The sequence below is a fragment of the Bos mutus genome, chromosome 23, assembly GCF_027580195.1.
Source record: "Bos mutus isolate GX-2022 chromosome 23, NWIPB_WYAK_1.1, whole genome shotgun sequence".
Lineage (NCBI taxonomy): Eukaryota > Metazoa > Chordata > Mammalia > Artiodactyla > Bovidae > Bos > Bos mutus.
In genome coordinates this window covers 21,203,314-21,315,559 of record NC_091639.1, presented here as the reverse complement: position 1 = coordinate 21,315,559, position 112,246 = coordinate 21,203,314, and the positions used below count along the sequence as shown (strand labels likewise).

The 112,246-nt window shown below is 40.3% G+C and overlaps 3 protein-coding genes and 21 non-coding genes across 24 annotated transcripts; 15 read left to right on the top strand and 9 right to left on the bottom strand.

The window, feature by feature from the left end:
- The first annotated feature begins 1,976 nt into the window (after positions 1 to 1,976).
- TRNAL-AAG (transfer RNA leucine (anticodon AAG)) lies at positions 1,977 to 2,058 on the top strand. Its single transcript has one exon. It is a non-coding gene; the product is annotated as a tRNA-Leu (tRNA).
- A 4,863-nt stretch (positions 2,059 to 6,921) lies between these two features.
- Positions 6,922 to 6,993, bottom strand: TRNAA-AGC (transfer RNA alanine (anticodon AGC)). The gene has a single exon. It is a non-coding gene; the product is annotated as a tRNA-Ala (tRNA).
- Positions 6,994 to 9,369: 2,376 nt separating this feature from the next.
- On the bottom strand, positions 9,370 to 9,442 carry TRNAF-GAA (transfer RNA phenylalanine (anticodon GAA)). The gene has a single exon. It is a non-coding gene; the product is annotated as a tRNA-Phe (tRNA).
- A 4,933-nt stretch (positions 9,443 to 14,375) lies between these two features.
- TRNAA-AGC (transfer RNA alanine (anticodon AGC)) lies at positions 14,376 to 14,447 on the bottom strand. The gene has a single exon. It is a non-coding gene; the product is annotated as a tRNA-Ala (tRNA).
- An 829-nt stretch (positions 14,448 to 15,276) lies between these two features.
- Positions 15,277 to 15,348, top strand: TRNAA-AGC (transfer RNA alanine (anticodon AGC)). The gene has a single exon. It is a non-coding gene; the product is annotated as a tRNA-Ala (tRNA).
- Positions 15,349 to 19,445: 4,097 nt separating this feature from the next.
- Positions 19,446 to 19,518, top strand: TRNAF-GAA (transfer RNA phenylalanine (anticodon GAA)). The gene has a single exon. It is a non-coding gene; the product is annotated as a tRNA-Phe (tRNA).
- A 1,149-nt stretch (positions 19,519 to 20,667) lies between these two features.
- TRNAA-AGC (transfer RNA alanine (anticodon AGC)) lies at positions 20,668 to 20,739 on the top strand. Its single transcript has one exon. It is a non-coding gene; the product is annotated as a tRNA-Ala (tRNA).
- A 1,866-nt stretch (positions 20,740 to 22,605) lies between these two features.
- On the top strand, positions 22,606 to 22,677 carry TRNAA-CGC (transfer RNA alanine (anticodon CGC)). Its single transcript has one exon. It is a non-coding gene; the product is annotated as a tRNA-Ala (tRNA).
- A 1,675-nt stretch (positions 22,678 to 24,352) lies between these two features.
- On the top strand, positions 24,353 to 24,425 carry TRNAK-UUU (transfer RNA lysine (anticodon UUU)). Its single transcript has one exon. It is a non-coding gene; the product is annotated as a tRNA-Lys (tRNA).
- A 6,047-nt stretch (positions 24,426 to 30,472) lies between these two features.
- On the top strand, positions 30,473 to 30,544 carry TRNAA-CGC (transfer RNA alanine (anticodon CGC)). Its single transcript has one exon. It is a non-coding gene; the product is annotated as a tRNA-Ala (tRNA).
- A 5,842-nt stretch (positions 30,545 to 36,386) lies between these two features.
- TRNAA-AGC (transfer RNA alanine (anticodon AGC)) lies at positions 36,387 to 36,458 on the top strand. Its single transcript has one exon. It is a non-coding gene; the product is annotated as a tRNA-Ala (tRNA).
- Positions 36,459 to 42,426: 5,968 nt separating this feature from the next.
- On the top strand, positions 42,427 to 42,500 carry TRNAT-CGU (transfer RNA threonine (anticodon CGU)). The gene has a single exon. It is a non-coding gene; the product is annotated as a tRNA-Thr (tRNA).
- Positions 42,501 to 45,430: 2,930 nt separating this feature from the next.
- Positions 45,431 to 45,502, bottom strand: TRNAA-UGC (transfer RNA alanine (anticodon UGC)). The gene has a single exon. It is a non-coding gene; the product is annotated as a tRNA-Ala (tRNA).
- Positions 45,503 to 49,517: 4,015 nt separating this feature from the next.
- On the top strand, positions 49,518 to 49,589 carry TRNAA-UGC (transfer RNA alanine (anticodon UGC)). The gene has a single exon. It is a non-coding gene; the product is annotated as a tRNA-Ala (tRNA).
- A 2,435-nt stretch (positions 49,590 to 52,024) lies between these two features.
- On the bottom strand, positions 52,025 to 52,096 carry TRNAA-AGC (transfer RNA alanine (anticodon AGC)). The gene has a single exon. It is a non-coding gene; the product is annotated as a tRNA-Ala (tRNA).
- Positions 52,097 to 55,216: 3,120 nt separating this feature from the next.
- TRNAS-GCU (transfer RNA serine (anticodon GCU)) lies at positions 55,217 to 55,298 on the top strand. Its single transcript has one exon. It is a non-coding gene; the product is annotated as a tRNA-Ser (tRNA).
- A 5,800-nt stretch (positions 55,299 to 61,098) lies between these two features.
- Positions 61,099 to 61,170, bottom strand: TRNAQ-UUG (transfer RNA glutamine (anticodon UUG)). The gene has a single exon. It is a non-coding gene; the product is annotated as a tRNA-Gln (tRNA).
- A 2,309-nt stretch (positions 61,171 to 63,479) lies between these two features.
- Positions 63,480 to 75,758, top strand: LOC138985016 (SCAN domain-containing protein 3-like). Its single transcript, XM_070361114.1, has 2 exons — positions 63,480 to 64,481; positions 75,194 to 75,758. Exons 1-2 carry the CDS (start codon positions 64,062 to 64,064, stop codon positions 75,500 to 75,502), a joined length of 729 nt encoding a protein of 242 aa, XP_070217215.1. The 5' UTR covers positions 63,480 to 64,061; the 3' UTR covers positions 75,503 to 75,758.
- On the bottom strand, positions 68,657 to 68,729 carry TRNAK-UUU (transfer RNA lysine (anticodon UUU)). Its single transcript has one exon. It is a non-coding gene; the product is annotated as a tRNA-Lys (tRNA).
- A 1,920-nt stretch (positions 75,759 to 77,678) lies between the features above and the next one.
- SCAND3 (SCAN domain containing 3) lies at positions 77,679 to 83,281 on the top strand. Its single transcript, XM_005904966.2, has 2 exons — positions 77,679 to 79,177; positions 81,152 to 83,281. Exons 1-2 carry the CDS (start codon positions 77,702 to 77,704, stop codon positions 83,066 to 83,068), a joined length of 3,393 nt encoding a protein of 1,130 aa, XP_005905028.2. The 5' UTR covers positions 77,679 to 77,701; the 3' UTR covers positions 83,069 to 83,281.
- A 5,382-nt stretch (positions 83,282 to 88,663) lies between these two features.
- On the top strand, positions 88,664 to 88,737 carry TRNAT-UGU (transfer RNA threonine (anticodon UGU)). The gene has a single exon. It is a non-coding gene; the product is annotated as a tRNA-Thr (tRNA).
- A 5,361-nt stretch (positions 88,738 to 94,098) lies between these two features.
- TRNAR-UCG (transfer RNA arginine (anticodon UCG)) lies at positions 94,099 to 94,171 on the top strand. The gene has a single exon. It is a non-coding gene; the product is annotated as a tRNA-Arg (tRNA).
- Positions 94,172 to 97,828: 3,657 nt separating this feature from the next.
- Positions 97,829 to 97,922, bottom strand: TRNAI-UAU (transfer RNA isoleucine (anticodon UAU)). Its single transcript has 2 exons — positions 97,885 to 97,922; positions 97,829 to 97,864 (listed from the first exon to the last, which is right to left on the bottom strand). It is a non-coding gene; the product is annotated as a tRNA-Ile (tRNA).
- A 4,572-nt stretch (positions 97,923 to 102,494) lies between these two features.
- On the bottom strand, positions 102,495 to 110,542 carry GPX5 (glutathione peroxidase 5). The gene is made up of 5 exons (XM_070361115.1): positions 110,462 to 110,542; positions 107,508 to 107,661; positions 104,450 to 104,567; positions 103,873 to 103,972; positions 102,495 to 102,790 (listed from the first exon to the last, which is right to left on the bottom strand). Exons 1-5 carry the CDS (start codon positions 110,540 to 110,542, stop codon positions 102,584 to 102,586), a joined length of 660 nt encoding a protein of 219 aa, XP_070217216.1. The 3' UTR covers positions 102,495 to 102,583.
- Positions 110,543 to 112,246: the final 1,704 nt, after the last annotated feature.

Sequence of the window (112,246 nt, the reverse complement as noted above, 5' to 3'; positions counted from 1 at the left end):
AATTAAAAGTTCAGTCCGTTCAGTTCGGTTCAGTTCAGTTGCTCAGTTCTGTCCACCTCTTTGTGACTCCATGGACTGCAGCACTCCAGGCCTCCTGTCCATCACCAACTCCCGGAGTTTACTCAGACTCATGTCCATCGAGTCAGTGATGCCATCCAACCATCTCATTGTCTGTCATCCCCTTCTCCTCCCGCCTTCAATCTTTACCAGCATCAGGATCTTTTCAAATGAGTCCGCTCTTCACATCAGGTGGCCAAAGTATTGGAGTTCCAGCTTCAGCATCAGTCCTTCCAATGAACATTCAGGACTGATTTCCTTTTGGATTGACTGGTTGGATCTCCTTGTAGTCCAAGGGACTCTCAAGAGTCTTCTCCAAGCCACAGTTCAAAAGGATTAAATTCTTCAGATGTTCACTTTTCTTTATAGTTCAACTCTCACTCCATTCATGGCTACTGGAAAAACCGTAGCTTTGACTAGATGAACTTTTGTTGACAAAATAATGCTTTTTAATATGCTGTCTAGGTTGGTCATAACTTTTCTTCCACGGAGCAAGTGTCTTTTAATTTCATGGTTGTAGTCACTACCTGCAGTGATTTTGGACCCAGAAAAATGAAGTCTGTCAGTTTCCATTGTTTCCCCTCTATTTTCCTTGAAATGCTGGGACCAGATGCCATGATCTTGGTTTTCTGAATGTTGAGTTTTAAGCCAACTTTTTCACTCTTCTCTTTCACTTTTACCAAGAGGCTCTTTAGTTCTTTGCTTTCTGCCATAAAGGTGGTGTCATCTGCATATCTGAGGTTATTGATATTTCTCCTGGCAATCTTGATTCCAGTTTGTGCTTCATCCAGCCTGGCATTTTGCATGATGTACTCTGCATATAAGTTAAATAAGCAGGGTGACAATATACAGCCTTGACGTACTTCTTTCCCGATTTGGAACCAGCCTGTTGTTCCAGGTCCAGTTCTAACTGTTGCTTCCTGACCTGCATACAGATTTCTCAGGAGGCAGATAAGGTGGTCTGGTATTCACATCTCTTGAAGAATTTTCCACAGTTTGTTGTGATCCACACAGTCAAATGCTTTGGCATAGTCAATAAAGCAGAAATAGATGTTTTTCTGGAACTCTCTTGCTTTTTCCATGATCCAATGGATGTTAGCAATTTGATCTCTGGTTCCTCTGCCTTTTCGAAATCCAGCTTGAACATCTGGAAGTTCATGGTTCACGTACTGTTGAAGACTGGCTTGGAGAACTTTAAGCATTACTTTGCTAGTGTGTAGCTTAGTTGGTAAAGACTCTGCCTGCAATGCAGGAGACACAGGCTCGATCCCTCGGTCAGGAAGATCCCCTTAAAAAGGTAATGGCAACCCACTCCAGTATTCTTGCCTGGAGAATTCCATGGACAGAGGACTTGCCGGGCTACAGTCCATTGGATGGCAAAGAGTTGGACACGACTTTGTGACTAACTTTCCTTTCCTTTTGCTAGTGTGTGAGATGAGTGCAATTGTGCGGTAGTTCGAGCATCCTTTGGCATTGCCTTTCTTTGGGATTGGAATGAAAACGGACCTTTTCCAGTCCTGTGGCCACTGCTGAGTTGTCCAAATTTGCTGGCATATTGAGTGCTGCACTTTCACAGCATCATCTTTCAGGATTTGAAATAGCTCAACTGGAATTTCATCACCTCCACTAGTTTGTTCATAGGGATGCTTCCTAAGGCCCATTTGACTTCACATTCCAGGATGTCTGGCTCTAGGTGAGTGATCACACCATCGTGATTATCCGGGTCATGAAGATCTTTTTTGTATAGTTCTGTGTATTCTTGCCACCGCTTCTTAATATCTTCTGCTTCTGTTAGGTCTGCTGCAGGGTTGGGGTCACTGGGTTTAGCAGTGTGTGCGTGGGACCGTTTGAAGGAGGTCACCATTATCTTCATTACCTCCACCATAGTCTGGCCCCAGAAAAACATCACGGTATGAGGTGGTAGTGTGGCCGAGCGGTCTAAGGCGCTGGATTAAGGCTCCAGTCTCTTCGGGGGCGTGGGTTCGAATCCCACCGCTGCCAATCCTTTTAGGACTTCCCTGTAGCTCAAACAAAATGGGCTTCCCTGGTGGCTCAGAGGTTAAAGCATCTGCCCGCAATGCAGGAGACCTGGAGAAGAAAATGGCAACCCACTCCAGTATTCTTGCCTGGAGAATCCCACGGCCTGGTGGGCTATAGTCCATGGGGTCGCAAAGAGTTGGACACAACTGAGCGACTTCACTTTCCTGTAGCTCAAACGCTGAAGAATCTGCTCAAATGCTGAAGAACCCTGGGTTTGGAAGTTCCCCTGGAGAAGGTAATGGCAATCCACTCCAGTATTCTTGCCTGGAGAATCCCATAGACAGAGAATGCTGGCTGGCCACAGTCCGTAGGGTCGCCAAGGGTCGGACAAGACTGAGCAACTAACACACACACACAAATAACAGGGAGGGAACACAGCCCCACCCATCAACAGAAAATTGGAATAAAGATTTACAGAACATGGCCCAGCTCATCAGACCAGTTTCCTCCTCAGTCCCTCTCTCCCATCAGGAAGCTTCCATAAGCCACTTATCCTCCATCAGAGGGCAGACAGGCTGAAAAACTCCATCACAGAAAACTAACCAATCTGATCACATGGACCACAGTTCAGCGCAGTTCAGTCGCTCAGTCGTGTCCGACTCATTAACTACCCTATGAATCACAGCTCACCAGGCCCCCTGTCCATCACCAACTCCCCGAGTTCACTCAAACTAATGTCCATCGAATCGGTGATGCCTTCCAGCCACCTCATCCTCTGTCGTCCCCTTCTTCTCCTGCCCCCAGTCCTTCCCAGCATCAGAGTCTTTTCCAATGAGTCAACTCTTCGCATGAGGTGGCCAAAGTATTGGAGTTTCAGCTTTAGCATCAGTCCTTCCAATGAACACCCAGGACTGATCTTTAGGATGGACTGGTTGGATCTTCTTGCAGTCCAAGAGACTCTCAAGAGTCTTCTCCAACACCACAGTTCAAAGGCATCAATTCTTTGGCGCCAGCCCTCTTCACAGTCCAACTCTCACATCCATACATGACCACAGGAAAAACCACAGCTTTGACTAGATGGGTCTTTGTTGGCAAAGTAATGTCTCTGCTTTTGAATATGCTATCTAGGTTGGTCATAAGTTTCCTTCCAAGGAGTAAGCGTCTTTTAATTTCATGGCTGCAATCACCATCTGCAGTGATTCTGGAGCCCAGAAAAATAAAGTCTGACACTGTTTCCACTCTTTCCCCATCTATTTCCCATGAAGTGATGGGACCGGATACCATAATCCTCATTTTCTGAATGCTGAGCTTTAAGCCAACTTTTTCACTCTCTTCTTTCACTTTCATCAAGAGGCTTTTGAGTTCCTCTTCACTTTCCGCCATAAGGGTGGTGTCATCTGCATATCTGAGGTTATTGATATTTCTCCCGGCAATCTTGATTCCAGCTTGTGTTTCTTCCAGTCCAGCGTTTCTCATGATGTACTCTGCATAGAAGTTAAATAAGCAGGATGACAATATACAGCCTTGACGTACTCCTTATCCTATTTGGAACCAGTCTGTTGTTCCATATCCAGTTCTAACTGTTGCTTCCTGACCTGCATACAGATTTCTCAAGAGGCAGGTCAGGTGGTCTGGTATTCCCATCTATTGCAGAATTTTCCATAGTTTATTGTGATCCACACAGTCAAAGGCTTTGGCATAATCAATAAAGCAGAAATAGATATTTTTCTGGAACTCTCTTGCTTTTTCCACGATCCAGCAGATGTTGGCAATTTGATCTCTGGTTCCTCTGCCTTTTCTAAAAACCAGCTTGAACATCTGGAATTTCATGGTTCATGTATTGCTGAAGCCTGGCTTGAAGAATTTTGAGCATTACTTCACTAGCGTGTGAGATGAGTGCACTTGTGCGGTAGTTTGAGCATTCTTTGGCATTGCCTTTCTTTGGGATTGGAATGAAAACGGACCTTTTCCAGTCCTGTGGCCACTGCTGAGTTTTCCAAATTTGCTGGCATATTGAGTGCAGCACTTTCACAGCATCATCTTCCAGGATTTGAAATAGCTCCACTGGAATTCCATCATCTCCACTAGCTTTGTTCATAGCGATGCTTTCTAAGGCCCACTTGACTTCACATTCCAGGATGTCTGGCTCTAGGTGAGTGATCACACCATCATGATTATCTTGGTCGTGAAGATCTTTTTTGTATAGTTCTGTGTATTCTTGCCACCTCTTAATATCTTCTGCTTCTGTTAGGTCCATACCATTTCTGTCCTTTACCGAGCTCATCTTTGCACGAAATGTGCCCTTGGTATCTCTAATTTTCTTGAAGAGACCTCTAGTCTTTCCCATTCTGTTGATTTCCTCTATTTCATTGCACTGATCGTTGAGGAAGGCTTTCTTTGTCTAACTCAATGAAATTATGAGCCATGCCCTGTAGGGCCACCCAAGACAGACGGGTAATGGTGGAGAGTTCTGACAAAATGTAGTCCACTGGAGAAATGAGTGGCAAACCACTTCAGTATTCTTGCCTTGAGAAGCCCATGAACAGTATGAACAGTAAAATGTCACTAGGAGTAGATATTTAATATTTGTCATAATAACATTAGTGATCCAGGGGATTTTTATAAAATGGTACTTACTTAAAATCTGGAAAACCAGTGGATTTTTATGGCACTCTCATGATTATGTGTGCATGTATTCAAAACAGAGCAACAGTTAAAATGCTGAAATCATTGATAATAGTGAGGGCTTTTGAAGTGGAGAAGCCTGAACCAGAGGCTACATTCTGCAGTCAAAGGGAAGGAAATAACATGGTGGAGTGGTGACAGGATCAGGGGAAAACACAGTGCCAGAGAAAGTTTTATTAGGAAGGTTTGCATATCAGAGTGAGGACGCTCCAGACAGGATCTGTAAGCAGTAACTATGCCTCTGCTGGAAGGAAAAGTCTTTAATATAATTCAACTATCCCGGTTTCAAGAACGCGATCCTAGAACATGTTTGGCTGAATCACCAGATACAAGGGATGGGCAGACAGAGTGGGTCTCAAGTCTCTTTGAGAAAGTGGAAGGAGTGTCTTTCCTGGTGAAGGTGACTTCACAATGGCATGGAATAGCTTGATAGGGTGCTTCTTGAGTGAAAATATTTACCTTGGGTAGAATGTGCCCCCTGAGTTAATTCAGAGACCAATCGGCAATTTTGTGCATCTGGTCAATGTCCAAATTTTTGAGGCAGGAGAGACGCAAGGTTCTCAGACTCCTGAAATAAAACTTTTACAGTGGCCAATCACTTTATGTGACAGTGTGGTTTCTTGGAAGTAGCCAATTGTTTGCAAAAAAAACATTAATTTTAACACAAATCAAACCACTCACCTCTTTTGTGACCAAGAATAACCTTTCTCTTTCTCTCAAATCTCTTGCTTTGCACTCAAGTCTCCCTCTACAACACTCTCCCCACACCACCCCCGGATTTAAGTGAGGCACAAAAGCTATTTTACTTCATAAACTGGATTGTATGATCAAATTCATGTTGATTCATCAAAATCTTTAATAGGACCACAAAGTTAAACTACTTGTAGGAAAAGGTAGAATTGCCCCTCAAGTACATAGCAACTGTCCTACATCTCTGAACATTAGTGTCCTAAATCTGTGTTCTTTGATGTTTCCATAAGTGCTTAGGACTCCAGCTATGTATCTCCATTAGCAACATTTTCAAAAGGTAATGCTCTCCCAAGCATACCCAGCAAGTAGACAGGACAAGTAGAAGGAGAAATAAGTTTTCCTGTACTCTTTTTACATCTTTCCTTTTAATAGGACAGGTCCTGTCCTTTTAAACAGGATGGGACCATTTAGCACATCTGCCTGGTGAATGAGCACCTCCTGCCTTCTCATCTCAAGCCTGACACTGGTGAACATCCACTCTGAGTCTCTTAGAAGAGGGCAAGGACACAAGAGAGTGGCTTGCCTCTTTGGCTGGGGCATTCGCTTCCATACCTGTCATCATGGCCAGCCTTATTTGTCTGTGATCAGTGCATTTCAGAGGGCCTTGTGTCCAGGAAATTATGCAGCCAGTCTCTCCTTCATCTCACCACTGGAGAATCTTGTGTTCTTCATGACAGAGGAGGAATTGTGTTCCCCAAAGTACTAGGGCAAGTTCACTTCAGATTTCCCAGCCTCTTAATTTTAAACTTTCTCCAAATCCAGGGAAAACTCCATTGAACTGATTCCTGAAGCTAGTTTGATGGAAGATGAGGTGGGGCATAGTCTAAGTGATTTTCCTGCTCTCTGAACTCTAATTTTCCCCAGTAGTTAATTTTTTGTGTAGTTAAAGACCTTAGTCAACGTAGGAGTGATTTCTCAGTGAGTACAGTGGATGGTTTTAAAAGGCGGACAAATCTGAAACAGAAAAACAGATATCAAATATTAACATATATATGGAATCTAGAAAAATGATACCGATGAACCTATTTGCAGAGAAGGAATGGAGACGCGGATGTAGAGAGCGGACTTGTGGACACAGCAGGGCAAGGAGAGAATGGGAGGAACTGAGAAAGTAGCATTGACGTATGCGTACTGTCCTGTGTCAAATGGATAGCTAGTGAGGCATTGCTATATAACACAGGGAGCCCAGCCTGGCGCTCTGTGATTACCTGGGGAGAGTAGGGGGAGGGGGGAACGGACGATCAAAACGGAGGGGAAACATATATAATTATTACTGATTCCCCTCTTTGTATAGCAGAAACCCACACAACTTTGTAAAGCAACATTCTCCAATTAAAAAATAAAAAGTGGACAGATAAATTTGAACAAAATTGCCGGAGTTATGAGTGACAAATTTCCCGAGAGCCATTTTGGTTAGCGTCAGAGAAATGCCACACAAGAAATTCCAGCTGGAGGTGCCGGGGATTGAACCCGGGGCCTCGTGCATGCTAAGCACGCGCTCTACCACTGAGCTACACCCCCTACAGTTACAACCTCTTTATGAAAAATAATCGAATGGCAATAGCTATCTGCATTATTTTTCAAGAACCGTAGCCCAGTACAACCTAGTTCTCTTCTGGAGAATCTTGTCCATGCTTTTGCCCTCCTCACATGGAGCTCTTGGCTCTACGAGAGTATGAAGAGCTAGGAACCAGAGTAACATCTACTGACTTGCAGTGGTTTATTCTATTCTACTCTAAGGATATAGTTGAATTAAATAAGGTTCCTTACAACATTAAAGAAGACACTAAGTATTGTTCTGAAGATTATAAATTTACTTCCCTTGTGGCTCAGATGGTTAGGAATCTGCCTGCAATGAGGGGAAACCTGGGTGTGATCCCTGGTTTGATCCCTGGGTTGGGAAGATTCTCTGGGGAAGGGAACAAGTCCCCAGTAGAACTGCCTGGAGAATTCCATGGACAGAGGAGCCTGGCAGGCTACAGTCCATGGAGTCGCAAAGAGTCAGACACAATTGAGCGACTTTCACTTTCAGTAACAAAGTATCTAGGGAAGAAATCTGTAAACTGGAAAATGTCAGTAAGATTTGTTTTACAAATCATGGATAAATCAGAAATTTGAAGAACTTATTCCGGACAAAATGATTGACTGGAATTACTGGGCATGAGTGAGGAGGTGGCCAGCATAAAAGGATGCCCAAACCTAAGGGGTGGATATTTCCACCTTTTTCTTGTTTTATGCCATTTAATTAATTGCTTTCAAACTTTTCTTAAATCTAGGAACAAGTTTACTTGAACTGAATCAAGATGCGTTTTCCCAGTGAGTGCTAGATAATGAGCATCATTTACATACCACCAGGTGTAGGAAGGTTTGAGTTTTGAGACATTGAAACTTGGTGGGTTTCCCAAGAGCAAGTTGAAATCCTGCTCACAGAACTCTAGGTTGAATTCTGACCATGGTCAATATGACATATTTGTGGTTTTTTTTTTCCCCGAGCTTTCAAAATTAAAAAAAAAAAAATGGTGCCTTTAAGATATAGCTGGGGACAAAAAGTGGATAATATTATAGTAATAGCAATAGGTTACATTACGTCATTATACCACCTCCTTGATAAATAGACTCCCCAAGAGGTGAAGTAACTAACTGCCAACGGCTCACAGCCAACAGGTAGCAGGGCAAGTTTCAAAGCCAGGCAGACTTCCTGTAGAGCACCTGCTCCACATCTTTTCTTCTGAGATGGGAATCCTGAAGTCAAAAGGCAACTTGAGATTAGTCTGGATTTATTCCTCTTTGAAAATGTCATCACTTATAGGGAAAGAAGTAGTCCTACATAATTAATGTTGAGCAGTTTCCAATTCTCTGGGGAAATGGGAAAGCAAGAAAGCAATGAACTCACAATACTCACCATGAAATAAAATACCTCAAGTCCAGCATTATGGTCTGCAAACCCTGCTGTGACATTTTGTAGGGGACATGACAGCTCTGGTTTTGAGATGGCTAAAGGAATGGAAGACAGAAGAGAGGGGAAAACAAAGCATTCCTGAGAGCTGGGTATTTATTATAGCATCTCTTTCAAATGGGATTTTCCCTGCCATAAAGAGAATGCAAAGAAGCTTTGCACTAGGATAATATCTATCAAATGAATTAGTTAAATGTATGTCCAGTAGCTAGATCTATAGATTACGATAGCTCACTAGGTAAGCTTCCAGAATTTTTTAATTGGGCAAACAAAGTTCAAATCCCTAGGGGCTGAGGTCCTTCTGTTTGAATTTATTCTCCAGTTATTTCTAACTGGCAAAAGTCTACTGAAACCTTGCCTGCTCCTAAAGTTGTATTTACAGTGAGATTCCCTCCTTAGTGGTTGGTAAACTATTGCCAGGGAGACAATAATGGTTTGGGAACATTAAAAGTTTGAATAAATAAAATGAAAACTAGTATTAGTTGACACATGAAGTTTATATGAAGTTCAAATGTCAGTGTCCGTATATAAAGTTTTATTAGAACACAAGCACTTCATTTACACATCTTCTATGGCTGCTTTCAAGCTACAACAGAGTGGCTGCAACAGAGACGATAAGTGGCACCCTTTTCTCTTCCCACTGCTGCTGTTCACGCTATACATCACAGTGATTCAGTGACCATTGCCCAAGTTTTTCAGCGTCATTATTGCATAATATTTTATTATTTTTTAAAATCAGTAGTGCTTACTGCTCACAGGGTATTAATATGTTGGAGTACTATGTAAACTTAAAGAGGTCATAAGATACCTTTATTACCTTGGCAAAAAAAAAAAAGTTGAAAATCTAAAAGTGAGCTTCAGTTATGAACTCCCCATGACTGAAATGTGACACATATTTAACATGCTAACGGAATACACTGTATTAACTCAAAAGACTAGTTTGCCGAAACCCGGGATTGAACCAGGGACCTTTAGATCTTCAGTCTAACGCTCTCCCAACTGAGCTATTTCAGCCACTTGAAATAACAGCCTTTGACTTCTATTTTTTAATAATTAGATTGTCTTCAGCTTTTTTTTTGGATTTCAAATTCTTTAAGCCTGATGGTCTAGTTGTCCAATATACTTGCCTGCCCAGAAAGAACTGGACTCTTTCTTCCATATTTGCTGCTTGGATGAAGTTCCCTCTGGTGTGGGATGGTAGGTGGAGCAGGGAGGCAGAAGAGAGGTAATAGCAATTCACTGGAAAATCTTTCGGCTTCTCCACATCCTGTCAGTTGACCCAGACCCAGTTCAGAAACTAAAAGAACATAAAGGTAGTTTTTTTTTTTTTGGGGGGGGGGTGTCTCTTACTTTTCTCTTCCTCTTGATCCTCCTTCTTTGAAAGTCTCCAAAAATGCTGAGAAATGGAATCCAATAACTCCATAAGTTTGGAAAAATATATATGTACAGTAAGTCCCCTATATGCAAACTTTCGAAGATGCCAATATGCATTCCATCAATGTCAGACATGAGTGCTATTGCAGCTGCCCCTCCACCTCCTATTGCTGATGATCCTTCCACTCGACCCTATCCCACCTCTTCTCCCTCCTCCAGGCAATAACTCTTCTTGCCTGTTCACTTGATGCCAGCCCCCTGTATGCCAGCTGTTGTAGTGTACTACTATACTATACTATAAGATTAAAAATGTTTTAATTTTTTGTTTTTATGTGTTCTTTATGTGAAAAATATTATAAGCCTATAACAGTATGGTACTATATAGTGATTGTATTAGTTGAGTACCTAGGCTAACTTTGTTGGACTTACAAACAAATTGGACTTACCAACTCATTCTCAAAACAGAACTCATTCATATACATAAACATTACCAGACTACATACTCATCACAATAATTCTCAACTGATGGGAAAGCAACTGTTACAAAAATTAGAAAATTTAAAATGGCATATCTCGTTACAACAGACTTTCTTCACAAAAAATCAATAGTTAAATTTTTTATTTAAAAAGTTTTACACAATTTAAAAGGTTACTTTCCAATTTAAGTTATTACAAAGTGAAAGTGTTAGTCATTCAGTCTGTGCAACTCTTTGCGATCCCATAGACTGTAGCTCATCAGGCTCCTCTGTTCATGGAATTCTCCAGGCAAAAAAATAATGAAGGGGATTACCACATTTTTCTCCAGGGGATCTTCTTGACCCAGTAATTGAAGCATGGTCTCCTACATTGCGGTCAAGTTCCTTACTTCCTGAGCCATGAGCTTTGTTCCCCTGGAAACTTTATTACACTCAAATTTGTACCTCCCACTCCCGAACCCTACTACTGCCTTTCCCTCCACCTGGAAACCACTAGTTTGTTCTCTATATCTATGAAGTAACATCAATAGTTGATTTTTTAAACAAGACAAATGATTTGACTTTGACTCCAGATACCAATATTATTTAGTTGTTTATTCAAGGAGCCAGTGCCAGTTTAAAGTGACAAGAAATAATCTGTGTGAGTAGTCTTCCTGGAAAAAACTTCAAGTGAGACTATTTTGTGAGAAGTTGAACAAACGATTCATTACAACATGGAGTGAAATCTGCTACAATAGTTTAGAACTGGTTGCAGCTAATAAATAAAGGTTTATTTGAACAAGTTTTAAAACTTGTTGGAAATGTAGGTCACAATAAGTGACCTACAAATAAGTAGACATTCCCTGCCTTTAACAGACGTCCCTGGCTCAGACAGTAAAAGAAATCTGCCTACAATGTGGGAGACCTGGGTTCAATCCCTGGGTAGGGAAGATTCCCTGAAGAAGGAGATGGCAATCCACTCCAGTACTCTTGCCTGGAAAATCCCATGGACGGAGAAGCCTGGTAGGCTACAGTCCGTGGGATCACAAAGAGTCGGACACAACTGAATGACTTCACTTTCACTTTTCCTGCCTTTATTCAGATACTTGTAAACTTTTGAATGTCATAGGTCATCGAACAAAGAGGTATCAGTGGAATCAATCGTTGCCATTTTTGAAAATTTATCAGTCATATAAAATGAAATCTTTGGCATACCCTGCCAAGTCACTTGGCAAATAAGTCATAAGCCTTAGTTCAGGGCTAAGATTAAAGCCTTGGAGGTGCTGGAGTTGAACCCAGGGCATCGTGCATGCTAAACACTGTGCTCTATCACTGAGCTACATCCCCTGCAGAAGGTGTCTAGGATATTCCATATGGCAAGTTGCCACTATCCCTGGATCAGGGAAGAGCCCTGGGAAGATTCCTTGGAGAAGGGAATGGCTACCCACTCCAGTATTCTTGCCTGGAGAATTCCATGGACAGAGCCTGGCATGCTACAGTGCATAGGGTTGCAAAGAGTTGGACATGACTGAATGACTAACTGGGGGCTTTTTCGAGATTTAAGTTACCCTGCTGTTTCTGAAGGAGAAGGCAATGGCAACCTACCCCAGTACTCTTGCCTGGAAAATCCCATGGATGGAAGAGCCTGGTGGGCTGCAGTCCATGGGGTCGCTGAGAGTCGGACACAACTGAGCGACTTCACTTTCAATTTTCACTTTCATGCATTGGAGAAGGAAGTGGCAACCCACTCCAGTGTTCTTGCCTGGAGAATCCCAGGGACAGGGGAGCCTGGTGGGCTGCCGTCTATGGGGTCGCACAGAGTCGGACACGACTGAAGCAACTTAGCAGCAGCAGCAGCTGTTTCTGAAACCCTCAAGAGAAGAGACTTTGCTTTCTGAATTGAAAAATGTCTGAATACAAAAGAGATCTTTCATAAGCAGAGGACCCTCCACGGACTGCTGCTAGCTGACTTCCTGAGTGGCAGTTCCTGTCCACCACCAAGCATACATCAGGATGAAATATTCTGTTGAATCTTCAACTTCTTTTCTGTCTGCAATGCTCTTAGAAAAATATAAAAGATAGTGGAGGGGAATACAAAGGCCAGTGCCATGAAAACTACTCAGGAAATTTAGGTACATGTGAGGAGATAAGAGTGAAGTGTAACTAATATGGATATGAATTGAAGAGCCTAGTCAGTCATAACTAAACCACTGTGCCTATCATCTTTGAAATGCAGAAGCAGCATTCTGTCCAGGACACTGCAAATCTAGCTCTGAGACCCTTAAGGACAGAAGACAGGAAAGAAGATTAGAAAAGATGCTCCCGTTGATATTGTGCCTGTTTCAGACAGAATGTTTTTCCACAAGACGGTGAACATGAAGGAAGCCAAAAAGAAAAGTTCTTTATAAGACCTCCCCACACCTGGGTAGGTCCTCAAAATCTATCTGTCCCTGGGGCACAAATAAGTTGATGTTTCCTGCCTTTATTCAACTGTGCATCATTGTCAACCCAAACACATATACTTTTTTTGTTTAGTTTGTTTAAAGGAAATCCTGTCATAAGTGGAAGAGGGCAGGAAATCATGTAATTTTAAAAAACTTCTCTAAATGACTGAAAATCAGCAAGGTTCAGCTGTTCCTAGACTCATGTCAGAGAACTGGAGAGTTGAGAGGGGACGGAGAGGAGAGAGGGGGTGGGGAGGAGAGAGCATCCCGGACGGAGAGTGGGGAGGGGAAGACAGCTGCGGGGAAAGAAGAAGCAGCCAAGCCAGGGCCCGAAAACGAGGACACAAGAAGAAAGTTTGGGAATGAGCATTATACACCACTGATACTCGGATAAGGGAGAATGTGGATGTATCCGAAGTCTTTGTCTCTTCTGCATGTCGACAGGTTCGCCGCAAGAGGAGTCTTCCCTATTCTAAGCGAAGTAGGTGGAAACCTATGTCCTACGAGAATCTGGTTTGTTTTGTTCCAGTTATCGTAGTTTGAAAGATACTAGTTGCTCTTTTCCTCGCTGGATAAACAGGTTGAGCACTTTGGAGGGCCCTTGTGTAGCTGAATTTTTGTTTGCGGTGCAGTACTGCCGGAAATTCCCTGGAGTTTTGGCAACCCACTCCAGTATTCTTGCCTGGGAAATCCCATGGACAGAGGAACCTGGCGAGATACAGTTTATGGGGTCGCAAAAAGAGTTGGACACGACTGAGCGACTAAGTATGCACGCACGCACTGCAGGAATTGATAGCTTTATAAAGAGCAACTGGAAAACCACGTCTGGATTCCTGCGTGACTGTAGTGACAGCAATGTTGAGCGTAGAAGCAGGGTCAGCGGGGACTTTGGGCTTATGTATCTGAGGCAGCAGATTTTTTAGCACACTAGCTTTGGAATGTGAGGGGCAAATGAGAAAGAAATGTAAGCCGGACAACAAACTAACACTTTTAAATACAAGTCCAAGAATACAAGTGTCAGCACCTTGGATAGCGCCTCAAACTTTTGACCTGAGGGTCGAGCGTTTAAAATGTCTGAGCGAAGATTCTTTAGCTCTTCCATTCTTGTTTCTTACTCTTACGCAGAAGTCTCCTGAAACCCAGTTTTCTTCTAGAGATCTTTTGGGACATTTTCAGTGTTCTCTACTGCTTTTATACTACACTTCTCCCAGTGGGAGTTCTGAAGAGCCACAGTTTGAACAGAGAAAGTCTATTCAAACAATTACAGTCTGTCCTCCTCTAGATCTTTGTTTTAAGCACAAATGGTATTTCCATCAAAGATGCATGAGAATCAGAAGTATCTGGCTTCACTTTGGCCATTCCTGAAGTCATCATGCAATACTGTTAGCTAAGAATAGTAGAGGTGGGGGCAGGCATCCTAGCTGTGATTGCTCAAAATGGCTAGAGAGAAGATGGCTAAGAAAAACATGGACAAATGGTTTGAGTACACCCGCACGAATTATATCATTGTATTCCAAAGTTGCAAAGAAAACTGTGGCACAAGAACAAGGCAGGAAACTTTGATTGACTCATTCAAAAGACCAAAGGCAGCAAAGACAAAAATGACAACAATAATAAACAAGTCAAAAAACTCTCCTCGATGGCTTACTGAGGTCTCCAATAAAGGCTCTCAAGTGGAGGTGCCGGGGATTGAACCCGGGGCCTCGTGCATGCTAAGCACGCGCTCTACCACTGAGCTACACCCCCTCGCATACCTACGCTGCTTTCTTATGCAAATTACTCATGTGTTCTCTAACATCAATAACTTCCTTAATATGGATGCTAAATTATTTCATTTAACTTAATTTTTGCCACATGTTCATCCAACATTTCCCAGCCAGCATCTTTGATGAAATGTTTCATTTCTAGCATCTCCATTACTATCCTATTTCACTTTTCTAAACCGTGCTGCACAAAATTTCCCCACTTTCCCTTACTTTTTCTGCTCAATAGCAAAGTTAAATTCGTAACATTTTACTCCAAGGGCCTCATCATCACTGTTGAAGTCTGTCTTCCCAAGGAACACAGAAGGAAAATAAAAAGGAAGATCTGGCTCACACAGGATCTCTCGAACCTGAGGCAACAAGCACAACAGACTCACATTATCAGGCTTGAGGACCCAGTGACATTGGCAGCATCATTGAGGAGCACGAAGGGGAAAGAACAGAAACAGAAGGAAAAGCAAAAGTAAGACGTTCTCAGTCAATTATCTTTTAGAAGACATTATTCTTTCAACTGTTCGGGTTAATGAAAGAGTTGTGAACCGAGGAGAAGCAAACCTATCCAGGGATGATCTCTTCTCTGTGCTTCTCTACTCTTCTACCACCAACCATAATTATATTGTACAGTCACCAGAAAGAGTAGGCAATGGATCATTATTCTTTCTGATCAAGTAAACTGATGTTAAGGCTTTTACTTTGGGTGGAGTGGGCTGCCTAGAGCTCTTGTAAATTAATTCACAAGACAATAAGTGATTTTGCCTCACTCACCAAATCTTCAGTGATGTCTAATACGAATGAAACATCCTGGTAAGGTTGGGGGTGTAGCTCAGTGGTAGAGCGCGTGCTTAGCATGCACGAGGCCCCGGGTTCAATCCCCGGCACCTCCACTTAGATATATCTATTTACTGAGGACCGCTACTAATGAAAAAGGTACTGAACGGTAGCAGGTGGTTTGTGAATCTTCAACTGTTACGGTCTACCCAAAATAGCGTCACTCATCCCTCCATGAGTTTTGAAAGAGGATCAGGTATTTGTCATGAGGAATTAGACCCTCAGTAATTTACACAAGTTAGCTGACCGCACATTGGGAAAGTTAAGGATTTTATGCTATCAAGCTTTCCTTGACATAACTCAATACACCCCTCAATACACTGATTCTTATCTCTTTAAATAAAATCATGCCTTTTATTCATAAATTCCAATCACAAAGAAACACCAGAAAAATCATGTAAAGACTTTGGAGTTCAAATTAAAATTATCAGTGGAATAGAGAGGGAGCAAAATGTCCCTGTGTCCGGAGGCTGGCCATAACAGTGAAAAGACCCACTCTCACTTCCTCTCTCTGATTCGTGTATCCATGGATCCTGATGAGAGAAATACATTGCCATTAGTCACTGATGAAGAGTATTTACCATATCCTGGATATCATTACATGGCCTCCCTCACCAAAAGTATTGTCTCTTAGCTCATACCATAACTAAGTATTCAAAAGGTCATTCCACCATCCAATCAGGTTATTTGCTTCAGGGTTAGCGGCCTTATGGTGAGGCCAGTGAATTCCAGAATATTAGCCTATTGCCGATTTTTTTTTTTTCTATCGGAGAAGGCGATGGCACCCCACTCCAGTACTCTTGCCTGGAAAATCCCATGGACGGAGGAGCCTGGTAGGCTACAGTCCATGGGGCCAGTAAGAGTCGGATACGACTGAACGACTTCACTTTCACTTTTCACTTTCATGCATTGGAGAAGGAAATGGCAACCCACTGCAGTGTTCTTGCCTGGAGAATCCCAGGGACAGAGGAGCCTGGTGGGCTTCCGTCTATGGGGTCGCACAGAGTCGGACACGACTGAAGCGACTTAGCAGCAGCAGCAGCCGATTTTTTTTTTTTTTTTTCCTATAAACTGGCTTCTTGTCTCAGAAACAATGCTGTAGGTGATGTTGAATAAGACATTCAGTAAATTCGTGGCTGGTGGTTTTGGCAGAAGCATTGGGGGACATGAAGGGAAATCTATATATAGAATAAGTGTCTATTCCAGTGAGATTAGATATACATTGTGCCCCTAATACAGAAGTGGTCAAATGTAAGGAACCTGACACCAGGGTAGGTAGTTGTTCCCCAGTGGAATCATAGCCCCCAAGTGAGGGCTCAAAGTTTGTGATGTTGGTAGTTTAGTCACTTAGTAGTAGTTTAAACTACATTATTTTGGTGCACAGAAGTCTATGTTGCTTCATTCATTACTAGAGAAATGTAAGTCAAAACTACAATAAGGCATCACCTCATACCAGTCAGAATGGCTATCATCAAAAAAATGTACAAACAATAAATGCTGGAGAGGGTGTGGAGAAAAGGGAACCCCCTTGCACTGTTGGTAGAATGTAAATTGATACAGCCACTATGGAGAACAGTATGGAGATTCCTTAAAAAGCTAAGAATAAAACTTCCATATGACCTAACAATCCCACTAGTGGGCATATACCCTGAGGAAACCAAAATTGAAAAAGACACACATACCCCAATGTTCACTGCAGTACTATTTATAATAGCTGGGACATAAAAGAAACCTAGATGTCCGTTGACAAATGAATGGCTAAAGAAGATTTAGTACATATAAAAAATGGAATATTACTCAGCCATAAAAAGGAACTCATTTGACCCAGTTCTAATGAGATGGATGAACCTACAGTCCATCATACAGAGTGAAGTAAATCAGAAAGAGAAAAACAAATATCATATATTAATGCATGTACATGGAATATAGAAGGATGGTACTGATGAATCTATTTGCAAGGCATCAGTGGAGATGCAAACATAGAGAACAGACTTGTGGACACAGTTGGGAAAGGAGAAAATTAAGAGGGTAGCACTGAAATGTATTCTTTACTGTATGTAAAATGGATAGTGGTGTTGCCCAAATGGTCTGGGAGCGAGCGATGAGAATGAAGACAGAACACGAAATCTGGTGCAACAGGTCAGGGGACCTGCAGCCTCTATTGGACTGAGGTGCAGAGTCCACTCTGAGTCTAGCTTTATTCCTAATTGCAGACTACAAGACTTTTTTGATCTTATCTTTCCCAAGACACTATGCTGACATAGTCCAGAGCTCCTTGTTTTCACCCCAGGCCGTTCTCTTTTGGGCTAGTCTTGGGAACGATCAGCAAGTGCGTAGGCAGCATTCATGTCTGATGCCAATCTGGTGTTCCAAGGTCCATTCTTTCATGATCCAGTCATACTCCCTTCTGAGTCTGGCCTTGGGGTTTGTAACAAGGAGATTATTCTTAAGAAAAACATGAAAAATAATCATTAACACGGTTTCTTAATATATGCTGTTTTTCCAGGTGCTATTTCTGTGGAATTTCTCAAGGCTGTGAAAGGACATTATTAGGAATTCCCACTACATATTGGGAACTTGCTGTAGGATGCAGGGAGCTCAAACTGATGCTTTGTGACAACCTAGAGGGGTGGGATGGGGTGGGGTGTGGGAAGGAGGTTCAAGAGGGAGGGGATGTGTGTATACCTGTAGCTGATTCATGTTGATATATGGCAGAAACACAATATTGTAAAGCAACTATCCTCCAATTAAAAATTTAAAATTAAAATAAGTATGAATAAAAATTAAAATACATATGTAGAACCAAAAAAAAGTAGTCTGCATTGCTGAGCCTATATATGACCTCTGTTCTTGTCATCATGGTTACTTTGTTCACAAGCTCATTGGGCAAGTACAGTGGTGGCCAAGGAGAAGCTTCCAGACATCAACAGAATGTGTCATTGTGTTCAACTGCCTCCAAGGAGGTTGCTCTCTGTAGAGCATTTACTTGAAAACAAATATCCTTAGGCTCTGCACATTTGGGGGATTCTGTCTACCCGCCTATTTACCAGACCTCTTTGTCACCACTTTTGCAGTTTTCTCTCAATAATTTTCTCTCCAAGCCCCTAATCACCTGCCAAACTATTAGCCACCTCTCATTAACTAGTGTAGATATCTACCCTACATCTGTCCTTCCAAGCAAAATGAACAGTCACATACCCTGCTTGAAGTAATGCCTACTGAGAGGGTTTACCTTCACTGGCCTACAGGTTCTATGGAAGCCGCTCACACTTGTGTGGTCCCAGTATATGAGCAGAATCATCTATAAACCAGATCTGGTTTTTCTTTTTCTTCTTTGGTTATCAGGAGTTCCCTGTGAAGTTCTGGATGTGGGTTGAAGAATAGAGGATTGTACCAAGTGTAGGAGCCATGGGAATGTGAGCTACTTTCTCACGAAAATGACTCAAAAGCCTTGCTTCATATATTCTGTTTCTACTTGAAAATGAAATGATGCTGTGCACTATTTATTACCTCACAATGCTAAATGATTTCCTTGCCTGAATCACAAAGGAGCGAATCAAAAACTGATTTAGTCATAGTTTCAATTTTATTTTTGAAGAAAATTTTGTGAAGAAATTCTGTTGTGATGAGATTTGTCATTTCAAATTTTCTAACTTTGTGACAGTTGCTTTCCTGTCAGTTGGGACTACTGGCTGAAGTGGTTAGTCTGATAATGTTTATGTATGCGGTATTCTTTTGGCAAATTCACAGCATCATTGGCTTTTATTTCTCACCATTTTTGGAGATTGTGAGAGATGAAAGAATGAAAAAGAGAGAGAGAAATAAGAGCTACCAATAACATTTTTCTTAGTTTCCTTTAGTTTCTGAGCTGTGTCTGGGTCAACTGACAGGACGCAGAGGAGTAGAAAGTCTTTCCATCGAATCCCTCATTGGCACCTCTCTTCAGATTTTCCCACCTTTACGTGTTCATCCCATGCTGCCAGGAATTGGCTCCAGTTGGCATACAGAGAAGGCAATCAATTCCAGGTCTTTCCAGATAAGCAAATATATTGGACAACTAGGCAGCTACACTAAAAGAATCTGAAATCTTCTAAAAACTGAAATTGGAAAAAAAAAAAAAAAAAGAAATGTCAGGAGAGTAAGTTTTCAGGTAGCCGAAATAGCTCAGTTGGGAGAGCGTTAGACTGAAGATCTAAAGGTCCCTGGTTCAATCCCGGGTTTCGGCATTCTAAGCTTTTTAGTTGATCGCCAAGGGCGAGTTTACTTCGGGTGCATAAAGGAATGTTGTAATGGACTGACGATCACAAAATAGCTCTAGATTTTTCTATGAATAAACTCACAGTGAATTTATGAAATCTTACTCCAGCCAAAATTTTAGAACTTTAACTTTTTGATTTTAGAACTTTAATTTAACAAGTGTCTGAATAATCTATTGAGCCACTGACTTCTCAATTCAAACTGAAGTTTCCAAGTTCTGAAACGGACAACAGAGCCATTAGTACCATCCTCAGAGCAAAAATTAGGGATCCTTTCACGCTGGCCTTCTCTTCATCAGACCTTGTATTTCAGTCAACTTTCTGACCCAGTAGCCTTATTTTATCTATTAGTTTGTATTCCTGTATTGTTTATTATTCATTTTAAAGCTCAGTGTTTCCAAGATTGCCTAGAAGGTACTGTGATCTTTTGAGCTTGCTATACTTGTTGAGTACTTTCTTACATTCTGACACATTGATATTCTAGGTGACAGCAAATTTTTACAGTGGCTTTGGTTCCTTCTAGTGGGGATCTGTATGAAGAAATTAGAATATGAGGCTAGTTCTCCTAGTCGTTCCTCAAGTATCGTTGATTCTAGGCTCTTTTTTTCTTTCTTCTAGTCACCTTTTGTAGGTTGACAAACGTGAATAGATACTAGGAATGACGCCTTTCTGCCTAACATGAAGTTGCCCTTCTCTTCGTGTAGCTGAGAAAAAGAATGAAATAAAGGGGTTTCAGGAAATAATGGAACTGTACGTAAGCAATCTTTGTGGTAATAATTTCAAGGTCTGGAAACACTGCTGCTGCTGCTGCTAAATCGCTTCAGTCGTGTCCGACTCTATACGACCCCATAGACGGAAGCCCACCAGGCTCCCCCGTCCCTGGGATTCTCCAGGCAAGAACACTGGAGTGGGTTGCCATTTCCTTCTCCAATGCATGAAAGTGAAAAGTGAAAGTGAAGTCGCTCAGTCAGGTCCGACTCTTAGCGACCCCATGGACTGCAGCCCACCAGGCTCCTCCATCCATGGGATTTTCCAGGCAAGAATACTGGATGGGGTGCCATTGCCTTCTCCTAGGCAGATAGATAAGCCATTAAGTTTTCTTTCATAAAACATAACTAAGGGGGTGTAGCTCAGTGGTAGAGCGCGTGCTTAGCATGCACGAGGCCCCGGGTTCAATCCCCGGCACCTCCAGTAGTGAGCGGCTGATTCTGGGGGTCAGATCTGGGGGTCAGCTGATTCTGGGGGTCATCATCGTGTGATGGGCTGCAGTTTAAGTTGCAGGACTCCACTTGGTGTTGATCTCTGGGAGCTACGTTCTCATTTTGGGGGGAGAAAAAGTGAAATATATCTAGTTTAGAATGCAATAAATTACGTTTAAGTATAAATAATACAATTTTAATAGCTTTTAAACTAATAATGTCAAACTGTACAGTTAAAAAGCAACCAAATTAAAAATTTTAATATAACAAGATATAGGAAGAACGGCATACTCATACTTTCTCAGATCTTCATGCACTTTTGAGTTGAAGTTGACAAACTATCTGTAACATAGGACTGTAGGGTAACATGCTGTAACATGGTCTTTCTGCACATGACTATGTATGAAACCAGAATGTCCCCCAAAGTATGCCTCTTTGAACATAAAAATTATTTTGAGCTGAAGACAATTAAGGTGCAAAAAAGTTCTCTTTATCCTTCCATGTCTGACCAAAAGCAGGATATAAATCTTCCTTTTACTGGAGAAAAACTCTTACCAGCCCAGATAGACACAAGTTCAGTTCAGTTCAGTCGCTCAGTCATGTCTGACTCTTTGCAACCCCATGGACTGCAGCACACCAGGCCTCCCTGTCCATCCAACTCCTGGAGCTCGCTTAAATTCATGTCCATCGAGTCGATGATAGGCACTAGAGGAATCTGCAAACAAACTTTAGTCCACTAGTTGCCTCCCCAGTATTTAATTTCCCACAGTTTACTGCCCTGAAAAGATAAAAACTGCTTTCTTTAATCCTGTCCTTTATCTATAAATTTACTGTTCTTTCTTGAACATACTTCATTGGCTGAGGTGCTAAACTTGCACTTTGAGTTACTTTTTGTTTATGTTTCTCCTGAGTGATGCCTGTTGCACACATTAGTAAGCACTGCTTTTCTCGAGTCAACCTGCCTTTATGTTTAAGAGTACCAGCTGAAAACCTAAGGTGAGTAAACTTTTGTCTCTTGCATTCTCTGTCTCTTGCAATTCTATGCACCCAGCAAGTTGGACAGCACCCCCATTAGATCTACACACTACTAAAATGATTCAACTCCTCTGATCATGCACTTGGGAGTGACAGCAGTTACAAGATCCTCTAAAATAGATAAATCCTTACTTTTCATTTCTAGACTTCTTCGTGGAGAACCAGTAGCAAATAATGAAAACCAGTGAGGATGAGTCTTTTTCTGAATTTCTTAGATTGTGTGAGAGTAGAATGTATGAAATGAAGCACTGGGTTTAGTTTCTAGCACCTTTATTCTTGCTCTTTTCTTTTACTCTCTTAAACTGTATTCGCACAAACTTTTCTCACTTTCCTCTCCATATTCCCTTATTCAGTTTTTCTTCCTCACATCAAAGTTAACTTTACACCCATTTGCTCCTGACACGTTTCCACTCTAAGGGTTATCCTCACTGGTATGTCTGTCTTCTCAAGGAACATTTGACTGAAGGAAACAAAAAAAGAAAGATCTGGCTCATTCAGGATTTCCTGAACTCCAAACAACAAACTTGGAAGAGTCAGTCACATCATCAAGCTTGAGCACTAAATTCCACTGACAGTATTACTGAGGAGCATGAAGGGAAAAGAATAGAATTTTTTTTGTTTAAGTATCTCTCAGAAGGCTTTATTCTTTCAGCTTGTTCCTGGTTAATTAAGTAACTGCAGGCCAGGAAGAAGCCACTAGACTGTATATTTAAAAACTTCAGTAATACTAACATTTAACTTGATAGACTTTCTCTAGGCAAGCTTTAAAAAAAAAAAAAAAGAAATAATATTTTATGAAACAGCCAGAGGAGCATGAATACAGGGGGGTGTAGCTCAGTGGTAGAGCGCGTGCTTCGCATGTACGAGGTCCCTGGTTCAATCCCTGGCACCTCCATCTGTATTTTGGTCAACTTTTCTCATATTTCAATCCCTCCAGCCTACCATTTTTCCAGGGCCGAGAATCGGCAACAGGAAGACAAGAAGGAAAGAAAGAAAGAGAATAGAATAAAGGGGTGTGGGATGGGGTGGTGGTGATGGTAATATCCTTGCTCCTTTAGTTAGTTATCTGAGCAGTCAGAGACCTGGATTTTCATGTGGCTATGGAAGAGAAGGCCCCTGAGATGAGACTAGCACAAGGACTGAAAAAGACCCATTGGAATTGGAGAATAAGGAATCATTGGTATGTATTTTAGACTTTAGACTGAATTTGGACCCTGCAGTTTGTTGTTTCTGCTTCAGGTGTCTTCCTGCTTCTCTCAGCTTGCTCCGAAGTTTGCTCCATCTTCACCAGTTCTCAGGAAGGCATTTCCATTGCATCACCAGGGAACGTCTCAGGAATGGGGTATTTTTCTTGAGTTTTCAAATTCCTCCTTTCCCCTAACTTCAACCTCCTCCGACTCCAAAACTGCCTAAAAGACCGTAAAAATGCCGCGGAAGAAGACAAAGAAGAAAAGTATTGCTAAAGAGGCGGGTAAGGATGCGGCGGATAGAGCGGGATTTAGGTCCTTCCGGAAGGAAAGAGATGACAGAGCGGAAAGGATTCACACACAACCTGCCAAGAAATGCAGAGCGACAGTGCATGTCCAGCAAACCTAAGGCAGCAAGGCGATCGGGCCCTTGGCAACTGCGTTTCTTCTTGAGGCTCTGTTTTTGAAAGACAAAAGGAGGAGGGAGGAGGAAAAAGAGTACACAACCTCTTTCGGACAGAATTTTCTCCAGAATGAGGAGTGAGCAGGGGGAATGTGTGGGCTGGTACTCCATATGTGAAAGGAGTCTCATTTAACGTCTTGTGTGAAAGGAATTAATGCACAGAGTCGGACACGACTAAAGCGACTTAGCAGTAGCAGCAGCAGCAGCCTAGATAGCATCTGTCACCTCAGGCACTGAGGCGCAAAAACACTTTCCGTCCATTTTGTGTGACAAGTAACCCAGACGTGAATTTTGAATGAAGTCCGAAAGCAGACAGTAATTTATAATATTAGGAAACTCTGCAAACTCAAACTCTGGCAGGTTTGGGAAACCCTGACCTGGAGTGTCAAAAACCCGGAGCCTGGGTGGAGTGAACCAAGTTATTGGCAAGATCTCAGGCGGGAAGCAATATAGTGGACAAGAGTAGAAAGGCGACGCTTGAACAGGACAAGGAAGGAGGCGAGTTTGAGTAGGATTTGGGTAAATGGGTAGGAAGGACCTGTGCAAGCTCCACCTCTCTTCTTTGCATCCTATACCTACATACAAGAAAGTGTTGAAGTCCCGTGTATTTTAGGGAAGTAAACAGAAAACTTCTGTCCCTTAAGAAGATCGCACTCGTTTGTACCCAAACTGTTGGCTTTTGAGAGCATCTTGGGGCCCTTTCCATAGGCGAGCTCTTCAGAGGGAAGTCAAATTGTTTCAAACCTGATGTCTGTTGTGATGGCAGCAGGTTAGTGAGTGTGGAAGTGGCCTCTGCCGGCTGCTCTTGGCTTGAGTATATGAGGTACGTGTGCAGGACTGACTTTTAACACGGATCACAATTGAAAATAATCTAATGAACTCACTCTTACTAGGCCGTCAGAAAAACATCACCTTCGTGAGCCCGGATAGCTCAGTCGGTAGAGCATCAGACTTTTAATCTGAGGGTCCAGGGTTCAAGTCCCTGTTCGGGCGTTGCCAGGATTTTTTTTTTTTTTCCTTTTTATGTCCAAAAGAGGTTTTCACTCTCTGCTCTGGGCCATGGTGCTGCCTGAATATTAAGTCATCAACTCTTAGTATGCAATCTAATAAACAAGGTTTTGAGACATTCGCTCAAATAAGCCAGAAACAGGACTCCTCCATGGTGGAATGGGTATGGAGAAGAATGAATTCCTTTCTGCTTGCGGGTAGTCTGTTGTGTTTTTGCTTTGTGGGTGTTAGATCGAGCCTGGAAAGAGGAGGAGCTTGGGTGTGAACATGATTAAGGTGCCGACAAATAGTACAGTCAAAGCTAAGATTTTTCCAGTAGTCTTGTAGGGATGTGCCGAATTAGACCACAGAGAAGGCTGAGCGCAGAAGAATTGATGCTTTTGAACTGCTGTGCTGGAGAAAACTCTTGAGAGTCCCTTAGACTGCAAGGAGATCCAACCAGTCCATCCTAAAGGAAGTCAGTCCTGAATATTCATTGGAAGGACTGATGCTGAAGCTCCAATACTTTGGCCACATGATTCAAGAACCAATTCACTGGAAAAGACCCTGATGCTGGGAAAGATTGAAGGCAAATGAGAAGGGGCAGCAGAGGATGAGATGGTTAGATAGCATCACAAGCTCAATGGACATGAGTGTGAGTAAACTCCTGGAGATAGTGGAGGACAGGGAAGCCTGGTGTGCTGCAGTCCATGGGGTCACAAAGAGTGACTGAGCAATTGAACAAGAAGGTGCCTGCAAATTTAAGATTCAGTCTTGTGAAGGTATTTGGTAGCCACAGTGAAACCCCTAAGATGGCAACTTTGCAGAAATTTGTGATTAAGGAGGTTTTTCTTATCATGGAAGACAGAGTGTGTGGAGCGAGAATGTAAAAGGGCTTATTGTGATTTGAAGATTGGGAACTCATTAACGGTATTTCCAGGAAACTGTGTCTTAAGCCAGAGAGATCATGGACTCCAGATAGTATTATGTTCCTTGAACTTCTTTAGAAATCCCAGGAAATGCTTAGAAACCCAGGTCAGGTGATTGCTTTCTCCTTTTTGCTGGCCTCCGACTGTATGAGAGTTTTGTTCTTCTTCACAGAAATCCCATGAAGTAGATTTTGAACTTGGAAGGACTCCATTTGTCTGAAACAGTTTGTCTCTTAGTTGGTCCAAAAGATTCATCAGATCTCTAGAATGTAAAATAGGAAACAGAAAAGTGACTGGTCTCAATGAGGGAGAGAAATAGGTGGGATGGGGAAATGGGGCTGGTTTTAGTTTGTCTCTGTGTCTGGGTGTAAAGTACAACTAAGATCATGTCCAGTGTCCTTGGTAAATTATTACTCTACATTGTGACAGAAGAAAACAGTGCCAAGTGGGGTCTTGTATATTTCTGATATCAGCAAAAGTGTGGTAAATTGTGAAGCACTGCCCAATATAATGTGAATCATGCATGCCAACCACATATATAATTTTTAAATTTTCTAGAAGTTACATTGAAAAAAATAAAAAGAAACAAGTGAAATTCATACTGCATTTAATTTAATACAATATATCTAAAATACTACTGTTACAGGAAGGGGGACATGCTTCCAGGGTCCAAGAGTGCGCTCTCGTTCACACTTGGAAATGTCAGAGGAGGCACATTGTGCTGACAAAGAGATTTTATTGCAGAAGGGGGGCCTAAGTAGAGAGCAGCAAGGTAAGGAAACCCAGGAGAACTGATTTGCCACATGGCTGTAGTCTCAGGTTTTATGGTAATGGGGTTAGTTTCTGTGTTATCTCTAGACAGTCATCCTGCTTGGTCTGTAATCTCAGGGTCCTCCCTGGTGGCATGCACATTACTCAACCAAGATGGATCCCAGGGAGAAGGACTCTGGAAGGTTGGTCATCTCCTCCAGCCTTTGGCCCCTTCTGAATTCTCCCAGTTAGTTTTCAGTGGCAGCACCAGGTTCCTTATCTAGAACTCCTGTTGCCTGAGACAACTCAAGCATGCAGGCCTGGCCAAGGCAGGTGGTTTTGGTCAACAGTTCCCTAACTGTAGTGGGAATTCCTAATAATGTACTTTCAGAGACTTGAGAAATTCCACAGAAATAGCACCTGGAAAAACAGCATATATTAAGAAACTGTGTTAATGATTATCTTTCATGTTTTTCTTAAGAATAATCTCCTTGTTACAAACCCCAAGGCCAGACTCAGAAGGGAGTATGACTGGGCTCATGAAAGCATGGACCTTGGAACAGCGGGTCAGCGGCAGGCAAGAACGCTGCCTACGCACTTGCTGATTGTTCCTGAGACTAGCCCAGAAGGGAATGGCCTGGGGTAAAAAACGAGATCTGGACTATGTCAGTATAGTGTCTTGGGAAAGTTAAGATCAAAAAAAGTCTTGTAGTGTGCAATTAGGAATAAAAGATGGACTCAGAGTGGACTCTGCACCTCAGTCCAATAGAGGCTGCAGGTCCCCTGACCTATTGCACCAAATTTCATGGCTGTTTTCATTCTCGACGCTCAGTCTTTGACGTTTAGGGCAACACCTGACTTTATCATGTCAATAAATAGTTCACATATAACCAACAAGCTCATGGAACTCTGCCCAATGTTATGTGGCAACCTGGGTGGGAGGGGAGACTGGGGGTGAATGGATACATGTACATATATGGCTGAGTCCCTCACTGTTAACCTGAAACTATCACAACATTGTTAATCAGCTGTATACCAATACAAAATAAAAAGCTACTAAAAAAGAATGAAAGAAAAAAATAATCCACATAAACATAGTACCTAAGTATTTTACATTCTTTTTTTCATACTAATTCTTTGAAATCTGGTGTGCATCTTAAACTTATAGCACATAAGTTGGACTGATCATATTTCAAGTACTCAAGAATCACATGTGCTAGTGGCTACCATATTGGACAACAGAGTTATAAGAACTAATGTATTTGAATAAACAGAAGAAAATATATAAATGTGAAAATTCTTACAAATTAAAGCAGTTCTGTAACTCACACTCAAAATCAATATGCAAAATTTCACTCATATTTGTGAAGTATGCCAACTAAAAATTGCCACTTTGCCATCTGCCTCTCCAAGGATTTAAGTCATTAGCCACTGCAGCTGCTGACCTTCAACACACCCTGAAAGGAATTCAGAGTGGAGATCCGGAATGAGGCACTCTGTGCTCCAGGAAAACACTGGCAGAACAGGCCTTCAAAAAGATATTTTCAGGAGATTTTATGACCCCAAGTCCTTACATTTTCTTATATCTGCTGCTAAGTCACTTCAGTCGTGTCTGACTCTGTGTGACCCCATAGACGGCAGCCCACCAGGCTCCCCGGTCCCTGGGATTCTCCAGGCAAGAACACTGGAGTGGGTTTCCATTTCCTTCTCTTATATCTAGAAAAGCACTAAAATAATTAATGGTGACATCTGCTCCTCCTGACTAGCAGCAAACCTCTGCCAAAAAGTGTGCTTGATTGCATGTGCCCTCTTTCACTAAAATCATATGTAATACTGATCTTCCCCCTACCTGTTCAGAGCAGTTCCTCAGAGCTATCTGAGACTCCCTGGCTATAGTCCTCATTTTGCCCCCAATAAAACTTAACTCAGAACTCTCACATTGTGCTTTTCTTTTTTTTCCCTTCTGTTGACAGGTGTTGACTGGGAGAGGCTATGTGCAAATACTGGTAAATTGCCACTATGCAAGATTACCTAAATTCTTTCTGATAAAGTGCTAGTATTTAATATCCTTCTACCATTCTTAGACAGAGGAGCCTGGTGGGCTACAGTCCTTGGGGTCACAAAGAGTTGGACACGACTGAGTGTTAATTCAGTGTTAGTTCACCATCCTTTGTCTTTCCTATGCCTAAAGACTAATATATGGTTTGTGTGTGTGTGTGTGAATGACAAGGATTTTCTTCTACCCAAATCATTCACTCATAAAAATACATGAGTTAAGACTTAGAGGTGAAAAATCCACTGGATATTTATTTCTTCCAGGGTATTCCTTCCAGGGTATTTCCCCCATTATTCTTGTATGCAAAAAGCCATATTTAAATTTTTCTAAGTCAGTGGTCACATTTCCACAAGACTCTGAATCCCTCAATTTTCAAGAAACTACTTTGGGAGTCACTGGGGAGAGAGATCCTTCTGTTCAACAGAAAATTAACTTCAGAAGGTTGGTATATACTTTAAAAAAGCTATTCAAGTGTGTGCATGCTTTGAAGACAGAGTACATCATAGTAAAAAAATAAAATATATATTTGAAAAGAGATTCAGATATACATATTTTCAACAAAAGTCTTTATCATAAACAAGGTAAAATTTACCTCTGAAAGGAAACTCAGATACACTTTTGAAAAGAACAAGAGTCACTATAACTTTCAGGGGGGAAAAAAAAAAGCAGGGAGGGGAGTAAAACAAAGAATTTGTAGTTAGGCTTTAGATTCTCCTAATTGGTATAATGCTATTTTCATTAGGAACTCTGTTCTCATCAGGAGTTCTAGGTTAGATTTATCTGTTAACAATTATCTGTTAGATAAATTGTACAGTTCAAATATTATGAGTGAATACTCTATTTCTGACTGCTAGATCTGTAAACATGGAGCACAGTGGGTCACAATCTCCCACTACGAGTAAAGACGGCAAATATGGGTAGTTACCTGGACAAAAAAATTTTGATTTAATATCCCACAACTTACAGCAGGGTGAATTCTCAACAGTGTTTGAGATTTATTAATACAAAATTTAGAAGTACTTCAAAACCACAAGTAAAATTTTTAATAACTTTGGAGTGGGGAAGGTTATTCCAATAATGATTCAAAAATCCAAAATTATTTAAAGGAAAATTTGACAAATTTGATTTCAAGAGAGCTTCTGAAAGAGTGGTAAGAGCATAGGTAAATTTTTTTAAGTACATTTATGCTTTTCTTACTTTCCAGATTTTCTGCAATATGCATTATTTGGATAATAATAGAGTAAAACAAAACAAAGCAAAGCCTCCTCTATAACAAGGAAAAATCCACAAGCAAAGTCAATGGCAAATTTCAGACTGGGAAAATAGAACTGCTATTCATATAACAAAAGGGATAATTTCCCTGTTTCACTAAATATAGGCTTGATTATGATGTTAAAGAAAGCATCCACAAAATCTCAATGGTTTAAACAATAAAGGCTTATTTTAACACTTTATATATTTTCCGTCATTGATTGGCTGATGGCTCACCAATATTTTTCATCTGGGATTTAGGATGATAAAGTAGTGAAGGGTAGGGGAAAAACATCTTTTCTTTCTACCCGTCTTAGGTTCTTAGGTTGCAGATGAGCTCTCCGAACTGACCAGGTTCATTCTTCCGCGGAGTAGCCAGCGGAACGAGAAGCTGGCCAGTGGATAAAGGAAAGGGGGAAACAGGGAATTCGGGCTTCTTAAATCTAAGATTTTTCATGAACCCACAGTTTACAGATAACCACTCAGATTTCAGGAGAGTTAGAAGGTCTCTGTGGAGAGAGCCGTTACCTCTGGTGACAAAGACTAGGGCAGAATTTTCACAATTTCAACAATCTGGACATTTTTTGTTTGTGGTTTTGTTGTCGTTTATCTTTTTTCCTCCAAGAGAGAGCAAGTAGAAAGACGCAGCTCCAAAGAGTCTTTTGACCATTCAACCATTCAGCTACAAAGAAAAGGGGTGGCGGGGGAGGGGGGGGCGGAAATCTCATTTTCTATGAGCCTTTGGCTTGTAGACCATTCTTCAGAGTTCTGAAAAAAACCTCCCAGTGATTTCCACATGGGGTTCGATTTGGCCAACGCGAGAGAAAGCACTTGTGCTGAAGCTACTGAATGAAACTGGGCTGTGCTCTCAGTAACGATATGAGTTGTATGTTGTCACTGCATCTCCAAAGGGGATTACTTGGATAGAATCCGAAAGCGGCTTTAAGTGTAATTCATCCTCAATGATGGTTACTATCTGGTTGGAAATAAAAAGATACTCCAAACTGTGCAAAACGCATTGAGCTTTTAAAAGCACAGGAATCCTACCCAGCAGCGGGTTTTCATCAGGGGATGTAGCTCAGTGGTAGAGCGCATGCTTCGCATGTATGAGGCCCCGGGTTCGATCCCCGGCATCTCCATGGCGATCTACTTTTGTTGTTGCTGTCTAATTTAGACTTTGGCCTTGCATTTTTAAATCAAAATGTTTTAGCTCTTTCTCATTTGTGGGCAATTGTCTTGCCCTTTAAATATAGCAGTTTTCCATGCATGTGTTTATTGGTCTTCTGTTTGGTTAACTACCATCACGATTTTCTCTACTTTCTGAAAACCTCCTTGGGATGTTTTATTAGGCAGCAAGCAGTACAAAGCCAGAGACAATTCAGAAGTAAGTTCATCCTATGAATGCCAGGAAGAGGGAATACAGTTGCATTTCAAAGATTTATTTATCTCAATTAAAGGAGGTTCTATCCATTCCAACTTTGCACTGGAGAATAATTAAAATATCTCTTAGTAATTTTTTCTTTTAAGGAGAGGAGAAGGTAGCATCTGTTTTAGTATTGGTGTAGTAGTTGTACATCGCTATTCAAGGATCCACCCTAGGACCATAAGAGAATTTTCTTCATTTCTCACTGCATCTTTGGCTTTACTCAAGATTTCTATGGAGAAGAGCTAGTCACAGTCCAATGCAGAAGGTCTGGGAATGTAGTAAAGGTTAGAAGTAGCCTGTGGAAATAGAAGGCAGAGTTGGTTAGGCACCCTTAATAGCGCGACTGTTCTCTATTCTGACAACCAGCTCCTAATTCTAGTCGCAAGCCAAAACTTACCTCATTAACATAACAGAAATACTTTTGCTCCTCTCACCTTAGAATATTCTAACGATTTTAAGAGCTCTTTGCCATTAGTAGGGATGGAGACCAAATATATATTTCTTATTGTAAATCACAATATTATATATGTAATACCAGATGTATAGCCAGATGTTACATTGATGCATTATGTATACCCAGATGTTACATTGATGCATTATGTGGCAGTTAGTTTTTATTTAAAATTTTTGAGGAACCACAAAAATATTTTTTTTAATATTCTCCTTTCTTAGTTTATCAGTTAATTCCTTAACTTTTTTTAGTGGTTGCTCTAGAGTTTGTAGTATACATTTGCAATTAATCCAAGGTCACCTTCCAATAACACTATACTTCTTCACAGGTAGTATAACCACCTTGTAATAGGGAAAAAATCCAAAATTTCTTCCCTCCTAGCCATTGTATCACTGCTATCATTTATTTTAGTTACATGTAAACATACATAAGTATGTATACAATATAGCCATAACCTCATAATCAAATACATTGTTGCTATTATAATTTTGAACAAACTTACCTGTGAGATCAATTAAACTAAGAAAAATAAAAGTTTTTATTTACCTTTCCTTATTCCTTCTTTGATATTTGTCCTTTCCTTATGAAGATTTGAGTTTCTATTATTTTTCTTGTCTCTAAAGAACTTTCTTTAACACTTCTTGCAAGACTGGTCTACAGGGAACAAATTCCCTCCATTTTTGTTTGAGAAAGTTTTATTTCTCCTTCATTTTTCAAAATTTTCAGGGTGCAGAATTCCAAGTTGTGGCTTTCTTCTTTAAATATTTCACTGTAATCTATTCTTGTTTGCATAGTTTCTTAATAGAAGTCACATGTAAGTCACTAGACTTGGTTCCTCTATAGTCTAGATTTTTTTCCCTCTGACCTCTTCCAGGATTATTTTCTTTATATCTGATCTTTTGTAGTTTGAGAATGATATGCTTATATGTAGGTTTTGTTGTTGTTGTTGTTTCTTTTTTCATTTATCTTTCTGGTGTTCTCTGAACTTCCCAGATCTGTGGTTTACTGTCTGACATTAATTTGGGGGAAATTCTCAGTCATTGTTTCAAGTATTCTATTTCTTTCTTTCCTTTCCTTATAGTATTCCCATTACACATGTTATATATTTTTTTTACACAAGTCCTAGAGTCCTTGGATATTCTGTCCTTCCCCCTGCCCTCGCCCCGCCCCTGCCAGTCTTTGTTCTGTTTTTCAGTTTTGGAGGTTTCTACTGATACATCCTCAAATTCAGAGTCTTTCCTTAGTTGTGTCTATTGTACTAATGAGCTCATCAAAGGCATTCTTTCTGTTACTATGTATTTTAATCTTGAGCATTTCTTTTGTTTTTTTTTTTTTAGGATTTTCATCTTTCTGCTTACATTGCCTATCTGTTCTTGCATACTATCTACTTTATTCATTAGATCCATTATCATTTTAATCATAGTTGTTTTAAATTCTTGCCATGTCTGGTTCTTTTATTGCTCTGTCTCTGCAAATTATTATTTGCCTTCTGATATGCTTTGTAATTTTTTCTGGATAGCCCAACGTGGTGTACTTGATAAAAGGATAAATAGGAATTTAGTAATGCGGTAGTGAGGTGTTGGGGGAGAAGCTTTCTATAGACCTATGATTAGGTCTCAGTCTTTTATTGACCTTTTGTCTCTGGCTGGTGAACTTCACAATTGTTTCTCAGTTGTCTCCTCTCACTCTTAGGTGGGACAGGATAGCCACAGGATGCTGGAGTGTGTTTTTCCTTCTCTCATGTGAAAGTCTAGAGACAGTTGGAATTGAGTATGTCCCTTCTTCTGGGTAAATTAGGCTCTGACAAAACCCCAGTTGGTTAAGGTCTGGTTAAATGGGTTCTTTAGAAATCGGGCCTTGTTAAGAACAATAGCACTCTGGTACATTTCAATGTGGCTCCTCTTCTTCCCCCTCTGCTGGAAGCATGAAGGAATTACGCCCCACCCCACCCCCATCCCCGCCCCACCTTCCGCTTTTTAGATGGTTAATGTCAGAATCTGGTCAAAGTTCTAGGGGTAAAACACACAAAAGTGTAGAGACCCCACCCCTACCCTGCCCAGGCCATGACTCAGTGTGCCTGGAGTTTTTAGTAATCAGAGTTGCCTACTTGGGTCCTCAAGCAAATCATCAACAGTTCAGGTATTGGTTCTTTTTGTGGTTTCCACTTGTGAGTCACTGCTCAGGTAAGTCATGACTCCCCTTATTCACCTGTATATCTCTCCAATCTTGGGGGCAGCCAGTTGCCCTGTGTCCTCACCTCCCTTATAAATTCTAGAAGAGGTGTTGGTTTTTCACTCTGTTCAGATTTTCCTTCTTGACAGAATGAAGTGACTTTCAAGCACCTTATATATGGAACCAGAAACTGGAAGTCTGTTTGCTCTTTTTTAATACATTTTGCCTCTGTGCTTATTAGTAAAATGGTCCTATAATTTTCCCTTCTTATATTTTCTCCACTGGGTGTTGATATAGATATTCAGTTCAGTTCAGTTCAGTCGCTCAGTCGTGTCCGACTCTTTGCGACCCCAAGAATCGCAGCACGCCAGGCCTCCCTGTCCATCACCAACTCCTGGAGTTCACTCAGACTCACGTCCATCGAGTCAGTGATGCCATCCAGCCATCTCATCCTCTGTGGTCCCCTTCTCCTCCTGCCCCCAATCCCTCCCAGCATCAGAGTCTTTTCCAATGAGTCAACTCTTTGCATGAGGTGGCCAAAGTACTGGAGTTTCAGCTTTAGCATCATTCCTTCCAAAGAAATCCCAGGGCTGATCTCCTTCAGAATGGACTGGTTGGATCTCCTTGCCATCTAAGGGACTCTCAAGAGTCTTCTCCAACACCACAGTTCAAAAGCATCAATTCTTCAGCGCTCGGCCTTCTTCACAGTCCAACTCTCACATCCATACATGACCATAGGAAAAACCATAGCCTTGACTAGACGGACCTTTGTTGGCAAAGTAATGTCTCTGCTTTTCAATATGCTATCTAGGTTGGTCATAACTTTCCTTCCAAGGAGTAAGCGTCTTTTATAGATACTATGCTAACCTAAAATAATTTATAGTTTTCCCATTTTGGGTGGGGGGAAATATTTTATACAACACAGAGGTTATTGTTTCCTTTAGGATTTCATAGAACATGCCAGTAAATTTGTCTCTGATTGGAAATTTTGTTTAAATTCAGTTTTTTAAATGGCTGTATATTGAATCAGATTTTCCATAACTTTTTAATGTTCGTTTTGACAATTTATACATTTTTATACAGTTTCCATTTCTTCTAATGGAGTTAAGAGGATTGAAGCCAAATTTCACAATTTCTCACTTCTAAATCTCTTAAGTAGCCACTGAAAGTGTCCTCCTGTTTATTCCTTCAGAGATGCAAGCATCTATCTCTCTATCCATCCACACATTTACTTTTTAAAAACTAGTTCACAAATTTATTTACATCAGGTATTGTAATAAGTACTGATACACAATTAAGGATAACCTTCAAGATGGCCCTCCCCCCGAGGATCCTTACCTCCTGGTAATCACACCCTTGTGAGGTCTTCTCCTACTTGACTCAGTCACCAAGATATATGAGGGGGAATTGAGGCTTTCTACCCACGAATGAATCAGCCATCTTGGAAGCAGATCCCCCAGACACAGTCCATGCTCCAGAGTCCTGCATGCACTGTTCATACCTGGAGTTCAACTTCAGGAGACTCCTGGGGCCAGAGTTACCCAGCCAAGCCACACTGGAGTTTCTGACCCACAGAATCTGAGATAATAAGCATCAGTTTTTTTAATGCTGTGAATTTTGGAGTGCTATTCAGCAATAGAAAACTAATATTTCTAGAAAGCCTTTTTTTACATTTCTTGCAAAGGAATAATCATTATTAAAAAAAAATAATTTTTATCTGTTTCTCTCAAGCTTCCAGACTGTTACAGAAAACTTTTCTTGAAAATAAAATATCAATGCTAAACTAAGATGTGTGGTTCATCTCTCATGTTTTTCTTTTTATCCTGAAGGAAAAAATTCCAAAAATTTTAGGCTGATTGCCTAGTGCATCTTATCCACCAGAGGGTCATGGCTCTATCATGAAAACAATCCCTGGCAAAAGGAAATGGAAAAGCCATAATTGTTTCAGATGATTCATGGTTTACGCAAATTCTTACTATATGAATAAAATTTAGGCTCTCTTAGCAAGGTGAAAGGATGAGAAATGCTGGTTATATCTTGTCAAGCTGATTTCTCTGCTCCTTTCAGTTCCAACCATTCTGAACTATATACACTTCCACGCCTGTAAGCATGCTGTATCCTCAGTCTTCCTTTTGTTTCTATTTGACATTATTATTCATTCTTCCAGATTGGCTCACAGGTTTTCATATTTGGGGACTAGGCCGGGAGACTAGGCTTTGATTTGCATCTCTTGTTGAGAGAATGGTCTGAATTCTAAAGAACCACTCACTCTGCAGAAGATAAGCATCATGGAAGCAGAGGGTTTGCCTCAATGTTAGAAGTGACAAATCTCTTACTTTGGCTTTTCTTTCCGAAGAATCAGAGCAAGATCCGAGGATTTGTGTTCCCTGGATTTGATGTGTATTCTTTGGATTAAATGAGGATCAGAAGGCTGCAGGAAACAAGCCAACATCTTCACCCTTCAGTCCTCTCAGTTGCTAAAAGTGGAAGGAATTTACTTTTCTAACACAAATACCTTCATTGGCTCCTTGTTTTGTAAGAATAGTTGCATAGCGGTTTCTGGAGTCCAGGAATGGGATGCAGAATTGAAGACAGGTTGGTAGGTTTCATAATTAAAGACAATCATTGGCAAACTACTTTTTATCTTTCCTGTAAGGAATTTTCCTTTGTCTCACACATCTTTTGACAAAAGAGAAAAGGGCTCTGAAAAGAAAGGTCCGGGAGGCTGTTGCCTACTCAGATTTCCGAGCTCATTGTATCTTCGTCAGTCTCTGAATATCTGCAAGACACAGGCTAATCGGAATTCCTTGGTAATACAGTACTATAAAATCAAGGGTGGGAATTGTTTCTTTCAGAAAATAGCAAAACAATTTAAAATGTAAATTTATTTTATTTCATGAAGATAGTTTAGAAAAGCCCGTTTTCTTGGAGTGGGGATGTAGCTCAGTGGTAGAGCGCATGCTTAGCATGCATGAGGTCCCGGGTTCGATCCCCAGCATCTCCATGCTTTTGTTTCTTTTCAGCTCCGGAAATACACCTCTTCCCTCCCAATGGAATGGTCACAGTCCATTCCTGTAAAACCTAAAGATTAACCCTTCTTGCCGCAAGGTAATTATACTTTGCTCGGGTTATGCTAGTAATCTTTCCTTTTTAAAATTTTATTCCTTTCCATCCTCAGCAGGGATTAGAGACGTTTTCCACAAAGTGAAATCAAAAGTGACGTTGGTCGCTATTCCATGGCGGGGGGCGGGGGTGGCGGAGGTTGACAGTTATCCATTTAAACTCTAAATTAGAAGATTTAGGATTTTCACTTAGCTTTTCTGCTGGGGTTTGGGGTGGGGGATGGGATGGTAGGCTGAGCTCCAGTCTCAGGTTTCGTACTTAGAGGCTCAATAAGAAAGATGGATTTCACCGGAAGCTCTCTAGAAAGAAAATAAACTCTTCCCAGGCTGTGAAAGCATTGGATACTTTTCGCTTCTTAAAACGTGACTGTTCTCTCAGAAATCGAACACAAAGGAGTGAAAGTGAAACATTTTGATATAGACATGTTTTCCCCTCAGTGCGTTTTGCCAGTGAGCTCGCGGCGCTCATACCAGTGTGGATTTAATTCCTTCTTTACTGATTTCTTTTGTAATCTCTAAATTTGCCTCACTGATTCTAAAGGTACTGACTTTAACGCTCTTAAAAAAATCAACTTATTTTCCTAAACCCAGCCCTTTTATACCATTCATGTGGGTAAGGACGTTCCTTGGCCAGCTCCTTTGTTTTAATGAAGGGCTAGTCCCCTTTGGAATGCAGCATTTCTTGTATCTCGGTGCTTTTGCCTCAATTTCCAATTCGTGACACCCTGTCACATGAGCAAATGAAGGAAATTTAGAAAACCATTTTCTGTACTTTTGTTTATTTTTCAGGGAGGCCTCTGGGCAGCTCTACGTGGCCCTTGGAGGCTGTGGTCAAGGGCTCCAAATTCTTAGAGGTACAAGGGTCCAGAAAAGGGCTCTGAAAAGAAAGGTCCGGGAGGCTGTTGCCTACTCAGATTTCCGAGCTCATTGTATCTTCGTCAGTCTCTGAATATCTGCAAGACACCAGCATTCTTAGAGGTACAAGGGTCCAGTGTTAAAAAGATAATAAGGGCAACCATCCTTTCCGTTGGTCTCTAATGATTTGGTCTGTCGTTCATGGGGAAGCTTGTGCTTCCTGACTAAGAAAAAACCCACAAGATTAAAGAATGGATCTTAAAATGGGCCTTTCAAAGTGTGGTGCACTGAGGTTTGCACTCTGTTAGCTAAATCATTCTCTGCTGTTATTTACTGAACAACTGCTCTTGTCAGTATTTATTACAGGCCTACAATAGTGTAGCTCCAACACAGCTCTAATAGTAGCCATAGCATTTACCAGTTAAGCCATCAATAAAGAAATAGTTCACAAACTATTTCATTCCTTGTTCCTCCCATTTTCAGTGTGCCATATAGCCACAGACAAGGCTAGCAGTTGTGAGATATCAACAGTTCTGCCTAGAAACCAGTTTTGAGTTGTAATGACTACTTGCTTTTGTTGTCACTTCAGGTCACCAGACTATGACCTACTCCATCAAAGGTGTTTTTTTTTTTTTTTTTTTAAGATTTCTCTATCCCAAACCACATGAAAAGACCCTCCTTAATTTAACTAATAAAAAAGGTTTAGGTGCAGTTTAAGAACAGTGTCCTGACTAAATTATTTTATCTGATAGGTAAAATGTGCACTGGGTGATGGAAGGCATAAGGAAAGATAAAAATCAATACAGTTTCCCTGAGCTCATAAAATTCTTTCAAGCTGAAGCAGTGATTCTCTAACTTGGCTGCACATTGGAATCACCTTGAGAGCTCTAAAATTGTCTGATGCCTGGATTCTGCACTGAGAGGTTCTAGTTTAATTTGTCTGGAGGGTGGAATGGACACCAGCATTTTAAAAAGATCGCTAGGTGATTTGAACATGCAGTTACAGTTGAGAACTACTGGTCTAGAAAGTCTCTATTTAAATTATATCCAAATATCCACAAAGGTAGGAGGAGACATAAGAGAGGTAGACTTGCAGGCTTATCCCTTTCTCAGTCTAACTTTATTTTAGAGACACCACTGGTGATTGAGGTGGTCATAGATACATGAGTAGTCCCCAGATTGGCCAAGTCAAGGGCAGATGGGGTGATGGATGGGGATATAACTTAATTTCACATAGCAGTCTGCTAAATAGAGAAAAACACTTCTCTCTCTCTCTTTTTATTCTACCACAGTTGTTCAAGGACTATGAAATGAGAACTGCTATTTCCCGAGATCCCTGTGTTTGCAAAGTTCATCACTGGGAAGAAAGGGGATCACTTAATAATTTAGGGCCATCCAGGACAGAACAAATATACTCTAAGCTTTCCTCCCCAAAATTTAAGTCTGGGGATATCTATCAGTGATTTGAAATGGCTCTGACCTAGACCTAAAGCAAGGAAAGGCACTACATTTTCTGAAATAAAATTACCTCAGGAAAGGGGAGTTGATATTGACAACTTGGAGCTAACACTTCGTAAGACAAGTCTTGCTTTAATTTATCATATGACTCTGGGTCCCTAAGAGGAAAGTAATAATGGTTTCAACAATATTACAAGTGAAGACTATTTTTAAAAGGTAAAACTAGATCTCATATTCTGTAGGGTTTCTTTTCTCCCAAATAATATTAAGAGAAGCAAAGATGGGGGGGGGGGGAAGGAGCTATTTTCTAAGAACACACAGAGCAGAGGGCTGGGGAAAATCTTCTATTTGTGGATCTTTACACATTAGCACTGAAGAAAAAGACTAAAAGCACTCCTTTTATTTACCAGCAATGAAATTCCTTTGAGCCTACCTTGAGTTTGACTCCATTTAGTAATTTCTGCACAGTCTTATGGCTAGAGAAAAGTAGATGTGAACCCAGGGTCATTTAGTGAAGAATGCACCTTATTCATTTCATTTCACGGAGAAATGAGATCTAGTGGACCTACATTGTAGTGGAGGGCAATCCTTGCATAGTTTAATCCTAAATTGTGACTAATAATCTCTCAGTAATTGAAATAAAATATGTCCTGGTATGTAAGTAGAAAAGAAAGCTAGTCTCTCTTCTTTCTTATCTATATTGGCCCTTCAGATCCAAAGAGAGAGCACACTAGATCAAGGGAATGAAACCAACTAGAGCACTTCTCACAAAGACATAATCTGGACAACAGGACCGTAGGAAAATGTGGAAGATCTGGGAGAGTTTAAATATTCAGGAAAGGCGATCAGATGATCATGTTTTGAATTTCTATAGAATGAGGTGATCAAAGGAGAGGAAGGTTAGATAAGGGGACTGGAATAGCCCTTTCACAGTTGCTACAAGTGGCAACAAAAGGATTAACTTTTTGTTCTAATGAACAAAGTAACAAACGTGCTAGATGCATAAAAACGCAATATTTGTATTTTTTGGTATTCTAAATAAGCTGCTGCTGCTGCTGCTAAGTCGCTTCAGTCATGTCCGACTCTGTGCAGCCCCATAGACGGCAGCCCACCAGGCTCCCCCGTCCCTGGGATTCTCCAGGCAAGAACACTGGAGTGGGTTGCCATTTCCTTCTCCAATGCATGAAAGTGAAAAGTGAAAGTGAAGTCGCTTAGTCGTGTCCGACTCCCAGCGACTCCATGGACTGCAGCCCACCAGGCTTCTCTGTCCGTGGGATTCTCCAGGCAAGAGTACTGGAGTGGGGTGCCATTGCCTTCTCCGTCTAAATAAGCTATTCACCAATAAAAGTTAAAAATTAATAAAAACCTTGAAGAGACAGAAAAAAATTATGCTGGGAAAAGCTAATTTGCTCACATAGAATTCCCTATGTTTAATCCTCAAAGTGTTCTATTTTCCCCCCAAATTTTTCTTTTAGGATAAATTCTAAGTTATTTGGAATGATTGTTCCACAAGGTGAGGAAATTTTAAATCACTATTCCAAGTCATTGTCTTTTTTCCCCCCCTTTTATTATATGTCTGGTATGTTTGACACCTCCTTGTTAGCTGCTCATCTGTCATCTTGTACTTCTTTTATTATGATATTTGACGTTCATTAAAATTTCTTGTTTCGTTTTCTATCATCTGTGGCCATCTTGTACCTAGTTGTATCCATACAACTGATTTCAATGGACATGGGTTTGAGCAAGCTCCAGGAGTTGGTGATGGACAGGAAAGTTCATGGGGTCGCAAAGAGTCAGACACAACTGAGCGGCTGAACTGAGCTGATTTCAATACCTGACACCTAGTAGGTACAAAGTAATATCACTCTTGTTGAACATACTTCACCTTAAATGCTGTCCTCCCAACAGTACTTCTGAGACTGAAATTTACCTAGTCCTGATCCTGAACAATTCAGCTAACTAGAATTCAGAAGCACCATGATTCCTAGCCCACTATTATTCTGAAGGTGTTGTTCCCCAAACTCTGAAAATATAAAAGTAACTATAAATGGAGTAGAAGTGTAGTCCTAAGTATGGAAGTTTGTTAGTATAGATTAGATTAAAAAGTGACTATCCTGGTTAGCAAGAAATGTTTATATTCACTATAAAAAACATTCTGAAAGTGAAGTCACTTGGTCGTGTCCAACTCTGAGACCCGCATGGACCAGGATCCTCCATCCATGGAATTTTCCAGGCAAGAGTACTGGAGTGGGTTGCCATTTCCTTCTCCAGAAGATATTCCCGAACCAGGGATCGATCCCGGGTTTCCCGCATTGCAGGCAGATGCTTTACCATCTGAGCCATGAAAAACATTCTGAGTAGGATATAAAATGGCAATATCAGAACATTTGACTCAAAAAAGCAATAAGACTTTGGGATTCAAAGGTCTTATCATTCAGAGCTCCTTTCAGCCTTTACGTGGTTAAATAAAGAATTTTGCAGTCCTTCCATTTTGTATTTTGATGAGGCATTGGAAGCTGGGTAGATGCACAGTGGCATCTGCTAAGTTGAAATCACTCCCTTTCAGCACTGATCTTACTCCAATTAAAGGCAGAAAATCAGGATGCAAGAGTTAACAGTTTAAGAATGGATTCTTAGTTTCGTGATTGTACAATCAGTTAATGTTTGTTTAGCTTCTACAAGTTGAGGGTCCATGTGGAAAATACTAATATTAAAGAACATCCATTTGAAGAAGGCGATATAGAGAAGAAAGAGTCTGATGCCTCCTAAAGCCAAGCCAGTATTTTTTTCCGTCTGTGCGCCTTCTAGGAGCTGAAGGAACGGAGGCCATTCCCCAGCCTCGGGCTGGCAAAGGCTCCTGGGATTTGAATCAGAAAACCGTTAAGTGAACTCTGACCTAACCACCTCCATGCTGACAGTCTCCTGCTTCCTGAAGCAAGAGCGAGCACAAGCTGACAGCTGTTAGCGGAGTCTGAATGTGTTTGAAGTTTGGGGTTGTTTGTTTTGTTTTTCAGTGCGCAAGTGTGCCATCTCCTAACAACCAGGAATGGCATCAATTGGACTGAAGTTCTAACTGACCTATTTTGCTAGAAGAGCCTTTCCGTCTACTTTTAGAATATCCACTCACTTAAGGATTCTAAGTTACTACAATCCGGTGAAATATAAGAGCGTCTCTGGCCTCACTTACAGAAGCCGCTTCCTGAACAATGAACACTCAGCTCGTATCCATTCTTTTCCACTCCATGGTTGTTCTCAGTACATTTTCTCCGTTATGGTGCGAGAGCAAGTAGGTGTTTTGTTGCTTAAGTTCCAGGAGTCTTCTTCGCGGGTTTGTCTGTCTATAAGGTCGATTTATTCGAGAAGAGAGTGAGCAGTGTGGCTGTGCGCTCAGTCGCTCAGTCGTGTCTGACTCTTTGCTACTTCATGGAGCCGCCCATCTCTTCTATCCACGGAGTGAATAGTAACTCTAATTAACACAGCTTTTCACCTAATTGAGTAGCATTTGATCAGAAAGGAAGTTTGAGCTTTCCAATAGCTGGCTCTGTGGCTTAGTTGGCTAAAGCGCCTGTCTCGTAAACAGGAGATCCTGGGTTCGAATCCCAGCGGGGCCTGCTGGTTTTTCATCTCAAAATTGAAACCTTAGTTTTAACAACAAATTCGAGTTTTTAGTCTGATACCATCTTAAAGGTAGATCAACTTCACTGATTGGAACTTTTTATTTCCACAACCTGTTCTCATTGCACATGTATTCTCAATGACTCTCAGGCTCTCTACTAATGGTCTATCGTATGGATCTACTATTTAGGTGTTCTTTAGTTCTTACTTTCTGCCATAATAAGGGTGGTGTCATCTGCATATCTGAGGTTATTGATATTTCTCTCAGCAATCTTGATTCCAGCTTGTGCTTCATCCAGCCCGGTGTTTCTCATGATGTACTTTGCATTGAAGTTAAATAAGCAGGGTGACAATATACAGCCTTGACATACTTCTTTCCTGAATTGGAACCAGTCTGTTGCCCCAGGTGCAGTTCTAACTGTTGCTTCCTGACCTGCATACAGATTTCTCAGGAGGCAGGTCAGGTGGTCTGGTATTCGCATGTCTTGAAGAATTTTCCATAGTTTGTTGTCATCCACACAAAGGCTTTGGCATAGTCAATAAAGCAGAAATAGATGTTTTTCTGGAACTCTCTTGGTTTTTCTATGATCCAACGGATATTGGCAATTTGATCTCTGGCTCCTCTGTCTTTTTAAAATCCAGCTTGAACATCTGGAAGTTCATGGTTTACATACTGTTGAAGCCTAGCTTGGAGAATTTTGAGGATTACTTTGCTAGTGTTTGAGATGAGTACAATTGTGCGGTAATTTGAGCATTCTTTGGCATTGCCTTTCTTTGGGATTGGTATGAAAACTAACCTTTTCCACTCCTGTGACCACTGCTGAGTTTTCCAAGTTTGCTGGCATATTGAGTGCAGCACTTTCACAGCATCATCTTTTAGGAGGTAAAATAGCTCAACTGGAATTCCATCACCTCCGCTAGTTTGTTCATAGTGATGCTTCCTAAGGCCTGCTTGACTTGGCATTCCAGGATCTCTGGCTCTAGGTGAGTGATCACACCATCATGATTATTTGGATCATGAAGATCTTTTTTGCATAGTTCTTCTGTGTATTCTTGCCACCTCTTCTTAATATCTTCTGCTTCTGTTAGGTCCATACATACTATTTCTGTACTTTATTGTGCTCATTTTTGCATGAAATGTTCCCTTGGTATCTCTCATTTTCTTGAAGAGATCTCTAGTCTTTCTCATTCTATTGTTTTCCTCTATTTCTTTGCATTGATCAGAGGAAGGCTTTCTTTTCTCTTCTTGCTATTCTTTGGAAGTCTGCATTCAGATGCTTATATCTTTCCTTTTCTCCTTTGCCTTTTGCTTCTCTTCTTTTCACAGCTATTTGTAAGGCCTCCTCAGACAACCATTTTGCCTTTTTGCATTTCTTTTTCTTGAGGATGGTCTTGATCCCTGTCTCCTGTACAATGTCACGAACCTCTGTCCGTACTTATTCAGGAACTCTATCAGATCTAATCCCTTGAATCTATGTCTCACTTCAACTGTATAATCATAAGGGATTTGATTTAGGTCATACCTGAATTGTCTAGTGGTTTTCCCTACTTTCTTCAATTTAAGTCTGAATTTGGCAATAAGGAGTTCATGATCTGAGCCACAGTCAGCTCCCGGTCTTGTTTTTGCTGACCGTATAGAGTTTCTCCATCTTTGGCTGCAAATAATATAATCAATCTGATTTCAGTATTGACCATCTGGTCCATGTCCATGTAGAGTCTTCTCTTGTGTTGTTGGAAGACAGTGTTTTCTATGACCAGTGCATTTTCTTGGCAAAAATCTATTAGCCTTTGCCCTGCTTCATTCATAGAAAACTAAAGAGCCTCTTGATGAAAATGAAAGAAGAGAGTGAAAAAGTTGGCTTAAAACTCAAGGATTCAGAAAACTAAGATCAATGCATCTGGTCCCATCACTTCACGGCAAATAGATGGGTAAACAGTGGAAACACTGACAGGCTTTTTTTTTTGGCATGGGGGGAGGGGGCTTCAAAATCACTGCAGATGGTGACTGCAGCCATGAAATTAAAAGACACTTTCTCCTTGGAAGAAAAGTTATGACCAGTCTAGACAGCATATTAAAAAGCAGAGACATTATTTTGCCAACAAAGGTCCGTCTAGTCAAAGTTGTGGTTTTTCCAGTAGTCATGTATGGATGTGAGAGTTGGACTATAAAGGAAGCTGAGCACTGAAGAATTGATGCTTTTGAACTGTGGTGTTGAAGGAGACTCTTGAGAGTCCCTTGGACTGCAAGGAGATCCAACCAGTCAATCCTAAAGGAAATCAACCCTGAGTATTCATTGGAAGGACTGATGTTGAAGCTGAAATGTCAATATTGATGTGAAGAACTGACTCATTTGAAAAGACCCTGATGATGGGAAAGATTGAAGGCAGGAGGAGAAGGGGATGACAGAGGATGAGATGATTGTATGGCATCACCGACTCGATGGACATGAATTTGAGCAAGCTCCAGGAGATGGTGATGGACAAGAAAGCCTAGCATGCTGCAGTCCCACGGGGTCGCAAAGAGTCCGACACGACTGAGCGACTAAACTGAACTGATACCAGTAGTGTACTTTTACGATCTCTTTTAAAATGGAATGAGAAATAAAATGTTTGTTTATGACCTACTAAGACAGAAGCTCTTGTGACAAAGGTCAAAGAGTTTTTTGGGAAAAAAAGACGGGAGTGGAAACCAACTTAGTCTTTGCCTCAGGCTGATTTGCTCTCTGACCCCTCCCACTTCTCACCTCCTCCAAAAGAGTTACAGGATCAGTCCGATGGGACCTTGGCAATCGAAGCAAGGTACATTTTTTTCAGCAGAGTATCGTTTAAACTTTAAATTGCTCAGAAATATCCAAAACGCGAAGAACGACTTTGTCTGTTTATCCAAAGTGTAAAAACACCACTGAGTAAATACTCAGTGACAGACTGGAGATGCCGGGGATCGAACCCGGGGCCTCATGCATGCAAAGCAGGCGCTCTACCACTGAGCTACATCCCCAAACCTGTAAACTTAGTACGGCCCCCAGGTACTTTTCTTTATGAATATATGCGGTCAACTTTCCGCATAAAAAACATTTACGTGTATTTTACGTTGTTGTGCAAGTATTTTAGAGGACTTAAATGTCGGAAAGATGTTTTATGTAAATCAATCTCATTAAAGCCTTCAGATTCTCTTGAATCTGATAAGGCCCGGTTTAAAACAAGCAACTGTAAAATTGGCTTTTACCCCAGCAGGACCATGCATAAAAGTCATTCAGATAGTGCCTTTTGGAAAGACTGATATTAAAAAAAAAAAACCATAGATGAATACAGCAAAGCACTGGGACATTTCTTGTTGTAGTACAAGGGAAAAGAAAATAGCAACCCACTACTGGGAAATCCCATGGCCAAGGAGCCTGAAGGGCTACAGTCCATGGGATTGTAAAAGAGTCAGACATGACTTAGTGACTAAATAGCAACAACACAGCAAAATACAAAGCCAAACTGTAATCTGGGGAGGAACTGTGAGACAGCCACCCTGCAGGCTGCTTTCGATCTCAGGTTCTAGGCTTGGAATTATCCACAGTCAGTATGCATATAAATCTCAGCCTGGTCCAAGAAGGAAAATCCTACTCAGTAGCTTGGGTGAGGAAACCTACCTATATCCCGTGAAATAAAAGATTGTAAGAGAGATGCTGAAGATTCAAATGTAAATCTAGGCTACAACACTTTAGAAACAGATTTCATTGTGAGACAGTGGTTCTCAAAGTGTGGTCTTTGGACCAGCAGCAACCGTATCTTCTGGGATCTTGCTAAGAATACAAATTCTAAGACCCCACCGCAGACCCATGAGTCAGGAACTCTGGGAATGTGGGTCCAGAGTTAATAATCTATGTTAAAAACCCTAGAGGTGATTTTGATGTATGCTAAAGGTTGAGAAGCACTGTTGTGAGGTATTGATGATGCTTCATTACTGCTGCTGCTGCTAAGTCGCTTCAGTTGTGACCGACTCTGTGCGACCCCATAGACGGCAGGCCATCAGGCTCCCCAGTCCCTGGGATTCTCCAGGCAAGAACACTGGAATGGGTTGCCATTTCCTTCCCCAATGCTTGAAAGTGAAAAGTGAAAGTGAAGTTGCTCAGTCGTGTCCTACTCCTAGCGACCCCATGGACTGCAGCCTACCAGACTCCTCCGTCCATCGGACTTTCCAGGCAAGAGTACTGGAGTGGGGTGCCATCGCCTTCTCTGGCTTCATTACTATACTATGACAATAACACAGTAGTAAGGTGTTTCCAACATTTAAAGATAAAATAGATCCACAAAGGTCATGTAACTTTTCTGTACTGTTAAACTTCATTGTAATAAAATGAGAGAAAAAATTTGAAAACATTTACAGATAAAATAATTTAACATATTAGGCATGAATTTTTATAGCTAGATGCTAAATGTTTAAATGTGTATGGGGTATCTAAATTTTTTAACTTAGCTTCTTATATATTATGAAAATAGTATGTGAATATCCTGAAGTATTAATTTTTAAAAATGAATGAGTTGTATACTAATTACAAACAGCAGAAAATTTCTCTTGATATTTGAAAGCCTCTGAACATTAGAGAATATAGCCACTAGCTATAGGAAGAGAAGGAGAGAGAAAGATAAGATGAGTAAGAATAGGTTAAGAAAAGCAAAAAGCCTAAATAAAACACATCTACAGGTAAAGACTATTTTGCAATGGGACACAACTGGACACACCAGAGATTGAACCCAAATCTCATGCGTGAGAACAAGCTCTACTACCAATTGAAACAAGGGACAAAGGAAAGAAAGAAGGAAGGGATCGCAACAACACTTCTTCACTCAACTATTCAGCCTCCAATAGATCAGAAACAAGGGACAAGGTCTAAATCACTTAGTTTTTGACCAAAATTACAAAGAATTCCTCTTTTGTGGGGAGTAATTGGAATCCTTGATACTCATCACAAACTGGATTCAAAAGCACAAAGGTTAGCACCTTCTGAGCTGGTCAATGCAGTCCGCAGGTGGAACCCTTTAGGCATTTAGACCTGGCACTGCTCAAGTCCGGGAGGATGGTCCTCTAAGAATTTGGGAACATTGACTGTTAGGCAATAGTGTAATAGTTATCACATCTGAGGCTTGTTCCTTATTGCAATTCACTGGAAAAATCACTCTACCACTAAAAATGGCCTGGCACTACCATTCTCCAAGGATTGGAATAAGACCCACCAGTGTGTCCATTCTTTCCATATTGGGGCCCTGACACACTTCCTGAGTTACATCCAACACACAATTTCCTCAGTGCTTGCCTGGGTGGGAAGTGCATCATTTGCACACCTGCTGCCTCTTTGGATGTGGCAGCCGGTGTATCAGTCTCCCTTTTTGGAATCGAAACTTGATTATGGCAAAATCTCATGGATGCAAATTTTTCAAATGTACAAGGTGAACACATTGCTTGGGACCTTCCCACGGTCTTGGAAAGTGTAGGTTATCCTACCCTCCCTTCTTGCCAACACAGCAGGACCCAGAGGAATTTGGGGAAGAGGTAGGGCACTATCACTGTACTGGGTATTTCCCAGATTTCCAGTGCTCCAGAGGCCCCAGGAACACCTTGACTGGGACAGAACAAGACTTGTTCCAATGGTAGAGAAGCGGCCTCCATGGGGAGGTAAACAGGTGAAGCCAAGGAACCTGCAACAAGAGGAAAGAGTGGGATGGAAGCTGAGGAATTGTGCCCATGCCCTGCACAGTAGTCAAGGCAGGAAAGAGCAGGGTTGAGAGGCAGGAGGGATACAGTTGGAGATGTGACCTAGCTCCAAATGCTAGGAGTAACACCAGAAAGTCAATGGAGCAACCTAAGCTGATTCGTAGACAGGCCTGCAAGGAATGTTCGTCTGCCTAATACCTGCTCTGAATCCTGAAAGTAAACTTCTGAAAGAGAGCAAGGACTATGTTTTTGTTGGTGAAAAACAGGAGGACAGATTTTTGCAGGTGTGACTGTGAACAATTCTGAAAAATGCTCAACGATTTGCTCCAACAAGCACAGTGATCATCTGCACCAGAGAGAGGCAGTTCTGAAGCTTGGAAGTCCACAATGTTAGATCTAACCCATCCAGTCTCCAGCAGAATTATCAAATACACTGTGTCAGCACCTTGTCCACTATCCATATCTCAGTGTCACTGAGAGGCTGGGGCTGTCCCATCCATTGACAAACTGGATCTCATTTTTCTGTGGCTGTTTGCCAAGGGTAAATTCAATAAAACCAACTAATGCATCTCAGACCCACAACTCTTGCCTTAGGCCTGTTGGCCAACATAGTCCCACCACAAGCCTGAGCAAATTGCTGCTGGGCACTTTGGGTTTCGTACTCCACTAGCGCTTAGAACTATGGTGGAAATGTGAGAACAGCCACTTATCCTGCAAGGCCAAATTGATCCTCAAGTACAACTCTTGGCCAAGTCTTGTCTTTCAAGACTCCTGAAGCTATCAATTTCTGGCCAAGAATGTGGTATACTTTGTGTCTGCCACTATAGTTACATAAGCATTTCCTTGCCAGAGGACTTGTCATACTGAAATCATTTGTATATGTATTTGTGAATCCTCCTCTCCCACACACACTTCACTGGAAGATTCTCTGTTCTGTAACATACATCCTGAACAGACTGTGCCTGTAATTTCTCACAGCTCTTTACTGAGTGGCCGCTATCTGCAAGGCTCTATGCTAAGGGCTTGATACAGAGTTAGGAGAGAAAACAGTACAGGCTCTGCCCTATTGAAGCTATCTTGCTAGAGAAGGAAACATCTAGTCTAATAACAAATCTACGTGATTAGTCATGATAAATTCTAAGAATATTAAGGGAAAGTACATGGAATTTATAGATGGTATTATTTAATAAGTATTTATTAAATCTACCTGATTATGTTTCTACGAGTGTAGGTTGAAGGAGCGCACAGAATGTCTAGCCATAAATTGTATTCACTACTGCTCAACAAAGGAAAAAATTCTCTCTTCGGTTGTGGGGATGTAGCTCAGTGGTAGAGCGCATGCTTTGCATGTATGAGGTCCCGGGTTCGATCCCTGGCATCTCCACTTTAGCTAAACTACGGTCTCAGCGGACTTCTCACCCTTTAATCCTCGCAAGGATTGATACTGAAGCATAAATAACAGAATCTTTTAAAGTACTGAAGCATAAATAACAGAATCTTTTAAAGTACTGAAGCATAAATAACAGAATCTTTTAAAGTTAAGTGTATTGAGTTATGGGGAAAGTATTGCTCAAAGCCCCTCCACCCCTGATTAATAAGGATTGTAGCTCCAAGAACAGTTGCTTTTAAATAATATATACCATAGAAAAGACATTAGCACAGGCAGAGTGAATTCTCAAGGGAGGTTAGAACATTTCTTCAATTATGGAAGCTGGTTTTGAAGGAAAAAAAGATATATTCAAAAACTAGCCTTCCATATTTGCTCCACTCTGGTTGTTCTACTAGTAGACCAAAAGTCATTGTTACGTTTTTATGACTCATTTTTATTCCACTCTTTCATAGTGATTATTGACATGATCAAATTTTATAAGAAATAATAACAATACAAAACTTCTCTCTTCCCTATTAAGAAAATTGTATGTATATCATCAGGTTTTACACTTTAAATATATTTTACAACTTTACAATTTGTAATTGTATAATTACAATTTTGTCAATTATACCTCAATGAAGCTGAAAGAAAACTATACTTGACAGTGATTTTGAAGAAACAGAAGCCATATATAACCAAAACTAATATCGTGTTTTATGCCAATTATCTCAATTAAAACTTTTTAAAAAAGAAATACAAGCCATTCTTTGATGAAAATAAAAATTAAAATGTATTTCATATAAAATATAAAGCATAAATATATATTGAGAACTAAATTTTTAACTTTCAATTTTGGACTTTTTTTTTTTTTTAAATAAATAATACAAATATTTATTAGAGAAAGAGGCATATGATGTGTACTGGTCTCACTTTTAGTGATGAGAAATTGATCATTGATTTCAGGTATGTCAGCCTGTTCCATGCATTCTAGAGCTCCCCCATCCAATTTTACCTCATGGTTGTAGCACCCATTGCTGATTGTGACCTAGATACATTAAAGTAATATCAGGTGCAAAATGTTGAATCTAATTTTATAATTCCTTCCGCATGTATTAGCAGTGATTATTCTACAGAGAAAAAGTTTCCCTCATCAACTGTATGCTTATCCTGAAGTACACTCCAGATACAGAGGTGGTATAAATACTCGATTCTTTTCCTTCATTTGTCAGCTTTCAAAACAATGAATCAATAACCAAAATCCTCCAAAGCCTGCGTCTAGGAACACTAGTATGTGTAGTAATTTTGCAACCAGGTTCTTTACTAAATTGTCCATTTGTAGTAGCTTTTCTGTTTTGAGGAGTTGTTTTTAGGTATATAATCCTAACAGAGAGCTTTATCCCCTCCTATCTACTAGTTACTCCTCTAATTACTGTTTTATGCTAAATGCCTTGGTTAGTACCTCCATTACAACATTAAAATAGTAAAGACAGTAGATATCTTTGTCACAAAAGACTTAAATCTATGTGACCACAAATATACCTGAAAGGACTTAAATAGGTGATACAGATCATAAAAACTTACTAAAAAATATTGTATGGAATTATTTTAAAGAATAAAAACTAATTCCTAGAAATTAACACGTTTAAAAGGGACAAGTGATTTTTTTTTTTCCTCTCATATATTCAGCCAGTATTTCAGACTAGGTCTGGTCTAAGCAAATCAGCTCTGATTATTAGGTTGGTTAAGACACACAGTGGGATATTTGTTTGTGTTGTGAAAGTAGAAGTGAAATAAATTTCACTCAAATTTATTTCTGAAATGAGCCCATGTCATTTACTTTGATTGAAATTTTTTCAACAGGAGATATTTAGATGCTTGACCTCTCACACTCTCAATCTTAGCAAAGTGGCAATGGTCTGAATTCATTGAAGCAGCCAGTCTCCATTCAATCTGGCATTCAGTTTAGGCTTGGAAGGCACCACATACGATGACAGACAACACTTTATTGTTTCCCTATGCATAGAACCCTGCAGTTATAACAGGACCACTGCTTCCACATCAAGTGATTCAAGAGAAGAAAGAAAGCAGGGGGTGGTGAGATGCTCATTAGGAAGAAACAAATGATATTTTTCTACTATTCCACCTCCAGTGTGTGTTTTGTTCTAAGAACGCTTCAGAATTCAGGAGAAAGTGAATAAAAGCGAGAGTCTCTTGTTGATCTTTCTGCTTTCTTCTTTTCTGCTTTCAACTTGGACTCCAAAGAAATTAGGCCAATTATCTTTCAAAAACGCTTGGACATTCCTGGTGGTAGTAGCACTCTCGGGGCAGAAATTAGATACCACAAAGGCAGTGCAGATAGAAAACTGAATGAAAGAAGATACCCGGTTTTAAAGGGTAAGTCGAAAGGAAAAGCGGCTTGATCACAAGCACATCCCCCTCAAAACTGGTGGAGGTGCCGGGGATTGAACCCGGGACCTCGTACATGCTAAGCACGCGCTCTACCACTGAGCTACACCCCCAGCTGCGAGTAGTTTTCCTTGGATTCCTTTCGTGATTTATAATCATTATTCCTTTGCTTCTCAAAGATTTAGTAAATTGCCTAGGAAATGCCCATTTGCGAAATCGACTGCGCGGCGGCCTCAGACGAAAACAACAGAATGAAATTCTAAAGGAAGGAGGCTGAAAAGAGACCATCTGTTATCTCTTACTCTCCAACCTCCATTCCTGCCCTTTCCACCTGTAAGGCTTCAGGAGACCGAAGCAGGTAGCTGGGCAGCTGGGGTACCCGCTGAGGAGGTGGCGTTGGGAAGGGAGCAGAGGTGGAGTCAAAGCGGGTCCGCGCCAGCACCACCTTCCTTGAAACAAAGACCCTCAAATCATCCGCGTTTCCGGAAGCCAAATATATATAGAGAGATAGATATAGATATATCCCCTGCGTTTCGTGGTGATGGCAGGGAACATCCCAGAGAGCTCACGGTGTCCTGGATGGAACGCTTAAGACTAATTGGAAGCATGAGCTTGGGTGCCTGGCATCACGTAGGCGCCCAGATCATCCACAGGAGCAACATTTACCTCGTGCAAATCTCTGCCGTCCTCCTGCTTTGCCGAGCTTGGCCGAGGGTGGGCTGGGCTGGGCTGTTGCTTAGAACAAAATTAAGCAGGCAAGGCAGGACTGGCTTCTGTTTATCCGCGACTAGTCCTTTAGGAATCAGGGAGCTATCAAGAATTATTAGTACCTCGGATGATTTAGGAAAGGGGAGAGTCTCCTATATCTTAAAGCGTGAGCCCGGCCCCAATTCACAGCCTTCGATTTCTCGGGCACGTCCAGCGCAGTTTCTCTCCCTCTGAAACAATTTCAAACTAAAATTTTGAAAAAAAAAATGAAACAATACCCCCCAAATAACCATATAACTTTTATCTAGAGTTAGTGACTTACTATTTTACCCCCATTTGATTTATCATTTGCTTCCTCTCTCTCCCATTTGAAAGTAAGCTGTAATACATCTTTGAAACAGAACAAGACCCTATAGTCTTTGTCCTCTATGTCCTCTGCCTGCCTTTTGTCTGTGGAAAATCTTTAGCCAAAGAGTAAGTTTAGAGAAGTGAAAAAAAAAAAGCAGAAACAAAGGAAAAGAGTCCAACAAGACTAAATAATAATTATCTAGTCGTTAAAAGGACCTTAATCCCTGGGTCAGGAAGATCTTGGGGAGAAGGGAATGGCAAACTACCACAGTATTTTTGCCTGGAGAATTCCATGGACAGCGGAGCCTGGAAGGTTACAGTCCATGGGGTCACAAAGAGTCAGACAAGACTAAGCAACTGCACTCCTAGTTTCCTCTCAAGGGCTATAGATAATATTCTGAGCCATATCCTGTGAGCTGTCTTGTAGATACTGAAACCCCCAACAGGTAGAGAGGTTAACTACATGATGACCAGACTATAGTCATGACATAAGCTTCCAGAGTTCCTAGAATTGGCTTCAAGGAAACAGGAATAAACTGGCCCTGGAACTAAACATCAACTGTACTTAAAACAATCAAGATGATGCTGATCAAACCACTGATGACCAATTCCAAGATGACTGTCAGAGCTGATTGCGCTGCTTCTGCATGTAGCCCCTTCCCTCTGTCTATAAAAGCTCTTGCCCACTGGTTGTGAGTGGTGAGGAGTTGGCCTTTGGGCAGGAGACCGTACCCCACTCTTTGCTGGCGTCCAAAACTTTCCTTTCCTCCAACCTTGCCTCTTCATTGGCTTTTGCATGGGGAGCAGGTTAGGGTGATTAGTCATAGAGCTCTAGATGTGGGAGTCTTACCTAGAGTGGCTGAGAGCTGGAGACTTTGAGAGCAAGAATTGCAGAAAGCCGACCTGGATCAGCAGAGGAGAGGTTATCCTGAAACCAGGTAGCAACAGAAATACAACTGTGGGGGTGAATATTTAGTACTAGAAGAGCAGAGAGGTGGAGAGCAGAACTGAAACTGACCTTCTCCTTATGGGCCAAAACCGGTAGTAAGACAGACTTTGTTCAGAGTATGTTGTATGTTGAAGATTCTATGAAATTCAGTAAAGGAGCATGAGAAGGAAAATAGAGGGTAACTCTTGCCATAAGTTAAGATCCAAAGCAGAGATTTCATGAGAAGGAAGAGCTACAGCATTTTGGCATGTGAGAGTCTTTTCAAATTTATCTCCAAAATTCTGCACTAAATATAGAAAAGAAGTTGAACCCTAATGAGTGGAAGCCTTTCTTGATACTTGGTTTATTTGAAGTTGTCAAGTTCAATTTCCTCCTGCGGGAGAAAGAGGAGAATTGTGGAGGTGAGACAGAGAGAGTGGGTATGGAACTGGTGAAGTGGCCTGCCCAAGGCCACATGGTGAGTGGGACAGAACCACAACCAGTAGGCAGGCTTCCTGGCTCCTACAGGAGCAAGGATTTCCCTTCCTGGCCCTTCTCCGTGTTTGTGGCAGCCGCGGTAAATCAATTGCGCACTCTAAGACTCCAATCTACTCTATAACCAAAACGGCCCAGCAGGACGCTTGTGTTTTTCTACTTTTGTCCAACCACCTTTTCACTGGTTGCTGTATGTCACAGATTGATGAATGCCAAGCCCCAGAGAAGGTAACAAGGCAGAAATGAAGGCGATTTTTTATCAGTCCAGCATATTTCAGAAGCAAACATAAGAATCCCCGAGACAAACTTTATTGTTTCTAGTTCTTTTCCAGAAAACAGTTATCCTGGGACATGTTCTAATCAGGATGTAGGTAATTGGGCCTTCGACTGCAGAGTGCAGCGGTCGAGGGACCCTAGTCTCTGGGAGAAAACATGGCAGATGACTGGAGCCATGACAATAAATCAGGGTTGAAATCCTGGCTATGTTCATGTGTTCAACAAGGATCTAGGTGTTTAAGTACCGAAGTGTACTGGTTTTACCTGGTTATTTTGTATATGCCAAGTAACTGGACCACTCTAAGAGTCATTTTCAGTTTTATGGTTGCTGTGAAATGTTTCTTAAAAATCTGATCACAAGAATCGAATCAGGATTAAACCAAGAGGAAAAAAAAAAAAAAAAAAAAAAGGCAATTTGATACGGTGCTCCAGAGTAGAACTGCAGTGATGAAGGCATGATTTTACTCTGTTACCATTAGACGAGGTGGCCGAGTGGTTAAGGCGATGGACTGCTAATCCATTGTGCTCTGCACGCGTGGGTTCGAATCCCACCCTCGTCGTGAGGCTCTCTTTGGACTTCTTTGGTCCCTTCAGAACAACTGCTGTGTGAGAGCAGTGCGCTAGTAAGTAGCTTTCTAGTTGCCATGTGAATGGTGTTTGTCATCACCTGAAATGGAACTTCCTCAAGGGGCTTTTTTGAGGAAGAGTAGCTAACTGAGGAATATAGAAAAACATTGCTTAAAATCATCCACAGAAATATACACAATTAATTATTATATGTTGTACTTGTAGGAAATTTTCAGCCTATTTTTAGCTGTACTGCAATATTTCACAAAGTTTGCTAATTTAAACTGTCTCCCTTTCCAATAGACTACTTAACCATTACTAAGGATCTCTTGCTTTAATGAAGAGAGTATGCACCTGCTTAGAGACAAAACTGAAAATACATCCAGTAGAATATTTCCTGTTAGATCCAAGGATTCCTCCATTAGCAAAACAGAGAAGAAAGTCAGTATTGTGTAGCTTCTCTTGTGATCTCCATCTCCATCTTGTCAGAAATTTGGGGAAAGTATTTTTATACATATATTAAAATATTATATTATTTTATAAAATCATTTTATTTAATTTTTATATATGAAATACAGTTTAACTTAGAATTATTAAAATATTTTAAATATACAAGGTATACATATATGTAAACCTATACAGCAAAATTTTGCATTCATTCTTATTTTCCAACCACCTAATTACATTCCCCACAAATAGCCATTTTATCTCTTCCAGAATCATATTAAGCATATATGAATATATACCACATGAAATAAATATAGCTTTTAATCTCAGATAACACAAATGATAACATACTATGCACACTAGTCTGTGTCTTTGCTCTTTCCCTTAATCAATATATCTTGGAGAGGTTTCCATATCATCACAAAAAGTAACAGTTTATTCTTTTCCAAGGATGTATGATATTTCAACATATGGGTTACTGTATATTACTTAACCAGACCTCTATTGGACATTTAGGTTCCCCATCCCCATCTTTTGTTTTTATAAGCTATGCTAAAATGAATAACTTTGTACATTTATATATAATAATATAGATAGATATTTATATTATTCTTATATATGTAAAATTGAATGTGTGTATTTGTAACACTGTAAGATTAAATTTTTAAAAAGGCATTTGCTATGCCCTAGCATATATGCTTTTGAAATATTTACACATACTTCCAAATTGCTCTCTAAAGGAGTTTTATTAATGTACACTCCAGATAGTAATGTCTGAGGTCCTTGCTCCCATCACCCTCCCCAATATGCTATGTTGCCAACTTTGGTTTCTCTGTCATTTTAGTAGGTGGAAGTGATATTGCAGTGTAATTTAATTTTCATTTCTCTCATTACAACAAAATATTTGTTACACTTGTAAAAATAGAATATTCCTTGCTTTAGTTAATTTGAATTTTGATTTTTTTTTAAGGTGAGAACAATTTGAAGTATGATTTCTAGGCTGCTTCAAGTGTGTGTAGCGAATGAAGAATTCTGGGCTTCACTCTTGACCTATTAAATTATGATGTCAGGGAATGTGCTCTAGAATCTGTAATTTAATAAAGCACCCAGATGTTTCTCATGTTGATCTTAAAGCCTCATATCTGGTTGAGGTATATATGTATTACATTTAATCAGCCAGAATTCTCTTTATTTCTGTAAATATTCAGCCGAGGAAAGCTGCTCCTGCCATCAGGGTTCAAAGTCACATTCTCATATCTTGGAAAAATTAAAAATTTTGTTTCATATCCTCAGGAAATTGGCTATCTTTAATCCATTCAGTCCTCTACAATGGACACATTCCCTATGTTAATCGTATCTTCAAATCCTGAATTAAATCTTTTTTCTGAAAAAGCAATTTTCCTAGGATATGTCTATAAGTTCTCTGAGGCAACTGTCAAAGAAAAATTGCACTAAATGAAGTTAAGGAAGGAAGGAAGATGGGCAAGGAAGACTTTATTTAAGACTGTTGCAGTAGGGAAGATTGAACTCAATCTAGAATACAAGAGAGGCAACTGAGTATTTATAGCCAAAGGGGCAGAGTAAGGAGTCATTAGGTGGAAATTACTACAAAGAATTTGATTAAATATCAAGAGTGGAGAAGGGGAGCTTGATTGGATATCAAGGATGCTGAGGGGGATTCTAGATAAACTGGCTAAGCAAGATTCTTGCCCAAATGCTGGGAAGGCCAAGGATGGTTTGTAAGAGGACTCAGAGAAGCTTGACACAATTTTGGTCAAGTAGGTAGTTCTTGTTAATATCCACAGGGATTCCTTCAGCTTCCTGAAGGGATGGGAGACCAACAGCAGGTAAGATTCCCACATAAGTATCCATGTGTTCTCCCAGTCTCTCGTGTATCTGTTACTGATTCTGCCTCCCTATAGCAGTTGTTAATTGGCTTTCTCTTGAGTCCTGGGTCCTCCAGCCAGGTATTTTTCATTACTTGTAATTTACAGACTTTGAATAACATGTGAGTTACTGAATTTGAGCTACAACAAATGGGTCCTTGATGCTAGATATGACCATAATGATTACATCATTAAATTCTCTGTCAGTGTTTGAGATGAAGTGGTTCTCCCATTTGTTATGTCATTTCCAGGAAGGTGTCTATTTGGGTTTCTATGTCACTGCTGTAGATGTTTGAGAACCACAGGCTAGAAATGGGAGAGGCTGGAGGGGCTGCAGTTAGAAACTTCCTACATAGGGAAGGCTATCAGGTCAATTCAGAAGAGAGAGAATATTTTAGGGGGGTACTTTTGATCATATTAGCATCAACAAGGTGGAAAGAAAACAGGAGCATGCCTGCTAAGGCACCACCCCAAGCAGAAATGTTATTTCCCCCTGTAATTAGCATCATCACAGATCATATAAGTGGAGGTACAGTCAAGTGTCCATAGTAGGAAACAAAAGAATCTGTTTTCATAAACTTAGTAACCTTAATTTGTTAGAGTCTTGCATCAGTTCAGTTCAGTTGCTCAGTTGTGTCCGACTCTTTGCTACCCCATGAATTGTAGCACGCCAGGCCTCCCTGTCCATCACCAACTCCTGGAGTTCACTCAGACTCACGTCCATTGAGTCAGTGATGCCATCCAGACATCTCATCCTCTGTCGTCCCCTTCGCCTCCTGCCCCCAATCCCTCCCAGCACCAGAGTCTTGTCCAATGAGTCAACTCTTCGCATGAGGTGGCCAAAGTACTGGAATTTCAGCTTTAGCATCATTCCTTCCAAAGAAATCCCAAGGCTGATCTCCTTCAGAATGGATTGGTTGGATCTCCTTGCAGTCCAAGGAACTCTCAAGAGTCTTCTCCAACACCACAGTTCAAAAGCATCAATTCTTCGGCGCTCAGCCTTCTTCACAGTCCAACTCTCACATCCATACATGACCACAGGAAAAACCATAGCCTTTGCTAGACGGGCCTTTGTTGGCAAAGTAATGTCTCTGCTTTTGAATATGCTATCTAGGTTGGTCATAAATTTCCTTCCAAGGAGTAAGCGTCTTTTAATTTCATGTGTGCAGTCACCATCTGCAGTGATTTTGGAGCCCAGAAAAATAAAGTCTGACACTGTTTCCACTGTTTCCCCATCTATTTCCCATGCAGTGGTGGGACCGGATGCCATGATCTTCATTTTCTGAATGTTGAGTTTTAAGCCAACTGTTTCACTCTCCTCTTTCACTTTCATCAAGAGGCTTTTGAGTTCCTCTTCACTTTCTGCCATAAGGGTGGTATCATCTGCATATCTGAGGTTATTGATATTTCTCCCAGCAATCTTGATTCCAGCTTGTTCTTCTTCCAGCCCAGCGTTTCTCATGATGTACTCTGCATAGGGTCTTGCATAACCAACAGTAATTCATAATGAGTCAATGAAATATTTATAGTTCAGTGAGTTATTGGTGAGAGTAGGACTTGATTTAAATTTTTTGTTACATAATGTTGTTCAGGTACTCAGTCATGTCTGACTCTTTGCGACCCTGTAGACTGCAGCATGCTGTGCAATCCAGCATGCAGGATTCTCTGTCCTTCACCATCTCCTAGAGCTTGCTTAAACTCATGTGCTTTGAGTTGATGATGCCGTCCAACCATCTTGTCCTCTGTTGTCCCCTTCTCCTCTTGCCTTCAATCTTTCCCAGAATTAGGGCCTTTTCTAATGAGTCAGGTCTTTGCATCAGGTGGCCAAAGTATTGGAGTTTCAGCTTCAGCATCAGTCCTTCCAATGAATGTTCAGGATTGATTTCCTTTAGGATTGACTGATTTGATCTCCTTGCAGTTCAAGGGACTCTGAAGAGAATTCTCCAATACCATAGTTCAAAAGCCTCAATTCTTCAGCGCTCAGCCTTCTTTACGGTCCAACTTTCATATCCATACATGACTACTGGAAAAACTACAGCTTTGACTAGATGGGCCTTTGTTGGCAAAGTAATGCCTCTGCTTTTTAATATGCTGTCTATGTTGGTCATAGCTTTTCTTCCAAGGGGCGTTTTTTAATTTCAAGGCTTCAGTCACTATCTGCAGTGATTTTGGAGCCCAAGAAAATAAAGTCTGTCATTGTTTCCACTGTTTCCCCATCTTAAGATTTTGAGCATTGATAGCGTGTGAAATGATTGCAATTGTGCGGTAGTTTGCAACGTATGAGAACATTAAAATGTCTCGGAAGGAACCTGAGAATAGATCACTGGATTTAAGGGTTGCTTCTTATGACATAGACGAGGTTAATTTCTATAGAACATAGACACCTGTCTTCTCCTAATTTAGTTCCGGCCCAGCTGAAGGAAATCTTTCTTCCCACATGCCCACCTTTCTCTCTCTAACGGCACAGTGTCTTCCCAGAGCTAACCGGACTTTGCAAGTTTGATTAGCTTTATCTCCAACTTGATTCCCGTCTACACACGGAGTACTTTTACAGGGGGACATTTCTTGTCCCTGAGCCTCTGCTCGGGGGGATCTGTTTCCTGGGTGCTTCGGATGCAGGTGTTTGGCACTTTCCGAAGAGGTCTGATCAGAACCTCTTCTCCATTTCCTGCGGGTCCAAGTGGCGGAAGAGAGAAGACACCTGGAGAACCGCGAAGGCAAAGGGCGTTCCACTAACCCGCAGCCTCTCTCACCCGAATTTACACTCCTCTCCGGGCCCCTGTAATGAATGTAATGAATGAATGTAATGAATCTGTAATGAATCGGGAACGCCTGCTCCCGGCGCAGTGAGGCCAGCGACCGGCCGGGAGGTGAGTTTTTCTGCTTAGACTGCAGGGACCGCGCTCTCCGCGGCTGCAAGTTTTCGAGGAGTTTCCCATCCGGCTTTGCATTTGGGGTGGATGATAAGAATGAGAAGAAGGAATGAGAAAAGACAGACAAGAGTGAACTGTCTGGGTGAAATGGGAAAGGGAAGAGGGGATAAGAAGTGACCCCGGGCGTGTGTGTCACAGCGGAGAAAGCACGCTCCGGGCAGAGGCTCAGCTCCTTGGTACGCGGGGTTTTCGGCTTAGGAGCCCGCGCGGCGGCGAGGAGGCCTTCGTACCTCGGAGATTTTGAGATGCTGTCTGCATCAAGGAATTGGCGCTGCTGGAGCCGTTCCGCCCGGCCCCTGAGAAGTTCCTGAGGTTACTGGGAACCGCCACCATTTCTACTCAGCCTCCCTGCTGTTGAACTTTGTGCGCTTGGAAAGCTTGATTTTAAAGAATCTGTTACTTCCCAGGCGAAGTATTCGGTACTTTGGTTCGAACAGAGTAGGAGAATCCAATACGACCACATTTGTGTAAAGCAAGCGAACACTTTTTCTCCAGTTCCGACGCGAACTATAAAATGTTCCCCTGTGAGGTCCCACCGAGATTCGAACTCGGATTGCTGGATTCAAAGTCCAGAGTGCTGACCATTACACCATGGGACCTACCGAGAAGTTAAGACCCCGTCCGCAATTATAGTTAAATATTGCCTCCACAGTAGGTTTCCAGTAGCTTCAACCCAGACGAGTTAGATCAAGTTTCACTGAGTCCACGCCGATAATGAAATCTGATGCTTTATTGCTGCTGGGGAAGAAGCAATGGGCACAATATAATTCAAGACAATTCACGCACTCTCTCTTCCGCTTCGGTTGGGAGCATAAATTAACTTTCAGAAGACCAGCAGAGACGGATCCAGGTTTTGTAAAGTTTGAAACTTACAAGAGTTTCTTAAGAAGAACACAAGGCTCTTTTTTTAAGAGAAAGAACAGACATTCTCAACACAAAATTAGATACAGTTACTCCAAGACATATATGATGTATCTGAGGGAAAACTGGAGGAAAAAGAGGCTGCAGTCTTAACTAATTTCCATTACAATATACTTTTACAAGTTTTACAAAAATATATGTTCATACAGGGCGACACTTTACACGGCCTTAGAGGGGGGTTTGACGCCCTTAGTGAAACATGATAAACACCCCTCCAAGGAGCAATTTGGCAATATCTCTAAGAATAATCTACTCAGCAATTTTTCTCTAAAAAAGCCATTCTACAGAAATAAAAATATAGAAAGTTAAAAAATATATCTAAAGATGCTCACTGTAATGTTTTTTAGTATCAGAAACTTGAAAATATGCATATCCATTCAATAGAAATAATATACTAGAAAGAATGGGATTGATATAGGTACACATGTTGGCTTGGCAGTTTCAGGAGAGATTTAGTCTAAGACTAGCAAGCAAAATTCAGCAATTTGCTGAAATGTAATATATAGCATGATCCAATTTTTGTCATAGTTTGTGAATTTATATACTCAGTTTTAAATAGGTTAAGATTTTGTCCTGTTCCCTTTTGTGAGATATAACTGCTTCAGCAATTAAAATTGAAAAATGTACCCCCCAAAATTAATGCCCTCCAGTAGAGGACTTAGAAGTTGTGTTTACTCCGTGCTGACTGCTCAGTGTGGTGGTGATCAGAGCGTGCAGAAAATGAAAGAGTAGAAGACAGAACCCCTGACTACAAGGGATTAATAGTTAGGGAGAAACCACAAAAGATAAATGCAACATCTTAATAGTGACTAGAAAAAGGAGAAACTGAGATGGGGCCATCCATCTCAGTCCTTTTAAGGTTCTGATGACTTGGGCACATGGACAAAATTTCATATACAATTTCATCGACGTTAGCGACTCACTCAGCACATTTACAGATCTCAAGAGTAAGAAGTTTTGATTTCAAGATCTCCAAAAGAAACGTTCTGATTCTTAAAAGTCGCTTGAATCAGAAATGCCAAAATGTGAGTAACTAATAGAGATCAAAGTAGAACGAAAAAGAATGGGAAAAGGAAGACATTCAGCAATTCAACAAATATTCCTCAGGCATCTATTATTTATTGAGTGCTCTTCGCAAGGCCGTGGGGGGCAGACTGGGTGGGGAGGAAGAAGAGGAATTAGGCTGGCACTTGAGATGATTCCTGGGCTTTTAGACCTCCAGCAGAATTCACCGGTGCCTCAGCCTCTTCCTCTTGAAACAGTTTTCTCTTTGTTCACATACATCCATTCTTTGAATATCTTGCCTGGCAGAGCACACTGTCTGAAGGAGCTTGAGCCAGGTATAAATGTTCTGGTCGCCCAACTCTAGCGACTTCTTAGACTCTGAAAACACGTCCAGATTTTCCTTGTTAGTTTTCTGGGGCCAGTTTTCCAGGATTGTTAACAGCATGGCTCACAGAGCCAGAAGTAGCAGGAATAGCTACTGCTGTCATTAGCAGGTAAGCTCACTATATGGATCTTGATTTTCCCCTCCATCTATATAAGGGAAAGAAGGAGCTAGATTTTACATTTCCTTTTTGAGTCTAAATTACGGCTACTGGGAAAGAGGAGAGTGGCTCACATCTAACGTGAAAAGGCCAGGTGGAGCCTACGAATTCGCTAACTGGGCAAGATGCTCTTCTGCTTTTGTTTTAGGACGCAGCGATGAGTGCTGCAGGTCTTAGTGCAGCGACAGATTGTCACCGTGACAAGAAAACCCAGTGCAGCCCCCTCATTAGCTTTACTCACACAGTGAAAACTCTTCACCGTAACTGGGTAACTCGAGAGCAAAGTCTCTGAACAATTTACAGAGCACTTGTGACCTCATGTTCACCGCTCGGATTTACCACGACCACCGAGCTGGTTGCACCACCTGGAATCCTAGAGCGGACCGGAAGTGAGCGCAGCTCCCGGGGCCTGGCTGGAACGAGCTGGGGTCTGAGGCGGGTGTGTGAGACGAGCCACCGCCTCGCCCGGGAGTGTCGCCTGTTGCCCACTTCTCTGCCCACTTCTCGAGACAATACGAGCTCCTTTGAGGGGGAAGTGGCGGAGGGGAGAGGGCGTCTGCGCGGCGGCAATCGGGCCTTCCCCGCCGACGGCTAGCGGTGTGAAAAGAGCCCCTTTCTCTCTCCCCCCATCCCGGGCCTGGGCCTCGGAGCGCCGGTTTCAGAGAGACCTGTGTGGTTTTCTTGTTGGGGATAGTAGACCCAGGCTTTAGGGCCAGAGTTTCCTCAGTTTTCTGTCTCGCAAGCAAGCTGCCGCTCAATTTGTGCTCCTGGAGCTTTAGTGAATAATTCTGAACTCACAATTTCCGGTCTTGTCAGAGAATGGCTTCACTTTCAATGGAATTGATCAAGTAACTGCCCTGTTTTCACCTAAACAAAAAAAAAAATTTAGCTGCGTCTGTAATTTGTCTGTGTCAACAGGATTTTCTTATTAAAAAAAGCTTTCCTGACCAAAGACTGCGTGGGGACCTCAAATAAAATCACACATCTCCTTAGATCCTAGTTGGAGCAAGGCCAAGCTAAGGATGGCAGCAGCCCCTGGGGCCATCCCAGCCTTGGCTGGGCAGGGTTCAGAGGAACAAAGGGAGATTATCAAAATAAAGGTTAAAGAAGAAGACCCTATTTGGGATCAGGCATCCTTCCTACAGAAGAATTTGTCTTATAGCAGGGAACTCTCTCGTCAACGTTTCCGGCAGTTCTGCTATCAGGAGACTCCCGGACCCAGGGAGGCTCTGAGCCAACTCAGGGAACTTTGCCGTCTGTGGTTGAGCCCAGAGACACACACAAAGGAGCAGATCCTGGAACTGTTGGTGCTGGAACAGCTCCTGACCATCCTGCCTGAGGAGCTCCAGGCTTGGGTACGGGAGCACCATCCTGAGAGTGGCGAGGAGGTGGTGACTGTGCTGGAGGATTTGGAGAGGGAGCTTGATGAACCTAGACAGCAGGTGAGAAATTGGAGGTGCCATCTTTCGTGGAGAATTTGAGTGCTGTGGGTCCAAGGTGGAGTGAGTGGAGTTCACTTCACACTGACTGCTGCAAATTTGAATTCTGGGCATTATCATTTGATCACTGGTGTAGATGAATAGATTCATGCTTCTGGGATAACAATTTTTATGTTGGTGGTAGCTGATTCTAATAAGGAAATGGGAAACCAAATGGGAAACCTTGGTCTAGTGCTTGTGAATAAAAAGTATATTTTATTCAGTGACTGTGAGATAAAAGTAGCTATCTCTTCTTATGATGCCCACTACTTTGACCATATATGGAAGCAAATCAGTGTAAGAATATAAGGAATACCTTCTAGGAGAAACAGAGAAGTAGCCTCATTTAATGGAAATATCAGGAAATGGTAAATAATAAGATCTGGGTTCTCTAATAGGCTCTTTCACTAATTAGCTATGTAACCTCAGGTACACACCTTCTTTGGACTTTGATGACTTCATCTGTACAATGAAGAGATTAATTGCATCATTTTCTAGATACTTTTCAGTACTTGGGGTTGTTGGTATGTGAGGTCCATCACACTAGAGGTTATTTTTAAGAGCATACATTTGCCTTTTATGAGTAATTTTAGAATATTATGGGTATTGTCAAACACTCCCATTTCTGTAAGATACTATCCACACATTTATCTGAACTCTTTTTTAAATATGAACATTTTATATATATATAGAACATTTTAACCATTTTATGATCTATTAACATGTTTTTCTGGAATGCAAAATCTTTCATATGAGTCTGATAAATAGGGAAATAAGTCAATGTAATGCTGAAATTGTGTCGGCTCATGTATGAGTTTTCCCTGAAAGTTGATGTTTTGGGCCACCTAAGTAAGAGCATCTGAATCCAAAGTATATGACTATAGCCTAGTACAGCAAGTTGTGAAGACATATGTGTACATACTGCCCATTCACCTCCATATCCTTCCTCTTGGCCCCTGTCTCTGTTTTAGAAGCGCCTAGGTGCATAGTTCCTCCTATTTTGGTGCAATCTTTGCTAAACCTTTTTGTGTTCCAGAAAATGAGCAAGCAAGGGGGGGGTTTCAAGTGCCACAGAAGCGTGCTGGTGATAAAATTTCTGCTGGTGAGCATGAAAGAAAAGATTTAACAAATAAAGAAAAGCTCAAAATTATAAAATGTTTTGAAAGAAATGAAAAAACATGCAACTGAAATAAAAGAGTCAACTTTACGAACAGTTAGAGACAATGCTGGGAAAATAAAAGAAAGTTATCTAGCTGGAACAGCTGCAATTGCTACAAAATTTGTTAGAACAAGGCATAAGGAAATGGAAGAAATGGAACATTTGTTTGAATTTTATACCAAAGAAAGAAGCAATGAGAAGTAGCCTTTCTTAAAATTAAAGAGAAGACATTAGCAATATATATGACCTAAAGAAGAAAGTACAGAAGTGCCTTCATTTAGTGCAAATAGTGGCTGGTTTAGTGGCTTCAAGAACTGCTATGATTTCCACAATATTTAGCTCTCTGGTGAAGCTGTGAGTACAAAGAAGCTGAAAAGACATTTCCCCCAGTGTTAAGAAATTTGATTGACAAAGAAGTATATAACCTAGATCAGGTTTTTAATTTTGATGAAACCACTCTCTTTTGGAGCAAGTGATCTCAAGGGCCTGTATCTTGAAGGGGGAAACAGAAGGTCCAGTATTTAAGATGGTGATGCTGGGTGCAAATGCCAGTAGGAATTTAAATCTAAAGCCTGTGTAATATATTATTCTGTCAACCTACAAGCTTTAAAAATAATTGTAAAGATTAGCCTGAATATCTACTATAAGTCTACAAGAAAGGTTGGATCGCAGGGCAGATATTTACTTATCTTCTAGGTGATGTTTTATAGATGATTTTAAAAAATATTGCAAGAGGAACAAACAACTTTTCTTTCAAAATTCTTGTAATTCTCAGTAATACACTAAGCTATCCTCCAACAGTTGATGAACTTTCTTCAACTATTAAAGTTCTCTTTTACCTCCTAATACAACTACTTTTCTTCAGCCCTCTAATCAGGGTGTGATCACAGTCATTAAAGCTTATTATTTAAGGATAACATTCAAGGTGTTTATTGCATCTACACCAGGTGATGATGCACACACAGTTTTTGAATTCTGGAATTGATAAAGCATTAAACTTGAAATTGGTATTATTATAGAGGCTTGAGATGATGTCACAAAAGCGTACTTGCATGGGGTGTGGTATGATTCTCCCTGATTGCAACTTCCCTGATGGTCCACTGGTTGAGAAGCCACCTTTCGATGAAGGGGACATTGGTTTGATCCCTGGTCAGGGGACTAGGATCTCACATGCACGGGGCAGCAAAGTCTGTGGGCTTCAACCAGAGAACTCTCTTTCAGCAAACTGCAGAGCCCACGTGCCCTGGAGCTGGCACGCCACAACTAGAGAGGAGCCATCATGCTGCAACAGAGAGCATGAGTGCCACAATTAAGACTTGACACGGCCAAAAAAAAAGATTTTCTCCCTGATTTAATTTATGATTCTAAAGGCTTCGAAAACTTCAGAAGAGCTCCACTAAATCAAAGCAACTTATGTTACTCTTGCAGAGGAGGTTGGATTTGAAAAAGCTGAGTGGAGATATTGAGGAACTGCTGCAGTCTCATTCAGAAGCTCTCTGTATACAAGAGCTCCAACAGTTAGGTGCTGAGGCTCAAATGGAAGTCTGTAAGATGATGATACAGTTTGACAATCTACCCCACAAGAGCTTTCTACTTCTCAGTTATCTTCTGCTCTAAGTATGATAGAGAAGTAGTGGCAGTAGATAGATGATAACTTGACTACAATGTAGAATGCAGCAGGATTTCACTTCATGGCATAAAGTCCTATTTGGAACCATGAAATAGCTTCTTTATGAAAGAAGGAAAATATTTAAGCAGAAAAAACGAATTATCTTTTTATAAGCCAGTGTCAGAAAATAAAAACAAGATGATGAGCCAGAATTGTCATTATATATTTTGTAGTTTCACTACATTTCTTGGAAAGTGTGCAAATGCTTGCCCATCTGAACTTCTGATGATGATATCCCTTGACCCTTGCCTCACCCTTTCCTTATACCTCTAACAAGATACCATCACTTTTCTAAGTTAAAAATCCTTAGAATACTTAATATTTTAAAAATACTTAATATTTTTTGTCTAATATGTCTTTTTGTCTATACTTGTAATTTTACTGGAATTTCTGTAGTTTTATTAATATCTCCTGACAAAGCTGTGTAGAATTTAAATAATCTACCCTACAACTTTATTTTCTCCATAAATCCTGTTAGTTTTTGTGTACTTTTACAGAAAGCATGTTGTTTCATGAGTTCATGTGTTATTGCATAGATTCCTATACAAGCAGTCTCTTTCTTCTAGCCATCACACCTTTTCTGTTTCAAATAAACAGTATTGGTTTTTTTTTTTTCCCTTAACATGTACCTGTTACTTTAAAATTTTCCTCTTCTGGTAGGACTTTGTCTTTGGTCAATACTGGGTAATGTTTAGGGTTATGCTCTGATTATATTGGAAAGTTTTTCACATGACTCAGGGTTAAATGTCAAATTTGTATAATTGCATAAATGTTTTTCTATTTTTGTTTTGTTTTGTCTCTGTGTGATTTCTGAAGGAAGGGGAAAATGCCATTGTTGTAAATGCTTTTAACTGCCAGCCCAGTATCTATTGTACACCCCTTCTTTCTTCCATAAAAAAATACTTCATGTTGGCTACACTAAGTTGCTCCAGTCTGTCCAACTCTTTGTGATCCTAGGGACTGTAGCCCATCAGGCTCTTCTGTCCTTGGGATTCTCCAGGCAAGAATACTGAAGTGGATTGCCATTCTCTTCTCCAGGGCATCTTCCGGACCCAGGGATCAAACCTGCAGGAAATTCTTTACCATTGAGCCATGGAGGAGCCTAAAAATCTATGCCCAAAGGGAAAGACTACCCACTCCAGTATTCTAACCTGGAGAATTCAGGACTCTATACAGTCCATGGGGTTGTAAAGAGTTAGACAGGATTGAAGGACTTTCACTTAAGCCTGAACAGGGGTTTGAACCCTGTGGAGTCTCAGATTAAAAGTCTGATGCTCTACTGACTGAGCTATCCAAAACACTTTAGAGCAACGCCTGAACAGGGACTTGAACCCTGGACCCTCAGATTAAAAGTCTGATGCTCTACTAACTGAGCTATCCAGGCTCTCTTAAAAAAAAAATAGAGGCTCAGACATAGTCTTCGTGTTCAGTTGCGTCTAACTCTGTAACTCCATGGACTGTAGCCAGCCAGGCTCTTCTGTCCATGGGATTCTCCAGGCTCCAAGCAAGAATACTGGAGTGGGTTGCCATTTCCCATTCCAGGGTATCTTCCCCGTGTCTCCTGCCTGCACTGGCAGAGGGTTTCTTCACCACTGAGCCACTGGGGAAGCTATCTACCTAACTGTTGGCTATGTACCTAATTAAATGCTTTTCAGCTTTCCTTGTACTAGAGTTGGCCAGGCAGTATGGTTCTGGCCAAAAAGAAATAAGCATATTTTCTAGGAGTTTCTGGGGAAGCTTATATTTTCCTTATAAAATGGCACATATGTGTTTGCTGCTGCTGCTAAGTCGCTTCAGTCATGTCTGACTCTGTGCGACCCCAGAGATGGCAGCCCACCAGGCTCCCCCGTCCCTGGGATTCTCCAGGCAAGAACACTGGAGTGGGTTGCCATTTCCTTCTCCAATGCATGAAAGTGAAAAGGGAAAGTGAAGTCACTCAGTCGTGTCCGACTCTTAGCGACCCCATGGACTGCAGCCCACCAGGCTCCTCCATCCATGGGATTTTCCAGGCAAGAGTACTGGAGTGGGGTGTTTAGTTTGGCCTTTTCCCACTTCCTGTCTTGAACACGAATATGATGTCTAGAGCTATGGTAGCTATCTTGTGACCATGACGTGATGACAAATGTTAGGATGACCACCAATATGTTATGAATGAAGACAGCTCTGGTCCCTGACAACTGTTAGGTATGTGAATCAATGCCAGCAACTGCCCTCCTCTGGATTTCTTAACATATGACAAAAATAAACCCCAATTTGTTTAAGCCACTGTAAATTGGGTGTTATAATCAATTGAGAAATGCATGCATTTCTAATGAATACAGCCATATTTACTCCACTATTTTATGACCAAGTTTCTTATTGAAACTTAAAAAACAAAATCTAGGAGTTATATAGTGAAAGACAAATGACTGTCATAACCGGTTTGAGATAATTTCACCTTTGTAATTTGTTTTTGCCATCCAAAGGCACCCTTTATACTTCTGTGGTAAAGGCTGAATGGAATTCCTCCCATTCCTTCTAAGACCAGGCCCACCTGCCTTGGACTGGTCTCTCAAATGGAAATGCAGAGGAATCAAGAGGCTAGATGTGTGTGGGTACATGGTTGTGGAGGAGGAGGAGTCAGTGATAAATGCATCACAATAAGCCATATCTATATTTTGTTTCATGTCTTGAGTTGTTCTGGTTGTGCTTATACCAACTTTACAGAATTGATAAAATTGTTTAATTATAAATAGTTTCCTTGTCTCCCAGATGACTTATATCTTTCCCTCCAGGACCTCCTTTACCTCAGTTATGGAAAGATTTAGGCAAACTGAGATGCATGCTGTGATACTATATAAAGAAATCTACATAAGACCTTTTATTCTTAAGACCAGAGAAGGGAAAAACTTACCAAAGGGAAATGGCTCGACCATTTATGAACTTTTATTTTAAAAGAAAATTGGTTTCTTATATATTTTGTTCTGTCTGAGAAGAGGAAGTAAGTTTATAACATGGTGTCCAGCTTGGGGAAAAGGAACATGACACATAAATTCCTTAAATCCCACCATAATGTTATAATACATCTTGGCTTTCATTCAGATATCAGTGACGGTTTCCTTTTGGAATTTTCTGGTTTATGTGCAGTTTGGGCTCCAGTATTTATGGACCCAAATTTTCAAGCCATCCCACAGAATACTGACATCCACTGACACCTTTTACTAGACTTTATTTGAGCATCTTGTTCTGCTTGGTGAATATGAATTATTAGAGTTCATAATTCTGACAGTATTTTGCCCTCTGGACTCTGAATCCAGGAATCCAAGTTCAGATTTTGGTGGGACCTGAGGCAAGTCTGTTTTGGGCTTCTCAGATGGCACAGTGATAAAGAACCCATTTGCCAATGCGGGAGACACAAGAGATGTGGATTCGATCCCTGGATTGGGAAGATCCCCTGGAGGAAGAAATGGCAATCCACTCCAGTATTCTTGCTTGGAGAATCCCACAGACAGAGGAACTTGGCGGGCTATAGTCCATGGGGTCGCAAAGAGTCAGACATGACTAAAGTGACTTAGCACACCCGCACACAGTGATCAGAAAAATGCAAATTAAAACAAACTTGGTAACCACTGTTGATGTGACCAAATTTGAGTAAGGATGTTGAGCTAGTAGAATGCCTGTGTACTACTGATAGGAATAAGTTGTTATGACCATTTTGGAAATATCAACCGAGTGTAACCATACTCCATGATCCAGCAAACCTACTACAAGGTATATATCTTACAGAAACACATTCAAAGACATGCAAAATAATATTCATAGCAGCATTATTATAATTGCCAAGAACTCTAAACAACACAGATGTCCATTAAAAGTTGTCATGGATGAATACATCATGGTGTATTTGTATAACTGAATACTATATAATAATGAAAATGAATGAGCAAGTGCTACATTCAACAATATGGATGAATTTCACAAATATAATGTTGAGCAAAAGAACCCAGACAAAAGTAAGTATATATTATATGATTCTGTTTCTGTAAAGTCCAAAAAGCAAAATGAATCTTTGATGATAGATGTCAGAGTAGTAGATACATTGAGTGAAGAGGGTCGGACAAAAGTAGCTGATAAAGTTCTGTTTTTTTAAATGAGTAGTTCACTTTGTGATGTCATTGAGCCCTACATTTATGAGTTATGCACCTTTTTCTAAGTTTATAATACTTACCATAAAAATCATATTCAGAAAAATGTTTATTTCTCATTTGATGTCTCCTGCATGATAGGCTAGGGTGCTTGATTATATGAACATTTTTAGATTCAAATGTCATATGAATGAGAAATTATTTTTGTAAATCCAAGGCCCAGTGAGGGAAATTTTAAAAATTAACCAAGTTAAGAATATTTGGCAAGGCAAACTATTGAAATGTTCTATTTGAGTGCAATATGGCTTCTACAGGGATCTTTGCAAGAGAGTGGCTTTGGCAGGGATGTGAAATGGCCAAGCTACTTCCACTGTAAGTGGCACACTTAAAGAATTGGAGTCAGGGAGAAGGCAATGGCACCCAACTCCAGTAATCTTGCCTGGAAAATCCCATGGATGGAGGAGCCTGGTGGGCTGCAGTCCATGGGGTTGAGAAGAATCGGACACGACTGAGCGACTTCACTTTCACTTTTCACTTTCATGCATTGGAGAAGGAAATGGCAACCCACTCCAGTGTTCTTGCCTGGAGAATCCCATGGACAGAGAAGCCTGGTGGGCTGCTGTCTCTGGGGTCGCACAGAGTCGGACACGACTGAAGCGACTTAGCAGCAGCAGCAGCAGCCATACTCAAAGCCTCCAATTGTAGAGTTATTTGTGTTCTTTTCACTTTAAGGTATATTGCTGCTGCTACTAAGTCACTTCAGTCGTGTCCGACTCTGTGCGACCCCATAGATGGTAGCCCACAAGGCTCCCCCATCCCTGGGATTCTCCAGGCAAGAACATGGAGTGGGTTGCCATTTCCTTCTCCAATGCATGAAAGTGAAAAATGAAAGTGAAGTTGATCAGTCGTGTCCAACCCTTAGCGACCCCATGGACTGCAGCCTACCAGGCTCCTCCATCCATGGGATTTTCCAGGCAAGAGTACTGGAGTGGTTTGCCATTTCCTTCTCCATTAAGGTATATTAAATAGCTATAAATCAGAATTCTGGTTCTTAGGAGGTAACAGCTCCTCCCCTCCTTTTAACTTTCATTCTTACTCAGTTTTAGAATTAATCATGGAGATGTGATTAGTCCCAGAGGCTGCTATTCTCTTAAGACAGACTTGGGAAGTTATTGGCTGTTGAATACTTATTTTCATTAATGGACCTACTTTCATTAGAATAGAATAGAATAGAATCTACCTAACACATCTCTCTCCCAGTTTACTTGTTGCTTATATGATTAACAAATATCCATGTGTAGAAATGAGTAAAAGATCTACAAGTCAATGAAAACTCTCCTAAACTAAAATAGTACAACACACTGTAACACAAGTTTTATTACTTTTTTTTTTCTTTTGGTGAATGGCACTGAAGCTTTAGACTTCATCTGGTAAATTATAGGCAAAGACTATTTAAAGAAGAAGCTATAGTAAGCTGATAACACAAATAATGACATTAAAATGATTGAAAGGCCAGACAGAAACAATCTAGATTACTGATAACAAACTGTGCCAAACAGTTGGCTGTTAACCACCTTCCTGGATTATTACAAGATTTTCTTATTGTCCACTGACTATCATTTCTAGACTTAGCACAATCAGACATTAGACTGTAACACAGTCCAGATAGACATACCTATTGAATGTTATGACAACTGATTCATAGAATTATATTTTACAAAGATTTAATATATCAACTTATATACAGGCTGAAGGAGGAATAACATTCAGTTCAGTTCAGTTCAGTTGCTCAGTCATGTCTTGACTCTTTGCGACCCCATGAATCACAGCACGCCAGGCCTCCCTGTGCATCACCAACTCCCAGTGTTCACTCAAACTCATGTCCGTCGAGTTGGTGATGCCATCCAGCCATCTCATCCTTTGTCGTCCCCTTCTCCTCCTGCCCCCAATCCCTCCTAGCATCAGGGTCTTTTCCAATGAGTCAACTCTTCGCATAAGGTGGCCAAAGTATTGGAGTTTCAGCTTCAGCATCAGTCCTTCCAATGAACACCCAGGACTGATCTCCTTTAGAATGGACTGGTTGGATTTCCTTGCAGTCCAAGGGACTCTCAAGAGTCTTCTCCAACACCACAGTTCAAAAGCATCAATTCTTCGGCTCTCAGCTTTCTTCACAGTCCAACTCTCACATCCATACATGACCACTGGAAAAACCATAGCCTTGACTAGATGGACTTTTGTTGCCAAAGTAATAGCTCTGCTTTTCAATATGCTATCTAGGTTGGTTATAACTTTCCTTCCAAGGAGTAAGCGTCTTTTAATTTCATGGCTGCAATTTTTTTGGAGCCCAAAAAATTAAAGTCTGACACTATTTCCACTGTTTCCCCATCTATTTCCCATGAAGAGCTTTAAATATGTTCTTACTTCTGGTTTCCCAAGAATATGGTAAGCAAATGTGTAACAAACAGTGCCATATAGATAACTTGGAGGTAAACATGTTTATATGTATGTATTTGTGTGTGTGTGTTTATCTATCTAGTATCTTGGTTCCTAATTCCTCAACCAGGAATCGCAGTCAGGCCACTGCAGTGAAAGTGCTGAGTCCTAACCACTGGACCACCAAGGGATTCCCAAACATGCTTCTATATTAAAGACAGTGTTTATTTAAAGTCAGTGGCAATAACTTTCACTCTCCTCTTTCACCCTCATCAAGAGGGTTTTTAGTTCCTCTTTGCTTTCTGCCATTAGAGTAGTATCATCTGGATATCTGAAGTTGTTAATATTTCTCCCAGCAATCTTGATTCCAGCTTGTGATTCATCCAGTCCAGGATTTCCATGATGTACTCTGCATATAAGTTAAATAAGCAAGGTGAAAGTATACAGCCTTGACTTACTTTTTTCCCATTTTGAACCAGTCTGTTGTTACCAGACATGGAACATGTCTGTTGTTCCATGTCTGGTTCTAACTGTTGCTTCTTGACCTGCATCCCTATACAGGGTTCTTCCAAATCTGCTCCTGCATGTGCAAATTCAACCAACCAAGGATTGTGTAGTACTGTATTATTTGTTATTGGAAAAAAAATTGCTTTGTAGATAGACCCCCTAAGGGTCAAGCCAATATTGTCCAAGGATCAACTGTATATTTTGGAGACAATAGGGTGAATTTAATTATGACACGAGTACTAGATGATTGGTGTAAAGCTAAAATAATATTTTCTTTTCACCCAACACAGTTACCCACTTTGATTGGCTTTTTCCCCCTGCATCCATACATAACACAGTCGGCTAATGTTTTCCACATTTGGTCTAAAACAACTGTCCGATTTCTTCCTGGTTTAAATAGTTCATTAGTCATTATTAGATAATTTCACCCCAAATATTTACTTTGATTGCTCCTACTGAAACTCATTTACAATTTTCTCCCAGTTATCACAATTTAGGGAATATTCCTTTAATGTGCTTCCATTCTTAGTTCCCAAAACAAAAACCATAGGTTTGCATATCAACTCCTGTCTAATTTCTGTTGTATGGCTCTGACCTTATTTGTTCCAGCATTTTTTATTTCTCTTCTTACTCTATCTAGCACTCCTCTTAAGAATTCAGTGAAGACTTTTTCTTCTTATATCCTTTCCATTTCAATAGAAAAATGTTTTAAGGTTTAGCTATGGTTTATGCAGTGATATTATTAACATTATATTAATTTCCAAATGTACCTATTTATCCCCAGGTCCCACAGGGCACATATGAGCAAGCAGTTCCAATGGAAGAAAAGACTCTTCTGGATACTGCAAAGGAGTCCTTAGGTACCCATCTCCAGTCTATAGAAGACAGAATGGAATGTGAATCTCCAGAATCACACCTCCTTCAAGATAATGGTGAGGATAATTTAGTCTTTGGAAAGAGGATGAGATTTGGGAGAGGGAAGGGCCCATTCATTGAAAGGTTATCAAACTTTATTCCATTGACGCTTCTAGTGAATATAGCTGAAGGAAAGGTCAACCAGTGTAGTGTAATGCTATTAATGAACTTGACTTAAGCAATCAAACAATAATGTAAAAAATAATTGAACACAGTATTTTTCATGGATAACTTGCAATGGAATTAAGTACCTGTGGATAGATAAATCAAAGATGCCTCTGTATATAAATGTGGATCACTTGTCAATATAGCCATGGGTCCCATTTCTATAGCCTCTGCTCCCCAATTCTTGTTACATATGGCTATTTAAGATTGGAACTATTACTTAGAAATCCTACCGAAGAAAATGGAATTTCTGAAGTCCATGTCCACTAGAGATCTAAGGACTATTAACAGTGTAATGTGTGGTAGAGGCAGTGGTGCAGGCTGGCTTGGTTCTGGAGCACCTGTCTTTTCCAAAAGGCTTAATTGATATCACTTTTTCTTTTCTTATATCCCTAGCAATTCCATATTTTCTGCTTATCATAGACCTACTAATATTGATTGTACTAATTTCTGAAGCTCATATTCTCTTGGTTCTCATTTACATTGCCTTATATTTCTTTCTTCCCCCTGGTTTATCCTTGTTTACCTTTATGTTCATGGCTCCATAGCATGATACAAAATGTATCAGTGTGGAAAGAAATACTATCTATATAATGGTCTTTTCAGTCACACTTTGAAATAGCACTTTTCAGGAGTGTTGTCATCTTCATTATAAAGCTAATTAACAAATTTTTATCCAACACTTTTTTTTTTTTTTTTTTTTTTTGGCTGCACCCCAAGGCTTGACTTGCAGAATCTTAGTTGCCTGACCAGAGATTGAACCCAGCCCTCAGCAGTGAAAGCACCAATTCTAAATCACTGGACCACCAGGGAACTCCTTATCCAACACTTTTCTTTGTAATAAAATGTTAGATAGTGGAAGAAATACTAGAAGGAAAAGTGATCCCTGCTTCTTTAGAAACTTATAGTCTTGTCCGTTGTACATATGAAACAGTGAAAGAAGAAAGTACTACAGTGCTAGTTTATGTTATTGATAAATTATATCTTCAAGAAAGGAGAACTCATTGTAAGCTTAAATGATCAAGGAGGTCTTGTTGGAACAACTGAGAGTTAAATGAGGCCAAAACACAATTCCGAAGCTTTGGAAATTATTAACATTTGAGAATTATTTCAATTTACCAGTTCAATATTTGGTATGCAAATTATCAAACAACTTGAGAAAAAGTATTTTTTCCAAGCATCTATAGGACTTTCGAGGTTATATGCTAATTCCAAATTATTCTTTTTGATTTTTTCAAAATAGCTTCCTTAAGACTAGCCAAATTTGATTTATTTAAATGTTTCTATTATTATGAATAGTCTAAACATTTATTTTAATATCTTATATTAAACCAGAGATTTTTCACTACTTCAGGTTTGTCTGCTGCTCTTTCTTTATCAAAATCAGTAGTAAGGGTATTTATATTGGGTTTATAGCTTTACAAGCACCAAAATGGAGCTGATGTAAATATATGATATTTCAACTTAAGCCCCAGATGTTGCTATACCAGCTAACATGACTGAATAAAACAAAATGTGGTATAGTCTGAAACTTAAAAAAAAGACAAAAACACCTATTAGGACTTCCTTGATGGTTCAGTAGTTAAGCATCCATTCCCTGGTGGTCCAGTCCCCTTGCAGTGGAGTCAGGGAACTAAGATCCACATGGGAACTAAGATCCCTTATGCCATGGAGGAACTGCTGAACCTGTGGGCTCCAGAGCCTTGTCACATAGCTAGAAGGTTGGGGTGCTGCAACAAAAGATCCCCCCTGCACGCTGTAACTAAGACCTGGATGCAGCCAAAATAAATAAATTAATTAATTAAGAAACTATCATCCTATAAAAAAAAACTATTACTGTATTTCTGAGACTTCTCTAGCCAAAAAATAGTTTTTGTGTAATTAATAAATAAATGAAAAAAAATTATAACATCAATTTGTTTTCTGTTTTACATAAAACAGTGCTTTACTTTAGGGTTAACCCTGGATACTGCTCTGGAAAGTCATAACCTGGCCTTCTACTCTTTATCAGAACTTTTTGTTCCTGGCTACCCCTCTTTATTCCTCCAAAGGTAGACTTCTTAATCAAAATTGTGCTGCCCCTCTTATGTGTTCATATCTACTTCTACTCCAAGCTCTAGTGGTTATTTGGGCAATATGGTATTTAGATTATATTCCCAAATATTCTAATTGGTTTTTCATTTATATTTTAGGATCATTTTTGTGGCTTTCCATGATGTCTCAAAGCATGGGTGATGATAACTTTAGTAGTTTAGATGCTAATGAAGCAGAAATCGAACCAGAAAACATGAGAGAAAAGTTCTTCAGAAGCTTAGCAGTGTTACTGGAAAACAAGAGTAATAACACCAAGATATTTTCTAAAGCAAAGTACTGTCAATTAATCAGGGAAGTGAAAGAAGCTAAGGCTAAGGAAAAAAAAGAATCAATTGACTACCGGCGCTTGGGTAGATTTGATGTGATCATTGTACAAGGTCATGAGAAGCTAATTGAGGCTATAAATGGGGAAACAGATAAAATACGGTTTTATTTACACAGTGAGGACTTATTTGACATATTGCATGACACACATCTCAGCACTGGACATGGTGGACGTACACGCATGGAAAAAGAGTTACAAGCAAAATACAAGAACATCACAAAAGAAGTTATAATGCTGTACTTGACACTCTGCAAACCATGCCAACAGAAACATTCAAAACTCAAGAAAGTTCTAACATCAAAGCCAATTAAGGAAGTTAACTCAAGATGCCAAGTGGATCTTATAGACATGCAGTTGAATCCTGATGGAGAGTATAAATTTATTATGCATTATCAAGACTTTCATACAAACTTGAGTTTTTTGCGGTCATTAAAATCTAAAAGGCCTAAAGAGGTTGCACATGCTCTTTTAGATATTTTTACAATTATTGGAGCACCCAGTGTTCTACAGTCTGACAGTGGGAGGGAATTTTCAAGCCAGATTGTCAGTGAACTTAGTAATATTTGGCCAGAACTTAAAATTGTTCATGGGAATCCTCAGCCCTGCCAAAGCCTAAGTTCTATAAATCAAGTTAATGAGGATATCCAAAATCGAATTATCTCCTGGATGCAAACTAACAATTCATCACACTGGGCTGAATTTTTGTGGTTTATTCAAATGACCCAAAATCAACCCCATCACAGAGGCATGCAACAGACTCTATGTGAGGGTGCATTTAGCTCTCAAGCTAAACTGGGGCTCTGTCATTCTCAGTCAACTGAAGAATTTGTTGCCAGCCTGAACACAGAAAATGAATTGGAACAGGCTGATAAAGAATCAGAAAATACTCTAAGAGCCCAGTATGAAGAAAACATTGAGATTGGAACAGATAGTAGTGATACTGAAGAGATTTTTTCTATTACTCCTAAGGTAGCCCGAAAAACTGTTCCTGAAAGCAGACTGAATTTTTTATCATGTGTGGGTTGTGGAAAAGAATGCATAGGTGCTAATAGTTGTGAATCATGTTGTAGAAACATCCATGCAATCTGTGGAGTGCCCTCTCAACCTGAGACTGAGGGTTATTGTAACAAAATAACTTGTAGTCTTTGCTACCAGACCACTACAATGAAAAGGAAACATGATGAGGTTCCAAGAAGTTTGACTGTTCAACCTTTCAAAATGTTGAAGCCATCGGAAACACCGATTTCATCAGACAAAGTAGGAGATTGGGTAAGAATTTGAATGTAGATCAAAGAATTTGTTGTGGATCAAAGAAAGGCAAGAGCCTCTTTCTTCTTTACTGTGATCATGATGAGTGAGAAAGTTTTGACATGGCACACTAAAGCACAATGATGGCCATCTTGGATATATTTTCTTCTAAAAAAGGTCAATTACTTTTAATGTCCTCCCTCCACTCATTTTTCAAGTTGGAAGTTATAACCTTGGATGCTGCTTTGTTTATTGTTCTGGAGTGAGCAGCAGTAATATCTCTTCTTTCTGATGTCACGCATTTCTTGGGGGATGAGAAAGCTAGGATCCAGGGGACAAATGGTATGCCTGGTGGTATGTTTCTACAGAAGGATAAATTTGGGAACAGATGAACTTACTGTTACATTGTTTTAGTTGTATGTAAGTGCAGGTGGAGAGGTAAGCTAAGAAAGGGCATCTCAGGTCAAGTGAAGAAATATTTAGGAAGGTCAGGGAATGATAAATTTGGTTGGGAGATATGAGTTTTGTTGGGAAAGTTTGGTTTTATGATTAAAATGCAGAGTGTGAAATAAGGCCAAAGAGATTTTTCAATCATTAGGTTTTATAAAGTAGAACTAATATGTGTTCAAATTAGTGTTTTGAAATATGAAGGTTACATGTGATTTGGGCCAGTGGTATTTAGAGTTTGTTCTTCAGACCAGTAATGGTCTGCAAACTGTCATACTAGTTCACAGTGAGGTAAGTACACATATTGAGAGTACTTGGAAATTACAACAATATGACATTGCAGATACAAAGCACATGATTAATGAACTCATCTTTTCAAATAGAATATTCAGTCTTGATGTTAAACTCTCAAGGTGAATCACATGTGATAGCAGTTGTAAATTAGTCAAGTATAATAGGTTCACATTAAAATGTGTGATATGCTGTTTAGCTTGTCAGCTGTAACCCAGAAGTGTGTAAAACTGAGAAAATGTAAACATTTACTTATCTTTATAACTTAATTTAAAAATAATTTTATGTTTTTAATCAAGCCTGGTTTTGTAAAATTTTTTAAATTGAAGTCTAGTTGATTTATAATATTATGTTAGTTTCAAGTATACAGCACAGTGATTCAGTTTATATATGTATATATACATATATGTATATACATGTTGATACATATACACACACACACACACATATATATATATATACACATACCCATTCTTTTTTCAGATCCTTTTCCCTTATAGGTCATTACAAAATATTTAGTATATTCCCTATGCTATACAGTAGGACCTTGTTGGTTATCTATTTTACATATAGTAGTATATATATGTTAATCCCAATCTCCTAATTTATCCCTCCCCTATCTTTCTCCTTTAATAACTGACCATAAGTTTGTTTTTATGTCTGTGAGTCTCTTTCTGTTTTGGAAATAAGTTCATTTGTATCTTGTTTTTAAATTCCACTTATAAGCAATGTCATTTATTTATCATTCTTCTTCTGGCTTACTTCACTGAATATGATAATTTCTAGGTCCATCCATGTTGCTGCAGATGGCATTACTTCATTCTTTTTTATGGCTGAGTAATATTTCATTGTATATATGTACTACATCTTCTTTATCCATTCATCTGTTCATGGACCTTTAGGTTGCCTCCATGTCTTGGCTATTGTAAATAGTGCTGCAATGAACATTGGGGTGTATGTATCATTCTGAATTATAGTTTTCTCTGAATATATGCCCAGGAGTGAGATTGCAGGATCATACAATAACTCTATTTTTTGTTTTTTGATGCACTTCCATACTGTTCTCCATAGTGGCTGTACCAATTTACATTCCTATCAACAGTATAGAAGAAGAGTTCCTTTTTTCCCACATCTTTCCAGCTTTTATTATTTGTAGATTTTTTGATGATGCAGGCCTAGTTTTTAATTTTTAGTTTAACATTATTAATAAGGAGGAAAGTAAAATTTGTATTGCTTATTTTTAATTCTAATTTGCAGATGACAAAACAAGCTTCACTGGACTTTTTTGTGAAGAAAAGACACACCTATTCTGAATATGGCAATAGTAGCAAAAGAAATGGTAACAATGGAAGTCATCTTGAGGGAGTGAAAACCAAAAGAGTTCATACTAGCTTTACTCGGAAGTATGATCCCTCATATATTGAGTTTGGTTTCATAGCCATAATTGATGGTGAAGTGCTGAAACCACAGTGTATTATTTGTGGAGATGTACTGGCTAATGAAGCGATGAAACCATCAAAACTTAAGCGGCATCTATATTCAAAACATAAAGAAATAAGTTCACAACCAAAAGAATTCTTTGAAAGAAAGAGTAATGAATTGAAAAACCAACCAAAGCATGTGTTCAATGTTTCTCACATAAACATTAGTGCTTTGAGGGCTTCTTATAAAGTAGCGCTTCCGGTTGCTAAGTCTAAAACACCATACACAATTGCTGAGACACTAGTGAAGGACTGCATCAAAGAAGTTTGCTTAGAAATGTTGGGTGAATCTGCAGCAAAGAAGGTAGCTCAAGTACCACTTTCCAATGACACCATAGCTCGACGTATTCAGGAACTGGCGAATGATATGGAAGACCAACTCATAGAACAAATAAAACTAGCCAAGTATTTTTCATTGCAACTTGATGAATGCAGAGATATTGCTAACATGATAATTCTTTTAGTATATGTGAGATTTGAACATGATGATGATATAAAGGAAGAATTCTTTTTTTCAGCCTCTTTACCAACAAACACAACTAGCTCAGAACTGTATGAAGCTCTGAAGAATTATGTTGTCAACAAATGTGGTTTGGAATTTAAGTTTTGTGTAGGAGTGTGTTCTGATGGTGCAGCTTCAATGACAGGAAAACATTCTGAAGTGATTAACCAGATTAAAGAACTTGCACCAGAATGTAAAATAACACATTGCTTCATTCATCGAGAAAGTCTTGCTATGAAAAAAATATCAGCTGAACTGAATAGTGTGCTTACTGACATAGTAAAAATTGTGAATTATGTAAAATCTAATGCATTAAATTCAAGATTATTTTCTTTATTATGTGATAATATGGAAGCTGATCATAAGCAACTGTTATTGCATGCTGAAATACGGTGGTTATCCTGGGGAAAAGTTCTATCAAGACTGTTTGAAATACGAAATGAACTCTTAGTATTTCTGCAAAGCAAGAAGCCAGTTTGGTCCCAACTTTTCAAAGATGTGAATTGGATTGCCAAACTTGCTTATTTATCTGACATCTTCAGTATTTTTAATGATCTTAATGTTTGCATGCAAGGAAAAAATGCAACATGTTTTTCAATGGCAGATAAGATTGAAGGACAAAAACAAAAGTTAAAAGCTTGGAAAAAAAGAGTTTCTACAGATTGTTATGACATGTTCCATAATTTAACAACAGTTATCAATGAAGTAGGTAATGATCTTGATATTGCACATCTACAAAAAGTTGTCAGTGAACATCTTACAAATTTGTCAGATTGTTTTGAATTGTACTTTCCTTCAAAAGAAGATCCACGCATAGGAAATTCATGGATACAAAATCCATTTCTTTCATCAAAAGATAATTTAAATTTAACTATAATCCTACAGGATAAGTTGTTGAATCTGGCTACTGATGAAGGATTGAAAATGAATTTTGAAAATACAGCATCACTTGCTTCATTTTGGATAAAAGTTAAAAATGAATATCCTGAGCTTGCTGAGATTGCTTTAAAATCTCTTCTTCTGTTCCCCTCAACATACCTCTGTGAGACTGGGTTCTCTACCTTAAGTGTTATTAAAACAAAACATAGAAACAGTTTAAATATACATTATCCCTTGAGAGTAGCATTGTCATCAATCCAACCTAGATTAGACAAATTAACGAGCAAGAAGCAAGCTCACTTATCACATTAAAAATTTTAAATACTGATTTATAATGTGTTAATTCAAAGTATACATATAGGCATTATGGAACTATGAAAAGTTTTTTATTAAATTAGCAATTCTATATATAAATTGCCTATATGTATATTAAAGTGTACATTTTTATACTTCTCTTATTTTCCCTGTCAAATTTGTTATAGTTATTAGGATGTAATTTTAAATCTGTTCATTCTAACATTAAAATTTTTGGTCTTGTATATTGTATGTATTTTTATTATTGTTTTTTATTAATTTATTAAAGTTAAAGAATGACTTCAAGATCGGGAATCATTTCTTTGAAATGGCAGACTTGATCAGTGAAGTGAATTCAAGGGGTAGAATTAGAATTTGAATGCAAGGGTGGGTGTCTGTAAGATGTTAAATTTGTAAAACTGATCTTGGGTGGTTTGGTTGGAAGTTGATGATAAGTTTGTTTTGTAGGTGCATGTTTAGATGCAGTGTTTAAGTGGGTAAAGTGGGGAAAACCATCAAATGCTTATAAAAGTTCAGTGGGAAAAAACCTAAATACCCTTTCACATAATAAAATGTATCATGTTTATTCAACAGTAGTTGAATACAGTAGTAAAAGTGAGATATCACAGAGAGAATTCTGCAGGGTGATGAAATGTTCTATCTTCTATTGTGGTAGTGTTCACTATTAATCAGATCAGATCAGATCAAATCAGATCAGTCGCTCAGTCGTGTCCGACTCTTTGCGACCCCATGAATCGCAGCACTCCAGGCCTCCCTGTCCATCACCAACTCCGGGAGTTCACTCAGACTCACGTCCATCGAGTCAGCGATGCCATCCAGCCATCTCATCCTCTGTCGTCCCCTTCTCCTCTTGCACCCAATCCCTCCCAGCATCAGAGTCTTTTCCAATGAGTCAACTCTTCGCATGAGGTGGCCAAAGTACTGGAGTTTCAGCTTCAGCATCATTCCTTCCAAAGAAATCCCAGGGCTGATCTCCTTCAGAATGGACTGGTTGGATCTCCTTGCAGTCCAAGGGACTCTCAAGAGTCTTTTCCAACACCACAGTTCAAAAACATCAATTCTTCGGTGCTCAGCCTTCTTCACTGTTGGCAAAGTAATGTCTCTGCTTTTGAATATGCTCTCTAGGTTGGTCATAACTTTCCTTCCAAGGAGTAAGCATCTTTTAATTTCATGGCTGCAGTCACCATCTGCAGTGATTTTGGAGCCCAGAAAAATAAAGTCTGACACTGTTTCCACTGTTTCCCCATCTATTTCCCATGAAGTGACAGGACCGGATGCCATAATCTTCCTTTTCTGAATGTTGAGCTTTAAGCCAACTTTTTCACTCTCCTTTTTCACTTTCATCAAGAGGCTTTTTAGTTCCTCTTCACTTTCTGCCATAAGGGTGGTGTCATCTGCATATCTGAGGTTATTGATATTTCTCCCGGCAATCTTGATTCCAGCTTGTGTTTCTTCCAGTCCAGCGTTTCTCATGATGTACTCTGCATAGAAGTTAAATAAACAGGGTGACAATATACAGCCTTGACGAACTCCTCCTATTTGGAACCAGTCTGTTGTTCCATGTCCAGTTCTAACTGTTGCTTCCTGACCTGCATACAAATTTTTCAAGAGGCAGATCAGGTGGTCTGGTATTCCCATCTCTCTCAGAATTTTCCACAGTTTATTGTGATCCACACAGTCAAAGGCTTTGGCATAGTCAATAAAGCAGAAATAGATGTTTTTCTGGAACTCTCTTGCTTTTTCCATGATCCAGCGGATGTTGGCAATTTGATCTCTGGTTCCTCTGTCTTTTCTCAAACCAGCTTGAACATCAGGAAGTTCACAGTTCACATATTGCTGAAGCCTGGATTGTAGAATTTTGAGCATTACTTTACTAGCGTGTGAGATGAGTGCACTTGTGCGGTAGTTTGAGCATTCTTTGGCATTGCCTTTCTTTGGGATTGGAATGAAAATGGACCTTTTCCAGTCCTGTGGCCACTGCTGAGTTTTCCAAATTTGCTGGCATATTGAGTGCAGCACTTTCACAGCATCATCTTTCAGGATTTGGAATAGCTCAACTGGAATTCCATCACCTCCACTAGCTTTGTTCGTAGTGATGCTTTCTAAGGCCCAGTTAACTTCACATTCCAGGATATCTGGCTCTAGGTCAGTGATCACACCATCGTGATTATCTGGGTCGTGAAGATCTTTTTTGTACAGTTCTTCTGTGTATTCTTGCCATCTCTTCTTAATATCTTCTGCTTCTGTTAGGTCCATACCATTTCTGTCCTTTATCGAGCCCATCTTTGCATGAAATGTTCCTTTGCATGAAATGTTCCTTTGGTATCTCTGATTTTCTTGAAGAGATCCCTAGTCTTTCCCATTCTGTTGTTTTCCTCTATTTCTTTGCATTGATCACTGAAGAAAGCTTTCTTATCTCTTCTTGCTGTTCTTTGGAACTCTGCATTCTGATGTTTATATCTTTCCTTTTTTCCTTTGCTTTTCGCTTCTCTTCTTTTCACAGCTATTTGTAAGGCCTCCCCAGACAGCCATTTTGCTTTTTTGCATTTCTTTTCCATGGGGATGGTCTTGATCCCTGTCTCCTGTACAATGTCATGAACCTCATTCCATAGTTCATCAGGCACTCTATCTATCAGATCTAGGCCCTTAAATCTATTTCTCACTTCCACTGTATAATCATAAGGGATTTGATTTAGGTCATACCTGAATGGCCTGGTGGTTTTCCCTACTTTCTTCAATTTAAGTCTGAATTTGCCAATAAGGAGTTCATGCTCTGGGCCACAGTCAGCTCCTGGTCTTGTTTTTGTTGACTGTATAGAGCTTCTCCATCTTTGGCTGCAAAGAATATAATCAATCTGATTTCAGTGTTGACCATCTGGTGATGTCCATGTATAGAGTTTTCTCTTGTGTTGTTGGAAGAGGGTGTTTGTTATGACCAGTGCATTTTCTTGGCAAAACTCTATTAGTCTTTGCCCTGCTTCATTCCATATTCCAAGGCCAAATTTGCCTGTTACTCCAGGTGTTTCTTGACTTCCTACTTTTGCATTCCAGTCCCCTATAATGAAAAGGACATCTTTTTTGGGTGTTAGTTCTAAAAGGTCTTGTAGGTCTTCATAGAACCATTCAACTTCAGCTTCTTCAGCGTTACTGGTTGGGGCATAGACTTGGATTATTGTGATAGTGAATGGTTTGCCCTGGAAACGAACAGACATCATTCTGTCATTTTTGAGATTGCATCCAAGTACTGCATTCCGGACTCTTTTGTTGACCATGATGGCCACTCCATTTCTTCTGAGGGATTCCTGCCTGCAGTAGTAGATATAATGGTCATCTGAGTTAAATTCACCCATTCCAGTGCATTTTAGTTCACTGATTCCTAGAATGTCGACATTCACTCTTGCCATCTCTTGTTTGACCACTTCCAATTTGCCTTGATTCATGGACCTGACATTCCAGGTTCCTATGCAATATTGCTCTTTACAGCATTGGACCTTGCTTCTATCACCAGTCACATCCACAGCTGGGTAGTGCTTTGGTTCCATCCCTTCATTCTTTCTGGAGTTATTTCTCCACTGATCTCCAGTAGGATATTGGGCACCTACTGACCCGGGGAGTTTTTCTTTCAGTATCCTATCATTTTGCCTTTGCATACTGTTCATGGGGTTCTCAAGGCAAGAATACTGAAGTAGTTTGCCATTCCCTTCTCCAGCAGACCACATTCTGTCAGATCTCTCCATCATGACCCACCCATCATGGCTTAGTTTCATTGAGTTAGACAAGGCTGTGGTCCTAGTGTGATTAGATTGACTAGTTTTCTGTGAGTATGGTTTCAGTGTGTTTGCCCTCTGATGCCCTCTTGCAACACCTACAGTCTTACTTGGGTTTCTCTTACCTTGGGCGTGGGGTATCTCTTCACGGCTGCTCCAGCAAAGTGCAGCCATTGCTCCTTACCTTGGATGACGGGTATCTCCTCAGGGCCGCCCTTCCTGACTTTCAAAGTGGGATAGCTCCTCTAGGCCCTCCTGCGCTCACGCAGCCATGGCTCCTCGGGCGTGGGGTTGCTCCTCCTGGCCTCCGCCCTTGGCCTCGGGCGTGGGGGCGTGGGGTATCTCCTCCCCGCCGCCGCCCCTGACCTCAGACGCGGGGTAACTCCTCTCGTCGCCGCCCCTGTGGGGTTGGCTGAGGTCTTCGCTGGGATGCAGTGCAGCTCATTTCCTACAGGTGTTAATCCAAAGAGTAATCCCTTTGGCAAACAACTTGCACTTTATAACTAGACGGGAAAATCTTTTGGTGAGCGAGAAGGCTAAAGGAAAAGGCCAGTGGCGTGACCGTGGCACAGGCCCGCGGTTACTCTTGAGGGGACCGCCTCAGCCCCAAGCCACAGTGACCACCTAACAAGACCGCTTTTCCCGCGGACTGTGTTTACTATTAACCATATGCAAAGTAGTCAATCACAGTCTCAGATGAGTGTATCTGGGTGTACAGCTGCTGTCAAGAACTACCTTGTTCTTACTCTTCTTAACTAACTGTGGTTTCATCTTTCATCTTTTCTCCTACTCCCCATCCCAAATACATAACAATGATAGATTATATTGACTGAATTTCTACAGTGCCCACATTAGCCCAGCTTATCTTTACGAACTGATACTCATGTTTCCCAAACTAAAAACTTAAAAGCCACAAAACTGAACATTTTCAACACAGACAAGATCTTCTGTCTTTATGGACAAATAAATTTTTAAAAAGAAAAAAGTTCTGAGTTTCACAAATGAGACTATATGGGATGGTAGTTGTGAAAAATTATCAATTTTCAAAAGTATTTACTGCCTCTTCCTGGGATATGATTGTACTGCCTCACTCCACAGATACCAGATTTGACTTATTTCACTCTGGATAATAAATGTGAGCAGAATTGACATGGCACTTTTGGGCACCAAGAAACAGTTCTTGATTTGCCATATTTTTCTTTCTTCGTTTGTCAAGAGACCATCAATGTTTCAGGTAGAGATGGCTCCCTCATCCTGGGCGGAGTCATGGAAGACAAATAGCAGGAGCAGGGTGTGTTACTCTAAGCTGCTATGATTTTTGGGGTTGTTTCTTTCTGCAGCATGAGAAAATGCTGTGCTGACAATGTGGTTGAATTAGCATCAGAGGGCTTTCCTGGTGACTCAGATGGTAATGAATTAGCATGAGAAAATGAGTTCGTCTTAACTCCACTTCTTCGCTATCTGTGCAAACTTGAACAAGTCCTTAAACGTTTTTGGAGTTGAATATAAAATAGGAATGATAATATGCTCAGTATTGGGGGTTGCTTTTGATGTTCAGAGAGGCAAATTTTTGTAATTCCAAAGTGCTATGGAAATATAATGTATTAAAATATTTTTACGCAAATTCAGGACTCGGATGTGGTGTCTGTGGCCTCATTTTAACTTCTATGTCTCTCTGAGGCATAGTAATCATCACATTGTCAAGCCCTTTGTTCAGTCACTGAAATGGGCACAACCTGTATATAAGACTGGAAAAGATCTGGATATTTTTCAAAGTAACAAAGAAAATTGATTTAAAGTTTCTTTCGGAGGCTGTACCTTGTCTGGCTCTATGGCTTAGTTGGTTAAAGCGCCTGTCTTGTAAACAGGAGATCCTGGGTTCGAATCCCAGTAGGGCCTATTTTGCACGCCTCTTTGTTCCTGAGAAAGAATGAAGATTTCAGTACTACAGAACCACCCCGCTGCCTCCTTCAGATCCTGAAGAAGGCAGAACCCTAAGAATGATCTAAAATCTCTGCAACCCTCTTCTTCGCGTCACAAAAGGGCAAATGAACTGGCGAAGGTCATTTTCTAGGGAAATAAATAAACCTGCTTCACCTCCATTATGGGATGGTTGTCCCCATCTCGGGAGTGGTCAGAGAGGTGTTGAATACGCACATTCTCACAGTTTCGGGCAACATGGATTGACTGTGGTTGTCAGAGGGGAGGGGCGTTGAGGGATGAGTGAAATAGGTGAGGGAGATTAAGAGGCACAAAATTCCAGTTACAAAATAAATCAGTCATGAAGATAAAATGTACAGCATGAGGAAAACAGTAAAAGAAAAAATATATATATATACATATATATATAGTAATATCTTTGGTAACTCGAGTTATCATGGTAATTATTTTGTAATAGAAATATCAAATCACCATATTGTGCAACTGGAACTAACATAGATCTGTAGGTCAATCATACTTCAATTAAAAAGAAAATTTCTGTAAACAAAAGAAAACCTGAATCAACATTTTTTTTCATTAGCCCAGCTGGCACTAGCATTTCTATAGCATTGAAATAGAGTTGAAACAAAGTCTTGCATTCACCAGACGAGTTTGTTTGGTTATGGATAATTGTTTTTCATCTATCTTTTTATCTAGTTTGTCATATTTTATTTTTTCCCATTTTCAGTTGTCCATTTCTCTTACATGTAATTACAGATATATGGAAATCATATATGCCACTTGCCAAAAAAAGTGTAGTAAAGTCACTTGCTGTGACTCTGTAAGTCCACTCATGAGTGCACATCTATCTTGCAATCATTCAGCTGAAATGAAATGGTTGCCATACCCAAAGCATTCATATTGGCGAGATCGATAATGCTACATATGTACCCGGGAGATATGAAAACATTTATCTTTCACATAATGAAGTTTTCTGGGAAGACTAGGGGAGGCTCTCAGGTAAGTCCAAAAATAAGAGCAAGGAGGGGTGATGGGCTTTGGTTTTTACAGGATTAGGGGGCAGGCTGTGGAGGGGAGAGGGGAGTGAAGATTCCTAAGTGAGAACCAGGACTAGCGTGGGTTGATCTTCCCTCTGAGGGAGATTAAGCACTTACGGGCTGGCTTAGATGTGAGAGTGATGGTCTTGAAAGCTGTCAGCAAATATAAAAAATGGGGTCAAATTTCTTAACTACAGTTTTCAATAGAAATCTGTGTACAAGTCCACAGAAAAGCATATACAAAAGTGTTCCTAACAGTCCTATTCACAATTTTCACAAACTGAAAATAACTCATATATCCACCACTAGAATGGATAAATTGTGGCATATTAATACAATAGGATTATATATATATATGTATGACTATATATATAAATACAAATAACATCATTGAATGCAACAATATGGATGAACCTCATAGTGCTGCAGAAAAGTAGCCAGACATAAGAGTACATATTGTAAAATTCTATTTATATGTTATTTAAAATGTGCAAAGCTAGTAGATGATATCAGAGTCCAAAATGTGGTTACTCTTAAGAAGAAAGTAGTTAGGAGGCACATGAGAGGGGCTTCTGGTATTTCTTGACACAGATAACCTAGGTGACAAAACTTAATTTTTGATTCAATTTGATAGAAATAGTGGCAATAAATTGGAACAAAAGATCTGAGTGAGAGTTCATAGACATGTTCTCTTTGTAAATATTCAGTGATATATGCATTTATATATACATATATAAGGGCTTCCCTGGTGGCTCAGCTGGGAAAGAATTCACCCGCAATGCAGGAGGCCTGGGTTCGAGGCCTGGGTTGGAACAGCTACCCACTCCAGTATTCTGGTGAGTGACTTTCACTCACATACATATATATTCAGAGATAATCTACATAAATGTATTCTGTATATGCTTCTGTTTGTACACTTTCCTGCATGTTTGTTACATTTCAATTAAAAATAATTTAAAAAGAAAAACAAAGCCACCAATTAAGAAAGAGAACATTGCCTTTATTTTATAAGTTCCATTTGCCCCACTCCACTTTACTTCTCTCTCTCACTTGAGATAACTACTATATTAATGCTTGTGATTATCATTTCCTTGCTTTTTTTTTTTTAAACCTTAAAATAGCAATAAACATTTATTCTCAAGCAATTTTTGTGCATCAGAAATCTAGAAGCAGCTTAGCTGGGTGGCACTGGCTTGGAGGTCTCTCATGGGATTGCAGTTAATTTTTCAGCCAGGAACTGGATGCAGCCTTCTGACTGGACTGGATAATTTATTCCCAAGATTTCTCATGCACATTACTGAGTCCTTAGTTCTTTTTTTTTTTTTTTTCTTAGTTGGATGTAATTGCTTTACAATTTTGTATTAGCTTCTGCTGTACAACAACATGAATCAGCTTTAAGTATACATATATCCCTTCCCTCCCTCCTATTCAGTCCCTTGCTTTTAAGCTTGACTACTAATATATGTATTTAACACAATAGATTATTTAATATGCTTAGTTTATAGTTTCTATAGATGAGACCATGTTATATTTGTTTTGGAATGTTTCCTTATTATTGAAATATTATCATAATATCTCATTTTGTGTGATTTCTAGATATTTCTTTATTGCATATAACTAAATTTTTATAGCTGTCATGAAAATGTGATAAAACTCTGACACTATTTATAATAATTTTTCTGTTTGATCTTGTACATAAGCATATGTATGTGTGTGTGTTCAGTCACTGAGTTGTGTCTAACTCTTTGTGATCCCATGGAATGTAGCCCACCAGGCTCCTCTGTCCATGGGATTCTCCAGGCAAGAATACTGGAGTAGGTTGCCAACACGATCTGTTAAAAAGAAAGTCAGTTCTGTTTCTTCCTTTCTAGTCATCACAGCTATTTATTTTTTTGCTTTCCTTTTGTCTAGTAGAGAATCAGTTCAGTTTAGTTCAGTCCCTCAGTCGTGTCCGACTCTTTGCGACCCCATGGACTGCAGCACACCAGGCTTCCCTGTCCATCACCAACTCCCAGAAGTTATTCAAACTCATGTCCATCCAGTTGGTGATGCCATCCAACCATCTCATCTTCTGTCCCCTTCTCCTGCTTTCAATCTTTCCCAGCATCAGGGTCTTTTCTGGAAGAGAATACAAGTGGTAATTTCTGGTTTACTTCATGTGTTCCTAATTTCAAACAGAATGTTTTGAGTTTTTTGCCTTTAAGTATTATGTTTTCTCGAAGAAGGCAATGGCACCCCACTCCAGTACTTTTGCCTAGAAAATCCCATGGACGGAGGAGCCTGGTAGGCTGCAGTCCATGGGGTCGCTAGAGTCGGACACAACTAAGCAACTTCACTTTCACTTTTCACTTTAATGCATTGGAGAAGGAAATGGCAACCCACTCCAGTGTTCTTGCCTGGAGAATCCCAGGGACGGGGAAGCCTGGTGGGCTGCCGTCTATGGGGTCGCACAGAGTCAGACATGACTGAAGTGACTTAGCAGTAGCAGCAGTATTATGTTTTCTGCAGATTATTTTTGTATTTTAAAAATCAGGTTAAAAAACTTTCCTTCTATTTCCAGATTGTTGTTTCATTAGTGGACACTGAAATTTATTAAATGCTCTTTCTGCCTGTACTGAGGTAAACATTTTCCCTTTAATTTCTTCATGTTTCCTGGCTTTGATTTAATTAGGATGAAAATAGGCTTATAAAATGAGATGGAGAGGCTTCCCTCTGTTACTATATTTGGAAGTATTTGTGTCCAACTGAAATTATTTTCCCTGTAATGTTTTATAGAACTTTCAGATTAAAATATCTGGGTTTGGAGTTTTCTCTGTGGGAAAATTTTTTGAGTATTTATGGTTTAATTTAATGGTTTGGGACTTCATATTTGCTATTTTTTTTCAGTGAAATTTAATTGATTTTTGTTACGATTTCATTTAAAACTTCAAATTAACTGGGCAAAATTTCTCACACTTTTGCACATTCTGATCCACCTTTTGGATATACTCTTCTTTTGCTTTTTATTTTATTTTTTGCTAACCTTTCTCATCTTTTAGATTTCAGTTCTTGGAATGCTTACTGAAGGCTGGGTTAAGGACAGACCCCAGACAGTCTGTCACTTTGACCTGCTGTGGCCCAGAGAACTGGGGTGGTGCTTTCCTGGAAAGCAAGCAAAAGAGAGCAGCCTCTTCAGGGTGCTCAGAAGCTTTTGAGAAAATGCTGTTTCTCCAGCATCTCTAAATTGTGAAAAATCTATGTAACCTCAACTTTTCGGGGCTGGGAGCTGGAATGCTCTGAGAAGGCAGGTTGGATGAAGACCAAAATCAGGCCCTCGCAGTTCCTAATAATGGGGAATGAGGCCCCCCAAATGCCTCAGATTCCAGCTGGGTTGCTTTCACCGCGCCCACCGCACCCTTCAGGAACAGGGTCCAAAGCAGGCGGTGTGAGTAACTCCTCCAGGCCTCCCGCGCACCTTCCCACCACCCGTGTATTTTCCTCGCCCGCACCATCACTAATGGGGGATCGAGATCCGCTGAGATGAGAGTGGCTATGGGAAATGAGCTGGAAAGGAAACAGACAACAACAAACGGAGTCAAAATCCAACCTTTCTAACCTGAAGAATGGTTCCTTCCCTCTCAGTCACACAACCCCGCAACTCAGTGGCTGCACAAGAGGAGGGACATTTTCTAATTGCTCAGTAAGTACAGTCGTTGGGCTTTTTACTAAGGTGTCCCTGTAGGGTGCTCAGTGGGCCTGTTCTTCGTGGTTTCCAAGAAGGGCCAGGCCTAGGAAGACGCTTCTCAATTCAATCCTAATTGAAGACGTCTTGGCAGGATTGGGCGCCCAGCTGAGAGGATGCCAGGAGCGGTCTTTTTTTTGTTGTAATTTTCACTTATTCCCATAGGGTCTTAATTTTGACTTTGTCTTCATTCTGAAGGTAAATCGAGCCTTTGTAGCCGTGATTACAGAAAGACATTTCAATCCTTTTTTCTTCTTCTTCTTCTTTTTTTTAAAACAGGTTTATCAACCGACTGAAGAGGCATTACAATTCAAGTGTAAAATTCTGTTCAGAAAAGAAATTTGGTGTCAGGCTAAGGGTAGGAGTTTAGAGAAAAGCGGAATTTCCATTTTGCCCTAGTCTCTAACCATAACTTCTTAAAAGAAGTTACTTGTGTTTTGTACCAATGACACCACCTTTTAAGTAAAATTGATGGGAAATGTATCTTTTCATGAGTTACAGTAACAAGAATAGCCCAGATTCTCAATACTTGTAATATTTTCCTTCATTCTAAAAGCAGAGGACCACGTGGCCTAATGGATAAGGCGTCTGACTTCGGATCAGAAGATTGAGGGTTCGAATCCCTTCGTGGTTGTGGTTTCCTTTTTCACACTCCTGCTACCTTTACCCAGATATCGCCGTCCCAGCTCTCAAATCCCAAATTATAGCATCAGAGATCTCCCTTTGAGTAAAAGTGGTTCAGTAAATGGGGTCGGCGCCAGCCCTCTCCATCCAGCCTTTTGTACTATAGGAGTCCTTGGTCAGGCAGGCACGCAGGTGTTGGGATTGCGAAGAGCGCCAGCCCTGGTCTTTTGGAGCCTCTTCCAGGGGGTTGGGTGGACCCAGTGAGTGAGGTGGGTGCCACAAGGCACGAATGTCAAAGAATTCTGCTCTCCTTTTCCGGCAGTGTCTGGACGTCTCTTATTTTAGCGTACGACTCTTCCGTTGGTTTTCAGGTGCCGCTCTGTACTTTGACGCTGAAAATGTTGAGATTTGCTTTTTGGAAGTCAGTTTAAATGGCGCCCCCTTTCGACAGGAAAACTTGCCACGTTTTAGAGCAGCTGGCTCCTGGTTTCACGTGGATGCCACCTGAGAGGCGCACCGTCTTTCTGTGGGTTCTTCCACACATTGCGGGATGAATTAGTTGAACATTAAGCAGTATCTGAGGAGTCAGGGTTAAAACAGAAACCTGGAACCATGAGAAGAGACCAGTCAGGCAAATTATAATGAAGAGGGAGCAGCTTCTGCACAAGTGGAAAGAACGTGGTCAAATACATTTGAATATTTAGGTGTAATGGACACATTCATATAACAATATGACGGTTCAAATTAGATTCAAGTAGGAACTGAGATTTTGAATGGTCTTAAACTATGAAATATTTTGAATTAGTTGTCAAGTCTTTCTACTGAGAAAATCACATGTCCTTCCGTTTACTACGAACTTAAGAAATAAGTCTAACCAGACACAGCTCTTCCACAGTATAGGAAAGAAAGAAAGAAAAAAAAAAAATCCACAACTGCTCATGCCGAATGCTGTAATGATTTTTTTCTTAAACAGCTTTATCGAGGCATAATTTTCTTAAACTGCATGTATTTAAACTTATAGTTTGACATATGTATAACTCATGAAACCACCACTACAAAGGAGATAATGAACACAGACACCATCCTCAAACGTTTCCTCAGGCCCTTTTGTAATATGTTCATCTGTTGCTGGATTTTGTTTGTTAGTATTTTGTTGAGAATTTTTATGTCCATGTTTATAAGAGATATTGGTCTGTAGTTTTCTTATCTCGTGATGTCTTTGTTTGACTTTAGCATCAGGGTAATTAGATCAGATCAGTCGCTCAGTCGTGTCCGACTCTTTGCGACCCCATGAATCGCAGCACTCCAGGCCTCCCTGTCCATCACCAACTCCGGGAGTTCACTCAGACTCACGTCCCTCGAGTCAGTGATGCCATCCAGACATCTCATCCTCTGTCGTCCCCTTCTCCTCTTGCCCCCAATCCCTCCCAGCATCAGAGTCTTTTCCAATGAGTCAACTCTTCGCATGAGGTGGCCAAAGTACTGGAGTTTCAGCTTCAGCATCATTCCTTCCAAAGAAATCCCAGGGCTGATCTCCTTCAGAATGGACTGGGTAAATCTCCTTGCAGTTGAAGGGACTCTCAAGAGTCTTTTCCAACACCACAGTTCAAAAGCATCAATTCTTCGGTGCTCAGCTTTCTTCACAGTCCAACTCTCATATCCATACATGACCACTGGAAAAACCATTATCTTGACTAGATGGACCTTTGTTGGCAAAGTAATGTCTCTGCTTTTCAATACGCTATCTAGGTTGGTCATAACTTTCCTTCCAAGGAGTAAGCGTCTTTTAATTTCATGGCTGCAGTCACCATCTGTAGTGATTTTGGAGCCCAGAAAAATAAAGTCTGACACTGTTTCCACTGTTTCCCCATCTATTTGTCAAGAAGTGATGGGACCAGATGCCATGATCTTTGTTTTCTGAATGTTGAGCTTTAAGCCAACTTTTTCATTCTCCACTTTCACCTTCATCAAGAGGCTTTTTAATTCCTCTTCACTTTCTGCCATAAGGGTGGTGTCATCTGCATATCTGAGGTTATTGATATTTCTCCCGGCAGTCTTGATTCCAGCTTGTGCTTCTTGCAGCCCAGCGTTTCTCATGATGTACTCTGCATATAAGTTAAATAAACAGGGTAATAATGGCTTCCTTTTCCAATTTTTATGAGTTTGTAAAGAATTAATATCAATTTTTAAAAAATGGTAGAATTTAGCAATTAAGATGTCTAGACTTGGGCTTTTCTTTATGGGTAATTTTACTCACTAAATCAATCTGTTTGCTTGTTATGGATTCTAATTCCATGCTAAATGCTTATGTCAGTCATCTACATCTTTATAACAAACCTCACCCAAATTTTGTGGGTGACTTAAAACAACATTTAGTTTCCAGTTCTGCAGGTCAATTATCGGGCTGTGCTCAACTAGGCAATTCTTTTGTTGGTTTTGCTTGTGGTCACTCATTGATTGCAGTTTTCTGGCAGCCTGACTGGGACTAGATGGTCCAAAATGTTCCCACTCACTGTCTGGGGTGTCATGTGGAATGAATGGCTGGGATGACTGGGACTCTCTCTTCACATGATCTTCCATCTTTCAGGAAGTTAGGTAGGATTTCTTCACATGATGTCTCAGGGTCTCAAGATGGCAAGAGGAGAAGTTATAAGGCTCTTGAACCCTAATATTGAAACTCCCACAACCTCTCTCCCACAACATCATTACCACAGCATTCTATTGGCCAAATCACAAGGTCAGCTCACATACAAGGAGGGAAATAGACTCCACCTCTTGATGGTAGCTGCTGCACAATCATATTCCAAAGGGACATGCATAGTAGGAATTTGTGACAGGACTTGGTGACTGAACAACAACAATCAATCAATCAAACAATGCTTTGTTATCTCATTTAACACTAAAAACAACACTGTGAATAGCCACTATTGATATATCTTGGTAAAGTAAATTATCCGTTATCACTTCTTTACCAGTGTTAATCTGAATTGGTCTGTGAACCTTGTTTTGAACCCACATTTACCTGGTGGGCAGCTCAAAGTGGGCCAGGGAGAATGTAAGCACTCCAAAATGTAGCAGCAGCTGAAAAAGCACTGATAGTGCTGAGCATTTGAACACGTGCCATTATAAATTTTTGTAAAGCCAGAGAGCTCCATGTCCTTGTCTCAGGATGACTCTGATAATGTTTAAGATAGAGAGGGTGAGATTAAGTGACCCACACACAGACTCCTGGTTAAACTCCTTTTCTGATACTGAGTTCCTGAGTGTCTGATGTATCTACAGGCAGCATGGACTTAAAGAGAGTAATAAGCACCTTAGAGGAAGCCCCGATGAGTGGAGAAAATGAGGAAAGCAGGTTCAAACACAGGAAAATTTCCACTGAGATACGTTTAAAAACCAAGAGCGTCCACATTTCACATAAATGACAAATCAGACGTAGTTTATTACTGTGAAACAGTCTTGGCAAGAGACAAAAGTTAAATTGCCAAAGTGTCGGAAGAAGGCAGGCACCGGAATCAGCGGGATGGTACTTAAACCATGCACGACCGTAAACAGAGAATTTTAAGACAACCCACAACGAAGCTCTAGTATGTAAATCCCAACCGTTGATCTCTTTGTGGGAACCTCAAATTTAATTTGTTTCATATGGCTAGAGAGTAGTAAAATTTGCTCCAGGTGAGGCTCGAACTCACAACCTCGGCATTGCTCACAAGTGTACTGCCTTATAAGTACCGCGCGCTAACCGATTGCGCCACTGGAGCTCTGAGAGGTAAAAGTTTGGGGAGGTGTAAGTGAATATACTTTCACAGATCAAGACTTGTTTAAGGTAGTCAATATTATGAATAAAATGGCGCCTTCTGATATGGGGTTTTCTCTTTGAATCTGATATGCAATTCACAACAGCAGTCTTTGATCAGTTGGTATCAGCCAATCTGACGCTGTTTTCCCCACAGTACAGAGATGCAGCCGCGGTTGAGCGTCGCAGTCATCTCCATCTTGATTTTCCGCTCATATTCCCACGGCTTCTCTAAATTCAGACTTATTTGAAAGCATTTGAATGGGGGAAAAAATTACATTGGTTCCACAAAGGCAGGAAGCTTTCCACTCAGGAGTGTGTACTCCGTCTGTAAGACCACAGTGCATTTTCATTTCTCCGAATTCCCGGGGACTTTTCATCTCAGCGGGTCTACTTTCTTGCATCACCTCTGTCTCCGCTCTGCCCTGCGCTCGGCCGACTTTCCCTCTGCTTCAGATGCCACCTGTCCCACCCCGACCCAGTCACTGTTTTTTAACTTAAGAATGTTAAAATACTTTGCTATCCTGAAACATTCAGAGAGCTAATATTTCCTTTAGAAAAAGCACTGTTTTAAATGTATTAAGTTTAAATAAACTACATTAAATGCAATACAGACTAAGGAAATGCAGAAAAATAAAAAGGTGGTAACTTGAAAATTTTCTGAAGTCTCATACTCAGAGAAATATATTTGTGGTTCATTTCAGCTTTTTTCATTCTAGTTATACATTTTGGGACAAAAGAAACTTCCACCAGATGGATCCATGGCCTGAGTGGACACACTGTGAACCAGACACACAACTTCACTTGTGACCGGAACCCCATTACCTCCATTTTAACAGAGGGGCCATGATGACACTTTGGGTCTTTCCATATCAATATTCACTTGGACCTTGTTTCCAATAGTCCTTGAAATTTGAGGGTTTTTCTCTTTATTGAGTCTATGATTGTTGAGTAAATGGGTTATAAGTCCATTTAGGAAAGAAATGGGGGAAATATATTCTATATATTGTCAGTGACACTGCAGGGTCCTCAGGAATTGGCTTCTCCTTTAATCCAAGACGTCAGATCTGAAAACTGGTTTAAGATCAGAAACTGGGCAAGGTATTGTGATTTTATTTTTAACTGGGGCAGCTACCCTCAGTCTTCTGATTATCCTTGATTTCTTCTGTGTAGACAGTGATATGCTTGTTGGCTGCCCATCTATTTTGTTTCTAGGGATGCTGTATTTTATTAACCGTCTCAACACTGTCTACAAAGTTGGCTACCTCTCTGAAATTGTCTTTCATTACATTATTTTTGCCCACCCACACCTGGCGCATGCACATGCACACACTGACCAGATTCTGAGCAGTTGAGTGCTGCTATTTCTGGCCTGAATTGCTTCGAGATCCTATAATTCCCATTGCTGTCAGTGAAGCCACTTCTGTGGCAGAATCTCGAATCACCAGCACAAGGCCAATAGAGGACACTCACCATGGAACTTCTTAGTAATGGTAGTGTCCCTCTCCCATCACATGCCTTCCCCCACCCCCAACAGAATATCCTTTGGCTCTCCTGTTACCAATTCATCTAGTGGGTTTTTCAATATTACATGGTAAATCCACTCTAGCATGTCCACTTCTTTGAGTTTTTGATCCCTCTTTCTGCCGTCAATCTCAAGAGTCCTGGCATTCTTACCACATTTAGTGAGAGCTTTTGCTGTTTTAAGCAGGAGAGTCCTAACAGTACGTTGAGTTCTTGCCAGTGTATAAAAATTCTGTACTTTGGGAGAATGCTCTAGTATCAGTGTATTCTACATCAACTAACTTGGCATTCTACTCTCCTTGATCCAGAACACTTAGAATTTAGTTGTGTATGGAAGGATGCCGAATGGGTGGCAGAGGTACATGTTTGGCAGAGGAGAGATCTCTGCATTGTCTTCAAGGAAGAAGGACTAACTAACCCTTGATAAGGAGGATTGGGCTACCTCTAAAAAGCTCAAAGGATCTTGGGAAATCTGGAGATTGAGATGTTCTAATGCATACTCTGGAGAAGGAAATGGCAGCCCACTCCAGTATTCTTGCCTGGGAAGTCCCATAGACCGAGGAGCCTGGCAGGCTACAGTCCACGGGGTCGCAAAGAGTCAAACATGACTTAGCGACTCAATAGCAACAACAATGCATCCCACCAGATGTCTCCATCCAGTGTCTCAATATTCTGTTTTCCAATTGAGGCCATGACCTAGGCATGGAAGATAATCTGGTTTGAGAATTTAACATATTTTGGAGTCCTACTATTCCTGTGATTAAATCTTGGAGCTGAACCTTAGCTTTTTTTGCCCTTGAGTTGCAGGATATGAGTTTTTTTATACCCTCCCATGGAGACTCTGGCTTTCACATTAGCCTCTACTTGATGGGCTTCCTTTGTGGCTCAGCTGGTAAAAGAATCTGCCTGCAATGTGGGTAGACCTGGGTTCAATCCCTGGGTTGGGAAGATTCCCTTGGAGAAGGAAAAGGCTACCCACTCCAGTATTCTGGCCTGGGTCCCAGAGAGTTGGACACAACTGAGAGACTTTCACTTTATTTGATGAGATATCATCCTCAGCATTTAATCATCTCTCTCCAAGGCATCAATTTCTTCTACTGAAGAGTTCTATTACATTATAATTACCAAAAAAAAAAAAAAAATTACCATCTCTCCCATATTTATCAAGCACCTGATACATCACATTTGCTTTTGTATATCCATCAGTACAGCATCTCAGTTCAGGTTGGGTGAAAGTTTTAAAAATTGCTTATTTGTGCCAGTGGCTGTTTGTGTTCCACCAATCCCTTTACTGCCAACCAGATGGACAATCCAGCTTCAAAAATCTCATTTTAGGGACTTTCCTGGCAGTCCAGTGGTTAAGACACTGCACTTAAGGTTAAGACACTTCAAGGGCATGTGTTCCATCCCTGGTCAGGGAATTAATATCCCCACTTGCTGCATGGGTGTGGCAAAAAAAAAAAACCAAAAAAACTCATCTTAGCATTTTTTTCTCAGATACTTTTGGTACCAACTACTGTATTTTGTGTTCCCTGGAAAGACTCCAAAATGGGGATTTGCAGAAACTTTACTGGGGCACTATCTCAGGGTGAACACCTGAGAAGCAATGAAGAATCAAAATTTGTCAGAGGAACAAACTGGGCTGCAGTGCAAGTGCAAAAGGGCATTTGCCTACTCCTGGGGGTCTCCACCACTGGAATGGGCCCTTTAGATGTGTCCTGAGTTGAGAAGTCAGATCTTGGCTGTTATACCTCTCATAGACCAATAATTGGATATAGGGTGCCCTTGGAAATGAAATGTGACCTTGACCTGAGACAATTCCTAAAGAGGGGTGACAGCTGACAGTCATCAGGTAACAACCTTCCAAGGGTCTAGGAAGGTAAATCTTCTATCCAAAGGGTCCAGGTATTTAGTCAATACACCATCTGTGACAGTCACAGTGAGGAAGGGATGACAGTTGAGAATCATCAGATAACAACCTTCCAAGGATCTAGGAAGGCAAATGTTCTATCCAAAGGGTCCAGATATTTAAATGTCAATACACCATCTGTGACAGTCACAGTGAGGAAGAAGACAGAGAGAAAATGAGTTTGAGCTCCGGATAGGATTTGAAAACAACCACAGGTTCCAGATGCTGTAGGAAACATTTTATTGGAGATAGTTGCAGGGCTGGTTCTGAAGCTAAGGGTTCTAGGGTTGAGAAGGGAAAGCCTATCTTTCAGAGGATGTTCTGCCCAAGTATCATAATCTGAATACACTAAAGATCAGACAGAGGAAAATTTTTGTAGGGTCCGAATTAAAAAGAGGCTCTGACTGCCACTGTCATGGAGATACTCTTCCCTTCACATAAGGCAATTTCTTGCTCCCACTCTATCTAGGGCTCCTACAAAAGAGTGACACATCAGTGGAGGTAGGGTGGGTGGGGTGTCATGGAAAAAGACTGATCTGAAAATCTTTGGAAATTGACTTTACATGTTTCTTCTAGGGGGAAGACAAATGTTATGAAGTAGAACTTAAATTGTACGGCTGTTCACCGCATTGTCAATTCTACACATTTAGGGTAGAGAAAGAAGGAAGACTCAGAATGTGTAGGAACATTCTTTTTCAGGGTATCATGCCAAATTGACCTATCCTCATGGATGAATGATTTTCCTTTGATATATATATATGTGTGTGTGTGTAGATATATATATCTACACATATATACTGTGCTTAGTCACTCAGTCATATCTGACTCTTTGCAACTCCATGGACTGCAGCCTGCCAGGCTCCTCTGTCCATGGGGATTCTCCAGGCAAGAATACTGCAGTGGGTTGCCAGACCCTCCTCTAGGGAGGTATATATATATAAAATTAAACTTGTTAACAGATAGCTGAGGGTTTAGGGTTTCCATTCTTTTCTCTTACCCACATACTCGTGCAGGGGGAAATAGTAGTAGCCTTCTGAACATAAATCTACTTGATAGAGAGTGGAAATTTTGGCACTATATGTGATTTAGTCAAGTGGAGGGCATTTAGGAAGAGAATGTAGAGAAAAGATTTTGTTTTTAAACAGGTCTTCAGGTAAAGAAGCAGGATGGCTCCTGCCCCCAACTTGATCTTCTTATTTGGTTTTGAACTGTTTCATGTATGCCAGGATATCTGTCTTGACTGTACTGACTGGAGTCCGATGAAACCAGCGCATGACAGGGATGCCATCAGGTCCCACTAGGAACTTTTCAAAATTCCAGCGGATGTCATGGACCATGATGGGTTCCCAGGATATATGTTTGATTGAGCCCATAATCTCAGAAGGGTGAGGACAGGATTGCTGCAGCAGAGAGATGGAAAAAAGAAATGATGGAATCATTTCTGCTCATGGATGATCCAGGCTATTTTCACCCACAGATACTCCACTTCCACTTATGTTGAGATATTTTCATTTCCTATGATTCTTAATATATTCTCTGAATCACAACTATGCTAACTACCAAGAAAGTTGTAGATATTATAGCAAAGGTCTGTTCCCTCTTTCTGTTTCTCCCTGTGACCCCATCACAAAATCCTGTTCCTATGAATGAGATATGTCACCTCTCTAGCTTTCAATTTCCTTTTCTACAAAGGGAATAGATTAGAATGTGGTTTCCTAGACCTTGATGCTCCGTGGGCCAGTCATCTTTCGAAAATACCTTTTGGGGGCCATAGAGTTCCAATATTTTGTTTTGAAAAATAAGAGAAAAATTTTAAAACACCATTGTTCATTTAGTTTTAAAGAGATAATTATAAGAATAAATTACATATTTGTCCTAATCTTAGAATAAAGGGCAGCTCTGTAAATCAGTTGATGTTTATGAAACCCTCCTTACATTGCCCTGTTTTTTCAGTATATATAAAAATCTCAACATGGGTCAACCTTGGCCCACAGTCCAGCATTTAAGAACACTGAACTCTGATGATCTTTAAGGGCCCTTCTCAGCTCTCACGTTCTCTGTATCTAAAAGCCAGTGTTTCATAAAAGGCACTTATTGCGTTGTATTACATCTGCCATTTTTTTTTTGTCTTCTCCAGTGTGAACTCATCAAGGAACAGGGACTGCGTCTGTTCATTTTTACACCCTTATTGTTTAGCAAACTGCCTTATAGATAGCAGGCACTCAACAAATGTTCCTTGAATGAATGAATGTCAATGAACAAAAGAGAGTGGTCCCAGTGAAAGTACACAGTGTTTTGTACCACAAAGCCAGAGCATCACAGATACTAACAAATTTAACCCTAGTCCCTATGCTTATAAGGAGATCTCTTCCAAAGAGTCCAACCCCTCCTCCAGGCAGGAGCCCTTGTGTCCATTTCTACCACACCAACTCTACATTAGGAATAGTAAGGAAGAAGCAGCTTAGGTCAGTAATTAACTCACCTTTAAGAAGGTGAAGACTTTCTGCTCTGTTTCACCATTCACATCCCCTTTCTCAAACAGCTGGAAATTAGGTACGTATCCTCCTCCTGGACGGACATACCTGTAATGAACCATAATGTTCCCAAGAAGCCCCAGAATATGAGAGAAAATTATAATAGGGTACCAGGATTTGAGGTTATGAAAAAGGGGAAACAGATGTGGAGATATAGAAAACAGGGCTGGGAAGGGAAAATAAGACCATCGATAAACTTTGGGCTCCCTGACACTTTATTTTTCTCTATTCCACATGCTGCCACTGTCTCCCATCTGAATTGTTTCTGTACCAGCAACACCAGGAGCTATTTCTGTGCTCCCACTCCTCCACCATCCATCCAGGTCTCACTTCCCAGGGAAAGGGAAAGCATCTCTGACACTGCCAGACTCACATTAGTGGAGGCCAAATTTAAAATCAGTTAGTAGGTACCCAAGCCTATTAACCCACTGCCCATCCTGGAAGTCCCCAACATGGAAGTGCCTCCGGAAATGGAGGAAAGATAGACAGAGACAGATCTCTATAGGGTTTTAAGTAGGCACTTACTTCAGTCCTGGAAGAATTTCTGAGTTTTCTCCTGGTTCTTGCTTTCCAAATTGGTTACAGGGAAATCCCAACACAACTAGGCCAAAGGGCTTCAGCTCCTCCTGTAGTGCATTCAGTTCTATGGGTAGAGAATGGACAATATGGTGGCCTGGCCAGAGAGCCTGCCTTGTGTATATAGACAGAGTGATCCTTGGAAATGCTCATTTTACAGAGGGAAAAACAGAGGTCCAGGAAAAGGGGGAAAATATCTAAGTCAGAAAGACTGTTCATGGCAGGGCTGAAATGAGGTACTAGATCTCCAGACATGTATGCAAAAGCCCTTTGTTATAGTGCAGTATTTCCCAAATCTGCAGCATATCAGAATTAGATGGGGCCATTCCTTAAAAATAGGGATGCCCAGATTCCTTTCCAGAAGTTCTTCTGGTTACATTATTCTGAGGTGGCTCCCCAGTCATCTTTATTATTCTAAAGCTCACCAGATCATTGCTGGTGGGATTGTAAAATGGTATAACTGTTATGGAAAATAACATGGAGGTTTCTTAAACAATTAAAAATAGAACTACCATAAAGCAGTAGTCCCAATTCTGGGCATATATGCATAAGAATCGAAAACAGAGTCTCAGAGAGATATTTGCACATCCATGTTCACAGGAGCACTATACATAAAAATCAAGAGGTGGAAGCAACCCAAATGTCCATTGATGGATGAATGCATAAACAAAATGTGGTATATCCATTTACAATGGAATATTATTCAGTCTTAAAATGGAAGGAAATTTTGTCACATGTTACAACATGAATGAATCTTTATGCTAAGTGAAATAAACCAGTCATGAAAAGACAAATACTGCAGGTAAGACAAATACATGGGGTATCTAAAGTAGTCAAATTTATAGAAACAGAAGGTAGAGTGTGGTTACCAGGGGCTGGGGGAAAGGAGAGAGGGGAGCTGCTATTTAATGGATACAGAGTTTCAGTTTTGCAAGATAGAAAAGTTCTAGAGATTTGTTTCACAACAATGAATATTTTTAACTCTGCTGAACAGTCTTCTTAAAAGATGGTTAAGATGGTAAATTTTATATTTTGTCTTTTTGTACCACAATTTAAAAATTAAAAATTTCATTTCATTTTAATTTTAAACAAAACCACATTTAAACATCTCTGACCATCAGTTTGCCTTCCCTGATTGGTTAATTGGTAGATTGAATCTTTTTTTTTTAAAGGAAAAGACACACACAATGAGAATGGACTTCTCTCTTCACAGGCTAGTTCACCCTGGGTGGAGTGGGGGTAAATCTGACAGGGGCAAAAAAACCCAGAAATTTCAAGTTGAGTTTTCTGGTGTTCTTTAACAATCTTCAGGATGTTAAAGATGCATTCTACCTAAAAACCCTCACTGATATACCAAAACACAAGCTTCCAATTGCCTTCTTCCCCAAGTTTTTCAGGTTGTTTCCCCGAACTTTTATAATCATCTTTTCATCTTTTGTGAGCCAGACTTCTTCAGTTCCGTAACAAACACTAGCCAGTCCCTAACTGAACAGTCTGCTCAGGCAACAGTGTCAACTGATATCTCCTCTGAGTCCTTTCATTTTTATTTTCTGCAATATAAGATTGCTTTCCTATTTCCACATGGTTCCTAAGTACTTTTCCTCACATCCTCCCCTCTTGTCTTTAGTCACTATAGACAATAACTCCTCTAGGAAACAGACTATTAATTAGGAAACCTGTCTTCCAGTTCTTGAGAAACTATTCCCCAGTTCTTGCACCTATTACATACAGAGTTGGAACTGAATAAATTGATTTTAAAAATCCCTATAGCTGGCAAAATGAAGTATGGTCCAATAGAATATTATTCAATCTTAAAACAGAGGGAGGAAATGATCCGAACTCCAAGGTATCTTATTAATTTAAAAAAGCAAATTGGCAGATTTTATTTATTACTTGTTTGGAGAAGGAAATGGCAACCCACTCCAGTATTCTTGCCTGGAGAATCCCATGGACAGGGGAGCCTGGCAGGTACAGTCCATGAGTCAAAAAGAGTCGGACATGACTGAGTGACTATCATCATCATCATTTATTATATGTCATCAATTGATAGAAAAGTAAAAAAAAAGAATACATATATATTTTGTAAACATGATAATACTGGTCATCAGAAGGGAAGGGAAAGAAATGAAAAGACCTTTTACTCTAAACTTTTTTATTCCTTTAATTTTGAGCCTTGTGAATATAGTTCAGTTCAGTTCAGTACCTATTCAAAATATAATAATGAAAAACTTAAAAATGAAGTTTTTATTAGTTCAAATATAAGAAAGGCATCTATTTCTGATAAAAATTAGTCCTGTTCATTATTTTTTGGCTTTTAATCAATATGGCCTAAGATATGAGAAAGATAACATTCTACCCTGAATAATGCACAGAGAGGGGAAAAATCTACACCTGAAGGAGGTGCTGAGGTTGGGAGGAAGCGTTCGCCTCTCTTATGGTCTCCTCTCCAGCCCTCGCTCCAGTTAAATGTGCTCCAGGTACAAAGCCCTTTTTGCTTTTCCCTGTCTTTGTAAGTTACCTGGAAAAGTCTCAAAAACATCAATCCTACCTCTTATATTTGCCAAGAAGACTTGAATCTTCAGAGAGACTGCTAGCTCTCAAATACATTATTGGTTCTCCTGGAAATCTCAGGAGCAAAGCAGAGGCAGGACGTAGGACAGGGTCAGCAAATGTGTTCTGTGAAGGTCCAGATTAGTCATTTCAGATGGCCTCTGGCACCAACACTCATACTACTCAACTCTGTCTTGCAGCATAATATCAACCATAGACAATCTGCAAATGAGTGGTCATGGCTGTGTTCAATAAAACTTTATTTACAAAGTTAGGCTGACTGGATTTGCCCTGTGGACCATAGTTTGCTGACTCCTGACATTAGGGAATAAAGTCACTTGATCATGAGTATTTATTTTGATATATAGAATATAAAATTAGAATATAATACCAATATGACTTAAAATATAACAAACTGGAAAATTAGTCCCAAGGAAATTTGACTATGAACTCTTACCAGGATATTGAGCTGTCAGACCACAATAGGTGGCCACATTGACAAAAAGGACATGCTTGCCCGCATATTGCTTGAACTGAATGTGTTCCTTTCCATTAAGAGTGAAAGCATCATAATCATAGATAGTGCCTTTCACATCTTTGTAGCAATCCATCTGGAAGATTTTAAAAAAAACATAATTTTAGTAATAATAATTCCTAATGTCAGTATAATCTTTCAAACCATTCAAAGAATAATACATATATTAACTGAGATCCAGAAAACAAATACGAGTCATCTAATGTGTCAATGACAAGATTGAAACTAGGCCTTGTGACTTGAAAGGCAATGGTATTTTTGAGGAACAGGCAGTCAAGTCTCTTTATTATCTTTGCAGAGGTAAAATACCAGGAACTGCTTGAATGAATGGAAAAAAGCAGAGATTCATGAGCTGGAATTGGATGGCCTGGAAGTAAGTGGAGTCAAACTGAAAAGCATACTGCCTTTCTTGCTTCTCTGAAAATGAAACTACCCTTGTCTCTGGGTTGAAGGCATCTTGCCAGGATTCCCTCAGTGGAGAGAAGGTTTTTAATTGCCCAAGTATTTCAGGATAGCCTTATTACTTCTTTAACTTTCCCTAGGTCTTCTGACTTCCTGCCCAACTCATCAGCATGGTGGAGTGGAAAGAGCTCTAGCTGGGAATCAGAAGCTTGCTCTATTGTTAGAGTTCCTTGTGATCCTGGGAAATTTTCATCCTTGGCCCTCAGTTTCCCCACTGGTAAAAATGAAGACATTTTTCTAGATTCCTATTAGATCCTGAAAGTCTTCCAGGTTTAACATTCTAGAATCTAATATTACTCCTACCTTGAGTAGTTTTCTCTCTCAATGCACTCTTACAAGCCAATACTATAAAATTCTAACTTTTTGTAGCTGCCAGGAAAAGAGATGGAGAGCTCAAAAATCCATCTGTAAGCAGGTCACTAAACTGTGTCTGGCAGCATCCAACTTATCACATGCCCAACTCCTTACCCATCATGCTCTAGCTATCTAATACCTACCTTCACCACCAGCTCCATCTACCTTAATCCTTATCCAATCTGTGGAACATATTTGAGCAAAGTTCCACATAATAGAAATAAGTTCAGCATGAAATTTTCATTGCCTGTCCTTAGGTTAAATTCCTCTACAGGCAGATCTCATCTTATCTCTCCTCTGTCTTTATCCATGCAGGGTCCATGCAGTACCCAAAATATGCTGACTCCACAGGGCTCACCAGCACATCCTGATTTCCTTCCCTATATCAGGGAAGCTGCTATAAATGGCTTCTGGAGTATAGGGAATGTAAAATCCCAAAGTATGAAAAGAAAGCTAACATCCAAACCACCCAGTCAGAAAAAGGCAGAAAGGTACTGACCAGAGAAAGGAGGGAAGGCCTTAATCTAATAAGAAAGGTCCAGACTTAAACTAGGATTAAACTAGACTCCCTGGAAATGCAAGGACTACAAAAGATTTTAATCAGACACCATCTGCCCCACCTAAAGGAGTGATCCAACACAAAACCAAACCAAACTCTACCACTGATTCTATCCCTAGCACACTTAGCTACTTAGCTTTTACTCCTGGGGAGAGAGGCATTTTCTTTATGCAGGCTTTTGCACCTTTCTCTAAATGCACATACAAATACACACCAGCAAAACTGAGACATATATAAAGAGAACATTATATCAGAGTATCCATTCCTATCTCCATTATGCCTAGTTCCCAGCTAAACGTTTGTTTTTAAGAATTTGCCTTTTTCCTGCCTTTGCTACTGTGCTGAAAATTTCTGAAAATCATATTGGGTACCAGAATGCATGGCCTTAAGACTCTGATCTTGAAGACTCCTCTAGGTCCAGCTTACTCCTGATATTCGTTGTTATTTCACATTTATTTGGGTCTGCATGATATGTCTCAAATATCTCCAGACTTGGCCTTTATTAAGCAAGTTCTACAGCCAAGGGTCTCCACACCCAAGTAGCCAGCGCCAGTTAGCATAAACACTGTATCAACTTTCAAAAATAAGGATAATCACTCAAGAGGTTATCTAATCAAGAGGAAGGAAGATCTTACTAGAGTTGCATTTATAAACCACATCATATGCACGGTAACTTTTGCTCACTCTCCCCCCTCCATAACTGGGTGAACAAGTGGGTAGATCCTCTTATACACACATTTATGGTGAGAAAGCAGAGACTAATGGAGGTGAAGTGACTTGTCTAAGGCCAAAAATGATAACCCATTATGTGAATGAGAGTTTGCTTGCCCCTAACTTTTGATTGCTTTTTGCTTCTGGGTCTTCTAATTTATTGTTGTTCTTTCCTAAACTGCCCCTGACATTGCCATAAACACATTTTTATCAATAAGGCAAGTTTTTTTATTATATCAATAAGCCATGAATTGGAAATAGAACTGAGGCCAGAATTCAAGACTTCTAACTTCAGATCCAATTGTTTTGGCCTCCAGTTATTTTTTCCCATATATTTTATGTTTCTCTGATAACTCTGATTTTATCCATCCCTAAAACTTCCACATTTGTTTTTCCACATCTTCATATGTTTCCTGCTTAGCTGTGTCTGAGATGACTCAACTCAAACTTTCCTCCAAACCCTAATCCCTCCTCACTCTGATGCCCACTACAGTCCATGCCTCAGACCCAGCTCTGATGCATACTGATGGGTGGCTGGAGGGATGTCCAGGCAACCTCTACCTGGAGAAGAAGGGAAGAAAGGACCACAGTAAAAGGGTTCTCTTGTCCTTACCATATTCAGCTCAAGGAACACCATAGAAGTGAAGAAGCTTTGAGGAGAAGTGAAGAAAGGTTCAGAGGGAGGAAGCATAGGTCAGAGCCTTACAAGACGGGCTGAGGGTGGGATCTTGGAGCAGGACCCAAGACTCCACCTTTGAACCCTGTCCCATCCTCTCTGGAAGTCACTTACCTTCTCTAGATTGGAATTTGTCTGCACAAAGCCGGCTAGGAAAAGGAGAAAAAGACAAGAGGCCCTTAACTGTATAGTCATGGTAGTATCTTCAGATCACTGGTCTGAGAGTCTGAGGTTGTTGAGCACCCAGTAACCTTTTGATAGTCTGCCAGGGACTAGCCCAAGCCTATGCAGGCCAATCGCAGGGCAGCAAGGATTTCTAGGGTGTGAGTGGGGCAAGAGGACATAGAATTCAAACCACATCCTCACCTACACACACCCCCGTGAGCACTCAGCGCTCACTAGTGCGATGAGGACCTGGGACTCACATAAATTCTGGCAGAATTATGAAAAGGTGAGGGCAAGCACTCCACACTCCTTCAAGACTGTCTATTTTTTCTGAGTGGATAGCCATGTCTAGGTGTAGATGCAGTCCCCCAGACATCTCAGTAAAGTCAATGCAAAAACGCATGACATGGATATTCCAAATACTATTCCTAACATTATTATTTGGCTTAAAAAAAAACAAAGAATGGATCACATATGATCTCTCTAAGAGAGTTAGAAGGAAACTGGGCCTGAGGAAGGGAAAAATCTTTACACATTAATATGTTCACTATACATTAAATGTTTTCACATGCTTATAAGTCAGTAAGAAAAACCAAGCAGCCCAAGAGAAACTTGGGCACCAGACGGTAAACCAAATGGCATCTGTGGTAGGATACAGTGTTCTCCCTTGCCAATAATCAAAGAGGTAGAAACAAGAAAAGTTGCATTCTGCAGTTATCAGATTGGCCTAAGTTCAAAGGAATGGAGGGACCAGTCTAGGTGTCAGTCTGGTATAGAAGTCTCTTATGCTCCAGTTGACAGCAGAAAGTAATAGCCACCAACTTTCTGGAGGATAATCTGCCATTTTAAATACATTTTTTAAAGTAAATAACTTAAAAATTCTTTTATTTTGAAATGATTATAAATGTATTGGAGTCTCTCAAACACTTCTGTTAATCTCCTGGAAGCTCCAGGGCCCAAGAAGGATAATGGAAGTGAGACTCACATTCCTCTAAGGATAAAAATGCTTTGCCTCTCAACCATCCTAAGAACCCCCATCCATTCAGCAAAAGTTTCTAACCACTGCTCAATAGTATCAGCCAAAATTTTGAATAGATGAGTTTATGTAACAGGCTTTGAGCACTTGGAATTGCTGAGTTTCTCACATAAATAACATATATCTAATTCCCACAAACCTCATGGCAGAGGTGCTGACCAATAACTTTCTCCCTCTTATCTACAGTATGGATTGACTTTCTGGGCCTCTAGTGCTAAGGTTTGAGTTAATCATACTCCTAAATTCATGATTATTTGTTCTTGCAAGGTCCCCCCCCTTTTGTTTTATATTCATACTCAAACTTCATTGTTTTTTTTATTCCCTTCTCCCTATAGGTGAAATATGTTTAATATGCATATTGTTCTTATTCTTGAAACATCTGTATATTGTATATTACGTCTTCAAAATTTAAAAAATTATTTTTTTAATTTGGATCTCAGATTTAAAGGGTTGAATTAATCACACTTTTAAATTTATGGCACTATATCATCATTAGGCTGTGTAATGATTCTCTTCTTATATTAATTAAAAACATTTTTTGTCCCCAATCCAATCCCATTTTCTTACCTCTCAGAGAGGAAAAGGGGCAAGGCAACAGTTACTACAGACCGGAAAGTTGGCAGTCTGTCATGTTGCAACAGAACATTTGGGAAAACTGTTGTCTGATGACTTAGAAGGCAAAATGACTAAAACAAAGA

Excerpts from the sequence above, each read along its gene's own strand:
- LOC138985016 (XM_070361114.1), top strand. The coding sequence starts at position 64,062 with ATGGCAGCAGCCCCTGGGGCCATCCCAGCCTTGGCTGGGCAGGGTTCA. Across the intron at positions 64,482-75,193 it reads TTGATGAACCTAGACAGCAG|GTCCCACAGGGCACATATGA; the intron begins GTGAGAAATTGG and ends ATTTATCCCCAG.
- GPX5 (XM_070361115.1), bottom strand. The coding sequence starts at position 110,542 with ATGACTATACAGTTAAGGGCCTCTTGTCTTTTTCTCCTTTTCCTAGCC. Across the intron at positions 107,662-110,461 it reads CAAATTCCAATCTAGAGAAG|ATGGATTGCTACAAAGATGT; the intron begins GTAAGTGACTTC and ends AAAATCTTCCAG. Across the intron at positions 103,973-104,449 it reads GAAATTCTTCCAGGACTGAA|GTATGTCCGTCCAGGAGGAG; the intron begins GTAAGTGCCTAC and ends GGTTCATTACAG.
- SCAND3 (XM_005904966.2), top strand. The coding sequence starts at position 77,702 with ATGATGTCTCAAAGCATGGGTGATGATAACTTTAGTAGTTTAGATGCT. Across the intron at positions 79,178-81,151 it reads CAGACAAAGTAGGAGATTGG|ATGACAAAACAAGCTTCACT; the intron begins GTAAGAATTTGA and ends TCTAATTTGCAG.